Source organism: Ptychodera flava, chromosome 21, assembly GCF_041260155.1.
Source record: "Ptychodera flava strain L36383 chromosome 21, AS_Pfla_20210202, whole genome shotgun sequence".
NCBI classification, from domain to species: domain Eukaryota; kingdom Metazoa; phylum Hemichordata; class Enteropneusta; family Ptychoderidae; genus Ptychodera; species Ptychodera flava.
In genome coordinates, this window is record NC_091948.1 from 2,466,743 (window position 1) to 2,610,921 (window position 144,179).

The 144,179-nt window shown below is 39.0% G+C and overlaps 2 protein-coding genes and 1 long non-coding RNA gene across 6 annotated transcripts; 1 reads left to right on the forward strand and 2 right to left on the reverse strand.

The window, feature by feature from the left end:
* Window positions 1–309: 309 nt before the first annotated feature.
* On the forward strand, window positions 310–17,797 carry LOC139121088 (uncharacterized). The gene is made up of 3 exons (XM_070685711.1): window positions 310–905; window positions 2,657–2,957; window positions 16,004–17,797. Exons 1-2 carry the CDS (start codon window positions 593–595, stop codon window positions 2,866–2,868), a joined length of 525 nt encoding a protein of 174 aa, XP_070541812.1. The 5' UTR covers window positions 310–592; the 3' UTR covers window positions 2,869–2,957; window positions 16,004–17,797.
* A 12,009-nt stretch (window positions 17,798–29,806) lies between these two features.
* Window positions 29,807–60,420, reverse strand: LOC139121089 (uncharacterized). 4 transcript variants are annotated; one of them, XR_011549220.1, is made up of 6 exons: window positions 59,418–60,420; window positions 49,028–49,193; window positions 41,962–42,057; window positions 38,785–40,990; window positions 37,220–37,414; window positions 29,807–33,360 (listed from the first exon to the last, which is right to left on the reverse strand). It is a non-coding gene; the product is annotated as an uncharacterized lncRNA (long non-coding RNA). The 4 variants fall into 4 exon arrangements; XR_011549221.1 differs by lacking the exon at window positions 59,418–60,420 and adding an exon at window positions 57,501–57,841; XR_011549222.1 differs by lacking the exon at window positions 59,418–60,420 and adding an exon at window positions 52,637–53,311.
* Window positions 60,421–64,502: 4,082 nt separating this feature from the next.
* Window positions 64,503–77,936, reverse strand: LOC139121090 (retinal homeobox protein Rx1-like). Its single transcript, XM_070685712.1, has 3 exons — window positions 76,955–77,936; window positions 73,935–74,197; window positions 64,503–65,334 (listed from the first exon to the last, which is right to left on the reverse strand). The coding sequence occupies exons 1-3, from the start codon at window positions 77,259–77,261 to the stop codon at window positions 64,810–64,812; spliced, it is 1,095 nt and encodes a 364-aa protein (XP_070541813.1). The 5' UTR covers window positions 77,262–77,936; the 3' UTR covers window positions 64,503–64,809.
* Window positions 77,937–144,179: the final 66,243 nt, after the last annotated feature.

Here is a 144,179-nt window from a genome sequence, read left to right on the forward strand (position 1 = left end):
GTTTGACTAACAGATCAACCGGATAGACACAGCGTCAATGGGGACCCCTTTTTTAATAGCTGAGTGCCACCGTCAGAGACAGGATGTATCGTCCAACCAGAGCGCGGCCACCCCGCTAAAATACCATGGGAGACTCTTCTTTACTTTTGGTGATCCAATAGCCATGCGTTGTCGACCTACCAACGCAGCAAATAAACACTTTCTCGCCACAGAGGGGGTCCTTCAAGAGACCGCCCAGCTTAGTCCAGAATGTGTAAACTTGGTCGCTGTTCGCCGGTGAGTTGCAGCTAACGGTGCCAATTGCTGGACACTTAGAGGGCCCTATTCGTAATTGTATTAACAGCGTGTTTTAATGCTAGTAGCACACAGTGTATCGACGTTGAGTCAATTGTTACACCGAGTTTGATTGACAAGTGGTCGTTTTAAACTAATCGTACACATGGGCATGGGAGTTACTTGGTTCTAAGACCACGAAAGTAACGACACGAGATCCAGGGATTCACGCGGAAAACCTCTGAAGCTACTGTTCCTGGTATCGAGAGAAGACACATTTTTGTTTGCGTAAACATTTCAACAGACTTTGCAACAAAATATGGCATCGGAGGTTATGCCTGTTAAAGTCACCGTGGAACCGAATGTCGAGTCTCCTGCGAAAGGACCGTGTACCACTCCACGGCGTAGCCCGAGTATGGCCAAGCCGAGCGCCTATTCGATCGACGTGATCCTCGGCAACAAACCTTGCACCCAGTCGCCGCGAGACTCACCGAGCAACACGGAGAGTAAATCGGATAGCAGAAGACAGATCGACATGCACACCCCCACCTCACCGGAGTCGGACTCTATGTCACCACTGACCGACGAGGGAACGCCACCAAACGAATTCATCGGCGCAAGCCTCAGGAAGGGTAAGTCTGAATATTACCAACCTACTCTGACCATGTTTCTGGACACCGGGACTGGTTATAAGCGCAAAAGCCGGCAGAGTTCCGTTCAGATTAGAACGAATGGTATTGTCATCTGTCGGGGCCATATCGTTCATCTCTCTAGCGAACCATCGCAGCTGTCCGAGTAATTGTATATTTCAGCTAATATATCAGTTTATACTGATAGATCATATTTGCGGGTTGGCTTGAGTAATGTGTGCTAAATTAAAATGGAACGTGTGCAACGTACATTAACACTAATAAAAACAAACAATATCAAGCACAACTACAATCGCGAAAATGTTGATTTTTTTTCATTTATTGAACAAACTGTTAAAGGTTGAAGATTGAAGTTAAATAAATCCTCAAGTTGCCTAGAATAGAAGTTTTAAAACAAGGGTCAAACTAGGCCTTTTCAGATGTCTACTTTTGGTGTGTTACATCGACACGTAATTAAAATGGATCCTTATGCAAGCTGACACAATAACCGTTCAGCGGTGCAACGAGTTGCTGGTACGGGACTTACTGAGAAAGTCCCTGTAGTCGAGACACATAGTTAATTTGTTAATTCTCTGGCAACGTCCGATTGTTGATCGTTCATACAACCATGTCTGGATATATCAGTTTGGATCTCAGAGATGGACCGTATTGATCGTATACGAAAATATAATACGCCTGACCAGGCAGTCATTCATGTTGAATATAATTTTGCCCCCTACCCCCATCCCCGAAATATTTTGCCGGCCGTGGAAGTTTGTTCTGTAATCCAATTCTAAAAATGCACATCGCACACTTCTTGCTACCTTCAAATGACATAAAAATTAATATTTACACTGAAGGTACACTTTGTTTGCCTACATATAAAATGAGGAAAACTGAGCTGACATTGATCATGGCTACAAATTACACTGTAAACTCCCCCTTTTCTAAATGTGCGTCATAAACACACACAAAAATCCATGTTAGTTTCTTTGTCGATTTCTCCCCGGAGAACAATTTCTATTGCATATTCTTCGCATTCAGATATTCTCTCGTTCTTTGTCATATAGTCCCTCGCTAGCCGAGCTAATTGACGACAAGTGCGTATTTATTAAACCTGCCGAGTAAACGGGTTTAATTAAACAAATCCCTCGAGAGGCGGCGATAAAGAATAATGGAGCTAATATTCTTTATTTTGGTTCAACTAATTTTATCTTTTTTGTTCATTAGGTCGTGACGCTATTGTCATTAGTCAATATACCGACTTCGTACTGATCAACGTTCGTACATGCTTGCTTTTGATATCAGGCTTGGCAGGACCCAGTCCTGTAGATATCTACAATTCTTCGCCAAACGATGCATGTATTACACATTTTAAGCGCAAAGTCTGCCAATTTAGTTGGTTTTCACTTTTCTTTTCCCGGGTAACCGTTGTCTTACCTGAGCTTATATTTCCCTTCCAAGGCATAAAATGTGTAGCAAGGTACCCTAAGACGGACACTTCTATGTTATTTCATTTGCCTGAGATACGAAGAAAGAAAAATATTCCCAAGTCGCTATTTAACTACGTTATACTGACATTGGGCCTTAAAATATTAATAGAAGCTTTCATCGGAGTTACTTTGACAAGTGATTCATAACTAACCGCTCACAGTAAGTCTGAAAAAATAATTTCTGTTTCTTTATCACTTGTTTCGCTTAAGTATGGCTTCGTAATATTCACTTCCCCTCTCCTGCTGCCCTCTCTCACACAGACAGTGCGGACGAGCCTCAGAGAAGGAGCGACAGCGGCTCGCCGGTGTCCGACGGAAGCCCGTTATTGAACGACAGCAGCGTGATGATTAAGGACGGCGAAGACCAGAAGTTGATCGAGTCCAACTCGGAGCAAGACGGAGGGACCCGGAGAAGCCACGCAAAGTGCGCCGAAGCCGAACCACCTTCACCACGTACCAACTTCATCAGTTAGAGAGAGCTTTCGAGAAGACCCAGTACCCGGACGTGTTCACCCGCGAAGAATTAGCTTTGAGGCTTGACCTCAGCGAAGCTCGAGTACAGGTAATTTATATTGTTAAATTACATTTCAAGCCACCTTCTCGTGCGTAAACGCTCTTCTATATGACATATCTGCTAGAGTAACTGTTTCGTTGCCCAGTGTGCTGAGACATGGTTCTCATGATTAACGAACTGTCCATCGACGCAACGCGTTTTAATATCAGTAGTTCAAAGATTATCATTGTCAACGGCCGCGGCAACTTCTCCACTGAAGCGGACAAACGCCAGTGGCTGCTTGGTTGATCGGTTAAAGCAAACCGCTTGCAATTTACTCATCACACTTCTGCAAAATAAAAAGGGGAAGCCTTTCCGATGAGCATTTCTCAAAAATGTCATCGACATATGAAAGCAAGCCGTAGACATTGGAGCTCTCTGTGAACAAACAAACAAACCAGGACAAAAAGGACGAGGGCGATGACGGTTAGATCCGCTGCTGGTGTGAAAATAGAAAAGAAGAATATCTACTAGCATCGCCTAATAATGTCAGTTGTGAATCTACTTGGTGATTTTCTATGATATAAACTGCTTTGAGTTCGTTCCGAGTTTTCTTTTCGACCTGCCGGTTTAATGCGCACATTTGATCTGTTCTGCTCTGTACGAAATGGGCCACAGTCGTCTAGACGAGCAGTGCTAATATTCTTTTTATTCAAGGTTATGGCACAGTACGGTCAATATTATACCTTGGGGGAAAGGAAAGTGCCCAAAAGTGAGAGTTTGGCTTCTTAACGGCATCTAAGTAAACGAATCATAGAAATGGTAATTACAAATTATGGAAATCACCCTTAACAACCAAGCCGTAGTCAGGGCAATTTTGCCGTGAAATTTGATTGAAGAATAGCTTTCTGTTTCGGCAACTAGTGCCGTGACGTATTTCGCTTAATTTACAAGGGTTTAGTTTGTCAGTTACGGAGTGTGTTTACCATGAATAGTGCTCTTTCTCTTTCTTTTCCCTATCTAATTGCCAAACTTTTCAACATATTCATCTCCAACACTGCGAAAGAACTCAAGACGCGCACCAGCTCCCCGTAGATATGGCTGGAACGCCTCAAATAAGGGGAAAACACTCAATGAGTTCTTAAGTCAAAACGGTGACCGGCGCCTTCACGGAGAGAGGAAAAATATGGAACTAGAGCGCAAAGAAGGTGTGCCGGAACGCTGCGACTATCATGACCCCCGTGTAAGGTGCTGGCTCCCGTTGATGCTAAAACACAAATCTCCAATCACTTCACAAAAATGTCACCCCAAACATTCTTTTCTCAATAGACATATTTAAGATAGTTTTGTTCGGTAAATTGCTACCGTGTACGCTTCATTTCGCCCCTCTCACCAAAATCACGTCTCGGAAACTCGGCAGAAGGTTGTCGACTACACGATGTAGGCATAGTGCGTATAAGACAGAAATTCTACGATGATATTTGACCGCATCGAAGGGTAACTCTTTAGCATTTCCATTCAAATTCTCGAAAGGCTTGTCCAAAATTTCTGACGATATGGGCGGAGCTGTATTAAGTATCTTTTTTGAAAGACCCCTTCTTCGTTTGAATGAGCGTATCGGGGGAAACACGCCAAATGTGAAGGAATCAAGTGCCGAGACGTCGACTCGGTCTGAACGAACTATGTGTTAATGTCGTCCATTCAAGTAGAGTCTGTAGAGTCAGCGCGTATTACGCTGTCAATTTCAAACTCTTTCTTGGGTTCGACTTGAGGGACGGCAAGTTAGGGTGTCGATGAAATTGAGCAAATTGAAAAAGGCCGGAAATAGAGCAAAATTCTGAGTAATCATGCCGACACGTATATAGATAAAACTGTATAAGTAATATTTTGACTGACAATTTCAAAGCAGTTCGTAGTCGTCGGTCGCGAAGCTTTGTTTTTGCTTCGAAAAAGCTGTACAACAGGTGACACGAAATCCAAGGACGAATGGTTTAACGGCAACCGCCGCATTGAAATATTAATGACAACGACAGACATTCCGATTATTCCATGTGTACTTTGTGGAGCGGAATGTATATATGTTTTTCACATTACCGGCATTGAGATCCTTTGTACTGTCGACAAGATATGTGGAACCTTTTGTTCAAATTGTGAGTTTGCGCTGAGAGCGTTACAATACCCGATTGTGCTATAATTTAAATTAATTGAAGTGTGGTGTTGGTTAAATTGATTCGACAAACAGGCCCGCATAAGCTGGGCATGTTTTCTCTTCAAATCCGTCCGTTACGTAACGATGATTTTACTGATGGTAATTTTATGAAAATAAACAGGGCTATTAAATGCTTTGTACGGGTTAGTAGTGCTCTGCAGTGTAATGATAATGAGGGTGAGTGAAATATTTTCTAATTAACCAGAAAGTGGGAGGAGAACTCCGGCGCGAACACTTAATTAGCTCAATTCACGATTTCGGAAATAACAGAAAATGGAGAGATTATAAAAGATGGCGTGCGCAACAGTCGTCGGGAAATGTAGACGAAATATTGGGGAAAATGTTTGTGCTGGTAGTGGTACAACTATCACGGAGTTAAGCTTATTGCAAACAGTCAAGCACAAATCGGTACAACTACAGACTGACCAAAGTGAAATTGATCAGAAGGAGCGAGTTTTCCCTTTCAGCATTACTCACATTTAGAATGCTGAGATGCAGGCAGGCGAAAGAGCAAGGAACACAGGCAATTCTAACAAGAGAGACAAGAAGAGAAAAAAAACTTTCTGCTCCCCCCAAAAAATCCCACGAAAGTGTGAACTCCAAGAGTTTGAAAATCCAGACACCAAGTGGTACATCTTACCGGCCAATAATCAATCATACCAGATCAGCTGCAATTTCTTTTCTGCGGCCGCAAACTGCTCCATACGGCTACAGTGTACCGAGCTATTAAAATCGACAAATGTGTAAATATTGGAATTTTCTATCCAATTAGATACAATATGACCACAGCGCTCACGGTTTAATATAGCGTATCTAGATCAAATTGGATCACAAAGCTCTTTAATACGCCATTTGCCTTCCTTTCGCGGCGAGCAAATAGCTCTATATCAACAATGTCTGGCATTGAAACGACAGTATAAACGTTTGAACTTTTTGATTGGGATAATGTTAATAAAGACAGAAAGGTTTTGATTGATTTTTTCACCAAAGCTCTCTTGTTATGCTGTATTCTGTTTGATAACTGTGAAAGAAATAATCTGGCCGCAAACACCATCGCTACTCATCACGCTATTACACGCTTGTATAGCCGATCTTTTTCTGCCGATTCGAGTAAGCGTGAGGAGAAAGTACACTCTACTGGTCTAGAAAATAGCTTGACTCGATTTCGCTCGATTAGTATAGAAGTGGAACTAAAATGACATACGTGCATACAAATTCAAAATAAACAGACAAGATCTTGAACAGAAATGAATAATACGTACTCTATGAATCGTTCAGTTACATCAAGAGAAACGTTACTAGCTTTTTATTTTATTCTGATGATTTTGTATTTCAAGTTTAACCATCATAATGGATCCTTACACTTCCCTTGCGACGTCAGCGTGAATGAACTACTATCTGACAATAATATCATAATTCACGAATTCAAAGAAATGGTGGCGCGGATCCGGAGAGCTTTAAGTGAATATTCGTGCCCATCTCCTTATAACCATGCGTTCATTGTGGAGAGAGAGAGAGAGAGAGAGAGAGAGAGAGAGAGAGAGAGAGAGAGAGAGAGAGAGAGAGAGAGAGAGAGAGAGAGAGAGAGCACCGTGCACAGAAGGGCTGTGAGTTATTGAATACATGATGGGTGACAGAGAGAAAGAGAGAAAAAAATTCCTGCTGCGAAACGAGGAAGAATGCGTTTTCGGTCAATTTAGTTTGAATACTAGAAGTAAGCAGTTCTGATGGCGGAACCGTGTGGTGTTTCGAGCAAATTGATTTGTGTAGAACCCCCAATGCAATTGGCGCGTTGCTTCTCTGTGTACACACAAAGAAAGATCAAATACAATAGTTTTCCCATTGCCTTTCATACGACCATACATACGGTGAAACATCAGAGATTTTTCTTTTTTTTACCCCCCAAAAAGAAAAAAAAAACCAGTTTTGTGCTCCCGTCCGTCTGTCAGACAAAACTAAAAGACTTGGAATTAGCTGTATTTCACCAACAAAAGAACAACAATATGGTGACACCATGGTGGGTATTCATATCGTCAGATCATTAGAACATAGTGGAGGGGCAGGACTCTGTATGTGCAGTGTCACACAATTTCAATGACTTAATTGTGACACAAATCAACAGCGGCTGAACAGAACGTATGTCTTTAGTCGCAATAAACCAACACAGAACCACTGATTTTGCCAACATTTGCAGCTCTGCCGCTATCAACCAATGAAAATAAACAAGTTCAGGCAAAATCCACGTGCTAGTTATTTGCAGCTCATCTGAACATTTTTGCATTCTTTTTTATTTAATTTTATAAATCCGCTGTTTGTCCCTCGACGACCGACATAGGCATTCCAGACTTACGACCATATGTTCAACTCGAGTAGCGCTGGGCTTAACTTCCCGCGCAGATTCTACGGTAAAATTTCATATGAAAACAACACAAAAACCTACATACAGAAAAAAAATCGACTGTTCAATCCTACAAGGTGCTTTTTTTTCATTTGAAATATGCGTGATAGTTTGTTTTTTCATATTATGTATGTTTGCAACGTGCGGTGAATAACACTACCCACGCCTTTGCAGCGGTTGGGTTTTTCCTCGCCTTCGTACATGGTACGTACACACTACGTTTGTTCGAGTTCGCGCAATGATATACGACTCATACCCGCACTTTTTCTCCCTTCGTATTTTTCTCTAATTCTGAAAATGTTCGATAGTGAATATTTCGACGGCACGAACATAAATCTCCGAGCAATTTACAAGCATAATACTAAACAGAAACTAGCGACCTTGAGATCGGTATTTCTCCATTTTGCTAAACACAAGGGAACTAATTATGAAGACCAAGCCGTTGTCTTTTTCGCCGACCGTCTGGTATAATTTAATCAGAGCATAATGGTTGCTAAAATAAGTATATGATGGAGGACAATAGCGAGTGGATATGGTCAATTCTTTCTGGTTTTGTTTGCATCGGTTTTCAGCTGATTTTAATTTTAGTCTTGTCGACTGTACAACGCCCTGTACACGATGAACGGTGAAATGGTCTCTGCGCAGGAAGCTGTACCCGCTCTGCTTAATCCCACATATCCGCAGCTGACCACGTCCAGTGTGAATAAAGTATTCCCTCCAAAAGTTGCGGGGCTCAACCACCAGTTAAACCAACACGAACCATCACAGCCGCGACTTGTGATATGTAATCAATCCCACGCAGACCTATTTATCCCTACAAGCTGAGCGTACAATTATCCTTCCACTCTCAAAATGTGACAGAAAAAGCAACAAGTTCGCAAAGTTCCAATGTCTGATTTTTCCGTGCTATCCTATTTTCACAAAATGCCATTCCAAGTTTGCTCTCACTTCGTTTCAGTTTCTCTCTTTAAAGCTCCATCAGGTGTGACATTTGTTCTGTTTGTAAAATACGGTTTCTTAGTCTACTCCAAAGATCTTGTATAAATGCACTGTCTTTAACTTGTCAGCACAGCCTGTGTTATGTCCAATGTTATGTTGTTGATAACTGAATTTCAGTCCGGACAGGAATTCGTTTGTCAGCAATGACATTCATCTTATACACAAAGCGTAGCGTTTGCAAAAAAATACTGTTGAAGTAAATAACCCAGGATTTTGCCCATCTACTTTTCCATTTAATTTCACCTAGCTAGTACGCGACGTCCACTTTTGACGAGACTCTGCATTTGCGGGCATATTTGTAAGTGCATCCCAGAAATATTTGTACGCGATTATAAGTCTACAAAGTCACTGAACACTCGGCATGAAGGTGTAAACTGCTAGCAGATACGCATCCCTTGTAGCGCACGGTAACATGTGCGCGCCTTTGTTAGAAACAAAAATGCTGAAAATGATGTTAAATGTACCCACTGAAGCTTTAAAATTAATATCGAGCTCGACCAAATTTATTCTCTGTCTAACATCGTTTGCACGAGCGCGCCCCTTTAATACGTAAGCCATGTCGGGAAAGCTAGCAGCATTTACATTTTTGACCGGTACAATAAAAACGGTTTCAACCCCTCATTGTCGCAAAACTATTCAGTTGACAACTATTTAAGGGTCCGAATTGTAATATTAATCACAACGAATTAGGAAGGTGATACCATAGGGATGATTTCATGGCGCACTCGTTGACTTTCCATCAGATGCAGTCTTTCAAGCCACATTGTTCGAAAGAAACAACAATTTATCATCCATCTTCAACAATGACACAAAGTGAAATGAGTTTCCATTATTTGTGCATGTACACTTGAGGCAGTAGGAGTGAAAACAGCAATTATTGCCAGTAAGTTAAGCCGACGTCTTATAGCTCTTCTAAATTAGATTAGCTGTTTTAATTACTGTAATTGTTTGGTACCTTGATGTATGTCGACAAAGGATCATATGACTGCACCGAAAGGCAACCGATGAGGGGCGACCACGGCGACGTCAAACTACCTGCAACAAAACTATGCCGGAGGCGTTCAGTCGATCAATTGGAATAGGATGCGACTTAGCTTTTCTTTAATTGTGAACATAAATAGTTAAAAACATAATTGAAATTGCGTTCTATTGCCAGCAACGATAGATTTCCGATAAATATTTGATTTTAACATTTAGTATTTTCCAGGTTTTATCGACTGATATGAAAGTTAACAAATTAATATATGGTCCTAGTCATAATCAACTATATCACTATAACATTAGAAAACCTATGAATTTATTTCTTTCGCTACGTAGGAGACAGTGCACACGACGCCGTGGCTCATGCGTGTAGACTTGGTGCTCACGAATGATTGTGGTACACAACATATACGTTAATAATACTCCTGCTTATACTTTTCAAGATTTATATGTATTTATGCATTTTGTGTGTACGTATTAATGGATAGATGGCAATGGACGTAAAATATGTATGTACAGTATGTATGTACAGTATGTACGTGCGTATCCCTATATGTCCGTAGGTGTGTATGTATGTACATATGTGTGTGCATATGTATGTGTGTATGTATGGATGTTATTATTATTATTATTATTATTATTATTATTATTATTATTATTATCATCATCATCATTAAATACTTTACGACTCACTGTCCATATAACAGTAAAAAATCTGGTGATAGGCATACATAGTTTGTTAATTATACAGAAAGAAGCTTATTCCATAACTTTATCGTTTCAGAGTTTAAATATAATAAATCATACACACATCGTGTATGTATGTATGTATGTATGTATGTATGTATGTATGTATGTATGTATGTATGTATGTATGTATGTATGTATGTATGTATGTATGTATGTATGTATGTATGTATGTATGTATGTATGTATGTATCTATCTATCTATCTATCTATCCATCCATCCATCCATCCATCCATCCATCCATCCATCCATCCATCTTTCTATCTATGTGTATAAAGTGAAATCTGTCTTCATGTACACCCTTTAGAACGACACGGTGTCTTTATAGATAGGTAAAGAAATATAGAAAGGGGCCAATACGGAAATAATTTTCATAAACACATATACAGACATACATACAGACATGTAGGCCTACTTGTATTTATAATTCGTAACATAGAGAATATATATATATATATATATATATATATATATATATATATATATATATATATATATATAGCTGATAAAACTTACCGAGGGTAAACTGGCTTGCACCATGTCAGGGAGCTAGTTGAGAACGTGATCAAAATTAGCCGTGTGTCAGTGGCATGCAATTAATCGCTTTGACTCGTGTCAAAATGCATCACTTGATTAATTGTCTTAGTTTATTTTCATCAGGTTGTTGGCAAAACGCGGCTGAGTAGCCGATGTTGTGTAATTGTTAGTGGCGGTCAAAGGTTGCACGTCTGTGTAAATATGACTCCTGTCGCCGATGTTGATGCTGTACATCAGAAGTGTTCAGTACAACACAGCAAACAATAATACACTCACTTTTATTTGGCTTTATTTGTTTACATTATGATTTGCTCAAATGCAGCATGGTATAAATAGTAGTATGCAATTGAAAAACAGGGTGCTAAAATTAACGAAATCGGCTCTGAGAAATACGAAACTACCCTTGATTTTCCATTCGATTGCATATGCTCAATTTTAGCGCCAGAGGGGACGTGCTCGCACCGACTCAGTAACTGCCAAGACCTTTGACCTCCGTGACAGGAAAGAGAGACAACATGCGTATCACTTTTAATATACCCGCACAATTCCGCGGTGAACTCCAATCTCCATTTATAGCTTCGCTGTAGCGTCTACGATTTTTTTATTTAATATAATCAATTAAATAAAGTTAGACATTTTCGAGAGAAAAAATGAAATAGCGTAAGAAAAGTGGCTAGGTTGTCGGATCGTTGAAATTATCGGTTATGAACAATTTTCCCCGAGAAATAGCTGGAGTAAAAAGCTTCAATTTCCTGAAAGAAACTGCTGTTATTGTGTCGTTGATTTCGTGTCATTCGCTCGGGATATTGCTCCTATCGATTGGTGCACTTTTTCGCGACACCCTTCGTGCTCGGGCTCACCCAAATTAACCCGATATGGACTGCAATTGGACACGAACATCGTGCCAAACGGTTCTTGATAGATCCTGACAAGGTTGATTATGCCCATTATTTCACTTCGATGCCCCCAAAATGAATAACGAAAATGAATAACGAAAAAAAAAAATAAATAGAGCCATCGGCGTGTCTTTGACAGATTGACCGACCGGGCAATCAAATTCGTCCAAATATGCCCAAGAATCACAATCAGCGTTTTCGGATGCGTCCAACTGCCAGCGCTTCAGTCATCAAATTTACGGCTAAGTGCCTCGAATAAGAATCGTATCGTGTTTCCGTGTCGGTTGTCCAAGTTCCCATTTAGGCATTTAGATTCAATTTGTTTGGACTCATTCCATCCTATCGAAACGGCACGGAACTCACATTCCGTTTCCTAACACGTCTCTTTCGGTGAAGGCGCCTAGACTGATTCGAGTTGACTATTTGTTTATTCCACGAGACAGGGTTTTGCGTGGCTTCCCGTATATTCACGATACCTTCCACGATCACACACGCAACATTCTTATTTCATAATTTATAATACATGCGAATTGCGACACCAAATACTTAACTGGTACACACTTATTATCTGCCAAATTATGCATTGTCTTACAATTTTTTTTCCTAATATCTGACAATACATTTTTTGCTCATTCAATTGTGTCTAAGTTGATTGGTTTACAACGGTCTCAACATTTTCACCCACCTATCTCAGAATACCATCGTTCGCCAGATGAGGATATTCGCCGACTCAAATAGTACACATATGGCACTCGGTTCACAAAGCGCAAAATAATATACTAGGATTCCAGAGTTACAGCATTGATTAAAATGATCAAATCGCTGCCATAAAGCCCTTCTTGTCAAATATCAACTCCTCAAAATGCGCATTTACGCCAAAGATTTTGATATCTAATATTTTAACAATCTGTAAAATTCTGGACACGTGGCGAATCGGCTGTGTCGTTTTTTTCGCGTTTTGTTGTCTTCCCGCGAATCATTATCGTCTGCCCGTGCCTTACAATTTGTTTACCCCTTCATTAATACTACCCAGTCATTTATTATTTGAGTAAACAGTGGTGCCGGCTAGCATTTGTCTGTATTTTTGTATCAGTGAATGCAGGCGACAATAGGTGTATGGCCCTAGCCCGTATCGCTGGCTGCGACACGTGACACCCCTGGGCGCTTTGCAGACAGGATATAAATATCGCCGCCAAAATGACACTCGATGGAATCATGTTCAAACAAGCTGACAAGATAGCTTTTCCGCGTTGCATTCATCTAAATTATCTGTTTGGACACGTCGTCAACAATCTGTAGTTAGATCTATTAGTTTTCACTTTCGCTATCAAAAATATCACACCCGATGCATGCCGAACAAAGGTCTACGAATTATATCACTTTTCATCCGCGCCATGGATTGATCACACGGCCAGTCGGAAAGGAATAATTCATTAGCGTATAGCAATCGGGAAGGCGTCATTTTAATATAAGATGAACTCATGTCGCCTTGATATTTTTGTTTTTGTTTGTTTTTTATATCTAAAATATTGGGCAATCGAGAAAAGGTGACCAAAGCGTGCCTCGTCGAAGATGTGTGGAGTACTGGCCAACATCTGACGCAACACACCATGCAAAATATGAAGTTATCGTGTGTATTTTGATATGCAAATTAATGGATGTTTAGGTAAAATATTTAATCTCATTCAATACGATATGAACATGGAAAATAATAATCCTGGTAATAGGAACACAATTAACTATCAAACGGGTCAATTACCTTGATGAGTATCAACATGATAGTTTTTGTAGGTAGGTTCAGACTCATGTAGAAATCGTTTTAGAATTTACCTCTAATGTGACAAAATTACCTTTGAACATACTAAGGCACTGTCTATGTCCATGGTAAAGGATTGGAGCATTAATCACTGCGCCAAAGATTGTTGTTTGGAGCAATGTAGGATTCTCCACGGGATAAAATGAATTTCATCTTTACGTTCCACTGAGCGCCATGGTTTGCCTATAATCCATTTGAAATAACCGCGATTAAGGTAAAATTCCCCTCAAAATTGAAATTTCCACAGTGTTAATTAGCAGTGCAACTGCATGTTGTAAACTGTTGTAAAAGTAGTGCTACCGAGAACCGTGGCGAGGACAACGCCAGTGTCCAATACCCCCCAAAGAAAATAAAAAATAAGTGAAATTGTATTAACACTCGGAGCAAAGTATAAACTTATTCAGACAATTATTGGAATTGCACTCACAGAATTATTTGAATTAGTAGAAAAATACACCAATATTAGGCTTTCAAAAGACATCTCCTTTTAGCCTGCTGTTTTTATGCTTATCTCTCATCTTGCTTTGAGATCACCCTTATCAACTTGTTTTTTGAATGGCGGTAAATTTTTTTTCACAATTTTACCAATTTTGCGCGCGAAAATATATAATTGTGCAGACGATTTGACAATTATTCCCTGTCATTAGAGTTTATTTCTTTTCACGTACACCCCGTTAATAAACGGCGATTTCGCAGGTTTTTGGTATCCGGGGTACTGTCTGCCGTTGTGCCGAGCACAATTTTATCTCTTTTATTTCGAGATTTTCTTCCGGCAGAAACAAAGCGACGATGGGATGAATACAAGAAGCGCGGGGCTTTCCTCAATAAAAGACGCCGCGCAACAGTTCTAACTGTCCCCCAAAACAAACTAAAGACAATCCCAACACAATACCCGAGCCACCATTGAATTTATACTACATGGACATTTTAATCTAATTTCTCATCCTCGCTATTGAGTAGTTTAAGTGAATTAGCGCGGGCTGATTCAAGCGAAGAGAATACACGGTTTTTCCATTAAATTTGTGCAGTTTAGTATAATTGTCACAATTACCAGCAGTTAAAAACAAATCATTGAGGTAATTACACGTGGCGAATAGCATTTCTCAGTTATTTGGGGACATCAATGAAGAGCATATCTATTTATTTCTATTCAAGTTTCTGGCCCTTGCTTGTCAACTGGAAGCAAACGTTCGCTCAATTTTTGTCTCTCTGTATTGTTAGCGATGAAGTGGATATCGGGCAGGGAGTTTCTTTGTGTACGTTGTTCATTGTTTGGGGACGGGGAAAGCTCGCTTAAAATCATCAAAGGGATCTTCTTTGTAGTCGAGTGATATCACAGATCAAATTTACCAAAATATTGGTCGATCTCGAGTTTACTATCACGAAAGAAATTCTTGGAGATAGTTGTAGGGAACATTAATACGGCGATTTAATGTGTCATTCCGCCATGCTGGAGCCACCTCTAAACCATGTCGTGAAACAACCTTTTCTCTGTCCGCTGAAAATTGCCAAATAAAACTAGTTGACAATAATTATTATTCAAGAACTGTGCGTTCACATGTTTTGCTGCAGAGGTCTCCGCGCGCGGCAGTCAGAAGATTGCTAGTTTCACTAATTATCTCAATTTTGAAATTTTCATTCGTGCATTCCACATCACACACCGTGCTCGATAAATAGTAAAAACCAATAAATATACTGTATACCATATTAATATATCAACATCAAGCAATCCGCGGGGAAAGGCCTCTTCAAATATGCCAAAACTGTGTACTGCCATTGTGAAATAATTGTGATGTGACGTATTTTCTCCTTTAACCTTAAACTTCACAAGCCAAAGTTCAAGTTCACGTTTAAGAACAAAGTGGAAATTAAATGTTGTATTGCTCTTTAATTTTCCAAAAAGCTATGTTTAAACTAATGCAGTTCGGGTTTCTAACGCCTATATAAATAGAAATATTACTGTTTGATTTCCCCTTGGGCTGTCGTGAATCCATGATCTCCTCGATACGGGAGGTTTATATTTTCACTAAGTATTTTCTGTATGACGAGAGATAACGCGCGCAAGCATCCGCTTTGCATCTTCAAATTCTTTTCCCCCGTAGAACCCAAATCATGGGCGACTTGTTAATTTCGGGTAAACTTTGTCAGTATATTGAACAAAAAATCCTATAGTTTCAATTTGATGGGACCATGACACACAGACAGTCGAATGACCAGCTCACCACAATGCCAGTGATATACCCACAAACGTTTTACAACCTGAGCTCATTTCCATGTAAATAAGCCTTGTGTGTATTTTTGGTTGCATCTGACTGCAGTATGCATGTAGTGATATTGTTCCTTTGTAATCAATTTACCTATATTGTTATCCAGGGAGCCCTTAATTAATTTTGCTTTATTATATTATTCGGACATTGCCGAGACTACCCACTATGCAATTTGTTTGAAATATGCGGGCGTTGTGATATTGTGGAAATTGTACTCAGCATCTTTCACCCTATAATTTTATTACTTTTCGCGGTTTTTTACAGGTATGGTTCCAAAACAGACGTGCCAAATGGCGAAAGAGAGAGAAGGCTTTAGGGCGAGAGAGTCCAAACTTTTTATCGCCTTACAGTGGTGACATAAGCCCGGTACCAGAGCTGAGTCCCCAGTATTCCAGTCCTGAGAGCATGTGGGCGAACAATTTGGCGAGACAGTTGCCATACTTGACCGGCGTCGGCCCGATGAGGGCTTTTGGGCACCAGGGAACATTTATACCGACGTCTTCGGCGTACCTCCACGGGAAATCCATCGACGGACTTTTGGCCAGCTACATGTGCAGCGGCCTGCCGAATTCGCTTCTAACTCCTCCGCCATCATCAACAGCGTCGTCACTTCCTCTGACGTCATCAGTCCTCTCCTCGCTCCCCGCCGGAATTTCACCTTTAGATTTAGCGGACGCATACGGAATCAGGAAGTCAAGTATAGACGCTCTTAGGCTGAGAGCCAAGGAACACTCAGCGGGCTATGAGCATGGAACACCACCAGAAAAATAGACTATTTTATCCATTTATATTTATTTTATTTCAAATTCTTTTTATCCATCAGACGGAGGTGACTTTCAGATACCTCCTGTACAAGTGTCATGTCACAAAGTTGTCACATGACCAACTTTAAGTGCAGCTTTAATCTACAGCTGAACATGTGACCTAGTCACCAGCAAGAAGAAATTTAAATGTCAAAGACATTGAGACTTGCACCATAATACCAATAGATGTTTTTGAAGGGAAGTGTTTTTAGAGCAATTTCTATTATCAGAGATTATATATTTTAAGTTGATTTACTTCTTTCAATGCACTACAAGCAAAGTTTCTGAATTCTTGTGATGGGTACAACGCTTTCTTCGTGTTACTTCGTTCCAGAGACAGCACGACACCATACTTTGAGGGCCCTGGTATAAATTTCGGCCAAATGCACCTTTCAAATTTCAGAGTCATAGCTCAACATTCCGACGCCATGAAATGGGGTTTAAGTCTGTCTTTCCTAGGGGAATAGACGAGTTATAGTACAGACTTTCTTTTAATACCAATCATATTTTTTGCTGCCTCTTGAACTATGTGAGACTACACTGTACCATGCGAGTTTGCCTTTAAGACTGCGTACTGTACAAGAATGTGAGGCGCCGTCATCTCCTGGCTTAGTTTGCCCGTCGACAGAGTGTTTCACTTTTTTGGCGGTTTTCGCGCCAGAACTACTCATCTAGAGTAGAATGTGTAGGGAGCAAAGCAGCGGACTCTACAGCCAATTTCCGGTGACTCTCAAAGCTTCAGCACCAATCAACAACAAAACGGTGCGAACTATAAGAACTGTTAAAGAGAGATTGGATCAGAGGGCTGGGTCGGAATTACAGAACCGTCAGTGAAACATTTAGTCATGCCAGGGAAATAAATCGGCGTCGACCAACAGACCGGAGAACGGCGCCATCTTCCCTCTTCCTCTTCTATGTTGACCCACCGAAGGGCATGACGGCTGCTAGCCGATCAAAGCATTGGCGAAAACCTGTTTTCATTTCCTCTTTGCGGAAAGTAACGACTTTTTATTATTTGCAATCTGTTGGGCCAGCAATGCAAACTAATGAAAACGACAATCATCGTCGCCACGCTCCCGTGAGTTCCACCGAAAGTTTAATATGAAGGCTGATGAAAACAGTTTAATGAGTACAAAAATGTCGTACCATTCGGCCTTCCCTGATCCTCCATAATGGAAATAAAGCTGTTAAATATTGGTTATTATTATTAAGTTAAATTTGTGCAATAAAATCACTGTTGACAATTTGACTTTAATTCAGTGTCGGTAGTCATCTTGTCTGTGCTCACCACTGTCTGTGCCACGTCACTGGGCTAAGCTTCACATACAGATATTAACGTACACGGGGCAGTAATGTTTTACGTTTTGCCAACTCTTCACCTTGTTGGAATAGGATATTTAACTATTTTGATCAGCTTATCGACTGCCTTTGAAGTGCCCTACTCATAGAGACGTCCCTGACATGAACGAGCTTGGCTCCTTTTTGTTCCAGAAAGTATGTCAGTTGGATGGTCTTTGGAGGGGTCGGTTACTCCCTAACCTGGAGTGGCCTGTAAAAATCTTCATCATGTCTCAATGGGTTGGACTTAAGGAAATCTTAATATCAGAGGCACATTACGACCTTGTGGGCGACACTTATTCACTATCAGTAATGGAGAATACTGCCTTCCATGATTTAATTCTCGTGGCCAAATTTTCATAAAGAACGCAGTGTCGACAATCGTAGAAATTTAAGAAAAAAGCAAAACCTCTTTCTATCCCATTGTACTATTGCACTACTCATCGAAGACAGTCGATACTTTTCGGTTATACGGTATCACAACTGACTCTTTCTAGTTCATGTACATTGTAAATTATTTCATCGTGAAAGCATTTATTTCATATATAGGTTCGTGTATAGTCGCAACCAATAGATATTGTTTTCCTTCTTTACACGTCGAAGGTAGACAACACGTGTTGCATCACAGAACTACTGCAAATAAACCATCATCTGGTGATTAACATTTCTAGTCGTACGCACGAAATGTGAATGTTGCTCTATTCGGCTCTTATGTCTGTTAAGTTGAAAATATCAATTTAACGTCGCGAAATTAATGTAGGCCTAATCTGACGGACGGTAAAATGTATGATCAAAGATCCGCGCCATTTTGTTTGGATATATATTTCACTATTTACTATGAACCCTGATTAACCAAACACACAAAGCCTATTGCTCCGCCAGCTGCTGGTGATCCCCACAAAATTGACTTTTTTTACTGCGTCGTCAGGAATTTTAACCAAGCCTGGTCGTAAAACTTTGCCAGAATTTTGAATCGACACTGATATAATAAAACATGACTTTTTTATCTCCTTTCTTAATACGATCCACTTGTTGCGCCATAAAACACACGTGTTACAATTAAAACTACCGACGGCCATTAGCTTTACCCAACACTTCGCACGTACGTAAACCGTAGCGCGCCTTAACCAATCAGAGAGGCACTTCACATTTATTAACCAGTGACAGATAACCATTATTTGGTTTCTTCTTTTCCCAGCGTGCCTTTGTGTTGTTATTTCTCTTTAGGTCAGGAAATTCAACATAAAAGTGGAGGTGCTTCAAAACCACTCGAGTACCAACACATGTTAGATTGTATAACAAATATCAAAGAGGCCTCCCGATTAATTTTTATCGAGGGGATATAAGCTTTTCATTTCACTAAAACGTGAAATTATTTATTGGTAGCCGTATACTTTTTGCAGAACAGACAACAAAACGTTGCTTTTACTATTATCAAAACAGCTTGTGGTGACGACAATGAGAAAACTTTTGGATTAAAACACTGAGCTTATCATATTGAAGAAGCTTTCCGCCGCAGCGAAAAATTACCAGAGACAGTCATACGAGCATGCAGCTACCCGTTTTATTTTAACTAAAAATAAGCCCTGTCATGCTTTCGAGCTAACTACGTCTTTGTATGTTTTATGACTTACATTGTTCGTTTCGTTATATTTGTTACAATGGCCAATCGCTCAGCCTATTCTCAGGGTTGATTCCCATACGACAATGCTATGACCTTGGTGGAGAGTAGCCTTGGTGGAAACTGGCCTTGTACTGTGCACTAGGTTATTACATCTACATTTTCATTAAATAATGGCTTTTGGCAATTTGACATTCTGCGAAAACTTCTGAAACAGAAAATGACATTGAGAAGTCCTCTACATCAGCAAGATACATAGAAGTGCCAAGAATCATTTTCATCGTTTGATCCAGGCCCATATACAAGCATAAAATTAATCCAAATGGCAAAATTTAAACACGCTGTTTTCAATGCTTGTTACCATTAACCACCTATCTCTGGCAAGTCTGTGTGTCTGTTATGCTATTTGTTCATCTTTTGTATGTGTTCTTTGGAAATTTTACGCTGTTAATTTTATTTGCATGTGTTCATTTATGTCAACAGTAAAATGAGTATAACCATAAATTCTGTTCAACAACGGTTGAAAAAATACATATGATGTACACACAACAGCTAAATCCTAAGAAAATGGATTGGGAATTAAAGTAGGTTAAACTGGAGGCTTATTCCCCGCTACTCGACAGCTTGAACAATGTTTTCTGTCCCACCATTTGCAACGTTGCCATTTCTTCGTTTTATGATCGACAAATGTTACCATTGGCGTCAAATAAATACCTGTGTTACGTGAAATATGTATGTGTATGCATACATGCTAGCTTGCTATACATCCCCAACAACCGTTAAAAATCTAACCCACTTCTGTCGATTTGTTTTTGCAATCTTACTGTCGCCTAACAGAGTAAAATGAAGAATCAGGAAGTAGAATTCAAGGTCAAGGGAGCACAGCAGTGACTTTTAGTAACATATTCATTACCTGAGAGAGAGAGAGAGAGAGAGAGAGAGAGAGAGAGAGAGAGAGAGAGAGAGAGAGAGAGAGAGAGAGAGAGAGAGAGAAGGAGAGAGGAGACACACACGTATGTCTGTTAGCATATAATATATAAATGTGTGTCTGTGTCTGTGTGTCTGTGTGTGTCTGTGTGCGTCTGTGTGTCTCGGTCTGTCTCTGTCTGTCTCCGACTGTGTCTGTCTCTGTCTGTGTCTGTCTGTGTCTGTCAGTCTGTCTGTATGTGATATATACTAGCTTTTCTCTGACGAAAGAAAATGAAATGTATATAGCGGTTGTAAAAGACAAAAATGGGAGACAGTGTTAAAAAACAATAATATCTAGTTCTTTTCGAAAGAAAATCATATCTTACTACAATGAAATTAAAATATCTCATTTTGCCTATTTTAAATCTGAAGATTGCGAGGTGATATTCTTGATCACGATGCCTCTAAATGTAAAACTCGTCGACAGAGCAACTGAAAGATTTTACCCTGCGAACAATGAAGTTGAAACCAGAAAGTGGGTTATGTCAGACGGCAAAAACGACGATACATAGCAAATAAAATCCCCCGAGTACTAAATAATAATATAAGTAATATTATCAATGTAAACGGATCAAAGGGTTCGGAAAGAAGAGATTTGTTCGTATAAAACGCAAACTCTACATTTCAAGGGCTAAAGGTCACCACAGTTCTTTGGGCAGACTGTGCACAATATTTGAGTTGGCAAGGTGATTGGAACTCTTAAAAAGATGAAGCGAAAAAATTTGTCATGGATGAAAATAAATTGGGGTAATGACTGGTAACTGATATGATAGTGTTTCCATCATCAATTATCGGGAAAAATAAATTGTTTATTATTGAAGAGAGAAAACTCTGTATAACATCTGTCGTCATCTGAACGATACAAACGATGTCAAACATTCTTCTTTTCTTCCTTCCAAAAGTGAAGTTATTTTTACTCGTTTATAATCTTTTTCTGGTAGTTATTGTAATGTTAACCGCCGGAAAATACTGAATTGATGAACCAATGTTTTTTAAGAAATTATTTAAATATAAAAACTGGGCATGCATAACTTGTAATTCACATATTGCATCACCAACTTGTCATGAAACTGTGTGTTGTTAGGTTTTTTGCTCACGTGTTTACACACGTGGGCATATGTCGCAGTGATGTCTGTCTGTCTGTCCGTCTGTGTGTCTGTCTGTCTGTCTGTCTGTCTGTCTGTCTGTCTGTTGGTCCGATATCTCAAAAATGGCTTTTCAGATCAGAATCAAATCTGGTACATATATTCAGTTAGCAAATGGCAAGAAGTGATTAGTTTTTGATGGGTGTGGCTTGCATACTTTTTGCTCATTTGCATAATTAATGATTTTTAGAAAAAAAGGATATACATTAAAAACGACTACACACAATTTGATGAGATTTGCTACAAATGTTGATCACACCAAGATATATCAGCATTAGGAACCATTAAGGGGTGACATGAAAGATAGTCGCTAATTTGCATATTTAATGAACTTTCTTAATTAGGGATATATGTCTGATTTGACTCGATCAAAATTGACCAAACTTGGTTAGAGATACTATTATTTTACATTATTGAAAGTCATTAAGCGTTTTAACTTCAGCCAATTCCTAATTTGCATATTTAATGAACTTTGTTAATTAGGGATATATCTTTGAATTGACTGGACCGACGTTGATGAAACTTTCAAAAATGTTGTATCATAGTAGCTCCAAATACATGTAGCAAGCATTTTTACTTCAGCCAATTCCGAATTTGCATATTTAATGAACTTTCCAAATTAGGGATATATATCTGAATTAACTTGATTGTAGTTGTTGAAACTTGCTATATACATCAAAGATACTATGATATAACATTATTGAAAGTCAAAAGACATTTTTACTTCAGCCAATTCCTAATTTGCATATTAAATGAATTTTCATAATTAGGGATATTTATCTGAATTGACTTGATCAAACTTGATGAAACTTGCTATTTACATTAAAGACACTTTAATACAACATTATTGAAAGTCATTAAGCATTTTCTTTCCAGCCAATTCCTAATTTGCATTTTTAATGAACTTTCCTAATTAGAAATATATATCTGAATTGACTTGACCAAATTTGACAAAACTTGCCACATATATTGCAGTTACCATGATACAACATTATTGACAATCATTAAGCATTTTTTTTTTAAAGTCAATTCCTAATTTACCTATTTAGTGAACTTTGCTTATTAGGGATATATACTGGGATTTACTTGATCAAAGTTGGCAAAACATGCTATGTACATTGATGATTATACCTGGTTAAAACAATATCGAAAGTCATTTCACATTTTCATGTCAGCTAATACATAATTTGCATATCTAATGAGCTTTCACAGCTCGGCATATATGGCTTGAAGGACTTGGCCAACGGTAATTACACTTGCTATATAAACTGGTGATACAATGACAGCAGTCAAAGAACTTTAATATTTTTTTTTCAGCTAATTACATATTTGTATACTTCATGACCTTTTAGAATTAATCGGCGGTGATTATTGTACATTATGTTGATCATAATACTTTCAATGAAGTTGCAAACATGTGGCAAAGGTTCAAATTTACACATAACTGCAATATATAATGAAACACGTGAGCATTTTCAGTTCATATCTGGTGTATCTAGGATTTACAGTCCGGTGATATTTAATCGAGAGCTCTGGCTATCCAAAACATACAGAATAGAATTATCTTCTTGAAAACTTTATACGAGCTTTATCGTTGACTTTATCCACTCTCAAATTCAGAGAAAGGCGTTCATCGGATTCCGATATGACGAGCAAAATACGAGGGTGTGGTGAGTCGTCTTAGCTAGAACCTACTATCGCATCGTCGCTGTATTTCCTCCTCGTGTATGGTCCTTTGTTCACTGCAGTACCGACAAAAAGGGGCCCCTACTTTCTAAATAAACATGCCCCGTTGCATTTTGGTGGGCAGCAGATAGTAAACTATAGCTGGGCAATAAATATTTCACCGCGTAAAACGTAAATCGTCTCTCCGAAAGATTATGCGTCAATTCTCCTGGTATATGGGAACTTATTTTGTAGGCTTTATTTATCGACATAAACGTTATTCGGCCCGTGCAATATGGTGTAGTAACGTGTGCATAGTCAATTACAGCTTCCCAAAATAAGCCCTGCATTAAAGTCCTACTAGCTGGAACTTTTGAAATTTGTTGACCTCAAAATATCTTCCTTTTCTTTTTTTGACTCCATCATCCAACGGGCGTTAGCCCAATTACAGGATGAGGTACGCATAACCCACTAACCCCAATGGAGCACTCAGGAGTAAAGTGCCTTGCTCAGGGGCACAACACCGTGCTAGAGTCTTGAACTCACCGTCCTCTGACAGTGAGTCCATTACTCTGCACCTATTGGGTCTTGAATTCTCTCCTGTTTTCTCTCAATTCTACCCTCTGAAGGGATATGGGCTTTTATTGCATTAGGAAACCATTCCTTTGTGAAACATTTAACGAGTAAATTCAAATTTTAAGGGTCATTTTGATTTCCCGCCGTTTTCAAAAATTGGTAATATTACAAAGGAAACGGAATACACAATGTCACAGTTGAAAACATTAAACCTTATGCATTAAATTAGACTACTCTGTGCAGTTTATGTGAAGATTTTAGTGCAGATATGCATAGTATACCACGCTGTTTGCTTTTACGAATGGGGCAAACAGTCGCAGTGTAATCTTTATCTTGTTCAAAATTGCATATACAATCCCAGCGGATAATTAATGATAAGTGTATACTCACACCTAAATTAATAAATTCTCACAAAATTATTTTAGCTTGAAAGTAAAATCATAAAAATGATGCTAAAAGATACATTTAGTGGGGCTGTAAGATAACGCAGTTGGCCGACAGGTCCTGTAGGGGCTCGGCGAGAGAATGGCACCGAAGTTACACGTTGGTATCGACGCTTATGTACAACACGGTAATGGATACTATCCTGCGCAAATAAAATTATTACATCAGGCGTATTTCCTCTTTCCCGTCCCAATCGAGCCGTGCACCACTCCCCATATGAAAAGGAGAATACTGATTCGTTCAGTGTTCCACCAAACATTCGAATAGGGCCTACATACCATCGCAAATCCTAGTAGGTTTAAATATCCTTTCCATTGAAAGAATTGACCTCTAGCTCTCAGATAGTGTAGTGACAATATTGGCTCACAATTTCTTTTTCTTTTTGAAACAAAATTTAGAAATTGAGAGTTCATAACCTGGTCATACATAAAACTGCAATCGGGACTGTAATTGACATCGCCTAAACAGTAAATCTAGGGTTAGGGTTTTGTGATGAACCCCTTTCGTATTTGTTCACACATGCAATTTTTTGTATGTCGGGAATGTTAATCTTAAGTCGAAGGAAACGAAGCACCTTTTTGGTCGAAACAATAAATTATATGCATTTTGAAGCGGTAGTTCCCATCAATGAAATATACAAAGATAACTTCCTTTCTGCCACGAGAGTTGAACACAAACAAAAGCTGCGATAATTGTGTCGAAACAAGATTTTTACCACCCTTCCCAAAAAACTCTCAACGAAAAAGTAGGGTGCAAAGAGTCCATACTAAAAACGGATTTATCTCACATCGAATTACACAAATGCCATTACCGTTTTCAAATAAGCGACGAACGATTTTGCAGCAAGATCGATTGCTGAGAAAATTCCGGACTTTAATTATATGGAAACCATAGAAACATCAGTGTACATTGAAAAAAGGTTGGAGATGACTCTCTGACAGTACAATTTTCATCCAAAGTACTTCCAATATCTCACATTTTTCTGGTCTTTTTCAGAAAATCAAAGACATGATGTGAGAAGAATTAAGTATGTTCAAGCTTAGTACATTTATTTGATTCCAGTGAGCCATATCAAGGGTCAAACTAAAATGAAGGACATCGAAAGACTGTGGAATGATGGCGAAGGACATCGTTTCTAAATACCGAAAGATGACAACAGTATTTTGAGTGCAGAATAGACTGAAGGACAATATTTTCATAACAGAATAGGGTGAAGGACAATATTTTCATAACAGAATAGGGTGAAGGACAATATTTTCATAACAGAATAGGATGAAGGGCAATATTTTTATAACAGAATAGGGTGAAGGACAATATTTTCATAACAGAATAGGGTGAAGGACAATATTTTCATAACAGAATAGGATGAAGGGCAATATTTTCGTAACAGAATAGAGGGAATGACAGTATTTTCATAATAGAATAGGGTGAACACGATTGGAACTAATTTTGGATAATTGGATTAATGTCTGTATAATCTGCATATGTAAGCTAATCTGCTTTTCTTTTTACGTCACACACTTGTTTTTATGAGTACTTTGTAATATTGCAACATTCAGCTATAGGGCACCAAACACTTTTGAGAAATTTGAAACATATGAAGATCCAATTATCCCAAATTAGTTCCAATCGTGTTGGTTAAGGACAATATTTTCGTAACAGAATAGAGTGAAGGACAATGTTTTCATGACAGAATAGGATGAAAGCCAATATTTTCGTAACAGAAGAGGGTGATAATACTGTACGACATCTTATCCTGCACTAAAACTTTTGTCCCTCCCTTAATTACGTATAGAAAAAAAATGTTTCGCCACTTCATTAGTTTTTCTGTTTGTCCTTCGCTGCCCTTTGCTTTCTTTGTTCTTCCTTTCAGTTTTTGCTCACATGAGTATCATTATGACTGAAACATTTTTGTTTTTTGTTTTGTAAACTTCAGAGAAAAGGAGAATGAGAACGAAAGATTCGGAAGGAACGTTCCTCGGCCTGGAAAGTGTCCTCATTGCATCAAATGAACAGAGAAAAGAATGAAAGATTGGTGATTTCGGATGCGGTCTGTAAGGGGCTTCTCGTGCTATCTCGTGAGATGAAAAAGTGAACGAGAGAAAGCCTCATCAAAGTCAATAGGTGTACAATTTTTTTAAGGTTTGTACGTCTTACCATGATTTTAAAATACTGAAATAAGTACAAAATAAGAAAGGAAGGGGTCGGAGTGGATAATGGTGAAGAAGCACATTGTAAGGAAATCAAAGGAAAGATGATCGCGATCTACAACATTTGAAAAATCATGACGTCATTTATGTCTCATAAATCGGCAGGCCAGGTTTCGTCATACAGCCTTGCTCGTTAGTGCATTTGAAATCGGTTGATTTTCTTGAAGATCGTATTTGTTTAATCATGGTTTCTCCAAGGTACGCAAATTTAGACTGACTGTAATATTCACATTACCGTCAATTTCCAAAGATTTGCAAAGAACAACATCTTCATCGGACGATTTAAACTACGGCGAATCGTTTCCCTGGCGGGGTGAGAGAACTGAAGGATTTTTAACAAAAAGGCCGATTGTATGTTGAAATATAATAATTATTTGTCCTTAGAGTACAGGGGTGTACAGGGGTGCAAGCTTTGTTCATGCTACATCAGCAGGTATGTCAGCAGCATTTGCTGTCATAGATTTTCACCTGCTTTAAGATGTTGAATGTGGCTCCAGATCCAATGGCATCGAAAGTTGTCGCCTTCCGCGGCATCTCTGAGCAAGAATATTTAGTCCTTTGAGGCCTAGCTTTTATATTGAACACATGGAAACGTGTCATTAGCTGTGTATTGCCCGATCAACGCAGCTCCCCAGAGAGAACTTTATACCAAATAGCTGGGTCAAACAGTTCGTGATCAACCTACTTGGTGATACGAGGTATTGAGCTAATGAGTTCGAGACTATTGATAATGTCAGGTTTTGACAGAGAAGAGTAGAATGTCGTAACTCATGAAAATCTCACATAGAGACAGCGAAAATTGCTGCTAGATTACTATGATTCGTCAGGTCAGACACCTTAAACAAATACGCGAGAACCCTGATAGCATGTATAAACTCGACTCAAAAATATCGAGTCAGACACTTTATATCAGGAACTTTTTGACTCAATATTACATTGATATCCTTACGATTCAAATGCTGAAAATTACATTGCAATTTGAATTGAGTCCAGTCAGCACTAAGTGCATATCAATTTTGGGAAGGCGTTATTAAAATAAAATTTGGGAGAGTGTAATATTTTCACGATTTTTTTTTCAGGATGCCTTTAAAAAAGTCACCCTTAAGGTATCTGCGAACGAATTATAATCTTCAGGACCAGTAGTTTCAGGGGAAAAGAAATCGAGACCAAACGATTAATTCCTAAAAATGTTGACGATGATGATGACAAGAATATCTACGGTGAACTGTAAGTCATTGACAACTGCCGAGCTAAACATGGCAGATAACCCCCTTTGGTGTTCATGAATAGCTACTGTTTAATTTGTGTTAAGTGTCTTCACAGTGTCTTAATATTGTTAGACTGACTGAAGAAATTGTAAATATTTCATTGGAACGCCAAACAGGTGTTCATAAACGGGATCAATTAATTTACACCGCTCAATAATAAAGCGACGAGAAAGTAAATTTAGCTCCTTATCGCAGCCTGTGCATACAGTATTAGAAGGGCTGGGGACTAGTTGATGTATGTCGCCTGTGTGTATGTATGTCCTTAAGTCTTCATGTCATTATTTATGTATGTCCGTCAGATGTGAACACTGTTAGAACTACTGAATATGATACTTGGCATGTAGATTTATTCAGGTGGTATGTGCCTCAAAAGTGAAAGACTAAACTTTTGCTCAAACTTTCCTAAAAGAATATTTCAACCACTCTCTTAGCAAATCAACAATAGAAATCGGGGTCATCGTGCAAAGTTTGGGACTAGCGAAACAAATTGTCAAACATTTTGCAATATTTGAAATTCAAAATGGCCGCCAAACTTGTGTTAAACTCTATGGGGAAAAATTGAATTTTTGTATTTTCGAAAAACTAAGAGGATGAAAGTTATTTTTTCTTCAAGAGCTTTAAAATGGGCCCCCACAAGTGGTAGATCAGAAAAAGAATTATGGAAATTTGAGAGTCCGACTATCTGTCTCCGAGGCGCGTTCTAGCTTAGGGCGACATTTTTTATTTTTGTGTTTCTCATCTCCCGACCGATCGTAAATTTCAGCTCCGACATGAAAATAAAAAAAACTTTTTTATTTGCGCCGCCTCTGAGGCGATCACCCTAGCAACAGCACCACCATCATCAAATTGTGAGATTGCAGCGACTGAGACTGAAAGGACAGAGAGCACAGAACACTGAACTGAAAGGCAAGAAATTGCAGTGACTGAATGGACAGAACTGTGTTACATTGAACTGAAACAAATATATTTTTTTGGTACTTGTTGTTTATTTCGACCGCCCGCCTTGCACAGTACTGTACATTTCCAATAATTCATTACGATTTGTATCCTCGGAGATTCCTCAGTGAAGTCTACCAGGTCTCCCATGTGTAGACAAATTCACAGACTATTTATCAAAATTTTGAAAACGTACTTTTATGCACACCATTTTTCTTAATTCTTATCTTAAATGATTTTAAAAATTATGCATAATTGAGAGAGGAGATAGCATTTTTGTAAAATTTACCACAGATTGTGTCCTCAGCTATACAGAATAATGTGACGGAAAGTAGGGAGACTTGTTGCACCTGTTTTATAAAACAAAAGGATATTGATTTTTTTGCAATGGAAGTGACAAAAGAAATTTGCATGCTAAGTTTTCTCAGAGAATGACCCCTTCAGTTCGTCATAACTTGCTGCCCAAATAGCAAGGCATTTGTAGTACCTAAAGAATGTGACTTTTATGGTTGTTTAGTGGTTATTTTGAAAATTTCACTGAAATATCTAAACGTACCTTTACTAGATACCATTTAAAAATAATTATGATGCTGCGAATTATTGCTTACATGCAGAACTAAAAACGTTTTTAGAAAAGTAACCTTCTAGGATACAAATCAAAGAGAATTGTGGGTAATTTATTGTACTGTGCCCTGCCCGAGTATTCATCTGGAATTGAGAAACAAAAAAAATAATAGGGTCACCCTTAAAATGAGACTCTCGTTAGAGAAACATGCCAGTCCAAAAATATGCAAATGAGCAAAACATTTGTTGATGATCGAAAACCAACACTTGCGTACACCTTACCAAACACAGTAGAAAGCATTGGTTGTTTTATAGACATGCCCGAAAGCGTGGAGTGGACCCAAACGCTCACATTTTTTATACATTTGTGAAAAAAGAAAAGAATGCTTAAAAATCTTGGGTCAGTATCTCTAACGTTCGTTTTTTTCGCCTATATTTGTATTTATTGGGCATGCAACAGCCGAACATTTGCTTGTAACTACAGGAGTGTGGGTGCATACTCTACGCTGATCAAATGAACAGACAAGATAGCGTTAAAGGCAGGCTATATTTATTTGGCAACAAGACGTGTGTATATCATAACACTGATGTACAAGACACTTTTCCAGATTAAAAGTGAACTTTTCTACACTCTCTGGGGATTGCAACAGCAACACAGAGACCTTTGTCTAACACGCTGTATGAATATCAGAAGTTACTCATATTGTCATTTTAATGAAAACTCAATCACTCAAATAACCCCGGTCCAATTATAAATTAATTCGGATCACCTTGTCAGTAATTAGGTTGGACATAACGATCTAGTATAAATGCCTATTTTGATGAAGTCAGGTGGCAGGACAACTCATTGTACACCCCCCCTCCAATGGCGACCTTTCTGTTGTGATGTCCTTTCTATGAAAAGATCAAATGTCTCATGCGGTGACAGTACTGATAATCATCTCCAAACTAAGGCAAGTATTTGCACAAGTTGATGTAACTCTTTATTAACTCTTTATTAGTGGGTATATACATTGACTGGACTCAGCAAAGGAGACGACGCTACAATAATTAGTCACCAGAAGCAGAATCGCTCACAAATTAAAGAATGGATTCGGTGACACATCGACAGAGCTAATTGCGCGTTAAAAATGGAAATTTCCCACATACGATTAAAAACAGTAATTTGACCAATCATCCATGGCGCCAACTGTTATCGAATATTAAAACGATGTTTTTATAATTTATCAATATGTCAAAAAATTATCAAAGGCTTAGTTCTTAAAACAACAAGCGTTTCTCCGAGGAAGAAGACAATTGGGGCCAACCAAGATCGATACCCAAGGGGAAAATATGCATTTTCAAAAGTGACCCGACTTCTGGCGTTGCTAGTTCCCTCTGACCATTTTTGTTTCTGAAATGGTAGCTACTCTACTCGAGGACGTGGACTTTCCATCCAAAGTTGATCACGTACACGTGATAGCTCTTGTCATCTGTTGAATATTGCTAGTGTTCATAGTAGTTTTGGTGATCATGTAAAATTGTAGTTTGTAGAAGCTGTAAGGATCGGTCCAACTATAGTCAGTAGACAGAGAAGAAAAAATAGCCTGACTTGAAGAATGTGAAACTTAGGTTTGGTAAAACAACGCAAATTGTCAAACATGGTAAATGGCTAGGATTTTAACAATAAAAAACCAACCTTTTACCATGCATAAGGACTTGAGCTGTTTTACCAAACCCGAAATCATGTAAGCCAATAAAATATGCATTGCTTATTTAATCTGACCCTGCAGAGACAGAAAAAGTCAAATGTCTGACCAACGAGTAGCGGTACCTTTGTAACTGCAATTGGAGGGCGCATATACTCACTGCATCCAGTCTCGGACAAATACCATAAGTGTAAGCGTGTCGTCGTCTGTTTCACGCTCTTTAAACTATTTTTTTCAGTAGAATTAAAATCGCCAGATATAATTTTGCTGGTTGTTTCTTTGTGAATACATACCCTTTTTAAGTCATTATTTACAATACAATGAGCCCAGAGAACTGACCATAAATGTAACTGGTGATATGTTATGGAGATGTCGAAGAATTAATGTTCCAACACCAACTTGTCGGTAGATGGTTATATTGTGTACAGCAAGCTTGTCCAATTATTTATGAGTATCTTGAATTCACGATATACTTTTTTATCATTCATATTCCGTATGATTGACATAAATACGTCTGCGAAGACAAATCTTGGACATGTGCTTCACTTCTATTATTGTAAGTTCAGGGTATTCTTTGGCAGTAGGAAACGTCACCAAAATACAAACATTTATCTGCCATAGTATAGAGCCCCATTAATTGATGCAAGGATACCGTCGTTGCGATGTCACCTTTCTAGACACATAGATACAGAGGTACACCGGTATACATAGTTAAAGGGGAGCATGGGTACATGGATAGATATAAACGCATGCATACACAGATAAATGGATACATGTATACATGTATACACAGTTACATAGCTGCAAAGACACATACGTAGCTACAGACACAGCAACATACATACATACATACATACATACATACATACATACATACATACATACATACATACATACATACATACATACATACATACATACATACACGTTATCCAGTTTTAATTGTTCCTATCTCGTTGACAATGAACGTTTGATCGAGACATGAAAATACTTAGAAATAATAAAAGGATGCGTTTCCTTGGGATACAAAACAACTGTTGAATACAATTATCACGTCCGAAACACTCCATCAATATGCATCATAACTTATAACATTAATATGTATATGTTTTGATAAATCTTGCAATTAACGACGGTACCTAATGAACCGTGACTCTCTTTACACGCCTGTAACACCCTGAACCGCGACACCTCGTCTATGAAAAACCAAGCCGTTACTTGCATGCATTTCTCTGTTGTGTATCAAGCTCTCCCATCTTCTACAAACTCATAATTACAATAAAAAATTGCTGATGAACAAGTCACTCAGCCGTCGACGATTCATCTATTCTGTTAGGGGGGGGGGTCCTGAATAATTGATCGGAAACACTGTTAATATACAGCAATGCCGACAAATTAACGCTCCGACCTCGGACCTCTATCTCAAGTACTAGCGGAGGGAATAGAACGCAATAAACTAGGAACCACAAGAGTGAACTTGAGGACGTTACGACTTTTGGCCTTGGTCAAATAGTAGCTGAATAGAAATAGGGGTCCACATCTTTTACGAAAATAAATGCAACATACAAAAGAAAGCTAATATTTATGTCGCAGACAACAAAAGGTTCTTAAGAAATTTGGTCTCGCTCCGGTAAATTCAGTGTATATCGTCTAATCAGTATCTATTGGATACAGGGACGATTATTTGTAAAATATTCATCACAGAAGATTAATTTTTTTTATTTTCAAATACCCTCCGCGAGCATAAAGATAAAATTAAAATTTCAACATACCGATTTTCTGAAATTATTAATTCTTGTGCAGTAGGCTTTTGAAATTGAAGTTAAAGTGCTTAAACCTTAATTTGTCTATCACCCGTTGGTTTTATTTTGTCAGCGATCATACATTATTTGTAATTTTTACAATAATTATTCGTATTCTAAAAGCATCTCTTTGTTGATTTGATGAAGAGAGACAATTTTCCGAGAGCCTTCGACGCCGAGAACAAGTCTTCACAAGACGGAAGGGCGCCCCCAGTGTTGGTAAGACGCTGGCTAATTTTGAGAGGAGCGCTATCCCGGACCGCCATCAGTGAATTTTAGACTCCACGCATATGTCTGGTCTTGCTGGCCAGTAATTGCTTCAAAACTAAAAATGTCACTCCAGTGCTATCTTCAAAGCCTTTCTCTCAAAACATGACTTTGATGACCTTGATTATCTTGGTTTGCTATTCTTCGGTGATAATTTCATGTTTTTCGATAGAATGTTAATAATGCATAGACCTTTTGTTCCACAGTCTGTGTTCATAAAGAAGTAACGCTGTGATCGAAGTCTATATAACAACGCTAGGTGACTTGATACTTGTTCGATTCGTCGTAACTTGGTAACGATAACTGGGATTATATCGTCGACCACCTGTTGAACAATAAATTATTATAGTCAGAGAGAGAGAGAGAGAGAGAGAGAGAGAGAGAGAGAGAGAGAGAGAGAGAGAGAGAGAGAGAGAGAGAGAGAGAGAGATAGTTATATATATATATATATATATATATATATATATATATATATATATATATATATCACATGAAATAATAACTTTGAATTTCAACATTTCAACATCATCGATTTATGATATTTTATTTCAATATCTGTAATGCTGTCTGTTCAGTTCAGGTTAACAAAAGATGCATCGCCATATGTAATCTGGTCAACTCCCTTACGTCTCCTGTCAGAAAACAGTGTACCAAATATTTGAAAGCAGATCTGATTAAACAAACTTGAAGTTGTAGGTGGCAGGGCTCTGATGTTACATAGGTAAAAAGGGGCAAACAAGGCTACATATAAGAATATTCGGATAGTATTTCAGTAGCGTCGACTTCAGAAAAAAATGACAACCCTTCCGATTGGCCGAAAAATTCTTTTACATATACTTTCTTTCGTTCGAGGGAAAGTGAGAGCTCCCAACAACGATAACGGAAGGGGGGGGGGGTGGATTTTGAAAAATGTCTGAAGGAACAGGATAGCAATATTTGAGTGTAAGGTAACAACATTGCTAATAATGGCAATAAGCAGTACTGTGCCGGAGAATTGATCAGTCTTATGCACTGCATTCAAAATCACTCTTCGGGGTATGGTGTAAGCCTAGATGAAAACATAAATTGAGGAGAAAAATGGGCAACAAAGCCGGCCGCCCCGTTCGTTAAGACTTTTCAGCAGCAGATCCAAAGCAAAATAATGGCATAGGCCATAGCCAATTAGGACGATGAAAACAGTCAACCGAGTCTGCATTGTACACTACGCTCTCCAGTTAACAAAACGCACTCCAGATATAATTTCTCTCCGGCTGCAGACGGGTCCGTTTTGTTGGCATTATTATACGCTTCGCCATTCGCACAACGACATGTTTAAGGCAAACAATGACGGGGCCACGAGTGATTGACAAGCTGCCATGGCAACGAAATATAGGTATAAAGAGGGCTGTAAAGGGGTACTAATGAGAGGAGCAAAGGGGCCAAAACATGGTGGACTGCGCGCAACAATTGTTCGCTAAGACTTCTCAGCAACACAATTCTTTTTCCCCTTTTGGTGCTAATTGAGAGCCAGCCACGCCATTCTTTTGGCGACTAATCACTGATGGGGCTTTAGTTGATCACCAGCCCTGCTTACGCGGGGTGCTTTCAAGAAAAGCACGCTTAAGTCAAGTACTTTGCTAGAGCCACCAGCTTCAAGCCCGACACCATTGTGGTGCAACGCTCAGCGACCTGACGTGTCAAGCCCGCGCTCTGCTGTCAAGTCCTAAGCGGCACAAGAGAGTGTCGATCGGCAGAGTTTCCCCGGTGTGTGCAAGGCAGAATAATCAGACAGAAAAGTAGAAAATCAAACAACTGTATTTGACGCGATCGTCGTAAAAGTCGCGGTTAACATAACTGCGCAATTAGTGGCTAATATAAACTAATTAGGTACTCTAATTACCTATTCAGGTCGCACAAAGGATGAGGGCATTTAACAGTCAAGTAGGTTGGACAGTTATCACTAATGGTACTGCCTGTACAAAGACACGGCCATACTAACTCTAATTCACCAAATACGTTCTTTTCATGCGGAGGGGCCTTTTCTATTGAACGAAAATCTGTCTTGGTCTGAGGAAGTACACTTACTTCAGTTTTAATGCCAAGCTGGTACCGAAGCCGAGTACCGACACCACCGCCTCCCGCTCTTAGCCCATTGACGTTTTCGCCCCGGGGTTCAAACGGGGAATTTTTGTTGGTGACTGTACGCGACCCCATCCACTAAGCAACCGATCAGGAATGTCGGCCGGACGTGAAAACAACAATAATGTCCGCAGATAACATTTCAGTCTGTTTGGCAATCCAATTACGCCTGTGTACACAGCAAACACGGCCTGTGTGTACATTTACCGCTGTAGCTAGAGCTCACTGAGCTCTTCCCATCTCCCCATTCAACGCCAATTATAGAAGCAACTATCGCCGTTTTTAAACCCGACTGCTTTCATCGATGCGGGTTAACGAACCGCGAAATGTCTACGGTTAGTGTATTTGCACCGATAAGGGAGAAAAAGGTCTGCCCGGTCCGACGTGGACTTCTCACCTCAGAGTAAATTTCCCACGAATAGTGACGGGCTTTCGCTTCGTTGTCTTTTCCCTCTCCCTTCTTTCTCTTTTCTTTCTTTCCGCTCTGGGCATTCTCATACAGCCCTGGTGAATGCAACAGCAGGGGTCGCTCCGTTTCTTTGTATGTCACTTTCATCCCTAATTCTATACCGTCTGAAAAATCACCCAATCCTATTCAAATGGTCTGATGAAATTTTAACGCGAAGCCTAGCTAAGACTCGACCACCATTCTATAGCCAGTGTCTAAAAACGCTCATCAACACCTTACAGAGAGGAATAAAAGAACGTCTCTTTTCAAAATCAACTAATTAGAGATCACAGACGAGGCTTATTTTTTCGATCGCAACCGGGGAAAAGCTTAATTTTTTCGATCGCAGACAAAACTTTCTTACCGTGCTTCTGTAGGATACAACAAAGGCTGACCACGCTCGATGATCTTCAAAGGGAACACATTGAAAAACAAACAAACAGCAAAAACCGCCTCTGCGTCCTTTAGTTTTGGACAGATTTCATGTCTGCCACGTTCGCTTTTCGACGTTAATTTATTCACTTATTCATTTATTTGTTCAGTTTTGTGTCGTTCTCGGCAAACGGTTGCTTCTTGACAATCACAAATACTTAGAGGACCTCTTCTATGAGGGGTAAAGTCTACTTCCAAGCATTGAAAAAACGGCGCGAACAAAGAGCGTATGGGGAAACGTCAGACATTGATGGCCGCCTTCTGGTGTGGTACAAAAATATTTATCTGAATCAGCACTGTTGTTTGTTTGTGTTGTTTGTAAGTGACCTGACCAAAAACCCGCAATTTAAAGAGATTACTCTTTCAGGAAAGCAATTAATATATCATAAATTGCTATTTGGAGTGTCGGTCTTACTGAAAAAAGTAGTTAATGAACAAAACATTTGGGTCATGTTTGGTTGCCATAATCTGAACTTCTCTCAATACCAAGTTTATCGACTTTCCATCTTCCACGGTCCTGCAAACATCAAAAGGAGCCGACGGATTAAAGCGGATCGATGTACATGACCGTTTTAGGGCGGGCAAAATTTCTCACTTTCTGAGTTTTACTTCAGCCATGTGTAAACTTGCCAATCCATCGATAATACAGTCTAGTGCGTACTTGTAAACAACCACTAATCTAGGAGAAGTTTTTCAACAGCCTCCCTTCTGCTATGGTTTCTGTTTAAACTACAAGGGTTGACTTGCGCCAAGCAAGGATATATGATTTCATTCTTTGATATCACTTTGTCTTGAGAAACTGGAATTGTGAGGCATTGCAAAATGTAATGTTTTGCCCTTGGATTTTTGTTTGTTTAAGCGAGATCGATGTCTTAGTTCGTGTTCAAGCAAGCTTCTCACATATGGTAATTTCTGTGATCAGACGAGGCTCTCAATTTGATAAAAAAAAGCGAGCTAAGAAAATTGACAACATCTTCAATGGGTTGATGTATTCGAAAGATAGCTGTTAGCTTGGATATTGGTTTCGCCTTTTTATCAAATCTTTAGTCGACCAACAGAAACACGATGATGTTCGCGTTTCGTTATCTGTTTGTTAGCATTGAAATAGCATTGAAATATTTATCGACAGTATTGTAATGACGGAATTAAATGGACTCGGCGACGATCATTATTCAAATACAAATACCTGTTTGTACATGGGACATTGTTGATAAGGCTGGATTCATGCCGCTCTATCTGAAACTGTTTTGTGAAGCTCCCTTTGATTGGTCAATTTCTTCTGTGAAGTCGGTCCGGTAACACATGTGTGCATAAGTGGTACAGGCTGTGAGGTAAGGATTTCTGAGGCGCTTACCATTGGCGTCAGACATAATCAAGGAATCTAATAAAATGGAAAAGGCGAAGTTTATTGGGAAACCAAATGATAGCATAAATTACTGCTACTTTTCGATTAAGTCGAAATACAGAGCAAAGTGACAACCACGTCATTAACACCGCGTCTTCAGGAAATTGATAATTTGTGTTGTAAAAGAGATACAGCTTGGAAAACACCACAGTGACAGAACTCTTAGGAATATGCCATTGTGACTTCTTATTACATCATTTAGCCACTTCAAAGAAAACCTCTTTGGCTCATAGAATGATTGTGAACGCATCTTGAGCAATTTTTATATGAACTTTGTCTCTATGGGTAAAATTGTTCTCAAGTCTATTGTAATAAAAACAACGTTAGGGTGAGATTCGGGTCGTTGCTCCCTGGCGAGAAGTCTTGTTGGTTTTCAATGCCATAACATCCGAAGTACAGAGCGGAATCTTGTTAACTCGTTTTCAGACAATGTTAATCATTCGATCAAACGCAAGCATTTTTGTTGCAATTTCGACGGTTAAGTTCATGTGGTGTTGTCAGTTTCGAGATTTCGCATGATCGCCTTTTGACCCTCTTCGATTTAAACATTGAGGGTGCATATTTTTTGGCGAGAGCCCATTTAAAGTCTAGCATCGTTTGGTAAGTTGAAGCCGATAAGAGCTTCCTCAAACACGGAGGAGTGTATAAATTTCCTAGATTTGTCGTATTTTACTACTTTTTACACCAAAATAAATTTGCATAACTTAGTTGAAAATTCATTTAGGTAATTCGCACATCGAAACTGAAAGGCTTTAACTTCTGCTCAAACTTTCCGTAAAAAACTTTCACCCGTTCCCTTCCAAAACAAAAATCAGGGGTCACCGTGTAAAATCTTTTATAAGGGAAACTCATTACAAATACTCAATATTCATACCAATACTTGAGACTGAAAATTGCCGCCATCCCCGTGTTAACTCTACGGGATTTCATTCTAACAAAGATAAACTGGTGAAAACCTTTTAACATATTTACTAATTGAAATATACTAATCTTGTTATTTGTGCATTCGGAAATGGGTACAAACAAATAAAACATAAATACTCTGTAAAAAAGCTTTCTTTACTCCAAAAGCTTCAAAATGAAACTCTAAAAAGTGGTAGACCTAAAACATATTGTAAACTTTGATAGTTTGAATAGTCTGCCCCTGAGCTGCACTCTACCTCAAGTTTAATTTCACCGTCTCTCACTATTATCTCTATTATCTTTCTGCCATTTCTATGCCTTCCCTAGTTTCTAGTTTTCCTCTTGTCCTGTTTATTCAACGATAGTATCACGTGACCCTCTCCGAATAAAATCTAGATGCGTAAAACGTCACTTTCCCTTTTCAAAATTTTTGTAATACTTACATCTTGCACATGATGCTTCTTTGGAAAACGTTGTCGTTACCGTGCAAAAAAAGGAGATAGAAAGTGAATCCGGGAATAAAATGTATCCAAAAGAAATACAGGCAAAGATAACACTCACAAGGTTTTAAAAACTAACCGCCCTTTGTAGGTGACATCATTTGTCATTGACTGTTTAAGATGTGAAATAACTTTTGTTCCGTGTCGGAAACAAAATCTTTTAGAGCTATATCCGATATAACCGTGTAATCGAAAGCCGCATCTGAATCGATCTCAATTGGACACTTATTTAACAGTCTAATCTCATTTGCAATATGATTTCCATTTCCCGGGGAGCAATATCCAGTTCTCTGCTCGTCACTTTTCAACCTTGACTGACCGTGAAGAATGTATAAGAAACAGAGCCAAGCAAGCATGAGAGAGAGAGAGAGAGAGAGAGAGAGAGAGAGAGAGAGAGAGAGAGAGAGAGAGAGAGAGAGAGAGAGAGAGAGAGAGAGAGAGAGAGAGAGAGAGAGTGTGTGTGTGTGTGTGTGTGTGTGTGTGATAGCTCACAGCGATGACCTCTGACCGGCCGCTGTACATTACTGATGGCGACAGGTTCCCCATGTCAAGAAATAATCAGTGTTTCCACAGTAACATTCTCGGTTAGATAGACGATTAAATTTGTTTTATAGAAAGATGATTGATGAGATTGCTTTGTAAGATCAATTCCTGGGTTTAAAAGAACTATAGTCCAGATTGCTATCACACCTTACAGAATCTTACTCGGATGATTATCAACGCAAACTCCTGACCACAGGTACGGTGACTTGTCGGTGCGCTAACTAACATGCTCTGTGTTATTTGTAAACGGTGCTTGTGTCATCCAGCTCTGTCAAGCTCATTTATTAAGTATGTAACTAGCAATTTAGATGCCATCTTAACCATCACTTCTTTCTGATGGCGTTAAGATTTATTACTATGTTTATCGAAATTCATCTAATGTCAATCGCAGAAATAACTACGTGCAGAATTACCATCGACAAAGGTTCTTTGTTATTTGTGATATCATGAAAACGAAAAGCTACGGCTAGGTGCATAGAGACAAATTGTCAATAGACACATGAACATTACAATATCGAGCTAATCAGTGCCAACTCATCGCGTAGAATAGTTCGGTCTGAAACAGAATAATTTGCAGAAAAATAGATTTGATTTCAACAATATAAGCCCTTTCCTGACAGTCTCTCTGTATACCCGTCTGTGTCTCTGTCCGCTCATCCGATCTTCTTTCTCTCTCTGATTATATTTGGTTGCATCACTCTCTTCTCTGTCTACTTAATTTAAACACACACACTCTCTCTCTCTCTCTCTCTCTCTCTCTCTCTCTCTCTCTCTCTCTCTCTCTCTCTCTCTCTCTCTCTCTCTCTCTCTCATAAGTGCATTTAAGCAAATTAAAAGCTCGTTCTGTATTTAAAGCCGTACACAGGGAAGTTACATCGTTCTTGAAGTACAAAGTAGGCACAACCACGGAGAACATACCTTTGCTAAAATCCAAACAGCGATGAGAAGGGGTGAATTTATCTGTGTAACCTTACCAATATCACACATGAAACGGTTATTTATCATACATTGCCCCAACCGCTTTTTTTCAAGTCCTCAGTTGGAAGGCAAAGAGCACATTTAATACGAATTCCCTGTCCGTGTCATTTTGACAGTGAACTTCACAGATTGTGAAGACGAGACGTCAATAATTTATTTGATAATGCCACAGACATATGGATTTTGCGGTTGTAAATACGGAGAAGTAGCAATTTATCGGACAAAATGTGCTGAAACCCCGCAGGGGAGAGGAGGTGTTGTCAATATTGTAAACCTTTATCGCTATTGTAAGTCATTCGACTGACCCTAGCATAATCGCTGTAAGCAAAGCTCAAAGGTCGAAAAACAAAAAAAAACACGGGAGAATCATTCTAAAAATAACAAAAGCATTTCTACGGTTATCAATAGATCCCAAACGTTTACAAAATCCGAAAACATATTGGTTATAAAAAAAGCAGTGCGTAAAATTGGTATGAGGAAACTCTCTGCCCGCGTTTTTTTTTATTCTCAAAGTTGCCAAATTTAATAGGTAGCCGTTTCCATGATAGCACAGTCACTCTGTAATCACAAGCTATATCCGTGCCACTTCAATTTATTCTTCATCGCTCCTTCATGTGACCGAATATTTCTGAAATCGAGAAATAAAAAGTTTGTTATCCATGGGCGCGTGCGATAATTATTGATCTGATTGCTTGTAATTGGTTTGGTTTAGAGTTTTGTGATCGTGTTGTGCGATATTCTTCTCGCTTGCAAAATAAGGACTGTCGATGAGATGCCGACACCGAAAGGAAAATCGACCGTGCTCTCACGTCAAATTGGAACAATTTGCAACGAGATAAGGCAAGTGACGAGTGCCTTCGCTCAATCAAAGATCACCTCCGCTTTTTAGAAGAGCTTTTAAGCAGGCCCAATTTCCCGTCGGTAAAATGCAATTTTTCAGTTCAAGATGGTTTTATAGTGTTGGAGGATGTGTCGCTTCTAACAGCGGGCTTCAAGAGATGCATATCAGAACACTATCTGGCGTGTTCAACACATGCGCCGTGTAGTTAGTATAGATAAACGTCGAGATTCGAAAAAAGTCTCAATCGTTTTCACTGTTTTAATAATAGGTCCATTTTATCGAGATAAAACATGCCATTGGCTTGGCTAATTGAATTTTCTCTTGCGCTGACAGAACTATCAAAGGCAGGCGAAAAAAAATTCGATGGCATCAAACAAACTCGATTTCTGTTGACAATTTTTTATCAAATTTTCACCGACAAATGTTCGCTGATTGTTACAAGTGACGAAGTTGTCGTGTCTCTTTCTGACGGTGAACGCAAGTGGAGTTGACGTGCTCGATTCTGGTTCGCTATTCCGTTGCACACAGGTAGGGCTCTAAGTCGTCCCAGGAGACAGCAGACCCGTAATTATCTTCGGCTCTTTGTCTGTTTCAGTCACATCTGTGTTTGCCGGCTTAAAAAAAATGCGAAGCGCTGTCGAGGGGTTTTGCAAGAGGAACGAATCTTTCGTTGATTGCTGTATAATTGACGAGAATTTCTTTTTTCCTACAATAGTTGGCAATCTGGTGGCGAAACACAGCAAGCTCCCAAAACTTACCAGACTATGTTACTTGTAGCGTTGAAGAAGCCACAACATACTTCTAAACCTTACGTCACGAAGAATCGGCGAAATAGAGCGTCACTGCTGGGTGGCCTGTAAACAACCATAATTGTGGTTTCAATATTAGCTAAACGCCTCCAAGACAATAAAAGAGTGGGAGGGAAAACATGGCTTTTATAATGAGGATTTATGAAATAGTTTGTTTTTGTTCAAAATGATACCAGTTTTACTTTCTAGCATTCATACTTGTTCTCAATGTGACATGCATAAATTCAAAGCACGGTATGTCCGCCGGGGATAACAAGCAAACATTTTTATCAGAATCGTTCAAATTATTGGTGACATTTGCAGATGTGGGTATTAATGTACTGTAGATTTACGGCGAATGGCGGGCTATCAGGGGAAACCCTTTTTCGCATACAATTTTGTGGTCATTGCGGGTCAGTATTGAATAGAAGGGAGATCAAGGACCGCTCGTTGACACGCCGTTCTAGACAATACAACGGTAACACATGGCGGGTCTTTAAAACTGACGGGTACGATAGCAAGTATTTGTCAGCTGTGAGGGACTAACGGATCACGGTTGTGGGAGGACGTGTCGCGTTTCACGGAAGGATGCGATCCACAGCGGCACATGTTTGCGTTTAAGCATAAAAGATACTTTTCTCTCTTGGCTTCACAATGCAACAGAAAAATTGGGTGTCCCCCAAACAATAACAAAATGTCATCAATGTACATAACTGCTGGGGGTGCTTAGATCGAGCGTGTTCTGCTATTGTCGGCGGTTGTTCTGTTTGTGTGGGTAATTTTCCAGGCTGCATGCAACAGACTCTGTTGTGCCAAACTCGTGTGCGTGTCATCTGTCATATCATCGATACCGCTGTGTCATTTTCAGTCAATTTGTGAGTCGTAAACACGAAATGAACATTACTCACCATCAAAATGAGCAGAAAAATATTGAGAGAGGGGGAGGGAGGAGGGGAGGGAGGGAGGAAGGGAGGGAGAGGGAGAGAGCTTTTCACTCATAATGTAGACCAAAAACTCAGACGTACTGTGACAATTCACGCTAGAGAATCCATTCCGAATGAAGTATGAAATAAAGGAGTTGGTGGGGGGGGGGGGGGGGTGATAAAGCAAAATAAGAATTTTCAAGAAGATGTGAGGTAAGATATACAGTTATGTAATCAACTACTTTAAAAGAGTTTAAAAGTACAAAGAAAGTGAAAGTGTTTTCCTGATGGAGATTAATCTGAGTGGGCGGATGGAGACATAGCAAAATAAGTGCATAAATGGGATCAGCCGAACGGAACCGATCAGAAATCTTTTCCCGCCATTACTTAGCGTTGCTGTCCTTGTCTCTTATTACCGATATGTAATGCCATTAAGGACCCGTCCTGACATTTTTCATTTTTCACGCCGACAAAAATTGAGTTAGCTGTTTTACGATAAGTCTACTAGGAGCGTCGGAAACCCCACGTGCCAAAGAAACAACTCTCTCTCTCTCTCTCTCTCTCTCTCTCTCTCTCTCTCTCTCTCTCTCTCTCTCTCTCTCTCTCTCTCTCTCTCTCCTCTCTCTCTCTCTCTCTCTCTCTCTCTCTCTCTCTCTCTCTCTCTCTCCCGAGAAATTATTCTAGACCCTCGAATGTTCCTTAACTCTGTTTAGTTTTTTATCTGTTGGCAGAAGAGATTTTCCAATGTATTATATTATTTTGACGTATTTTAAATTTGTTAATTTGTTTTTCCCTCACCATCCACATGGCAGTTATGAAGTTATTTTCTCCCCATTTATCCACAGTACGATATTAGTCATTTCTCTCTGAACCTGCCTGAATATTCCATCCAACACGTGTTGTTATCTTCTCTTCTGTGCCCTGCTATCTCCTCAACCTCCCTGTGTATATGTATGTGTCTATGTATGTATTTATCTATGCATTCATATATCTATGTATCTATGTATCTATCTATGTATCTATCTATGTATCTATGTATCTATCTTTGTATCTATCTACGTGTCTATCTATCTATCTATCTATCTATCTATCTATCTATCTATCTATCTATCTATCTATCTATCTATCTATCTATCTATCTATCTATCTATCTATCTATCTATCTATCTATCTATCAATGTTAGATGTGCATGTCCGTCCATGCACGCACGTGTGCATGAGTGATTCCGCCCCTTTGTCTCTCTGTCTTAGTCTGTTACTATCTCTGTCTATACGTCCAACTCTTTTTCTCTTTCTAATTCCCTGTCTCTCGTGTATCTGTCCTCTCATCCCTTGTTCATAACCTGTCAGGTGAATCTTACACACGTAAAATATTAACGAGATACTATTTAAACAAACAGACATGAGAGGACATCAATTATACACAAGACTTGAAAGCCTGAGTTATATTTACCATGCTTTTAATGCCTCGTACTGCCCTCAACAATACACAACGTAAGGCGTCTGCCCAACGCCTCAACTCATTTAGTTGTTGTGTTATTTTTGTTGCGTTGAAAATTTGGCTTGTCGAGTTACAGTTGTTAACATATGTCCGTATTATTCTGGCTCTGCAGCTATGGTTGGACGACGCCAACACGGAGATCAAAAATAGTTACTCTGACTTCGCATGGTTACGTCCACAGGATAACAATATTGTTACAATACGGTATTAGATTTACTCGGGACGATTTGTTTTTTAACTTCGGTAACGAACTGTGATTAAAGAAACAGATTTGTTTCGTCATCGCCCGCGTTACTTTAAGAATGTAGGATGACGGTTTGCCCTTCACGCTTGAGTACAATGAAAGCCTCACCATGGTGTCCCCTCAAAAATGGCTGACAAAAACCCTGAACGACTCACGACTTTTATGATGTGCAAGAATTCCTTCCCTTCATACCCGTAAAATGATGGTGACGATGAGAACGTATTCCACAGTCAGTGAAAGTAATAACTTGCGGTCATCAAGGGAGATGTTTAGGGGGAAAATAACATTGTATTTTGTACACATCGCATTGTGCTTGCATGGCTGGTACGGTGTATTTCGACACACTTTGGGCAAAAGAGTGAGAAATCGAACAAATTAGTGAAAACAGCATAAACATCTATAGTGACAAGGTCGGAGTCTGTAAGTTATACCAAAAGGTAAGACAAGTTTTGGAACAAAACAAGCAGTCTTTTCTTGTGCTCTCAATCGAAACTATCAGGAAATCTAAACAGTTACAAGCCAGCCAGAAAAAAAACAAATATCTATGGTAAGGGGATAAAAGAGACTCTGCTGTCCTTTATTTACATTCACAGGCACACACAAAGTAGGACTTAAGCAAACAAAAACGGATTCAGAACCCGACAAAAGAGAAATTGTTGGTTTGAGAGGCTGCTACTGTGCTCCCGTAACAGTTGCCACTTTTCGTGGTTATAAACGGTGTATCAGCTGGTCCCTGGCCTGCCCAGTGTATCACTGATCTCGGAACAAACCCTAAACAAACTCTTATCGTTCAAAATTTAAGCAGTTTTTGATTTGCCAACTTGTTTTGTTGAAACTTTAAAAACCTAAACCAGTTGTCGTGAGCTGCTATTTTTAAGCGTTTGTAGCGGACAACTCGTTAAACTATTTCCGTCTTTTTTGTTTGGCCTTTTGGTTTTTTGTTTGTTTGTTGTCGTACTTTCAACGACTGATTTTAATGTAACTTTTGATTACGGAAAGCAAACGTACTTCTTCTACAAGTTTTCAACGTCGAGTATGTCTGCGTATCAAGCCGTCTGAGCAAAACGTAAATGGATTCTCCAACACGCCAAGTTACAAGTTCGTGCACGGCGTCCATGTTTCTCCTGTCTAACCTCATCCCGTTATCATGTCTGATTCCAGAAGAGTGAAGTAATCCTCAAGAGACGATGATTGTTGATTTCACAATGAGAAGAATACCATGATTATAGGTTGGCAACGAGCAGTCCAGTAGCCAGTCTTGTGTCATTCAAGAAAGAGAAAAGACAGGTTACCCGTAGAATGTTAACATATAAAAAAGCAAATGTTTCTTTTCATGACATTTAGCTTGTGTCAACACCTGAAACGGTATTTGGCACGTGTGGTATCTGGCTGCCGGTGTAATGACATTGCCTTAATGTGTGGACAACTGGGTGTGAAATTTACAAAAGGGATATTCCCACAACGATGCAACATTAAGTAAAGAATAAACCCACATTTATATGCCTCAGCTATTATAGCGCGACTCGGCTATAAAACTGATAGGGGCTGCCAGTGAAGTAGTGGGTAAAACACCTTTTTAAAAGAAATTTAAGGCGATTGTAAAAATATGGCGGATGATTCCGACAGAAAAGCGCCATCGCGGCTTACGAGGATCTAATGAGCCATTTGGTAATAACTGTCAAGAGTGCGGTCCCGGGATAAGTCAAGCGGACCGAGGGAAATCGGTTTTGAAAAGAAACTGTCTTACAAATAATAAAAAAGAAAAAGATAAATAAAAGGGCGACGGACATTTATTGGACGGAACGATTTTTTAATCCCCAGATAATAGAACGACATGTTTTTGTTTCCTTTCAGTGTAGGGATCTCCCCTTGTGCAGATGTGCAGACCTCGTAAACAAGACAGTTACACCGATTGTTTTTCTTGCAAAAACAACTTATGCGCTGGCTGTACGGCTACACCACTTACTGTGGTGATACGTTTAATGGTCGGCTAATATGTTACGAAGTTTTACCCATGCGTGCGTGTATGTAACATCATAACCCCACAATCTTTGCATTACAGCCAAACAAGGAATTAGATACACTTGGTTTCATAGTCGTACACTACTGTAATGGTCTAGAAGAGTTTTGAGGAAAAAAAATCAATTTTTTACCTTTTGTTTTCCGGCAGTATAGAACTACCTTCTTTCTAATATTAAGCAAATAGTTTCCCCGGACAGTTGTCTAGAAACGCAGTACGTCATTGACCACATAACTTGATATTAGATGCAGTGCTTCTAAGTCATTTGGGGAGACGATTAAGGATTGAGAACAACAGTATGACGGTATTGAAACGCTGGGGGAGACACGTTCAAAGAATAGAACCTGGGGTAAAATTCGTTTTACAAAACACTGACCAAAGTCTGTTTGTTGTTCCCCTGTCTTTTTGTGCATCTCTCTGACTGTCTCTCTCTCTGTCTATTCTGTCCGGACATCTATGTTTGTCCATACGTACACATTTCTCGAATTACACTTGTTATAACTATGCATGTGCACAAGTGTATAAGCACGGACAACGACTACAAGTATAAGTCTGTGCGTGCCTTACGCATATCACATTTTTCAAATGAAATGTGAGTTTTAATACTTTACCTTGTTTCGTGTTTACATGACATAGACTAAACTCGGTAACTTTCTGTAAAAGTAACTATCAATTACGACATTGATACCGTATTCCTTAAAATGTCATACTCTCCATTGCGTCGCCATTTGTATAACCTGTCTAACGCCTGTAAGTGATATAATTATTGTTTGTGTGACTTCCGATGGAGAGCACATTGCACATACGACCTAAACTGTGAGTCAGCATGCAACATGTGCGTCACTGTCAGGAATTCAATCGAATGGAACGCGAGACTCTTTCTGTAACAAAGCGAAGCCAATTTGAGACAATGCTGTTTACATTTCCATATTATAACATACATTTACACAAGTTTATCATTTTAATCTACGTTACCTCAGTATCACAGCGATAGATGTGGCCGATATATTCATAGTGATGCTTTCACGGAGAGTCAACTCAAGTTCAAGTGTACAGGAAAAGACCTCGCTTGATCTGCTAGCTGAATGTAATAGAAAAGTACCGCCATTTTCTGGTTGTCCAGAACACACACCACCAATTTGCAATGTCTCGTTCCCTCACAAAGTTCAATGCATGCAAGATTCCATTGGCTTCTAACAGAAGAAATCCATCTGGTATGAGCAACTACTATGCAAATATCCAAGGCTCTCAACGACGACAAACGTAATGTTCCCGTATAACTGCTAACAGAAACATTTTTATTGCCAAATCCCCTTCATTGTCGGTTCAAAAAGCGCCTATTTCCTATTCCAAATGTAGTATTTATTTCGCAAAGTCCATCGTGGACGAGAGCTTTGAAATCAATGGTGACGGTACAAAAAGTTCATTAGCCGACGAATGATGATAAACATATACAAATTTGAAACCTCTTTGCCAAACAACCCCTGAATTTGATCATGACATTCAAACATCACGACCATAAGTCATTCACGAGCTGACAAGATGCCGATAGCTTGTCATGGTGTGGAACGATGGCATTCCGGTAAAAGTAGATAAAAACAGTCACGTGACAAATGAGAAGGCGAGTCCATAGGACTCAATATGTAGATCTGACATCCAGAAAATGTAATCTTTCAAAAATGAATAAAATGTGACATTCCCCTTCCATATCGTCATAGCGGCAGCCGGATGAAAAAGGTTGTTGTTAACGCAAGTTAAAATTCGACAGAAAACAGAATATTCTCTTGTCTTGTGTATAGTCGTTATACCTTCCTATCCTTGCTACATGTTTACATATACAAAGGGCATCACAACATGGAATCTATATGTACTTCTACGGTCTTGCGAAAGGGGATTATCACATTCCGCAAACGGTGAAAATTTTAATCAATTTGTGATCTCCTTTCTAGGACGATATTTGGAGACTACTTGTTCCCATTCTTATTAAAGATTTGTAAGAATCTGTGGCTGTATAGTTGATGATGATGATGATGATGATGATGACGATGATGATGATGATGATGATGATGATGATGATGATGATGATGATGATGATGATCACTTTTTAAATCATGAGGTAGCGTCTAAGTATCTATGTGTGTGAGAGAGAGGACGGGAGGGGGTCGGGCAGATGGGAAGAGAGAGTCGAGAATCCCAGTATTTTAATTTGTCAAGGTTTTCGAACCCCGTATCTTGTTTTCGAGTTTCAGATCCCGTTGTTCTCATTTTACTCATTAAAAACCAACAACATCCCGCAGTTAGAGAAGTTCTGAGTGACTCATTTAGTGTGACTTTAGCCGGGGACTCACCATTTAACATTGCGTTTTTCTGAGAGCAATTTTGCTATGTTATCCCGACGAAGTTACTGGTTTATTGGCCACCATAAGCTTCATTCGGACCACAGTCCCTCCATCACAGTGAAGAAAGTGTGTTCGGTTCAGTCGTTGACGGCATTCATCAGAGAACTTCAGCTAGCTGAGCAGTTGCAGTTAAGGATAAAATAATTATGAAGTAAAACGTAAGGCGATGAAAGAATTACTTAAATTTCTAAAAAGCGGCCATGAAGTCAAGGATTTTCAATGAACCAACAATCTTAATTACAATTGGAAATTAGTTTCGCAAGTTGCGCTGACTGTAATACAATTACAATAAAATAAATGACAGCAGGCCTCGCAATCAACATTAAAAACTGTAGACAGCAGCTTGCCCGTATTCTGTATACTCAGTATTATTAATCTGCTTAGAGCGATATTGTAACCCCTCATTTGCATATGCTAACGACACCGGCATGACAATTGTCTTATTTGCTTAATCGGATAGTGATTTATAGTATTTGTGCTGAGAAAATTAATTGATCACGGTGTTTATTTTCCCGGGAGGTTTCCACCATTGAATCGACTAATAGACAGACGGGAGGCTAGACAACGTCAGCACACCACGCTTGATTGCTTGATCACGTACCACAGATAACGGTTAATAGAGCTTGCGCAGTAGATCGCTTTGTGGCTAACTCAACTATTACATGTCCTACTTACACGTCGACGACCTTATTGAATCAAATGTATGTTTAATTTGTTAACATATGACAATTTTAACCTAGCCTTGTTCCCTTATACCTCGTCTCGCATTTTTTTCTGCACGTTTCAAACTTTTGGCCGATAATTAGGTCGCCATGTTTTTACCTATACTTACCTTCTACCCGCCGACAAGCGAGTCATTGAGAAAATTTGATTAACGTGGTCTCATCAATTAGACAATTTGATAAATATTAGCGGTCCTGCTTCCTCTACTCGCAACACGATAATTAACGGTTTTTGCAAGGCGCTGTAATGGATGGCCCTTCGATGACACTCCCGTTTTTTTAAGTGATGTAACGGCCTGTTGTGAACAAACCTCGCCACAGAAGAGGCGTCCGTTTTCCCAATGTGTGCGCAACATCTGTGTGCCGGCCTTAACAAACTTTGCAAAATGCTACCGCGAGGAAGCTTTTACTGCGATAGAATGCCGCATAATTGGTTATTTATAGGTTAAGTCCGACGGTGTTAAGCGCTCCGTTCCTATTCAGATATCGCCCTGTCGGGGGATTGCGTGCCGTAGATTTGACCAGTATCATGTCGCAGTTCACTGCTCGATTATGACAGATAAAAAGTCCGCAACAATAAAGGATTGAAACCGAATAAATTGACGCCTCATGTCTGCACAGAGTTCGCCAACAATGGGATTAATATTAGACTTTATAATTTGAAAACAAAGTTGTTATGCTAGCGTGTGTACACCAATAGAATATTCAAGCACTTTGTCTTCGCGGACTATTTTTAACTATGAATATACAATAATTCTACCAATCTGGCCGACAAGCTTTCTTTCGTCGTTGGTGTTCTGTAGCATTAGGGAAATATGCTCATCGACTTTTCTAGGGATATGGATAAAGCTTGGAGTGACGGGACGGCACAGGTTGAGAGTGTATACACAACAGACATGTGGATTAAACCACTTTTCACTATCGGTTGCCAACATGTAACTGACGCCATGTTGTTCTCTTTTCACGTCACGCGCGCTGTTATCTTTTAGTAGCTGAAGTATTGGTTGTGGTGTTTTTCAAAGTTTGCAGCTGTACGCCCGTACTGCTCGTGTTACCTCCGTAGGTCAGACATGATCGAGCTGAAATTTCTTTCCTATAGCACTGAAAGAACAAAATTCGCGCCTTAGGGCACTTATTACGTCTGACCTTGTCCCGGTCAGTTGAATAAAACCGATAAAAATACGTTTTCATTGTCAGAAAAAACGAACCAAGGTGTTTGTCGTTAAAAACTATAACGACGCTGAACGAACGAACGAACGATACAGAAAATAAATCGTCTTGGACAGTAATTCATTCTATCCCTTTTTACATCTGCTGAAGGAAATTGTTATTATTATTATCGGGCGAAATATCATCTCAGAAAATCCGTGAGTTGGCTTTGCGATGGTGGTTAATATTGTCATTGTATCTGTGAGTGTTGTGAGGTAAATCCATCGACCTTGCAAAATATTGTTCTCGGACGAGGATAAGTGTCCTTTAAACAATTCCAAAACAGTGATGACGAAACTAATTCTAATGATCCTGAAACAGGTGAAAGTTAAAAGTCCATTGGTTTTAAGTTTTGTTGCATTGTCCATTATTTCTGCATTATATATTTTCTTTTTCTGTCCCGATATCATGTCGAAAACCCTCTCCAACATTGAAATTTCACGGCATTTACGTGTGTAATTGACTATTTCATGTTTGCCAAGGAAAAAAATCGTTTGTTAAAAATATCATTGCATGTTTTAAACATTATCTGTTTTAGCAACTTGAAGACTAATACTTCCAGTATGCAACATACTTAAGAGAATGAACCAGATTCAAACAACAAAATTATGAAAAATAAATGCTTTTCAATATGATAGGGTTTCGACATCGTCGGGTTTTATTTGGTGTAAAATGACGGGTCCATGTACATCGTGACCAAAATAAGGGTACATCGGTCGGGATATGTGTTGACTTCAGAAACTTAGCATTTTTGAACAGTTTTGCAATACCCGCAGGGGAATTTACTGCCTGCCAGTAAACTAATTGATCACTTCACAAAACCAAGATACATTAGCCAATCCAGCCTCAACATAATGATGTCTTTTGTTTTAGTTTTGTTTTTGTTTGCATTATTGTTTGTTTTGTCAATCATATACAATGCCATCCAGCCTGTCACCTTTCAGTGTAAGATATCAGGTGCCTTGTCTTCGATCAACGTCACACCCTGGCTTTAGAAACTGAAGTCGGCGGCGCTGCAATTGATTTGCCTTGTTTACCCAGCCATAATTAAAATATCATCATCGATTCGTGGCATGCAGACCGTGACGGTTTATACCATGCATTTCTGCGGCATGCGATAACAAGTCCCGCCGTTCATTCTTCACCATCACCCTCGCTAAAGACACCAAGTGCCTCGGTAGTCGAAATGCTCAAAGTTCCGTAAAGTTTGCGATGCAGAATTATATTACATGAAAATTACTTCCTAGTTCAACTAAGTCTATTTTCAGAGAATAGCTGTATCCAATTTGTTGAAAATCGTCACTATAGGCTAACCTATTTTTCTGCGAAAGAGCATTTTAAAAGTTCAAATGTTTGTCAGACGAAGTCTAACGCACAAGGGTTTGTTACTGACCACTCGGAACAGAAGTTTTCCGCACAACACGCCTTCGAGGCTCCCGCTCGGTACAGAAGCTTACGTCACACCTGCTTTCGGCGTGGAATGTCAATATGGCGAATGGTCACTTTGGAAATCCTTACTTTCGAAGCGATGAGAAACTTTGAGAATGCCAATTCAAAAGTTCAAGGGTGAAAAAAGAGCAAACAATTGAAAATCAAATGAACAAATAGGAAAGAAATATGTACTAACTTCGTTAAATCGCGGACAATCGTTTCAGCGGGAATGCACGGTCGAGGCACATTTACATATATAATTGGTCGTCTATTGAAGTGACTACGGATAATTAGTGTGACTGGGAGGGGCTCCAAAACAGATTTAACAGTGAACGAAGCAAGAAAATGGCTCTTCCAAACCAATCGATAACCCTGGCTAGTTATCTAATTGGGTTTGTCTGCAGGTATTTCCAAATCTACCGCCGAGAATGGTGCCAAATTACCGGATTACGAAAACCTGAGCCTGCCATGATCTCATTAGGCCTACAGTTTTTGTGGGCACGGAAAGTAGTAAAATCGAGAAGCACGAAAACCCGAAAAGAGTTATATTTCTGCCGCTCGGTGGCAGTGGCGCCAGGAAACGCTTTGATTCAGTTTTAACATTTAGTACATGCCAAATTAAACCCAATCAATGCCATGGTCACGACTACCACACCTTTACACAAGCATTGACTTTCTGATTTTGCGATACAACGGAAAAACTGAATAGTGTTTTCGAATCCCCTGCCTTACCGCCATGATAACAAAAGCCTCGAAAAGGTAAACAGCAAGATGTTGTCAAATTGAATTCAAAGCACGAAAGAGAAATAAATCGTATTCAGATATAAAACTGTGCCATTTATTTTACAAGGAACATCAATTAGGAGCGAGAAAAGGTAAATGTGATTTTTATTGCCCATCAATGTATTTCAATATTATTTTTCAGACATGTACAATTGTATCTGGAGTTAAGGTAGAATGCGCCTCGGGGATGGACATGTAGATTCGGACTGTAAAACTTATACAGTCTTTTGGCCTACCACTTGTGTGGGCTCATTTTGAAGCTTATGGAGTAAATAAATTTTTCACTGGCTTACGTCTTGTGAAAACCGGGAATTTCATTTAACCCCCCCTAGAGATAACACAGGGATGGCGGCCATTTTTAATTTCAAATATCGGTAAATATCGGGCGATTTGTTTCTCTGGTTACCAGGTTTGCACAGTGACCTCTAATTGTAATTTTTGAATTTAAAAGAGAATGGTTTAAAGGTTGCTTAAGGAAAGTCTCAATAAAAGTTAGTGGCTTTCATTTTTAGAGGCGCGAACTACCGTAGAAAATCGTAAATTCGTTCTAACACCTTTTTAGAACTACTGTGTAGTTGAGGTCCCCTCTTACACCAAACTGCATCCGCGTCAGTCGTTGTTGATTCTCTCTGGTCAAGAAACGTGCACAGTAAGTCGTATTACTGTAGGTCACTTCTGACACCGTTAGAATGATCACTTACGATTTGCATCTTGGAATTCGTTGGCAGACCCGAGCGGGTAGAGTCGCCAAGGTTAGGAAATATAATTAAATTGCCTTTGTACTCCACTGACTTGTTTAAAATAGTACTGTATGCGCCTCGAAAATGAAAGACTTAAGCCTAAACTTTTGCACAGACTTTTCCTTAATGAAACTTTCAACCATACACTTACCAAATCAAGAATAAAAATTAGGTGTCACAAAGTTTGGGACTAAAGAAACAAATTACCTAAAACATATATCGATTCTTGAAATTCAAAATGGCCGCCATCCCTGTTTTAACTCTACGGGGAAAATACAATTTTAGATTTTCGAAAAACGAAGCCGATGGAATGTTTTTCTTTCTCCAAGAACTTTAAAATGAGCCCTCACAAGTGGTATATCAGAAATGAATTGTCAAAGTCTGAGAGTCCGAATATCTATCTGCGAGGAGCATGTCGTTGCTTCGTTGACAGGGCACATATCGTATACCTGTACACTATCCAAATGTCCTGATTTACATTTTGAAAAGAAAGCTATGTGAAATCACTGGTCGCTTTCTATTACATGTAAGTGTTTAAATCAATGTCTATTCGAATGGCACATATGCATCTAGAAATGCAAAAAGTATATATAGCAATGTCTATTCGAATGGCACATATGCATCTAGAAATGCAAAAAGTATATTGGTAAAGGTTGACACAATTATTGTTAGAACGGGTATACAGTAGGTTAAGCTCTTCGTTACAAGCGTTTTTGATACCATTTTAACAGTCAACTGTCAAGTTTTTGAGAAGAATGTACACCAATACGTATGCACTGAAAACATTTCTTGTTCTTTCAGGTGCGGTATGCTTACATGTAACTCTAAAAAGGATATCTGAACGGGATGTTACAAAGTTACCGGTACCGTGTGTGTTTGGGTGTTTGTATGTGTATGTGTCTGTGTTTGTATGTATATGTACACTGTGTAAACATGTCATTTTAATCAACAGTACCAATTATCAATGTCAAGCGAATAATGCGGTCTGTGTTTTAGCTCTGTTGAGACATGAAAAAGACCAAAGCAGCAGGACCACTTTCTGACAATACAAAGAGTTCAACATTATCACAATAGAAATGGCACGTTCTCTGATTGCCATGTTAATCGAAGATAAGCATGTGTGGACAAATTTTATCTTTCGTTGTGACAAATAAACCTCTTTCTATTTTCACATATCACAGTGTACACCTGTTCAGATATTGATAAGTAAATCACTTCTCATAAATTTTGCGCGGTCTCTACTATCGATAACCTTCGTCCATTTTAATGCACACTGATGAGAGTACATTCCAGTAGTCATCATTTTATGGCACCATTCTCGGCGACTAATTGAATTCGACACAAATAAGGTTCAAAATTTACCCCACACATTTTTGTCTGAAAGAAAAGCTTTCAATGCCGCTCGTGAAAAAAACATTAGCCACTTGAAGAACGAAAACGCCTAATTATCAGTTTAAGCATAAATTTGAGACTATAACTTTTTGTCTCTTAATCCCTATTCTCGACAATTCGTTGAATGTCAGCCATCTTGGTTGGCTGAGACAGCGACAGACCGCCGCCATTACGAACTATTCATATTACATCTTGTAGACCAATAAATTTTATCGGTATGTTTCGTCAACTGCTCATCTTGGGTCGGTGTTTTTTGTCGGTTTGTGCTTTTTTCGTCAAGCTTAAAATTCGTTGTTTAAATGTGTCGCCATACGTTTCATAAATTATAAGAGTAACGTAGTAGTCGAAGTAGTCGTGTCGAAAATTTCGTTCAAAATTGACTCTATAATGTACATGTTCCATACCCTTTTCCCTTAATGGTGCCTCTTTACTCGTTTATACAGGCAGAAAAAGATCACAGTTACGTATCAGACTTCACGAGGAGCGGTACACTGGTCTGTGAAAACACGTGAGACTGGGTTTGGCATCGTGAATACGCCGGGTCTCTATAGGCAGAACATGATTCTAAGTCGGCGATAGATTTCGGACTCAGAATCTTACGGTTCTTCGCCGGGCCTGCAGCTTGTGGGAACGCGTTTTGAAAATATCGAGAAAATTGGTTTTAACAGTCTTACACTTGTAGAAGAATTACTTTTTCACTGAAGAGTTGGGAAACTATGGCTAGCCTTAATTTCAAGTGTCAATGAATTTGTGAATTTTAGGTGCTTTGCGTTCTTAATCCTAAAATGTATAGGATAACCCTTGACCAGACAAAATCGCCAAAGTTTATTGAGTAAAGGTCTTGGCATGGCTCTGCAACTTGTATTTCAAGGTGTCTTCATAAATGTACATTACACTTTGAGAATCAGGCCAAATAAAAAAACATGTCTGTTTCAGTTAAGATGCCTCTTGAAACATAGCTCGATAGATAGCTCGGGGATTGGAGGAACACTCATATTTTTTGACCTTATGGATTATAAAACGGTAAACGGAATGATTATTTTAGGGTATCTTATTCAACCGAAGAGTACAAATTAAGGGGTTAGGTGTTCAGTGCAAAAGCTTGATTCCCACTCTGATAAGTTTACCCACGTGTCAGATATTCTACCTGCCATACCAGTAGTTTACAACATATTGCCGGTCGTGCTCGTAAACGATCATTGCAGAATGCCTATAAGCTGTGATGAAACTGAATGTCGTTTAAAGCTAGTTTCCTTTCTCGACGAGGAAGGAGATTTTTAAAAGAGTGTAATTACAACCATCAATGGATGTTGTTGTTTCTGAAAAGATAGTTTGTCAAGCTGTTGTTAATGCAGTGACATGACCAAGATTAGGAAAATGGAGTCTTGGTTTTTGAGCAGGTACTTGAAATACGAACGTTATGTAAGTTAGGTTTCCTTCATTGACAAGTGTGGTTGAAACAAAAGGCTTCAAATCCGAGTGGATTTTTGGCATGTTTTACAAAATAATGCCAGGACCAGAAGATGGAAGCTATAGCGAGGTAATCAAGAGCTAAATAACCGAACAGCACCAGTGTAATACTTATATTAACAGTACTATATCGTGCAATAGTTTCAAACTGTCCAATCGACTTGCTTTGACACTGAAGATACAAAACTGAAAAGAAATGTGAGAATATTACACTAACAATGTTACCGAGGTTTTGTCCCACACTGGCAAAATTTTTTTTTCGCTAGACAGATACACCAGGTGCTTGGACAATATAAAGCTGATATGATCAGACTCAGCAAGACGATACCAAGTCATCGCCTGAAGCATGTAACGTGTCCAGTCACAAAGTTAATTGTCTTCCTTTTCCCGTCTACAGGGAATCTATTTTGAGGTATTTATCCCAAACATTATGTTTATTCTCCTGTTATGTGTATGATATGTCTGCTATCTTCTCTCATTGCGAAAGAAAGTGTGTTTTCTTGAAGCACCCGAGATTACTTATAAGCCATTGTATAGTTTAACATGCGAGAGCCGATGTAACAAATACACTATGTAAAGTTTTTCGCCACAGAAAGATGCGCACGCGTCCAAAGAGACAAACGCGACTCAGCAAGGTTGTTTTCGTTGGAGTGAACAAACTAGACAACTTCTCACCTGTCCTTTTTCTTGACATCGCTCTCAAGTAGTTTCTATCTTTTCGTTCGAGTCTCGCTTCAATTAATACCAGACATGGGTTGTCGCAGGCTTGACACAAACCGGAACAACAAAATGATTTCAAAAAGGTGTCTCTTAACTTTACGCCATTATCGTTACACTTTAAATTTCACACTCTCTTCGCGACAAGTGTAGTAGGCGTGGAGGTCGCTGACAGACACGCGCTAACGTGAAATCATGTCGCGTGTTTTCAACTTTTCAAAGACCTGATACTCTTTTATCACACGATTTTTTTGATTGACATATTCGTCTTCCAGTGTCCTTCGACTCGGAGACAGAGTTAGCTTTTTAAGTATTTTTCGGTCAATCTTAGAGTCTTTGTGTGTGGTCTTACTCTCACTGTGACGTTCTAGCAGAAACAAAACAAAATAGACAACACCAAATGTCGAATGTCTTCAACCATAAACAGTACAAAAGACACTTAAAACGCCAAAAAGTACCACTACTTTGACAAATGTTAGAGAAAGAAAAGCTTTGACAACACAATCTCTGCCAGAATTCTCTCAGTACTCGAATATTAAAACCAGGATTTTTTTGTAATTTAAGTAGCACGGTTGATATGTTGGGCAAATCTCCAAGCTGGTTGCGAAATCTTTAAAAGTGACTCTTCAAGATACTTATAAAATAGTGGTTATTTGCGAATGAACGACTCGCTTTGAGATGAAACACAGACAGTCTTCGCTTACAGTGAATGTTTCTTCCTAGATGATTCCTTACAGATTCACATATAGAAATGTTGTGATGGTTAAGAAAAAAAATTTTTGTATGTTTTTTTTTTATTTTGTCGTGATTTTGGTTCTTAGGAGTTTAAAGCAGAATGCGCCACCAGGGACAGATTTTTAGACTCAGAGATTTTTACAACTTGAAGATCTGGCAGGGCTGCTGCAATGAATAGACGTTCTTTGGGGTCGATGGACTGATCTTAAATTTAATTTATCCCCTTAGATTTAAAACAGCTAAATTGATCATTTTGAATTTAAAAACTATGGTAAATTTGAATGAGCCCTGATTACCTACATTTCTGTAAACCTTTTTTTGAGGAAAACGGCTCGAGTATTTTATCGAGTTTTTGTAGTATTCTTTACATATTTTATACTTGTTATTAGACAAAGTGATCCAAGGGTTTTATGAATATCATAACATTGATGTTTCAAACATGGCAGCACAAAAAAAATTTCCAACCAAAGTTAGGAACTTGTTACAAAAAATATCGCATTTTTTGTGTTTCTAAACTTTAGAGAAAAGGACATCGCATTTAGCCATAAAACTCCACAGTACACACTGTTATGTTAAAACTATGGAAAATACAAATGATACAATAACGGCCCTTAACACTTGACCATTTATTTCTATGTGTATTAGTCTTTGTTTCGAGATAAACTTTGTTCTTTTTATCACGGTTGTATAACGGCGTTATACAACACATTACCTGTCCAGCATATTACCCAGCAGAATAAGCGTTGACCACAAGGCTTGCACACCTTCCTGAGCGGCCTTAGTTTTCTTTAAAATATTCTAAATTTGTCACCATGTAAAACTTTTTTCACATGATAAAGTTGAGCCACGGCGACGCTGGAGGAAATTCAAAATGTAACCTAGTTTTGTTTTCTTTTCCGTCAAACCACTGCCGTCACTGATTATGGAGTACGCCCCCGACTTTCCAAATGTTGCAGACGATTTCACCGAAAAGTGGATTCACGTTGACCAAGATCTTTGAGTTACTTTCAAATAATTTTGATGTAACGACCCCAGAGAGAGAAATCTCGCGTAAATACATTCTGATAAATTATATCATTTTTTTGAGATTTGTTTCGTAAAGAGAGACAGAAATTAAAACAAACAACAAACTCAGCTTACCTTCTCTTCACATTATTGAATTGCAAATTTATCAGATTAGCCTCTTGAAAGAGCTGTGGTCTGAAGTGTCATCAGCTTTAAACGTTAAATGCTCGAGTAGCTTTCCGCCTAATAGGCAAGGTGACATTTCAGTATATCTGAGACAGCCGACCAACTCTCTCTTCGATATGCATGCCTATCATGTGACTCCAAGGCGACGCTGAAAGGTGTGCAGTGGTCTCAACTCGTTTTTTGAACGTCTGTCAAGGAGCCGTTCAACCGTTTACGTTCATTTCCCCCTTTCCCCTTCACTGTGCGTGACATCTCGAAGTTCATCAACAGCAATTAGCACTTTTGGTATCGAGCTGTGAGTCTGCCAGATGTCATTCTCAACCGTCAATCAGAGAAAAAGTCATGACCAAAGAGCAAGACTTGTCAGCCTCACAAGATTCGTTGTCAGGAGGGGGAAAAACTTCATAGTACTACAATTGAGGTCGTAATCAACGCAAAATTATCTATTACACCACCACCAGAGTTGTTTAATAGTGTTTTGTTGTCCCCTTTGCTACAATAATGACGCTATCTGATCGAATTCTCATCGTTTCTCAGCCATCAATACGAAGCGGTTAGCTCCCCCTCGATTTTTTTTCAACGACAACGGTACCCCGTAGAGAAGTGGAAAAGGGGCGATTCAGTAAGAGAAGTCACCCGATTCTTAATGAAGATGGACGTGAATTACAATATCGTCAGTTAGCATTGTCCCAAGCTGTCTGTCTAGGCCTTGGACTGGAATGCGTTAGCATTAAAACAACAGAGGTGTTGTTCAATCTGCATCCTGGGCTGGGTTGACCCATTAGTTCACACCAGCGATACACAGGCCAAAATACATAGTCTTTTGTGCCACTAGAAGTCTCTCATTTGTCGCATTTGGCGCTCATGGTACTGGCTCGATGGGGCGTAAGGGTCCAATTGAAGCTGTTCATTCGTACGGACAGAGGGTGCTAAACAAGGATGAGAGCTTCGTTAATTTGCAAGTCCGGCGCCAGGGTTCTTACCAAGCCACTATAGCCAATACTTGGGGGTGATCTCAAGCCCCGCCTCCCCGAATCCCAGCATTGATCTGCTATGTAAGGGGGGCTGCCTCCCACTCCACACAGAGCGTATTAATATTTGAGCGGCTAACAATGCCCCACTAATAGGTAGCTTTTGGGCCGCTTTTTTACGTAGGAAACCGGTGCAACAGCGGGTCGCGACGAAGAACGACTCCCTCATTAAGGCTAAGTTGGTTCATTCATCTCCGCACCCTTCTCTCACCCCGGGCAGCAACAAAAAAACACAATCAATTAGTCCCGTCTTTTCGCCACCCCTCCCCTCTCTACCTCGCTCTTGACAAACTGGTCTTTGTCCTCGCCAACAGGTAACCTCTGGATGGTTCAATCGCATTCCTTTCCAGTATTAAATGTCGTATCCCGCAGTAAACACGCTCAAAATAAGAGGGATTGTAAGATTTAGCTCGCTTTGGCCAAATAAGCCTTGTCTGCTACTTCAGAGAACGGGTGCAGAGCGGCTTCACGGGTCAGCGAGGCTCTGAGCCGGCAGTAATCGAAAGGTTACGGAACAAACCTGGCTTTCTCTCTGACCTCCCCAATGTTGAATGATCGAAAAAGACGCATTCCGAGCCAAGACAATTGTCGATGCCAAATAAGCTAGATAATGAAATTGGTGGTGGAAATTTATTATCTAAAGCCAGTGATTCGAAAAACCTGGTAAGTTAAAAATGATTTTGCGTCTACTTCGTATCAGGTTATCGACCGACAGAAGTTATTTCCGTCGAAAATTGTCTTTTCCGTAACAAATTGTAGAAGTCTATGAACATTGAGGAAAATGGTAAAAAATGACCGTAAGTTTTGTTACGTTGTAATGACTTGAAAACTCAGAGTCGGTGAAGTCCCATTTGTCTGAGACGTTACCACCCAGCGCCTTGTACTTGAAACATCTCCCTTGTACTGTCTATGGTAATGTCGTGTGATTTCACTGATGGACACTCGAGCTGTCCATTATAAACAAGAATGAAGAAACAAACAACAAAAACACGACAAACAAAACTGAGATGCTTACTCATTAGCATGAAACAATAACAGAAGAGTTTGTTAATTAGTCTGTCAGGGATAGATGGCCAAACCAAACAGGGCACTTTTCTTTGTTTGGAACGTATAATCTGACTTGAATGGAAAAAACGTAGGTATATGGCATCAATATCACTCATATGGTGCACAGATGGATGCTTGGAACAAGGAACACGGCTGGCATAGTTCGTCATGTTTTCGCGATAGCTAGATTTATTCCATTGAGATATCGGATAACAATGTCTGCTGTATCTCCATTACAGGAAAATTGACCAATAAAAGAGGGGAATAAAAAAAGAATTACCCGGTAATTCTTAACTGACAAACAAACGGCCTATGAAAAATCTAAATAGTTGGCTGATATGCCTTGCCGTTTGCAAAAGGTAAATGCCTTGTTTAGCTAGGACTGGAGACTATAGATATTACAAAGTAATTTTCCCGACCCGACGTGCTCTGGCCGGATTATATTGTGTAAAAAAGCGATAAAAAGATAATTCAGAGTGCAATTTTCAGTGCAAGAGCTGTGGTAATACCGTATTGGCAGGGAGAGGATCCATTTGTGAGGATTGTTTGCATTTTGCTCATGTTTATTTCTCTCCTCTTCTACATCAAATCAACATGGCTTAGCAATAGCAAACGTCATCCGACATTTTCCGTTCTTTCTGGGGATATAAACCGAAGTATTCTTGACACACGTTGCTGAACTGTAAAATATCATCCCTTTCCAACACTTTTTGACTTAATTTGCTTGTCCGTGGGCAATAGGCTACGGCAGAGCTCTGTAGACTTCCTCTGTTATTATTAACCAGCGTTGATTGACGGCAAAACATGTTGAGAAATCCTAAGCTACAGTAATAAAATTTGAAATTCGTCGTTGGAGCGGCTAGATCCCCTTCTGCTGTAATTATAGCGAGCTTGTCGAAACAAATCGAGATCTCCTGCCCACTAATCTGGGAATTTCAATTTCTCGATCTTTTTCTGACCCATTGTCAATTTCCTGTCTATAATTTCTCGAGTATCTAACCAGTCGAGTCTATTTCACTCGGTGACACGTGGTATTACGTTTGCCTGACTTGTGGTCGCGAATGAAATGCATTCTGCTGGCGAAGTGTCCGTCGCCCTCATAACCAATTCCCGTCCACCCGTCGCTGCTATCCTCTACAGACAAAATCGCCTCCACTAATTGATCAAAGGCTTCCGGACGACTGTACTTGTCATAAAATGCACACCGAAGTCATTTCACTGTTTCCTGTGAACTGAAATCGGACATGATTGCGCGTTACTCTGGATGGAATAACTTATATTGTCACTTAGTATAAGGTACTAACCAACACACGAAACTGGACAATGTTAGAACTAAATACACGTGAACGAAAGTCGTGATTTGCAGATTACAATCTAAAGGAACATTTATGAAGTTCTGAAGAGTATGTCCTCTAACCATGCAGGCAAATTATTGAGGAAAACCCTCTACATGAGTGTATAGTTGGAGCTGATCTTATAAACAGAATTCAACATCAGTAACATTTAGGTTTTAAATAAACAAGGCAGTTGGATGGTGTAACTCCAGTAGTGAGTGTCTGCGTTTTGAAATATCACCATATTGAGTGCATTTGCATATATTTTCTCTAAATAGCACACTCGTTATATTGTACTAGTATTTTTTGCGGTTGTCTGGACACAGTTTTTGTGAGTATATCTGAAAAAAGCGAAAATGCGCACGCTCGAAAAGGGGTGGATGCTCTCAAAATTACCCAGTGTTCGGCAGTGTTTTTCCCATGGACTCTCTCACTTGGAGCCGGTTACAAATCCAACAGACTTTGTCGTATTGTTCAGTTAGTGCTACGACCCTAAATAAGTGAATTGCCCACAATTTACATCTCTGTGTTTTCGAAGGCAAGCAACTAATACAGAAAGGAAAGAAAGAGGAAAAAGTGCCCTTCAACTGTGACTTTCGGGTCAAATTATATACTTCTCTGGCCTTGAGGGCGTGTTTTCAATTCCTACTAAATCGTTCGTTTATTAATCAAAAGATGATGGGAAACATATGAACGTGTTGAGTTCCTGTCGGTTGTTAGTCTGGGTTACGACAGAAGAAGTGACACCTTTCTGTCATATTACGTATTTCGTCGATCTTCAAATTCACAAAAAGTCAAAACTGTAACTTTTGATGACATTTTCAATATTATTTTTTGCTCAATAAAACAATTATTTTTGCTCATTACTATCCCTCAAGTATGTTGAAATGCAAAGTATTAAACCCCAGTGTAAGGTTTTACTATGCGATGTGCAATATTTTAGTTGACAAAAGACTTTCTCCGTACCAAATTCAGTTGTTAAGAATAACATAAGACATTACACACAGACAGGCTGTTGAAAGAAGCAGAAGACCGAGCATTTCACGATTTTTGATTTTGAGAGAAACAAAACTGCATTTTACTGAAAAAACAATAATTGGAAATGCATCAAAAGTTAAAGCGAATGTAGTTATAAGGTAGAATGCGCCTCGGGAACAAATGTACGGACTCTCAAATTTTTACATTCTTTTTCTGACCTACCATTTGTGGTTGCTCATTTTAAAGCGCTTGGAGTAAAAAAAAAAGATTTCACCGTCTTAGTTTTTCGAAAAGCAAAAATTTTATTTTCCCCCCATAGAGTTAACAAAGCGGTGGTGGCCATTTTGAATTTCGAATATCGGTAGGACAAGCTAACTTGTTTCTCTACTTCCAAACTTTACACGGTGACAACAGCTGATTTTCATATTTGATTCGGTGAAAGAATGGTTGATATTTTCATCGAGGATATTTTGGGCAAAATTTAAGTCAAAAGTCAAGGCGCTTACTACCTTAATGAACAACCATCCCAATGATGGAATTTGTCCTTTAATGATAATTCAATCTCGTTCATTCCTGAAACTTAATCAAAGGGATTAGTTTCTTTGATCAAAAAAGCGACAAACACTCATCAACGGAGACTGCTCTTATCGCTGCTAAACGGAAGTTTAATTCAATTAAAGTTGAACCGATGCAAAAAAATGTCCATCGATTATTTGTGGGTGGTTGAGTGTCTCTTATAGTGAAAAAAAATAAATAAATAAAGTACAACAAAGTCGAAATCTGTATACTTTGGGGAAGAGCTACTTTAACACCGTCTAATCTATGTCTTGATAAATCCCCTATCTACAAAATACAGGGCTTGAACTTTGATTTCGTCTGCTTTCATCGGACATGCCCAAAGGGATCAACATTTCAACTGTCAAACTTTTAGTGTTTCATCAGGCTTGCTAGTCACAGGGCTACGTCGCTTCCATGCCAACTCGATCCTAGACTAGCAATATGTTCTTTTGCCTTCATTCGTAAAGACACAATACTAGAACTACGTGGGTCATTTTCATCAATTTTTGGCTCCGACGACGACGCAGACGACGGCGGTGACGAAGAAGACGACGTCGTCGGTGGCAGCGCTGTGATGGCGGTGGGAGTGGTCGGGCTGATGGAGCTCAAGTTCGGGTTTATGGAGCCGAGAGTTGCCAGGCTTGCTGTGAGGGTGGTAGACGTCGGTGGCATGAGCGGGTACGATGACACTGGCGGCGGGCCTAGCGCGTGGCTTAGTGGCGGCAGGTAGCCCGGCAGCGCGTGCATGGCGGTGGTATTGGCTATTGGCGGCGTCAGCCACGGGTCCATAGGCAGGGGGTTGTTGAGAGACAGGTTGTTACGCTGTAACGCTGTCATCGGGTATTCTTGTAGCTTCATCTGCTGTGCTTCCATTTTTTCCTGTCTCCTCCACTTCGCCCGCCGATTTTGGAACCAGACCTGTGTGGAGATAGAGATAAAGACAAATATAGAAATAAAACACCTGTAAAATACCATCATGGGAGTCAGGCGATGGCAACGGAAAATCAAATATTTAGTCATTACTGCATATAAGTAATTCAAGAGTGTTTTCCTGTGTTTTAATGCAAACATTCACTATTGGATAACTAATGATAAAGGCACTTTTATCTTATAGAAGAGACAGACTCCAAAAAGTCGACCTTGTTTAGGAATTCCGGAATGTCTGTCACAACCATGAGAGAGCGGGTAGTGCAAAGCGCTCAAAAAACAATGACAGGGGGTCAAGGAATTGAGAAAAGTCCTCACAACATGTCAAAATTAGCGAGTATAAAACTCGGCTGCGCAGACACGGAGATACTAGAGGAAATAAAAGTGCCTATATACTGAAAACAGTCTGAACGAGGTAGGAAAATTATTGCTCATGAATTTATAATGAAACATTAAGCGTTACATAAATGATGAAAGTTCCGCTATAAATATTGTGTCCTGATTTCGGGGGGGGGGGGGGTGAATGGGGGATGGTATTGGCTTTGGCTACTAGTAATTGCAGCATGCTAAAGTTTTTAATGACGCTTATTTTATGCTTTAGGATAGATGGCAGGCAAGGGGATTCCTAGATTGTATTTGCACAGTCGTGCTCATTATTGGTAAAATTTGTCAGAAACACAGAAACATTTATGTTTGTGTTAGTCCAGCCAGCTTAACCGATCAGTGGAAATGCTCGGCTTCCTCGGAGAAGGTGGCTAATCTTGTTAAGATGTCTTGGATTATCAATGATCAGCATTAAAGATAGAAAGTTCAGGATTGTCTTTGAACAACGAGATGAAGTTTCCCCTAGTAAGTAAAATATTTAGCCACATTATCGAATATGCATTCTGAAACACGAGGGGACAGCACAGATTGTTTTTGGTTTAAGGTAGAGTACGCATCGGGGACAGATAATCGTATTCTCATACTTTTACAATGCTTATTTGGGCTACCACTTGTGGGGGTTCATAGTTTTTGTAAAATCGATAATTTTATTTTCTCCCATAGAGTTAACAGGGGTGGCTGCCATTTGTCGGTAAATACTTGGTGATTTGTTTCTCGAGTGCAACATTTTGCACATTGACTATTCACTTTTATTTCTTGATTTCGAAGGGGAATTGTTTAAAGCTTTCTTGAGGAAACTTTGAGCGAATGTGTAAGTCTTTAAATTTCGAGGCGCGAATATACGAAAGATGGGTTGGGGATGATGACAAAACTTGGCGAGTTACGGCTTGGCTATTGAACGTTGTTCCATAGAGGAAGGCAACCGAATGGAAAAAAACGCACCTTCAACACGATAAGCTGAAAACAGCATAGAATCAGCGGACCTACAACGCTGATGACGGCGGTTACTTGCTGTGGTATAACGAACGTCGGTATGACTGTTTCCTGCTCTTAAACACTAATCAATCACGGTCCCTTTTTTCGCCGTGACTACTGCTGGAATTGTGTGTAGCACTTAATATGAAAATTGAATCGAGGGAACCTACCATATCATACGTTTTCCCGCCAATTTATTTTCAAACCACGTATTCTCGGTTTATTGTCGATGTTTACAATATTATCGTTTTATTTTGGAAACAGTAAAGTGTTAATTGTTAACGCGTAAAAACCATGAAAATATGATAGGTTTTAGGCACTGTGAACGCTTTAATAACCGACGATAATTATTTTCCACTCTCACGCGGGAATTTCTCAGCGTAGTGGGTGTTAAACATGCCATCTCTTCATATCCAGGGCATTGTTGCATCATAATACGAACCTCCACAACTCAACCGCTACAAAACTATTTCTGAAGTATGTATTAGCCAGGAGCAGGATTACTCACAAATCAATATTTTTATTGCAAAGTTATGAAGCATATTCTTGTTTATTGTGATCAGCGGCTGTCACCTAGTTTATTCTCCGTTTAATACTGTCATGATTACAGACTTTGATCCGCAAAATCCCATCAGATATATGACGGTTGTCAGACCTACCGAGGACGGCTGGCTAAGGGATGGCATGTTTTCCGTGTGTCTGATTTCCTAGGTATGGTAATTAATATTTATGAGGCCCCGCTGAGGAGATGTCTACGGCGACCCCGTCGTTCGACAGCTAAGGGAGGGGGTCGGGAACTCGCCCCGTCGACGATTGAATTTGACATGTATCTCGCTGGACTATGGCACTATGAATGACATGCCGCTATCAGGCGCAATGGACAGCATATTTGAGATACATATTCTGCTAATGCGGCCAAATGAAAACACACTGGCGACGCTAAATCAAAAGTGACATACACAAAGCGAAGCGAGCGCTCCATTCGCCCCGCGCGACTAATATGATTACAGATATTTATGCCGGGTAAAGCATTGCCAAAAGGGCAGAGTTAGGGCGGGAAAAAGACTTCAAATAACACATTATTATTATCCGTCTCTACCTACATTGCAAAACAACCTTCACTGTAAAAAAGAAAAAACATCAACACTTCATTTTCCTATTCTTGGAAATCCCAATTTACAACCGCAGGTGTCACAATAATAACATAAAAACATTGCAAATGGACTGAAAAAGAATGCGCCGAGAACTAACAATCCCTTTTGAAAGAGATTCTAAAGGAAACAAAATGCCCGCCTGACTTATCTTCTGCTTTTGAAACGAACGACCGATGATATGCGTTGTCGGTTTCAATATCTTAACTGCGCGCATTTGATAGATATGGCTCCCCAACCTCGGTTGCACGACAAGTCTTTGACGTTGATAGTATGCAGCGTTTAAACAGTGATTAAGCGCCGCGCGTTTGTTCGATTCCACAGCAGTCATCGTCTGCTGTCAGTTTCTAACATCGTCAATGCATTCTTTGCCATTAAGACAGCTATTTTACTATAAAGAGACACTGAGCGAGGCGGCTTTTATACTCCGATGAAAAGAAAATTATGCCAATGATGGTGGTAGACAGGGAGAAGATTTTTCCCTCTTCAATGGTTGTTTTGGACAATAACACACATTAAAGCGCTATCTCTTTCATAACAGAGCCTATCCAATAGAAACCTAATTAGTGCAACGTGCAATTCACGCATACTTCTGAACAAAAATTAGAGTTATGCCCTTTGCAAAGTCGTTGGCAAGAGTTGAAAGCAAAGTCCTTTATTTTTTAGAGAGGTTCTCTTTAAATCGTTAATCTTTTTTGTCTTTCTTGAGCTCACAATTATGCCGTTTCAGTACTTTACTGTATTGAATAAATCGAAAATTGACATTCGTTCTGGAGCTAACATGTTAATTTGTTCATTGCCGAGAACACCCACGTGACAGGTTTTGTGATACCGCGAGTCGGAAAGTAGCAAAAAGTCGTCGCTGTTTCCTGTAGTTGTTGTCGTTGTTTTAAAACTATAACTACTCAGCTCATTAAAAAAGACAAACGTTATCAACACCGCATGGCCTCGTTAGCCCCGCTATGATTACAATTCAGTTATTTCTGCCTCTATTGACAGAACATAAGAAAGCAGTAAGTGCGGGTTCTCTTCTTCCTTTTGGCGCGCAGACGACAAGCAGAAGTTTACGGAGAAATCACTGGATTTGCCTACGTTGTTATGGGCGCGCACAATCGGTGCGGAGAATCGCATTACCGTCAACTGATCGACCACGTCATGGCGTCGCCGCCACCGTGGAAAATGAAGGGGCGGGGAAACAAAATAATGCAAAGTAACTGACGCAGAAAATAAAACTGTAGACGAGAGAGGTGAAAAAAAGAACTGAAAATTGGACGCTGGGATGCGGAAGACGGTTCATCCTCTTAGGTAATGGGATAGATTGTAAAAATCTGACAGTTCTTCCAGATTTGGTGATGCCATGGAGGTCCTGTGGAGTAACCATTTCACCCGACATAGTCAATCGACAAACATCGACGGAGAACGTTAAGTGGCCGTTCATATCCACCTCGCTGAGCGGAGATGAAAACCCATGATAATCTGTATAAATATTATGTGTAGTTATTAAGGGCCGACTGCCGACCGACAACTACTTGAGTATGTTAACAGATATTATTGCCCCTAGGTGGGTCGAAAAATACCCCTGTTGAAATTTTTTAATGGTATATCAGTGGATGCCCCTGAAACCTTCGCTTTCCCAATCATTGTTTAAACATTACTAATCGAAAGTTGATAAAGTAAATATAATCTAATCCGGAGATAGCCCGGAAGGGATGAGCTGGATATAATTCTGAGTTGGAGAGAAAGTGAGGGGAACGATGGAGGAAAGGAGACTTTTCGATCATAGGGCGGAAGAGAGCGTCTTCAACTCGGGGTCTGATTCAACAATCCACCGGCGTGCTCTTTTGACTTTCAACGCTTTCCTAATACGGTGCCTAATCCGACGAAGTCGCTGTATTGGAAATTTTACAATTTTGTCAGTGATTTTCTTAGCTTAATCCTTTGGTCTCGCTACGCCGGATAAATTTGTTTCGCCCGGAGCCAGGAGTACTCGTGCCCTGGGTAAACTTGGCCAATTAGAGAGAAGAGCTCGAGGAGGACACCGCACGTTTGTTCGACACATCCTCATGCGACGTACCTAGGAGTCACAGTTAGCTACGTTAAGTTATTGATAACTCGACTTGAAGTAACCCGCCAATCGATTCGTTTGTTTATTCATATTGACTCGCTATTCCGAAAACAATTGTATGAATGAAAGACAGCCATTTTGGTTCGTCTATCATTGTTTGCAAGTTAGGCCATTCATGAGAATATTTTGAAGTTTCGCGCCGACAGAATTTTAGGTTTGTAGTTGTTATGCAGTTGATGATGAGGGTTGACTTCTCTGTCCAATCAGTACTCTAGTCAACGCCGACAGAAATAAAGCCTTTGAATCAAAATTATGCGTTTGAGAATAATAATTTTACCTTGAAGTTCACAAAGCTGTAATTTGTTTGTTTGTTGGGTCAAAGATCTGAACTCAATGCTCCAACTGTCTTCTACAAAAGCAAGCCTTTGGTTTGTATAAGCACCGTTCAAACCCTTGGTGGTCGCTAGTGCTCGGTCTATATCAACTGGCTATCGAAAAAAACAAAATAGTCAACATTTGGTCCTGAAAATCGAATCTTGCAAACGTGTAATCTCTTTCTCATGAAACTCAAATCGAAATGATATAATAAAGTTTTTTTCGGTGGAAATATAACCGAGAACTTCTTTCTTGATGAAGTCTATTAGGATTGATTAGGGTTTGGTCGGCGTTAAGCCGCCGCGCACTCTCAAAAACCCGTCGGAAGGAATTACCTCTAAACTCAATTGACAGTAACGCAAATGAAATCTTGAAAAAAGAAGTTTGATTTCTTTTGGTCTCGTAATGCGGAAACCTGATTATAACGAGGTACACGTTTAGAGTGCGGCAGATGACTTCCAGTACGGGGCTAGAAGATGACGGAATCTGATTATAATGTACAATATTCCCGCGTCGCTGATTCGAATGAAAAAGTGAAATTGATCTCGATTGAAAATTTTATGAGTCCATTTGTGTTCATTTCAGTGTTATTTTGACGATATGAATGTGTTGTCGGATTTTAAATTGTGTCGCATTACCTATCCATTATGGCGAGCACCGTTAATAACGCCAGACACTAGAAACCTTACACGGTGACTCTCTCCCAGCGACGTTCGGGGGTAAAACAAGTTTTAGGAGTAAACTAAACGTATGATTTGATTAGTTCTTTGTTTATTCGGTTCGGATTTTTTTTCTCTCTTTTCTGAGTGAAGTGTTGTCACAGACTACTCTGGGTCGAAATGGTTGTCTTTGATGGTTTGTGAGGTTTGAGAAGGCCGTTCCGTGAGTATGAGCACTTACTACGGGAATTTTGGTCTCTCCGAAATTTTGACCCCAAGAGTTACAAATCAAGGGGGAATGTGATTAACAGCCACCAACGGGGTAGTTTTCAGAATGTAATGCGTTTTAAGGCGAAACCAATACAGTCTTCACTCGGAGCGTTTCAAATCACTCTATATCGCGACTTTCGCTAACAAGAAATAATGCCTCCTAATTGTGCAAATTGAAAAATGGCGTCCGCGTCTATTTGCTTCGGCTTCCAATTCAATTTAGCACTTTGTTACCAGTCCTGCTCAGTAAATTCGGTTATGGTGTGAAGCAAAATCGCATTATGGGTAATACATAAAAGCCTACCTCGTTTTTTTTAAAAAACAATATTTTGGGGCTTTTTTCTCACTCTCTTTCTCATGCCACACAATTAAACGAAAAGACAGAAAATTGCTGATCTTTTGTGAGGGGCGAAGTTGTTTAAAAGCGAAAGTTTCTTGTCATATCCGACACTTAAGCTGACACACGCCGGGCTAAGGGAGTTAAGTAATAAGAAAATAATGACCAAAATTCTTGCAACGGAAAAATATGTCTAATTAAGCCACCTTGGAGATTTCATGTCGAGCTCATGGTTAGCAGTTCAATTGAAACGGTTTTATATGTCACCTTTTCCTATTTTCTCGCACTTTGTAAAGTTTAGATCTGTTTAAACGTCGGGGTTCACGCGTTGTTTGGTAGGTCAATTTAGGATTGAAGTCTTCTTGAAGTTCAGACCCAGTTCACATGTATCGTGAGCCGGCGGTTGAATCACTTTCAAAGAGTGTCAAATTGATATTTTTTGTTCAGCTATTTCAAACGAAATTGGTCGAAATGGAGAGTGTATAGGCGCTCGCTTTCTAAGACACGCTGACTCGAACGCAGAAGAGCCGCCACTTAGAAAACAATAAAACGCATAAAGTGGAGTTGAATATTGGTTCGATTTTGAGATGCTTTATACAGTAATAGAGCCTATAAAGTGGTTAGAGAAAAAAAGACGTCATGCCATCGTGCGGACATTATTACGATTTCATAACACGCGCAACACTTCAAAACTGAAAGAATTGGTCGAAACAAAGTAATTCGCCGAAAATTAGACTTGATCAGGGGTTGCCTGACTTCGCAGAAGCATGAAAAATTATCCGTGCTCACAAGAGAGAAAAAACTCATATAAACACAGTCGGCACAAGCAGTAACCGATTACTCTCATTGAGGAACGATTTCACAAATATCCTGACTGGCCCGGTGGATATGACTTTATATTGAAGGGCCGACTGACTGAAGCAAATTACTAAAATTGCAGCGATTACACCGTGAAACGAGCGATGAAAATGAAATAGATTCGCGTCTGAAAATATAATAGTGGGGACCTGCCTGAAATTATGAAATGCGACAGCCCCTGCAACCGACACGACAACGCTGAAAGGTGAAATGTACACCCTTGATTCTATGCCACGGCAGAACAATAGCGTCTGACATCCCATACTTGTTTACATTGTTTTTATCCTCCTATAATTGATTGATGGCTCACAGATAGATGAAATACATTTTATTTATTTATATCCGTGTTTATTTTAGAAAGGCAAACATTACATCTGACACAGCCCCTGCTTGTTCGTGTTTTAGAATTGTTTAAAACAAACTGTGTCAGGCACAACGAAATTATTCTCATACAACTCCTCTTCTTTGAAACGTTTTACGATATTTTATGAAAAAACAAATATACAGTAAAGAACTGTCAACACTTTTACCGCTCTTTTCATTTAAAAAGATGTCCGTTGTGGTATAAAAAGAAGAATAACCAAAAATAAAAAAACCGTTGACTATTTAGACTAGACGTGACATGAACTGAGCAAGAAGAGAATGCCATATTTTTTGGAATGGAGGTAAATTTTTAGAAGTACGTGTGAAGACTTCTGCCGAAAGCGTCATAACAAAATTAATGAGGGGAGAGTGATATATCTATTCTGGTAAAGCATGGCTGGCAATGCACTTGTCTTTCAATAGGTAAATTATACACATTGCAGCTCCCCTATTGAGAGAGATCGCACACAGTCACACACGTATATATTTACGTCTATCAGCTCCATTGACGAAGTGGAATTGTCTGTCCCTACTTCTCAGCTGTGATCGCTGGACACCAGTGTCAGCGCAACTTGTAATAAGAACAATAATAATGATACTCAAAGCGATATGTCTGGGACTGATGCAATTGCCGCTGATATAAATTATAAATACGCATAAATAATAAAACGATGACTGCCTCTTCTGTTGCTGTCAATTGCTCTCGACCAAACGAAATAATCGCGGCTGATGAAACGCGGCGTGCATGGAACGTAAACAGACGCCCGGGTGCGTATTACACGGAGCTAACTGAAAATAGGCGATAATTTTCACTAAATTAATTGGTGGCCGGGAGAATCGGGTTGCGATACCGATAACGCGAGTGCGCCGGTATCGACCGCTGTTTTGCCGGCTACCGGCTTGAATTTGCTCGTAATCCGCAGAAAAGGAGAGAGGTGCTTTTATACAGGGGCAAAAGGTAGAGACAAGATGATACAGTATATCAGTTGCACTGGTCTTTGATGTGCCTTGAAATCCACGGTAATACTGCAATAGATATGTTGTGAGGACCTCGGTGTGTTTGTAACCTGACGCATGGCTACATGTGTCATGGTCTTATCTTCATACCAATCACCACTCAACTTCAAATTTTAAAAATTATCGACGAAGTTTACCTGAACTCGGACTTCGGGCAAATTCACTTTCAGTGCCAGCTCCTCCCGGCTGTACACGTCAGGGTAGTGACTCTTCTCAAAGGCCCTCTCCAGCTCGTGCAACTGAAACGTCGTGAATGTGGTGCGGTTCCTCCGGTGCTTCTTCTTCGGCTCGTCGCCGGAATTGTTGTTGTCGTTGACGCCGTCGTCGTCGTCGTGTTTGGCGTCATCGTCAGAACTTAATACCCTGTCGTCACGTCCACTCTTCTCTCCTTCTTCGTTTGCTAAAGACCACAAAAATGAAATTGGGAAAGGAGAAAATTGTCGCAATCAAATTTTAAAACTTAATAGTTCACGGAGTTCAAGTTTAAGAGTGTCTAAACAATTTCTGAACGATTTAAAACTATATGAATGTGCTGTCATGTGTTGATAATTCTTCATATTAAAGCATACAAACACATTTCTTTAGAGTTCATTTTTTTCATTGTTACAGATTGAACTTTCGACCCAAAATCCGTTTTACTATTGAGCGCACACTCAAAATAAATGTTTCCTCCCAATTTTCGGATTGAGACGTCGTGTTTGTCTGCCGACGATTATTAAACTTACTACGAAGTTGGAAAATTATAGGTAAGGGTCCTCCCAGTACGTTGAATAATTATATTATTTCCAACTTTGCAAAGGATTGTTGAAAAAGTGAACTGAATGGCGACCCCCTTCAAAACTGAAATAAAAATGGCGGATGTTTTTTTTTTTTTTTTTGAAAGGAAAAGGATCTCTAGTACAGATCATGGAAGTTAAGTCAGTGCGCAGTTCTTAAAAGTTTCATCTTGACAATGATATTGAGCAGCATTTAACATCTTGGAATAGGAGTTTTGACATCTTGAGAGTATGTTGCCTTTTCAAGCGTACGAGTGTCGTTCAGTGTTGGCTTGGTCAAAATTTGACCTCAACTACCCTATAGGCCTACCGAGATAATGTGCCAAAAAATCAAATACTTGACATGTGTAGACAGTATGGGCAATATTTCATCGGATTCGTTACCTATTTTCACACCACATACCAAACTCAAAATCTCGCACACTCCTTGTTTTCGTGAATAAGGAGTGTGTGAGATATTTGACAGATTTGGTTGGACAGCTCCTGAGGGAAAGTGTACGGGTGTGTTTGGCGTCGTTGGCGGGGAGTTCGCAGATGGTGCAACCAGAGGGAGAGAGTGACTATTCGCTGCCTGCCCCGAATTGTTTCCCCTTTTATGAAAAAATACGACATACATAGGCACGTCTGACTGTGTTTAAATCCGAGTAAGTCTGTGCGATCAAGTATGAAGGTGATCCATGTAAATAACGAAGAAAAACATTTCACTTACAACGATAAGATCGAGAGCAACTATAAGTCTCGCTAGGGAAAAGCACCCGGTCACTTGCCGCCATTAGTTATACACGATAAAAGCGCGCTCGGCATATTAAGATCGTCTGCTCTGCATTTTGACGAGTTGGCGTTCCTCTCCGCGCCACTGGTTGACTTGACAAACGGCATATTTTGAATTTGAGTTCTCTGATCGGAAGACAGTTGGAGGTATATAATCGTGGACAAATTTAAAATGTGTTCTCATACGACATGCTGACGATCTGATCAGCTTATTTTCTTCCGCCATGTACAGACAATCGCGTCGAGTTGACTGGGATCTGTCAGAAACTGCTGTGAACGACACAGCTATCATGCTATTCTGCCTTGGAGAGCGCGATTCAGAAGAAAAAAACGCGCTTTCAACCCAAAACCCTGAAAAAGTGTACAATTCAGTACTTGTTAATGATTTTCGAGAACTTAGTGGTTCAGAACGATCGTTGGCCGGTAATCATAATATCGCGATAAGCTAACGCAACAACCGTAAACGATATTTGCTCGGTTTTAAGGGGAGAGAGAAAGGGGGCCCTCAGCAGCGGCCTTATTGTTTTAACGGTTTTTAACAAACGCAAACACCTTTTATATTTTGATCTGTATACAAGCAAACATATTGAACACAAACTACTCTGCCGCTGACTCAAGGGGCTCACATACAATTACACAAATTTTCTTACAACTTCTTAGCGGTGGATATGTGAGCAGTTTTCTCATCGATGTTTGAGCGAATCAAAACAACTTTTTTGTACCGTGAAATTTTGAGGGGCGATTTAACATGAAGACAGCTGCGTTGTCGTCGCAAATAGGCGGCCATCCAACTACATTAGTTTTAATACTTCACAATCGTTTATCGAACTTTTTAAGTTTTTCCCCCGCGCCTCTTAAAAAAAGTTTTCCTTTGGCAGAAACTTTGACTTCGCTTCTCACGAGAAGGTAGTTGAGATTAAACCGAAGAGGACAACCAAAGAGCGTTTAATATGGTACCTAGCATATATACAGATGTTTGGACATTAAGGGTGATTTTTATTAACCCGGGGTGCAGGAAAAATTGTAAGTTTTACGCGCAGGACAACAATGAGACGACGAGTTCAATATCAAGTTTCAAAGCGTTCAATACGAAAGGTATAATCACAGATCATGTCAATGGCATTTGCTTGACGCTGTTTTCACCTCCTTAGGTGTAAGAATGGGATGAATTTCGTTTAATTCTGGTCTTATGGATAAACACCATGGCGTATAATCATTTACTTCTCCTGATTTACTGCAACTTTTGCCAGTTAATAAAGTTGCGGTTGGAAGGGGGAATTTCTAAATCAAATTGCCAGAGTTCAATTTCTGTTTTAATTATTATTTTTTGGGTATAACACGACACTGGCAAAACTGTCAGTACCACTTCATGAGATTTTAGAGCGAATATTAACGAGTCTGATCGGGAGTTTTACGTGGTTAAGATTTGAAGTTTCTGTTTTCATGGCTTGAACAACAGGACCACATCAAGTCTCGAATCTCGTGGTCAAATACTACCATGTGACAGACCCGGTTACGAAAAAACACAGGCGTGTATCACAACAGTTTGGTTTCGGTCATACATTTTTGGACACTAACACGAGATGAAGTGCAGAGGGAAAACAACTTACATGCAATAGCTCCGTCATCCATACTGGTTATTGAGCTCTCGTCACTGGCACTCAGCGCTAGCGGTGTCTGCCTAGTGAAATCGTCGGGACTGCAAACTTGATTTTTCCTGGTGTCCTCGGTGTGGTGATTGTCCCTCCTTCGAAAATTTAGCCCCAGTATGGCATCGATGGAGTGGCTAGGACTGCTGTGAGTTGAGACCGAACACGCCGGCATTCCCTTCTTCTCTCCCGCGGCGAGGCCTGCGTCCTCGCCGTTCGTGTTCGGCAACGGTGGTGTGGTGGAGGTCGAGGCAGTGCTAGTGCTCATGGGTGGGTATGGTGCCAGTCTAGTGAGCCGCGGAAATGGCAGACAGGGAGCGAAAATCTGATGACCAGAATTTCTCAGATATCTCGCCTATCTCCCCTACGTTTTCAAAGAATTCCTAGGATCGGGATTTTTACGAAGCGTTAGCTTTGGTTTTTTTTAAAAAAGGGATAGCTTGTATACATGCGAATTGACCTTGTTGCAAATGAACGTTCAGAAGGTAGGTGCTGGGAGTGTACACTGCCAACTATTGTCACGCTCTTCAAACCAATACATGTATTATTAACGAGGTGGGAGGGGTCATTGTTTTTTCACTGACAAGTCTTGGCTAGGACTCAGCCAATAGTACATCCGAACGGGACTTCGATTCTTTCATCCCCCAGCTTTTACCTGTAGCCTCGCAATCCTGTCCACAAAAGCCAGAGGAAAAAAAATTGTGCAAATGTTTACAATTCGCGAATAATGTCCCTAACAGAAGTGTAGAGAAGAGCCAACTCGGAAATCGACATCGAAATAAACAGCTATCGGCCCAGTCAGTGCACGCGCCGCCGTCTCCATCTGTTCCATGCTCCGGTGTAATCTAGGCCAAAATACTCAAAGGTCCGGATGATGTGATACCTGAAATTGATCCGCACCAAGTGACACCGTCGATGGGATATCCGAGGGCTCTGGTGCAGCATTGAGGGGCAGTGAAATGGACCACAATGATCGTATGAGTGACAGCTTGGTGATGAATGATCAGTAGCATTGACTAGTTGTGTTAGCATTAGTATTGTTTTGAATGCTAAACGAAAGGGAGGAGCGGTTTCTACTCATTAGTTGTTTACTTTGATGGCAGTGAACAATAAACAATCAGAGAAGAATGGGCGATTTAGACATACTGAAATCTGATGGCAGGGCGCGGATGAAAGAGACAAGCTCTTAGCGACGCTCCCCCTGCCTCTCCGGAAGAGAAGAAATGCGAAAGGAAAAAAGATACAACGCATTTACCGCTTCTGAAATCGTGGAAAGAGTAAAAGCGGGAAGAGGTGTTATCCCTGATTTGCGTCAGCACACTGCTAAAGTTAACAGTCTGCTTGGCTGACATGACAGCGTGGAGAGTGTGCCAACTGTAGAGATCTGCCCTGCCCTTCCCACCGCTTGTCATTATGCAGCTATATTAACACCTTTGCCCCGGTGTGGTCTAAGGCAATCATTACTTTCGCACCTTCGCATTGGGTTTGGCCAGCGGCAAAGATGGGGACTCGGCCACAGCAGCAAATCCTCGGTAAATACCTTCAGACAGGGTAGCCAAGGACGGAAGAGTGAAAAAACTTCACGGAAAATTTGGATCTGATTTTGATTGTTTTCCGTTGATCGCTCGTTTGATATCAGCTGTGGGTGGCGAGAGTGTATCGAGACTTGGCTGGTGTGGCAATGAAGGTACCACCCAATACATAAATAAAAATAATGTGAATAAATAAGTAAATAAATGAATAACGTTTATACACAATGAAAAGCCAGAGTACTCAATACGTTATCCAGTATCCATTTTCAAAACGATGACATTAAGGCGCACTTTTTTCATTTTAGTTAAATCTTAGACCCGAGAACGACGCAATGGCCAAGAGCCACTACTTAGTTGCCGGCCTAAGCCTGTTTCACGCTGAATGTTGCAAAGAACGAATAAAGAATTCCAAATGAAGAGATTTAAAGTTGCTGGTACAAAGTAACGCTTTTACGCATGCCTTGATCTGCTGATCCCCGAGCTATGGCAAAATGTGAAAGAGAGAAGGAAAAAAGTACACATCTACTGCCGCAGGATGGGCATAATATCGCAAGAGACAAGAAATCCAAGGTTCTGTGCGTGTATTTCATGGCGAGAAAACACACAAACACGCACTCTTTATGGTTAAACAAAAAACAAACAAACACGGGAGAAAATGGGGTTTAGACGTCTCACATGTTCCGAAGGATACACTCGTCCATATAAATATCAATTTGCAAAGGGGAGGCCATCATACAAAGGGGGAAGAGGGATTTACAAATTTAGCTATTGAAATCGACATAACCATAAAGTACTGAGTCAAAACAGACATCTGCCGGACCCGAAGGGCCAATCGCAGCCACTGTGACAGCCAAAATGTTCAATGTCTCGCTATTCCATTGTGCCCCGCGCTGTTCTTGCGAGCGCCGAACAAAACACACCAAATCACTTGTCTAATTTGAGTGTTTGGCGCCATCCTAAGCAGGCAACTCAAACACGTATGAACGTTAATACATCACGCTTTTGTCTTTTTCATTGCCGTATTTTATAAGGGATAAAAACCGGCTGAATAGACCGGCTAGCACTCCTTCCAAGCGTACGTAAGTCCCCCTAGAGTGGACTATTATGGTCATTAGGTCCCGAAAACTATTCATTAAGAGTCTATTGTACTGCTTTAATTAATTAGAGCATTATGATCAATTAAGGCAGAACTGGTACAACTGGCTTCTATTTACCTATAGCCAAATGATTCTTGTGCCTTGTAAATATATCAATAGTAAAAATAGTTGACTTTACTAATGTCTATAGAAAAAAACTTAGCCCCTGTAGAAATATCCGCTCTGTTCATACCATGTCCGCGATCTCCACCCCTGTGCCCTATTCAAAACATTAGCGAGAGTAACCGCAATTGAGAAAATGTCGAAAGGGCTTGGTGCAGGTGGGCAAGCCTGCTGATTTAGGTCTTGGAACATATGGGCAGCAACCGTTTGTGTTCGTCAAATACTATAGATATCCAAAACAGAGACGATGGACATAATTTAATAGAAGTCCAGCGACAAAGGCGAAATGTACCTGGAAGAACAATGTGCGCCAGAAATATCTTTGGATTACCGAGGAAAAGCGATTAACTCATATTTTGTCGCAGTTTCCCTCAGATGGTGCTGGGACAACACGAATTTTCCTGGTTTTCACTCGTCAAACGTTGCAGTTGTGTTGATTTTGGTGATTCTGCTAAATAACAAACTTGTGCTGACTCGAACCCAGCGGACAACGTGCGTGCGATTCTCCCCTTTCTCGTCTGCCCACTCTTTGAAGCGATACGTCTGATAGTTCACCGGGTGTGGGAAACAGACTAGACGATGCACAATGCGACGCAGTTATGCACCACATGGTGAGGCTGGGCATATCGATCCGACAAGTACGTGGTGAGGATCCCTGAAAGCGCTTTTTACCGTTTTGCCAATCAGAAATGCGTTCTCTTTTCTTGATTGTCAAAATGAAACGTTTTCGGTAGCGAGAAAATCGTTTGTCTACTATGCATTTCAGTCTTTTTTTTCGGAAAAACTTATTCGGGTTCCGGTAAAATGCCAGGCTGAAGCCAAGTCATTAGGGTAGACGGCGACAAATCATGTCCGAGCGTTGGTCAGAAGATGTCAGTAGTCATCATCAGCGTGTAAAATTGTGACGTGTCGAACTCCGCGATAATATCCCATTCTGTAAAAATATCCTAATTAATTAATTTTGAGAGTTCCACGACAGCCTTCATTAATTAACCATGTCCGACAAATGACATAACGTTTTTATATTAATTATTTGCAGTCGAGTATTATATTGTAGTGTGTAGAGTTTCTAATGAATAACGGTTTCTGTTGACAAGATTAGACGATTGAAGTCACCTTGTTTCGCTTTAATACCCGTGGAAAATCCAAACAATATGGAGCAAACCTAATGCATTTCATTTGAAAGTGTACTTCCTTGTTAACGACCCAAATGATCTCTAAATGGCTTGATTATATGGTGGATAAAAACCCATTTGATAGTTTTAGCGTCGCCGAAATGAATGCAAGGGATGCGGGTGTATAATTGATTCTGTGTCCAGTTTGTGGCGGATCCTTGAGGGGGAAGGGAAAACAAATATAGTTACTTTGCAAAACAAACACAGTGTAAGAAATGAAATGGATCGTCAAACTTCCCAACCAGTCTACTGTTTTTATTTGAAGAAGTCTGACTAATTTTCTTGGGTGAATAACTTATCACGCGGGTATATGCACTTTGACAATAACTATTTGATGTGGGTTTGACGAATCCAGAGTATGTACTGGGGAAAAAAACAAAGCCGAAGTGAAAAACTGTCTTCTCAACTCAGTAACGCACGCTGGACGCGTCTGATCAAGTGCTAACAAGAACATTTTTGGTCTTGTATCATAAAACAAACACTTGTGATTATTGTGTTCAAGTATCTGCATAATCATTTCTATACAGATATAAACTGATCCACAGCCGTCAATTATACATATCTCCTTTGAATAATGCCTCAAAAAACTTTTGTTTGTTCGTCAATTAGCCCACTAATTGCCCTATCGTTTGCTTTGTTCAAAACGCCGGACGCCCATTCTCCCCCAGTGGTTATCTGATGAACCGAACTCTCATTAAAAGTATTACTATCAATATTGAGTTGTAATGATAACGTGCCCGCCTCAAAGAAAAGTGTCAGGCGATTTCACAAGTCCCCTGTGCTGTCCCAACTCCGTTCTTGAAGTTTGAGTGTTTGTACCTTCTGTGGCAGTTTCCCCACCAGCGTTGCAATCAACCGGTCTCAGTGGTCCCTCCGCTGTGATTTGCCTTCAGCAGCTAATGAGGCTGTTTTGTTGAAAAATTTGCAAACCCTTTAGAAGACACTATTGAATTCTTTTGTGAGGTAATAGTGTCACACCTAACAAATGAAAGCTCTTGACTGGCACCACGCTAGCATCATGCAGTATTAATGTGGTATGGCAAGAATAAGAAAGATAGTGCAGGCGGGAAAATTTACCCTTTTTTCTGACACAAATATTGTCGTTTGCATAACGGCGCTCGGCAAGACGGACCGAATGTTCTAACGACATTTTATATTTTTCAACCCTGATGCCTTTTTTTTAATATTGAATTGTATTTCATGGAAGCAAAGCAATTGGTCAGTAAATTCCATCACATGTTGAGAAACTTCGCATTGTCTGGTCCAGAATCCAATAGTTAATGCATGCCACTTCCTGCCGTTACTCGTTTTTAGCCAGCCTATTCTTTGATTTAGCCACCTTTCATGTGTTGGGACGACAATAGGAAGCAATTTCGTAATTACGATAAAATGGGGACCATTTTGAACGTTAGACAGTAGTGTGGACATGGCCTCGAGGCGATGCGCTTAACGAGCCAAAAAATCGAAAATATTGAGCGATTTTTTTTTCTGTCTCTGAAAAAGAATTGTTCTACCAATCGTATTCCGGTTGGCTGGAACGTTTTTGGACATCAGGATTTGTGAAAGTATGACGGGGAGGGGGTCTTATTGCCATCCTGTTATGCGACATTTTGATTGGCAGGTGACAAGTCGAGATAGTGAGAGATATGATCTAACTTGGCAGACAAAAAGAGTGACAGCAATGGGTGTTTTGCAGGTCTGACTGACCACTGGAAAGGCTCTCCCTGAAAACGGGCCCCGGGGGCAAATTGGAGTTAAACAGTCAATCAAGTTTGATAAGAAAGGGCTGCTGATTAGCCCCGTTTTCCGCGTGTGTAAGGGACCAGCCTTGGACGCTATTACCGAACAAAAGGGGTATCCAAGTCACATTATAGACATGCCAGCAGATTTATTTCTTTCAACTGGGCAGGAAAAAAGAGACGAGATAAAACTTCCGACTTCAACGACACTTGAAAGTCTATTAATTCTCCCAAGTCGACAAGTCTTGCCCGGAGGCCGATGCTTTAGCTGTGCTTGACGTGAGCATGTGGGGATTGTCAAAGGATGGGAAGTCTCCAAGTCTCATTGTTGACCGTTTGCATACGCTCTTAATTAGAGATCGCTAGTGAAGGTTTTTTCTGAGGGAGTGAAACAAAGGTAGCCAAGTTTGGGGCTTTAAGAGGAGGGCCACTAAGGGGTGGAAGAGGATGGTCCGGCATTGTGGTCTCGGCGCCTCTGTTCAACGTGGTGTTTTACAAGGTGACGAGGGTTAAGGCATGTGGTGTGGGCGACTCGTCACTGTCAATACTGTGATAGCAGAACCCTTTACTTATTGAATTATGTCTTGTAAACAAAGTGTGAATACCCAACGAGACCGAAAGTCAACAATCTCATCAAGTGAAGTTAGATTTTTAATTGCTATAAACCGTTAGGTCAATATAGGCCATGCGCAAACAGTGACGGTCGTCAGCCTGAGAGCAACGCAAACCGGAACTTAAAGAGTTTGCCGGGCAGAGTTTGCATGGCAAGCCGCGGGGTTATAGCTTATTCACGCGTCGTATCAGAGACAGAGAGGGAAAGTTAGAAAAAACACGTTTCTTCTACAAAATTCACGTCAGAGCGAAAGGGTCACCTGTACGGGAACTCTCTATCTCTGATTAAATCTGATACCTACATAGCTTTGAGCGCAGTTCAAATTTCATTTTCAAAAAGTCTAATTAGGGTCGTGTAGATTTCGTACTTGGCGCGATGAAATGCCCATTTTGTGGGAAGAAACGTACACAGACATGGAAATTAACAGCGTAAACAGGGACATGTGTACGGCCAAATTGAATTTGCGAAAACACGCAGATGCCGCATTAACATTTATTCACTCACTCACACTGGAGGATAACCATATTAGGCGCAATTACTCCTAAACAAATTCGAAATACCTTCCTTGAAGCATACTTTAAACTGATATTGCTAATCACATTCTACTAATGTCTAGTTTATTTTTGTCGCGAGCGTGTGGATTACAGCACAGCGTGAAAGGTGGGGGACCACGGGGGCTACACCGGTGGATCTAATTCACAGTCTGAATCAGCGATTGTTCAATGTAATTTCTGCAGTTGTTCTTATTGAATTAAACATTGAAGTGTGTTCCTGTCTCTTCTCTCCCCGGCAGCCTAGATTGTGAAGTCCGCTGTCAAATCCCAGCTGCCGTAGAATCTGGAGCGCAGGGCACCCTTGGTCGCGTGTGAGACCAACTTGATGTGAGACCAACTACCTCCAAGAAAAATATTATTATATTTGATGATAATGACGTCATCAGGTATCTTTGAGCGACCGGACCGTCGAAGACGGACTCGCTGACAGACAATTAAACGTGTTACGAAGTATAAAAAGGACATGCGGTAATGATAAGTAGATTATTCAGTAAATCAGATTATGGGGTAAACAAATTGATTGAAAATAGTTGACGGAGATACTGTAGTTATGGACAGGGATATCTTGACGGCTGATGCATTTACAGCATTGATGATTCTGAATTTGAACAGTAAATGATTTATTTCCAAGATAACATCATTACAACCACCATCTGGTAGTAGCCACTGTGCTCAGAAGAGATAAAAAACAACTCCTCTGCATCTTTACTGCCATGAACAGTGCGACCGACGGTGGAGGGGACAGAAAGCAAGAAAACATGCCAAAAGAGACACCGTTCAGTTGATGGCAAATTGATGAGTAAGCCAAATTAAGTCGCCCTTTTTAAGATCCTACAATCTTAAAGAGCAGGCTTGACCCATCACGGTCCAAAATCAAGGGCGTAAAGCAAAAACGGTCAGTCCAACGAATGGTCATGCTAATTTTACTGATTTGCAGACCTAAAATACCAACCGTCACATCTGTCATGGCGAACTATAAACAGCGCCATACACCCTCAACTCTACCCGACCAGCAACATTCTCATTCTCTGTTGGCAGCGGCGATGAATATTGAAGTCAGCGCATCCGGATTTCACATTGCCATCGATATCACCGAATGGCTGTACTACACTTGATGGTTGGATCTTTACTTTTAAGAGCATCGGCCTTGACAATCGGGCAGTCAGCGAACCCCAAATTTTTATAAACAGAAAGGTTACATTGCCAAGCAAAAGATGACAACTGACTGGCGAGCATCAACAGACACCGATCAAGGGGCCAAGGTAATTTAACAAGCATCGCCAACAATGTATCGCCAACATTAGCGAACCGTCCTGCCGCCGACCTCGATATAAAAACTAACGATCTATTTAAAAACATTAAAATTGGCAAAAGTTTAAAAGGGGAGACAGGGGGGTCACGATGAGGTCACGAATATAAACAAGAGGATACCTATCATCTAATAAGTACAATTAACCAATCAAGCAAAGCAGAAGTACACGCTTCAGAACAAAAACTGTCCATCTAGCCCCTGACGGAGCAGAACAGTCGCCATGACAACCATCAAATAATCAACACAGCTTTTCATTTGAAAAAGAAGAACGCACAAAAGAAAGGGGCAAGTGCATTAAACACTCGACCTTTGCAACATATAACGTATTTTCTGCAAATGAAGTGTGTGTTTTATGGACCTGTGTCAATCAATCTTCCTATTGATCAAACCAGCAATCAACTTACTAATTATAAATCAATAAATCATTAATGGCCTTGTGCTTATCTTTATCTGTCCTTAAAACGGACCGATTTCAACTTAGCCATAAAATTCTGACGAGACACGCACCTTGGCGACGACTCCATATACGGTAAGTTCATCCAATTACAAGGGACGATAGCCCTAAACTTTTTATGATATTTGTCCGATATTTTTGCCCTATAAAACGGACTCAAGTGCTTATTTGTTTCCCATAAGAATGTTGAAATACACAGTGCTAACATTGCCACAAGATGCAATGATATTGTTAATAAAGTAATTCTGGTGCTAACTCCAGTCAATTGTCTACATTAATAGAGTGTATGCCCACATATCAGCTGTATTGACAAGTTTTGAATCGTGTATTTGAAGTGAACGAAGAAACTGGATGTACTTCTTTAAACAACAGAAAAAGAGGTGTATCCATCTAAGGCCACGGCTAATAAAGCCTCGTTGTCATTTCTTCAGATAGAAATGTAAAATTGTCTGATCAAGTATAGCAGAGAACTTGGACAACCGACAGGACGCCTCAGCACCATCTCCTCCAAACAGCATGACTTTGCCTGCTGTTGGCGAGTCGCCCCTTCCGCACGTGCACGCTACCTTGACTGCGAGCAAAACACGACATGTTGACAGATATGACACAAACACTAATTATATAGCATCGAATTTCACTATACGTAACATCACCTCAGGACAATTAAATGAAATGGGGGAAAACAAACAAAGGTACAAAGCGAAACAATTCTCCGGAATTTTATTTGATGTATTGTGTTTCGTTTTTTCCCACGGAAGAATATCTCGCAATAGACCTAAGGCTATGTCATTTTTGACAGGATTTCAGGTTAGGAGCTTTGTCAGTACCGCGAATCATCGCGACAGGACACAATGGACCAGAACCAGCGGCAGGGAGATCTCTTTAAGTGCCAAAACAACACAACAGTTTTAACTATAAAACTGCTTCGTTATGTCAATGACGGCTTGACCGACATCAGTACAAACGCTTTTCTCTATTATGTAAATTTCATTAAAACGCTGTCTATTATCCGGCAGATGAAGACCTGCCAATCAAAATTACATTGTATTCCGAAGACCATCTCTATTCTCATCTGGCACCTAATTAATTAATATAATCAACTCTCGTGTGGCCGGTTAACAGCTGAATACAAATGAACTCAACGCGGCCTTCCCGAGAGATCGAGGAAATAAATTAGTGAAAAAAATACACTGTTCAGAAATTGATACCCTAGTCCATGCGGGCTGTTTGTGCGCTTGCCCTATCAATTAATAGACTAATACGAGTGTTTAGCCACACCGAAATGCGAAACCGACAGTATTTTAAGTGCCCCGCCCGCTGGATGTGAAATTGATATAATTTTTTGTAGTCGACCGCGCCTCGGACGTCCTATTAGAAAACAATGGCAGGCAATTACGCCAATTAGTTACGGTCGGCCCTGTTGGGGAAAGGTAAAAACAGATAATTCCCGTATGATCAATACCGCGCAATTAAGATGGCGACCCCCGGCGTGTGGTGGTGAACAGTGCTCAGACAATCGCTGGGTTAATATGCGGGTAGGTCTGCAAGCTGAACAAGAAAGCCAGTACTACATAACATATGCTTACACGAGATGGTATAACAATCAAAGAAACTCAAAATGATTACAGAGTCCATATCAAACGAGATTTGCCTAAGCTTCATGTCGCCCTCCCCTCCACCCCCTTTTATAAAAGATCGACGGTAGGGGTGCCCATTTTCCTGTTATCAAAAGAATAATTACTGATAGCAGGGAACAATGAAGGGCTTTGGTGCTACCAAGGTGTGTATAAGCTATTTATAAATCGCGAACTTCGTATTTTTATCACATCAATTGCAGCGGGTTACAGTCCCGTAATCCCCTCCCGTGTGTCTGGCAGTATTTATTCTGTCATTGAGACAAACTGTGATATTAATAATTGTCACCAACAGAGATAGAAGACACAATTTTCAAATCACTTAGGGAGTCTAGTCAAATAGGTCACTTTACCGGTTCCACGAACTTGTGACCCTAAATATCGCAAAATTACTGTATAAGTTTGTTGTTTAGATGGAGTTCGTCAACGGTACATTTCAGGGTGGCAAGAGAATGAAGGACAAGGACCCAAATTAGTTGCAACATATTTCTTACTATGGTAGAAAATACAGCAAGTTATTTTATTGCGTTTGTGGGGTCAGTATTGATTCGTTTGTGTATATTTATAATAAATTTCCATTATATTTCCTTTGGTTTGCCAATATTAGTAACACTGGCGTTGTTTTACATGTATTAACACATAGGCACTATGCTACAGGCTGTGTGTGGCTGCATCAACTCTCGCCAAGTACGAGGCCATGGTGAAGAATATATGACCCATGTTAAACCGTAGTACAATATAATGTTAAGTTAGGGAGTGTTTATATTTATTCATCACTATAAAGGCCTCCTCAGACAAGTAATGACTTTTCCACAAGGGGATGTGACCCAGTATTCTCCAGATGTATCAGTGAACTAGTAAATGTCACGTGACACCGTTTCCAAGTACACTGATCGTTTGTTTGTTTTGTTCATCTAGATACATAACTCCTCTTTAGATGTTACTCAAAACTTGTTTTCGATATGCAAAGCGTTAGCAGTATAAAGTGTCGCTTCAATACAAGTACTTGACACAGTCATGGAGGGTCTTTTTGCTACCTCCATGACATAATAAATAGATTACATTGGAGTATATGTGTTACCTCCATTATTAGACTAAAATACCGGGGCCGGAGCTACGTAGAGAGGTAGATGTTCTATGTTTTGTCAAATTATCTGAGAAAAAAATGAAAGTATGGAATTTGTTTACTCATACAGACTAGCGTTCACACTCTGTCATAAGACGTGTACAAAAATATGTCTGATAGCTCGCCATTGCCACACTGTAGCTATACAGGTAACCGTTCATGCATTCATGCGCGCGACGAAAGCCATCTTTATTAACATTGCAGGCTAGCATTCACACAACAAGGCGTTTTTGGGATCTTCTTTTTTAATGTTAATGTCTTTTTTATCTTGCGTTCATAAATTCTTGTTTTTTACCCCAACTGAAGAATTATAACCAGAAAAGTACAATTAATGCCAGAAACAAACATATCTGCAGAGCATAGCATTGCAATAGCACAACTGGAGCCAAATTCATGATGACCGGCTTCAGATGAACATATTGAAGAGCCATGGCTCTCTGTGTCAAAACTTGAAATCAAGGACATTCATGAAATTTACGACCCTGCCACTTTTTGTCGAGTAAAAGTAAAGAGACTCCAACATATGGACACAACGAGTGTTGTATACTTTTCGCAAGTTTACCCAGTCTGAAACGGTCTGAATGCGGCGATGCGTCGTATGGATTCCAAAGGCCATTGTTTGTTGACTCCGGTTACAGTTGAGGAGCACTTGAGAAATAACTTTTACACATAAAATAAATTATGCTGGTCCAAAGTCGCGCAGTGAAAGTATACCAGCACAAATTACACATAACTCGGCCGGGGGCACACTGATTGTGACTTGAGCTTGCACGTACGCTTTACTCGTCAATGTCTCACGCATAGACAGCGCACAAAAATTGCCAAATACGGCAATATTTATTTAATGGTCCTAGACAACAAAACATCGGATTAAAGTTCACGTTTAAAGTGCCCTGAGTTTCACAAAGGTTTCACTAGTGAAACGGTATTCGTGTCTTGAAAAAGTACAAAACTTTACCGGCCAGGTTCTTATTAGGGTTTCGAGACTTTTGTCTCGAAACCCTATTGAAATCGTTCTGTTTTTTAGTATTATTGTTCTCCCCACGGTTTCGCCTCTCATTCGGATACCGTTGTTTCAATTCAGTTCGTATTTGGCATATGGGTAGAACTCAAAATTCGTATTTTTCTATCTCGTTACCATGGCGACAGGTCACATGACCCGGCTGCCATCTTGCTTTGAAAATTTTAAATTCACCTCATTTGCATAAAAAGAAACGAATCAAAATTCCGCGAGGTCATTTTGTAGACCATACAACTAGGCTCCTTTGTGCCAAAAATCAAGGTCACAGGCCCTGCCGATTATGAGCAGAAGATTTTTAAAGCATTATTTTTCATATTTTTCTATGACCTTTGACCTTCCCTATTAATCTGTAGTTAAGCTATTGCTATATCTCATTCTGGCCTTTTTAACAGTCCTTGAGAACAGGTGTCTATGAAACAAAGTCAAGTATGCGACCAAATTTGAAACCTAATTGTGGGGTTGCCCTTGACCTTTGACCTTTATATGATACTAAGCCTTATTATTTATGCACATATCTAATTCTGGGCTTGAAAATAGAGGTAGATGTCTGATTTTCGGTATACAGGGATAACTATTGGAACAAAATTTTTTGACAAAATGTCACATGACTTGACACCTCCTGTACCTCATTAAGTATGCGCATATCTAATTCTGGGCTTGGAAATAGAGGTAGAGGTCTGGTTTTTGGTACATAGGGAAAACTACTAATGGAACAAAACATTTTTGACAAAATGTCACATGACCAGCCACTTCCTGTACCTTATCAATTATGCACATACCTAATTCTGGGCTTAATAATACCGCTGCAGGTCTGATTTTTGGTATATAGGGATAACTATGGGATACAATTTTTTTGACAAAATATCACATGATGGGACACCTTATGACGACACAACCTGAACCTCATTAATTATTCACATATGTAATTCTGGGCAAGCCAAAAGAGCTGGAGGTCTGATTTTTGGTATATAGGGATAACTATTGGATACAATTTTTTTGACAAAATGTTACATGACCTGGATGACCTTTGACCTCAAATATACATATTTGTTTATAACTCAGTAACCACAAGGACTACACCCTTCATATTTGGTATGATGGGACACCTTACGACACATCCTGTACCTCATTAATTATGCACATATCTAATTCTGTTCAAGCCAAAAGAGCTGGAGGTCTGATTTTTGATATATAGGGATAACTATTGGATACAATTTTTTGACAGAATGTCACGTGACCTCATTGACCTTTGACCTCAAAAATACGTTTTGGCCAATAAATCAGTAACCACAAGAGATGTATTGTTTATACTTCGTTGGATAGATACAATATGATGCCATATTCTGAACCTTTTCAATTATGCACCTAATTATTTGCTTTACAATACAGGTTAATATATCATTCTTTATGATGTTATAACTATGTAACCATTTCCTCATTTTCTCGAAACCCTTCATCGCTGCTTTGCAGCTATATTTTTTTCTTGCTTTTGTTTTAACATTCTAACATTTGACGACCCCTTGACTTAGTGACGTGTCTCTTGATGCACACTTTTTTATTTATCATAGCAAACGAGTTAAGATAGAATGCACTTCGCGGAAAAATATTCAGACTCTCAAATGTTTACAATATTTTTCTCGTCGGACTCATTTTAAATCGTTTGCAATAAAGAAAGTTTTGAATGTTTCAGTTTTGGGAAAATTAGGGAAAAAATTCCCATAGAGTTCACACAAGGATGGCGACCATTAAATTCCCTTAGAGTTAATACAAGAATGGCGGCCATTTTGAATTTCAAATCGTTTGAGCGTCTAGATCAAATTTTGCTTGTAAGTTAGACACAAATTCAAAAATACATGCCGATAAGGACAAACTACAATACAATGCCACCCAAATAACGTGAGACTGTTTTGAAACTTAGGCGTAAATTTCTGTTCGATCTACATTCACTCAAAACTAAATTAATTGGGCGAGGACATGCCACTTGATTGAGTGCCTAGATATTCAAAGACTTCCCATTTTTTCTCAAGCTTTCTCCAAGGAAACTTTCAACCATTTTCTTTCAAAATCAAAATTGAAAATAGAGGGTCACCCTGCAAATTTTGGTATAACGGAAAAAAATCATCCGAAATATCCTGACACTGGACATTCAAAATGACCGCCATCCCTGCTTTAACTCGGGGGGGGGGGGGATTAAATTTTCGATTTTCACAAAATTAAGTCAGTGAAAACGTTTTTCATTCTACGAGTTTCAAAATAAGCCCTTACACTTGGGACACTAAAATAGCATTGTAAAAGTTTGGGAGTCCGAATATCTGTCTCCGAAGCGTAGTCTGCCTTTTAAGTATGCAATAATGTATCGGTCTAGTTCATCCCGTATGCATCGTACGTTATGAAGACACGACATCAAACACTTCCTGGATCCAAGTTCCCGGACATTCTCGCGGCCAACGTTATACGGACAGCTAACGACTAAACGTTGGAATATTTTGTTGCCTTTCTGGGTTGCATGTTGTAACGTACGTGATTCACGTCCATTGACGAAATTCTATATGTCAGGAAAGAATTGTACGTGGAACGTTTGACTTCTTGTATACAAATGTCATAAATAATGCAATCAAACCGAAACTGTAAACTTCTGCATACGAGATATGAAAACCAAATAAAACGCTTTTGTATTGGAAAAACAGAGATTATAGGGACGACCCCGCTCTGGCATTCAATGGCAAATATAAAATTATGAAAGTGTTACTTTGCATCGCTTAATAAATAAATATGTGGGCGGACTAGAGACTGTCAAGGATGAAAGCAAGTGTCTTAATTGATATTTTGAAGTGCACGCAGGGAGATTGTTTTTTGAGGACATATAAAGGGAGTATACGGTGAGATATGGTTGTCAGTGATATGCTGTACTGGACACCATATCATCAGTTATGGTACAAATACATGTTAATGGGCTGGTGGTCCGGCATACTATACAAGCTCTTCGTCGAAATGAAATGTTGGCATCTGCGATTTATGCTTGGAGATCTGTATCATGGAAGGTATTGAAAGCGTTTATAAAGGTATGAAAGGTTGTGAAAGGAATGCTCATTGCCATATGTGTAAAATTTATATTCATATAAAAATAAACTGAGACATGAAAATATAGGTGATCTTAAATCTGAAATCGGAACCACTTTCTCAAATTAAGAAGAGAGTATTCATGATGGGCGTTTACATTTAATCATTGAATAAAGTGGAAATTTCTCAATTATTTTCTGTCAACAAATAATGTACAAATGCAGTCAAATGAATGAAGGAATTAATGGTTGAAATAATAGATTAGCACTTTCTTTCAGCCTTGTCACAACCCATCTGTCTGATATCCTGTTATCTCAACTATCTCTCTTCAACCATTTTGTCTCTGATTACCTTAAATGCCTGATTCTTCTCGTAAACATTGTCGTGTGTCGACTGAATTTCGCATCAAAGGCTCTCTCAGTCTCCTTCTTCGTATTTGGGCCTTCCCATCCAAGGCAGCGTTTTACAACCTTGTCAATCGCTTTCTTGCAATGCCTTTCCCTTGCGTAGATTAATTTCTATGCCATCAGTAAGTTATAACAGACTTTTCTTTGTACCAGTTCCCCAGCTCGGTACACCATCTCCTTCCATTCACTACTCACCATCTCCCCTCCCTCCTCCCCCACTGTCTGTGTGTGTTCATCTCTCTTTGTCTCTCCCTTGTTGTCTCTATCGACCCGATCCCCTCTCTCCCTTTCCTTTCACCCCTTCTCTCTCTCTCTCTCTCTCTCTCTCTCTCTCTCTCTCTCTTCTCTCTCTCTCTCTCTCTCTCTCTCTCTCTCTCTCGCTCTCTCTCTCGCTCTCTGGTTTTTATTGTGGCGAAGAGTCTTAGAGTGACGCATGCCCTTTCAATTAGTCGGCTTTATCCAGAAAGTAAAATGAAGTCAAACTACAAACTATGTTTCCTGGTATGAAGAAACCAAAACACGTCACAAGCTGCCAACTGTTTTTTTCCCGAATAGTGAATTAAATGTGTTTTGTGTGTGACACACGGCACACAAATATATCCGCACGCTCTCGCACAAACCATACACTGAGCACATATCGGAATTCAGGCGGTAAGGCGTCGCCGATGTTCCATCGACTCTGAGTACTAGAGAGCGGATATTACTTGCATCGCCAACAGGAAAGTGGTGATTGCGAACAGGAACGCGTCCAACTAGTCCAGGGATAATTCGGAGAATTCAATATCAGAGGCTTTGATCAGTGATGTGATCAGAGTAACTCCCCTCAACGATTACTCCGACCTTATTTCTCTTCATTTTTCACATTTTATGTTTTGTTTGTCATGCACATATGTCGCAACTTGCTTCTTTGTGATTTTGCAATGTCTGTGTAATGACTGGTTTCCCGTCATTAGAGCCCAAGATGATGTAGTTTGAAGTTGGGAAACGATCTCTGCATGGGCAAATCAAATGTACATGCCGCCGTGTTTGTGTTCCATTCTCCCGTTTGCTCTCCGATTTCAGCTGAACATCCGGGAGCGAAAAATCCGTACAGAATACAAAGGATTAGAAATCGATCAGTTCACAATCAATTTGTCAATATATTGATGGGTTTAATACGTGCACACCACTAAAATTTGGTGCAAGTACATTTTGCCGTGCAGATGATAATCCAAGTTCGGACCGAGTTCAGTGAGGTCAAGTTTAAGTACGTTTTGAAAATTAAAACTTGGAGACAGGCTACTGTGGCAATACAGCAGATACCCATGACGAGTCTGGTTACAATTTGAAAGCATGGCCCTCGAGAAAAACGTTTCTCGAGTGTCTATGTTCAAATTTATCAGTGGGTATTCATTTATCATGGCTGACACGGTAAGTAAGGCACGTCGGTACCTCAGAGGAGAGGAAAAAGATTCAGTTCGTCTCAAATGCGAAATATTTGTCAGAATTGAACTCGCAGAAAATGATTTTCAACCGTCCTATAAAAGTCACAAGAACGAAATTAAAATATGGAAAATGCACCCTCTTAGAAGTCACAGATTCTGCAAATTTGAATTTTCTTTTAAGGCACACTGATTTCGGGATTGAAAACCCGGCTTCCAATGTCGCCTATTCTTCAAGAAAAAGGAATTCTTCATGAGAAGTGATAGATGTGGTTCTGGCTTGATTTCATCGTACAAAACACATACCACTGTGTCGTCTTTGAAGTTTGTAGAACTGGCCCGTAGCTGAAAGCCACAAAGGATTAAATTGATAATGTGAAATTCAACGTTCTGCGCTTGAGCTTGAAGCTGTAGAACCTGCAGGTGAGAAGTACGTCTATAAAACACATGTTTTAGTTTGACACTGACAGGAAGGAAAACCTTATCCAAAACCGACGGGATTTTCAATAATTGCGCTCCATGCAGGGGGAGTGTGATCGATAACTGGATTAGCCCCAGAAGCCATCCACCTGTACCATTTGCAAAGTTAATTGCTAAATTAATGAGTTAATACGACATTAAGGGGAGCCAGGTAAAAATAGGGAAAATTGTGCCGTATACAAATCGATGACAAATTCATGTTTGATTGCCCCTTCCGGGCAATAAGCTCTAACCACTCTTGCGTTGATTTTAAAAAAAATCGTTGAAATTAAAGTTGTTCGTCGTAGCTGAGACCGACACAATGCAAACACGAACATTTTTAGACGGTGGCTGAGTTGCATGCGCTTAGTGAGTGCGTGTGTTTGAGGATATGTATACAGCTTGTGGTTGGGCACTGCAACTCTTTATTAGATCGCCCATCAGCGAGTTTGTTCGCACGATGCTGTGGTTCGCCCCTATTCGTAGTCCTCTTAATGTCGCCGGAGCACTCACGGTCACACAGTTTGTGGGATGTAGAGACTCTCATTTATGTAAGTCCGTCGAAATCGTATAAGAGGCGCAGATCTTTCAAGCATGTTAGATTTTAAGGAACTGCTTTTCTGATTTCTTTGGGATTTCAATCGTTGATTCGAAGAAATCTAGCAATAAACTGTGGATGGGTATTTTCTGAATCAAAACCCGATCCTAGAAATCTTGATCAACAGTCAGTGAAGATCATTGAATACACGCCTCAGGCAGGCAGACAACTATCACCAAATCTATAACATCCTCGACACACATCGTAATTGATTTATTTTTCAATGTCCTACCGACTAAAATATTTTCTTGTTCTATTTTCCAAACTTGACTCTGTCCTCAGGTCTTGAGCTAAGTTCGGGTCCGCAGAGAAGCAGACAGGTTGAAGTCAGAGGAAATCCTTTAGCCGCACTGCCAGGCGATTGTATTACTCAGCGTTCTCTTGGAAAACATCCACTTCCCTGCTCCTCCCGAGGAACGGCAGTTCGTTTTTTTTATTTCGGCGAGAATGCGATCAATACCAATTGAGGAGCAATTCATTGTAGTAAATTTCATCTTTTTAATGCTCGTTTCACATGGCCAGCTGAAATCAATAATCGATGATATCTCCGTGGTTGCCAGTCCTTCAAACTCCTTCACAAGGCAATCCCATGGTACTCACATCCAGGTTTAGCGTTTTAGTTTCACAGCATTACGGAAAAATATTGGACTTGTTTACGCATCTGATCCAAGGTGCATTAGAAATTACATCTTGTACTATAAGTTTAGTCAATATGAATGTTTAGGATGCCGCATGTTCTAGAGTAACTGCAATTTTTCTAGAGCTCCGCTCCCATTTTCCCCGTTAAGCCGCTTTTTATATAACAATTACTGATACGCAAATGGAATTTACAGCTGTAAACAAATTTTCCCCGCATTGAACCCTTGGGCAATCCATGTGTCCGTTGAAACGTTGTGTATTCGTTATCGTAGCTATCAAAGTGTATGTTTGTCGTAACATGGTTATGAAAGCAATTAAATAAAATAATTTCTATGTGGCCGGAGGAAACGTTACGTAAAGTTCGAGAAATGGGTGTCGTAGCTTTCAGTTAGATACAGACGGACAGGTCGAGAGACTGAAAGACAAAGGCAGAAAGAAACAGACTGACAAACAGTGAAATAGAGAGACTTAATTTGCATGTGTACTTATTTGAGTATTTAACAAGTCCTCATGTACACTACTTACAACTGATATAAGTTCTACAGTATGTCCGTTTCTCAATTGCTGTCCATCTTGTTAAAAAATAGTTATCTGTATCACATTGTGGTTGCTATAGCGATCAGGCAACAAAAGAGAAAGAGCGCATGCAACAGCTCAAAAACTACATGTAGGTCCACGTACAGTAACACAATGCACTAAAGAAAGTTAGTAACATAGATTGCAAATTTAGCATCATCAGGGATGAATAGAAATGGGTGCAAATATACACCAGCGCCAAGCTTACCGGATTGTAGGTTTAATACACCAGCGCCGCACGTACCGGATAATGTGTTGGTTTATGCCGGCTCTGGCCTCTGATAATTGACGATAATCTTTCTCGCGTGCAGTTTGGAGAAAATTTGCAAAGTCGGGTAAGTTGTTGAAGGTCAAGCAGACACGCGACGAAAATAGACCAAAATGAAATCAGTAAATAATTGGCTTTTGATTATTTCGGTATTTTAGAGAGAAGTAGTTTTTTGCACTCTTGCCGTTGGCAAATTTGCCAGAAAGAGTGCACTAATTGAAACCTGCTTCGTCAAACAGTGACAAGCAAAAAAAATCAATTTGCCCACAAAAAACATATGTAGGTTATGTATCGAGAGACAGATGTGCGTAATTAGGGAAGTTTTGACCTTTCTATGAAAGTTTAATTTCCTTCCGAAATCACATTACCAAGGATAGAATGGGCTTCTTATTGGCCGCACATTGATATTACGAATTTTTCACCGAGCGGAAAATTTCTCTTCTTTCGCTTGGTTATCCATTCAGCGACAAACTGGACCTGCTAAAAGACATGATAATCTACCTTTAGGAAATCTTCAGCAAGACATTGTAAGTCACGGGTCGTATATATATATATATATATATATATATATATATATATATATATATATATATATATATATATATATATATATATATATATATATATATATATATATATATATATATTCATTCATTGGCATATATGCGGGAGAATCCAAAAATGTTTTCTGGCTTTTCAATATCCCCTAATAAACTCAAAATGCTTCAAGTGCCCCCTTCTGGCTTGCTATAATTTTGAAATCCCGCACTAAGGGACAGAGCAAAAATTACAGGGGGAAGCCGGTATGTTTGGAAGTGAGTCGCAATTTTTTTTATTTTTTATTTTTTTGCGCAAGCAATTTTTTGAAGGGTCATGAAATTTCACCATTTTTTGTCACCATTTTTTGTACAACTATTAGAAGGCAAGATATGGGCTATATTGTGCTTCATCCAAAAATGTCAATTCATAGTACATGGGAGTCTATTGGGCAAACTATTAACAATTTCTGCCTATAAAACAAGCTATATCTGTAAATGTGCTTTGCTTGAAGTGGATGGTACAAGAAAAATACTTTTGGGATATCATCATACATGTTGATTCACTACACATGGCAGTCTATGAGATAACTATGAATTATTCATATTTTTACGATATAAAACTAGCAATATCAGTGCATTTATAGATGTTTGATAATTGACATAAATGTACTTGGTTAGAATAGGGTGTTACAACTCGTATATGCACAAGAAATTTGATTTTGGAATTTCACCGAAAATCATACACGGTTGATCCTGTAACCTCCATAAATGTAATAATCTCCATAAATGTAATATCAACCATAAATGTAATAAAATGCACCCACAAATGTAATATCACCCATAAATGTAACAAAAATCAACCATAAATGTAATAAAAACACCAACCACAATTGTAATAAATGGTAACCATAAATGTAATAAAAAAATCACCCATAAATGTAATACTTGTCAACCATAAATGTAATAAATCTATTTTGTAGTTGATTTTGAGGAATTAGCCCTTCAATATTTATCTCTGTAATAAGGAAAGCAACTCCACACATTATTCATATCTTAATTGTTTGCGTTTAGTATGTTTTGTATATTCGAAAGTATTTTATGTTTCCCTATTTTGTGTACAAAACTGATTGGCCATGGCGAGATACAGCTGTAATCTGAGTGTCAGTGCAGTCTCTGCTCCAGATTGGAGGAGACTGTATAACACTATGATCCTTTAACGCCGTTTTTTTTCGAAATTTGGTGCACTTTCATAATCAGTCGCCTCAAATTCATCTTCAGTGGATAAATTGTGTGGAATAATCGATAGATTTTCGGTATTCCTATGTTGTCCCACTTGAAGTTTGTTCCTTTGCTGGGATATTAGGATGTCTAATTTTGTTCTACTGTGTCCAAGGTAGTGTTCGTAAAGTTTTTTGACTAGATTTAAATATGGATATATGTTCTCGTCAACATGTTTTGTGTCGTAAATTTCTGTTATAAGGTTGTATATTTCTCTGTTATTTGTTCTGAGTCATCTGTCATAAACTTTGTGTGGTAGCACTGGTTGACGGCTTATTTTGACGCTTCCTTATTATGTAATTATTAGTGTCTAGAACTGCTGTTCCACTTCCATTATATATACCGGGTTTGATCAGTACCTCGCCGTTTTCTGATAGTGTTCTCAAACTACTCTATTCTGTGTTTCAGAAAGGAAACCTAGTTTCAGGAAAGTATGTTATAACATTACACTAGTCTTAATAAATTTATTATTTACTCAGGGCATTGATAAACAAATGGTACATATGCAAGTTCAAGTTTATTACATTTATGGTTGAGTTTTATTACATTTATGGTTAATTTGTTTATTACATTTGTGGTTGCGGGTTGTTACATTAATGGTTGACTGTTTTATTGTACTTGGGCCTCAGCCCAAGTACATTTGTTTTCATTCCGTGGGAAAAAACTGTAAGGTATAACCATTTCTGGCTGAGACCAGGGAGGGCAAAATGTATTGGCTTCATCTTTCTTGGCATAATAAATGGCGTAATGATGTTAACTGAATGGAAGTGCTGCTCTCAGCCAGTCTTGAATAAGTGAGATGTAAATATAAATGCTTCTCTATCTGAGTTCTGGCCACAAAATCTTCTGAATATAATCAAAATGTGCATCGAAATGCAACAATTAATGCACCCTCCGTTTCCTAGGTGATGGCACGACCCTTGCTACACCCACTGGACGAGCCAAAGTGGGAGGGGTAATTTCGGTTTGGTCGAACAGGAGGGCTCGAGACCAGAATTTAACATTTAAACTTGAAACATGTTTAATCACTGACAGATGTGGATTAGTGTTAATCAAAGAGAAAGTTTGAAAAGGAAAGGTTATATCCCGGACACAATGAAAAACATTACGACTGGAAACTGTACCCCCGGTTGAGAATAGTAATGCCCACAGCGATGGAGAACACTTATCCTTGAGCTGAGAAAACCAGACCATCATTTCGAATAGAGCTGCAGATTCGAGAAGCTCGTTCAAAATAGCTAGGTACACCCCGTAAGGGGTGGTTTCGCGTCTTGAGGGCAAATTTCGCCTCCTTCATTTAGAAATCGTACGTTTGTTTTTCCAGGGGAACACATCATTTGACACAAAATTTGCATGAAAAGGGGTCGCCAGTAAGCACTTGGTCAAATCTGGCATAAGAAACAATATGAAATGTTGGGTAAAGCCAGTCCAAAATAAACTGATTTGAACTTTTGTGTTTTGTAATTTATACCACTGCAGTAACATGACTTTTTTTTGACAACATCACACAATGTAATACGTTTTGAAACTGAATACTCCGACGTATTCTGTGTCCCTTTGCTAAAAAATACGGTATGCCGATTACCATGTAAGGAGATGATGACGTCAAGACAGATTTGTAGTGCGTTTGGTCTTGGATGGTGCACGAAGTTTTGTCGAGGTAGCTTGTGTATTTATTTCCTAAATGGGAGATATTAGGGTCGATCTAAAAGAAGGCCGGAAAAATGTTATGATACTCTAAGCGAGCTGAACTCCAATGCGAATGGTTGGATAATTTGGAGGATGTCTAGACTGATCTCGTCTCATTAAGATTATTTGGCGGTCAGTATTGAATTTCAACTGCGTCACAAGTTTGCGTCGAACGGTCAACGAACGATATTTTAGAAATCTGGAGACATGGCACATCGCAGTTTTATTTTAGTATTTTATATTTTACAAAAGATGTAAGAAGCAATGATTTTGTTGAAAATTCTGAAAAAAATATAGGAAGATTTGATCGCGAACACATTTTCACTTGGGGGTCAACTAGCCCTGCGTACGATGCTGTGTGTTCCGCTACAGCTAACCGCCCCGCCCACCACAGCCCTGCAAAGACCCGTACGTTGAGTCGGTGACTTCAAATCCATTTTGGGACTTGACGTAAAAAGCCAAATTACTGCCGAAATTCAGCGTTCTTGGGCCCAAGTCGTATCCCAGCCTACCTCAGCTACTCGATCGCTTCCAAAAATGACAGTCTTTTATTCACTTCTCGTAAATAACCGTCGATGTCGGCAACTCTCTCGCTGGCCCTGCGTACGATGCTGTGTGTTAGCTGTAGCACATAGCATCGTACGCAGGGCTAGGGGTCAACATGGGGTCGCAGCCATGTTGCCTCAAAACTTATTTCTGTCTGCACTCAAAATCAAAAATGTCGCATATGAACCTGAAAAATCGATGTAATTTTATCAAACTTCGGCGAAATTTCAGCCTATAGACAAAATTTCATCTAGGTAAGGTAAATTTACTGAAATTTGATCGACAAATAATCCTGAGCTTGAACGTGACAGCTCGCCTTCTCCGGGAAGTCATGCATCCGGCCAGCTGCCCATATGGCCGGGTGCATGAGATTGTTTTCAAGCGACGGCGGCAGACCGTACGGGGCTCTGGATATGAACCTACCGCCGGTGTAGCTGTAATAACTGTTGCGTTGTTTTTAATCACCACGGACGAAGTCCGAGGGGACTTAAAGGTTTGGTCATGTCCGTGCGTCTGTTCACGCCTAGTACCCAACCCCATACAGATGCACGTCGATTTGTTTCACAATGCTTTCAAATTTGCCGTGTTAGAGGACTTTTTAGTTTACACCTCCATAGACTCCCATGTATAAGGCAGTTCTCCATAGATTCGCATGTATGATGCCAAGAAAAATAAAAATTTAGTTTCTCATCGTATTCATATTGCCTAAAGGATGCAGTGACACAGTTTTTTGTCCCCACGGATAAAGTCCAGGGGGCTTATAGATTGGCTCACATCCGTCCGTGAGTCCATCAGTGAGTCCATCGGTTCACGCAGATATCTCAGACATTTTGACAAAATATCATGTGACCTTGGTGACCTTTGACCTCAAATATACATTATTGTCCATAACTCAGTAACCACAAGTGCTAAACCTTTCATATTTGGTATGATGGGACACCTTATGACGCCACATATTGTACCCCATTAATTATGTGCATATCTAATTATGAGCGAGCCAATAGAGCAAGAGGTCTGATTTCTGGTATATAGGGATAAGTTAACAATATAATTTGTTTGACAAAACTTCACGTGACCTCAATGACCTTTGACCTCAAATATACATATTTGTCCACAACTCAGTAACCACAAGTGCTACACCCTTCATATTTGGTATGAAAGGACACCTTATGACACCATATATTATACCTCATTAATTATGTGCATATCTTATTTTGAGCGAGCCAATAGAGCTAGAGGTCTGATTTTTGGTATATAGGAATAACTTAGCAATACAATTATTATGACAAAATGTGACGTGACCTCAATGACCTTTGACCTCAAATATATATATTTGTCCACAACTCAGTAACCACAAGTGCTACATCCTTCATATTTGGTATGATAAGACACCTTATGACACCACATATTGTACCTCATTTATTATGCGCATATATAATTTTGAGCGCGCCAATAGAGCTAGAGGTCTGATTTTTGGTATGTAGGAATAACTTAGCAATACAATTATTTTGACAAAATGTCACGTGACCTCGATGACCTTTGACCTCAAATATATATATTTGTCCATAACTCAGTAACCACAAGTGCTACACCCTTCATAAATGGTATGATGGGACACCTTATGACACCACATATTGTACCTCATTAATTATGCGCATATCTAATTCTGAGCAAGCCAATAGAGCTGGATGTCCGATTTTTGGTATATAGGGATAACTATAGGGTAGAAATCTAAATATGCCCATCTAAATATTAGACATCTCCATCGAGAACAAAAGAAATTTGCTGTAATTTGAATATTTAAGGAGTTTAAGCAATTCCCGCTATAAATAAAGAACCCCTGCCTCAAACTCCACAAAAGTTGCTAGACATATTTTGCCGTTGTCATGCCATTGCTTCGTTTAATAACCAGTTAATCAAATGCCTCATTGACAGGAGGAAATTCAAGACCATATTTGAATAGTAGTATATATTGCCCTCAAAATTACTCTACCACGGCCCAAGTACTCATTGCCTTCAGCAATACTGCCTTGTTACATTTGTGGTTGATTTTATTACAATTGTGGTTGATATTACATTTATGGAGATCATAACATTTGTGGAGGTTACAGATCCATTATATACAGTGTAGTCCATGACAAAACCATGAACATTTTTTCTCCAATATAAAACTTGCAATATCAGTGCACGTACAGACATTTGATAATTGTTATAGATGTACTTGATCAGAATAGGGTGGTTACAAAGGGATATGTGTACAAGAAATTTGATTTTGGAATTTAACCAAAAATGTTGATTCGCTATAGGCCTACATGTCAGTCATTGTATGAGAAAGCTTTGAATAATTTTTACAACACTAAACTAGCTAAATCTGTGCTTTTACTAGTGTTTTACAATTAATACTAATGTACTCGATTAGAATGGGGTGTTTGAAAGTGAAGATGTGGACAACAAATATGATATTGGAATTTCAGCCAAAAATATTAATTCACTTCATTGTAGTTTGTGCATGGGTAAACTATATATAAATATTTGCCTTGAAAAAACTTGCTATACCTGTGCATTTATATATAAATGTTGTTAGACTTTTAGGATGTAATAAAGTTTTTATAAATAATAGTGGTCTGTGTACAATTCCAAGCCAAACTTTAAATGAAGGTAAACATTACAGCTATTGTTCCTTTTGCGATCACATGAAAGGGTTGAAAATAGGATGACTTTCCTTACCCGCCAGGAAAATTGAACATGATTAACATACTTGTATAAAAAGGACATTAGCTGTACTTTTTGGCCAATCATGTATGTTTTGTACTGTGTATCATCTGCAGTTTCTTGTTCTACTCCCCACAGCATGCTAGAATAACAAATATTCTGTTTGACAAACGTTCTGTATATGTGTAAAAACCGTAATCATTGTTATTGATGACAAATGTATTCTAGCCAGGACTTGAATTCAATTTTAAACAATAACAATACGGACTGTGCGGCTGTGCTGGACGTTTTCATCACACTTCAAGGAGCAAAACAACAAACCGCATTGGAAATACAAAACAAAAGCACCCAACGTTGCAGCCATAAATTGACAACCTAAGACATATTTCATATCAATCAAAGACAGCATTTTTTCGAGTCCCCCTTTAAGTCCCCAAATCTTTTCAAATGCCCGCAACATACCATCCTCCCGCCCCCTCTCCAGAGGATGTTGAAGCGGTTATGCCCGGGAGTAAGTCTGGTCAAGAACCAACATTGAATACATTGAATATTAACATCATGTGTGAATTGTATAATATATCAAATTATATATATATATATATATATATATATATATATATATATATATATATATATATATATATATACAAACACACACACACACACACACATATATATATATATATATATGTATATATATATATATATATATATATATATATATATATATATATATATATATATATATATATATATATATATATGACGATGAGAAGATAAACAACTGTATAACAATCTACCGTGCTATTTTTTTTACCAATGAATTCTGTTGCGAGCATTTTCAATCTTAATTTCTGTTCATCTCCTGGAGTCCGATACATCAGCAGAGCGGCATTTCAAGAAATAGTAAACACTGAGATAGTCAATGCGATATGGTTGCCTTTGTCGAGTCAAAAATTAATGTGAACTTTGTAAGATTTTTGTCATAAATAAATGATGATTCTTTTTTCAAGCTTTTACAATAATTTAGGTCGCACGACTGCCATAGCCATCAAGTTGTCCCGAAGATTGGCAACGCAGGCCGAAACTTCCAGTCCAATGCATTTTATTCATCATGGCTTCGATGCAAGTCGATTGAAACACGATTGGAAAAAAAGTGAATCTCACACGAATGAAATCTCGTCTGGGGAGCGAAACTTGAGGGAATTGCGATAAAGTAAATGAAAAAGGCTCTGAACAGAGCAGCACAGCGATCAGATCAAATCGGTGAGTTTACTCAACGCAAACACGATTAACGCCAAATCACGGTAAACGGAGCGAACTTTCCCCGGGCACTATCAAACAGATTAATTTATTTGAGATTAAAAAGGACAAGGTATTTATAATTACTTAATCACCAGGAATTAAATACATCCGTAATCTTATACGACAATGCAATCACTCCAAAATTGCTCCACAAAGAACTCGGGTGTATTTATGTGATCTGCCTGCTCGTCATGACAAAATCCTTTCTTTACAGATTATCTGCAGTTCGATTTTCCCCTTCTCTCTCTTTTATCGATCAATCTCCACAAGGGTACTCAAAATGAAGAGAAACCGTGTTTGTAGGAAGCTTTGAGACCATTTCAGTGTTCAGAATCAGAGAGGAAGTTGAAGAAATCTCCCCAGACCGAGTTCTTCCCAAATTATAGACACCGCATTGCGTGTTCGTGCTCCTAGGGCAGCTCGGAACGAAATAAGTTGCAATTAAAGAGAAAACCCATAGCAATGAATGCCGTTGTGAGAACTTTGAAGTGGGGTTTTAAGGCTATCGAGAGAACAGAAACACACATACACACTTTGAATCGTTTTTTGTCAAATTAAACTGAATTTACCGAGCGCTTTTTATCCTAATCCGCTTAATAAGACTTGATCTATTGAACCGCATGATGGGTATTAAGTGAACGCGTCAAATTTCTCCAGAAAGACGCCGAGATCGGCAGCTTGAGCACTGAAGCATGATGGGATTGCTTTGACTATTTTTTCTGCTTTTGTTAAACGCTGGTGTTCAAGAAAATGATCCACACGCCTCAACTTTCGCAAATTTTTAACACCTTCTCCAAGTCTAAAACCATCCCTCAGACTGGCGCTCGGCTAAATGTCACGTAACGGCCAAACCTAATCTGGTCCAAAGTGACATTGAATTCTACGTCAAATAGCAGGTCTCAAATGGCAGGCTTCACTTGATGCAATTTACTATAAACGTCATAAAAAATCAGACAAGATTATAAGCAGCCAAGCCGAGTGTCTATAGATGAAATTCTTTAGTGTCCAATTTATAGTCAACGTAATTGGAGTTTTCTGGCGTGGATCAGCGGGGTCATGACCCTCGAGGTAACTAGGGACACGATTCTGGCGCCTCTTCGACTTTACCCTCCACCGGATTACAATTTTAACGTAATTGTTTGTAGGTCTTTAACTTAATAAAAACGACTCTTTTGAGCGTCTATGTCTATCACTTAAAACCTTGTACGCCTCGATGTTTATTGACGTCCAGGTTGATGTTAACTACCATCTATGACTCCGTTAAGTACGTAACTGCATTTGCACGCTATTGAGGCTCGCTGTTCTGCATTTCGAGATCAGTCAATACCATGTCATTGACGCCGAGAGAGAGAGAGAGAGAGAGAGAGAGAGAGAGAGAGAGAGAGAGAGAGAGAGAGAGAGAGAGAGAGAGAGAGAGAGAGTGAGATGGGTGAGGGAGGGAGAGAGGATGAAACTATTATATCTCAGACCTACCAGGTGGTCTGAGATTATAGACACGACTGCATGCTGGCATCTGCCACCTTCTGCTCTCTCCAAACGGTGTCAAATTAAGAATGATAAAGAAGAATATACGTTAAGGAACAATGACTATGATTATATGTTATATTATCATTATTTTTGTTTTATAGAAACAGTACCTTTCTTATTATTCTTGACATGGTATGTTGAAATACATAGAATTAGCATTGCCGACACGATACAATGTGGGACTAGAAATCAATTATCGAAGATTATCGATGATTATCGAAGAACTGAATTTCATAAACTGAACAGATATAATGCAAAAAAGTATCCAAAGTTACAGCAAATGGGCCTTTCAGGTGACTATAATTTGGCATCGTCTTTCAAAAAGGAACTGAAGGTGATTTGAAAGACGGAGTTCAGCATTTATTGCGCTGCACTGGTGCCTCCTATATTTTGTAATGTTCAACGCAATATTTGCCGTCGTCATCTCGTTCAGTCACGTCGATATGAATCAATCGAACGTGGTCAAAAGTAGCCTGAGAGCGAGAACCCACATGTTGTGATATTTGAATATTAAATTAAATGAGCCTGGGGACAGTTATTCGGACTCTCAAACTTTAACAATATTCATTTGGCCTAGATTTATGAAAATCGGAAATTTGACGTTCCCGTTAAACAGGGATGGCGGCCATTTTGAATTTCAAATATCGGTAAATGTTTGGTAATTTGTTTCCCAAGTACCAAAAGTTACCGGGTGACCTCAGCTTTTGCTCTTGATTTTGAAAGAGAATGGTTGAAAGTATGCTTGAGGAAAGTTTGAGCAAAAGTTCAAGTCTCTCATTTTGAAGGCGCGAGCTACCTTAACACTTCCAATTGCCAAATAAACTAATAATATCATGATGCCCCTCGTCTGAGGCAACCAGGGTCAAGGGCCTTGTGCTCTAGTCTTTGCACGACTGTCAACGATGACGATGCATGAATCGTAAACCTTCGGAAAAACTGATCGTCTGATTTCTCATCTCACTGTGACAACATGGTGCAAATCCACTGTGTTTCGCGCCTTTGACTCCTCGTAAGGCCACAACGCTTTATTGTTTCAAAATTGAACAAAGAAACACAAAAGACATTTCTAACGATGTTAAAGAGTGAAAGTTATCATAATGCTCGCGACGGAAATCATTTAAAAGGGTGTGCAGAGAGATAAGGTCTTTTTCACAAAGTCGTCGCCCCGGTAAGTGTTTTAATCCGGTAATCCCATTCATTAATTTAATCCATTTTAAATCCATTTATGCCTGAATTGGTTTCTAATAATGTGTGAGAAATGTGAAAAAGTCGAAGAATTTAAAGTGAAACGGAGACTCTTAAACGAAACAATCTGCAATACTCTAAAAAGTTTTAATACTCCAGGATACTCGGTGCGGGAGATTCAATTAAAGGTGAGGCAACGGACTATGTCGCAACCTTACAATGAATTGGATTCGGATTCTTATTCAGATTCATACGGAGACTCAACAATTCATCAGCTCAGGACAATGGCGAAGCCGGCAGAACGAAACCTCATTGTTTTGATGATGGGTATTAAAATGGAAATTACCAAACTGCGAAGATTGGCCTGACTGCGACAATTTAGCGGTCGATTCGCGCCACGAGTGTCAAGGTGAAAGAAAACTAATGTGAAAGAGTTAAAGGAGTTCATGTTCACTTTGTCTTAACAAACGATGGAAGACAGGTGAAGAAGATTGAGATAAGACTGTCTTGACTTGGCAACCAGATTTGCATATTCTCTATACAGTTTACAAAGCAAAGCCTGCGGCCCAAGGATCACTTCACATCTGGATATAAAATATAGAAATGCTTTTATAAGTGCTGTAAAATGAATTTTGATTGCATGTATTGAAAAAGGATAAAAGTTTCATTACCATGAGGCCAAAATTTTGCAACGATAAAAAATGATGGTTTTGGATGACTTGAATATAAATTTTATATGTATAAAGTCGAAAAAACTCAAGTTGTTAGGCCTATATCTTTTTAGTCCTTACATAGTTAATTAGACTTGTACTAAATACTGTAGTTAGATGGAAAGGGTCGACAAATTTACTTGTTGCTTAAATTCCATTAGCTGTAACTTTTGACATATTTGCTATTATCTTGTATGAAAAGCGCAGTTTCTTGTTCCGATTAGGAAATTATGTCGAAAAGTCTGGTGTTTAATTCCTCGACCAAGTCGTCTGTGTGACGGCCAATAGTACGATGGCAAACTGAATGCAAGTCAGGACTAGAATTCATTTATCACATTTTACAACATTTAGCAGTGTTAGTACATGTTGTATGCCATGTGATGGTGTGGTGCATAACCATGCATTTAACATGTATTTAATCATGCATGCATGACCATGTAAGCTTATTTGACCATGTGTTTGCTTGTATTTAACTTTGCATACTTTCGGTAGAAGAAAAAATACGTGTATTTATTTTTCGGACCAAAATAATGAGAACATTATAAAAACGTACAGCTATGGTCCCTTAAACCACAGATTGAGGGAGTAAACCAATGGGGGGGGGGGGGGTATTTTCAGCATCCTAAACCCTTTCATCACCGTTTCATAATATTGAGACCCAACTTTGCCCGAGTTAACAATAGCACTGTACCAACGTTGAGGCGGAAAGGGCAATAATACTTTTATCAGAAAACTGAGGAAACTAGAAAGTAGAAAGGTAAGATTTGCGGTGACTAGAATTTTGTTTCTTATTAATTCTGAACCCTACTCTTCGTTCTTTTTTAATGTTATATCGAGTAGCTTGGGGTATACACTTGTCAAAACTGGTCTTTTACAGATGGGGTTATTCTATATTTACATGTTAGGGATTTAATAAAGTTAGATTTCGTCATTTAGGCTGTAATAACCAGAAAATCACAAAATGTTGCGTTCCGAACGGTATCCAACCACATTTGTAAAACTCACCTTAAATTTGGAAGCCACTGTAGAATTTTATATCACGAATCATTTGAAAGATACCGGCAGTGAAAACGGAAAGGTAAATCCTATCTCAGGGTAACGCAGTAGCTAATACATTTGTAGACGAGCTGTTTACCGATTCAAGGATTCAGCGCGCAAAAAAAATCACAATCGACCATAATGTGTGTTTCTTGGGCCATGTAATTCGCCAAATTGGTAATGAATGAAAAAATTAATACTTTTCTGGTCTATTTCTCTCAATCAGGCTGTGTTGTTACAGTGTACAATTAATTGTTTTTCCTTGCCCGTAGCCGTCTCCATTCGATAATTCGCCATCAAAAATCACTTCCACTTCCTGGCTAGTTTAATTTAAGGCCTATAGCGATAAAATCGGAACGCGGGATACGTCGATCTTTATCATGGTTCGTTATTGTGTGCAGATTTTGTCACGCTATATCCGTCATTATGACCCGAACGCAAAGGTGACATATTTTTAATAAGGTTTTGTAAATTTTAGCCATTTTTGGGCTAAATTTAGGCTAGATTTTACACTAGTTTATACATGTAGCCGCCTTCAGTCAAACTGGTCGTCAAATTAACCTCCCAAATTGAAAACTTTGTTCCGTCGGTGTTTTGGCGGGAAATGCTTGTGGTCGTACCCCTGAGGCGCAGCCAAGTGAACAGTTAACTGGTAGTTGATTAGAAAATGAATTGCCGAAATTATCAAGTGAAGTGCGTAAGTGGAATTTCATGACGGTTCAATCTTTCCTCCGGTCGTCTTATTATTCGTATTTGTTGTCTTATCAGAATAAACGACCGTAAATCGAGAGCGGGTCTTACTCTTCCCAATCACACGGGGACGTCTGCGTTCGGTTTCTGCCCGATTTAACGTTTTACTCGGATTTTTACGGGCTTTTGCCTCACTTCAAATTAGGCCCCGCAATCAAGCTGAGATTTAGATGGTTGGAAAAATAAATCTGGAAATTTGCAGACCGAATTGAATATTTATGGTTGAAGAGAGAGCGGTTATAACGCGGTTTACGGAACGTCAAAAAGCGACGCGGAGCGGCAAGCACAAAGACGCAAAATGCAACTTGACAAAGATAGGAAGACGCCAACTTGATCACTGGATGTTTCCTACAATTCATTGAATTATTGCCGTACAGGTATTTTATCGAGGTTTTGTAAAAATTATAAATTACTTTCTCCTTTGCCTTTTTTTAATGAACTACTTCTTTTATTAATGAACCATTGATGAATCTGGTGCCTGCCTGACAAACATATTGCAATACGATGTGACTTAACTGCCGTTTCCTCAGATCCTAATTCAATCACTGTGTATGCCGGCGGTACCAAATTTACTTATTGATGAGTCATTTCCAAAATTTAAAAAAACAAAAGAGATAAACTTTCTCATATTGAGTTTTTACCCATCAGACCTGTCCTTACATAACATCAGATGACAAACACTTTGGTTAGAAACGAGAAAAAGGAGGAAAAAAGAGACATTCGGAGGCGAGCGGAAGTATCGACATATCGTTCGGCTGTTTAACGTTACAGCTTGTACATCAATACATAAATCGATAAAAACAAACCACAAGGCTCTTCATCTCTTGATAACTACCAAGATACATGAATTAATACATATATAACACACATATGCATAAACATGCATAGATACAAAGATAGATACATAGATAGATAGATACATAGATACATACATGCACAGACAGATAGATAGACAGATACATACATACATACATACATACATACATACATACATACATACATACATACATACATACATACATACATACATTGTACATACATTGTACATACATACATACATACATACATACATACATACATACATACATACATACATACATACATACATACATACATACATACATACATACATACATACATACATACATACATACATACAGAGACAGACAAACAGACAGACAGGCAGGCAGACAGGCAGACTAAAAACCAAAGACAGACAGACAGACCGACAGACAGACATACATACATATCCCGTCGCTTTTATCGCAACAATCTCATAATAAAATGGTGGTCTTTTCAAACCCTTGCAAGGCCATGGCGCTGAAAGACACATTTCCTCTCACGTGAAGGGAAGACCAGATTCACCAATATGAAGGATTAGTAGTGCTTCAGGTGATAGTCCGACGCCAAGCTTATCACTCCTCGTTTTAGACGTTTCTGTACTGTATTACCGATACTGTGTATAAAATGTAATACAGGGCTTTAAACTTGTCGGTTTTTGAGATTATCGAAAGATGGACACATTTCATATATATATATATATATATATATATATATATATATATATAATATATATATATATATATATATATATATATATTATGCACAGATAAATTTGATAGGCACAGTGCTACTAACAGACAAATAGACAAAATCGGCAAAATTCGTGATTTTTTCTTTGAATAATGTGAACCTACCCGAAGAAATTTTATTTTCGAATGGTAGTATATCTATATGATGATGGGATTTTTATTTAAAGTTCTATATCAACATGCTGTAAAATAGAATAAGGTGACGATTGTTCAACCAGCTTCGCGTCTATGTTATGCTAGCAAACTGCTGAATTTCGCGTCAGTATCCAATATAGATCGTCATCGTCCTAAATTAAAACACATAGGGCACCGCTTCAAAAATAAGGGCGCCATAAATTTGGCACGTCAAATAAATGATGTTTGCCGTCGAACACTGACAATATGGGCGCCAAACAATAGTTCCTCTTTGACAAGATGACGGCAAAACTTACAATGAATAGATAAATGTTTATAGCCACAACAGATGATTTTGAATGAATTATTCATGCTTCTCTTGTTGTTGTTCCTATCTAATTATACGTTTTAACATTTATCTAAGTATGGTACGTTATAAAACGTTCCTTTAAAATGTCTTGTTATGGTATCAAACTTTTCCGCGCTCTGCCTTCATTTTCTGGCCATTGAGAGGTTTTCCCGCCGATTTAGACTGAAAGAATTTTTGTCTTTTGTGGCAGACTGTTCTGTTGAGATTCGTCAAGCGTCAATCATTGCCGGCGGTGTTGTTACGTTGAGATTATCGATCGTATCAGAAAGGCTACAGTTATCATATCGACTTTTAGAGAACACATTTTATCGTCTGCTCGCGGCGAACATCTAGTACATGTAGCCTTAGGCTGATGGAAAACAACCCGTTTTCCAAGAACCATTTTAAAATAGTGACATTAGTCCATCCTTTCTTTATAATATCCATCTGAAACATATGACCTGAAACCTATATTTTTATGTTTAAACTCACAATTTTGGATAAAATAGACCGTAGAGTTGACCTCGTTTCGAATAAAACGGTTGGTCTGACCTTTGGCACTACAGCGCCACCATTAGTGTAGTTTTATGTTCAAACAAGCAGTCGCAAGCTGCAGATTAAAACAATTTACGCGGATTAGAATATAAAGGGGATTCAAAAATTCACTATTTCAACCGAAAAGAACCATAAAATTTCAAAGGCACATTCGACAGCTCGGGTTATACGGTGATTATAGACGTTTTTATGTTAGTATTTGAAAAATACAAAATGAAAGTAATTTATAAACTGTTTTGTTGGCGTGGGATTTTAAGTTTGTGCAGGATGTTGACCAATGTTAGCCTGGCAAGAACCATTTGCTCTTTGGAGGGATGGTCGAAAATGAGAAAAATAAATAGCTGAAAAATCTTTCTTGCAGCAAAGCTGATTTTTCTACAAATATTTTCAGACGAAGGTGGGCAAGTAAAGAAAACTTGTAAATATGAAGTAGGAACAGTATGCACCCTGCGCAATAGGATAATATTTCAAAGTTTGAATCATGAAAATTTAAATTGTATTTCAGCATCTTGACCACCTCTCCAAAGTTCTAATAGTCCAGTCCCACGAGCCATTTTTTAGTTTCCCTATAAGTTTGATGATAAGTTCAATTTTCCCATAAGCCAGATCATGTGAATTATATTCTGCAATACAGCGTCTTTAATTGATAATAGTAAGCTTAAGGTGTATGATATTACCTTTCTGCATGTGCGATAAAAATACTTGTCTCTTTTGATTTTTTTCCTGTTTAATTTGTTTTTGTTCTTAAAGGACACTTTCTCTTCTACTCTCCGAATCATGTCAAAATGCCTAGTTTTCAACTTGTGAACACAGCCTTGTACTGTGTAGTCACAGTGTCAAGCAGTATTGTTGATAATTGGACTTGGTTAGACTAGTCAATTGATTTGTCAATGAAAACATTGTATATTGTGCGCATTGCGGATAATGTTTTCTGTAATACCTTTCAGTGTCTCCAGGGAGAGGACGTGTGTTTGTTGTAAAAAAAGAAAAAATATTGTGGTGAAAATGCTACTAAAGTTGCAGCTATAGTGTATCACTGAGACTCCGTCTATGGACAATTTTTTTGTTGTTCTATATGATTGCTTGTGTCGAACATACTTGGTTGTTACAATCCTATCCGCACCCGGGGTTTTCAGCCTGGTGTTAAGCTTGTGAGCCCAACTGAAACCGTACATCTTTGAATTGCATTGTTACAGTTGACAGGTGGGTTTTTACCGAGCCCGGATGTGAATTCATTTCAACACCAATTGCCGTATCGAGGCTGGAGGTCGCGAGAAAATTTTATCAAATTGAGACAGCTTTTGTTATTCTTTGCACTTTTACCGACGACTTTTTCTCCGATTGTTTTCAACAGGAAACGAACGTCCTCTGTCTTCTCAACTTAATATCGCTACACATTGATGGAGTTTGTGACTTTAGCAAACACTATTTTGAAATTTGTTGCGTAGTTGAATATAATACCAGTATATTTATCATATAATAATATCAAGTTTCTATGACATTATGAAAATGACCAATTTTCTTTTTGTTTGCTACCACTTTGGGGAAACTGCTGAGAGCATAAATTGTTAATTGCTTGCTGACGAGGTTAAACGGAAGACAAACGCCGGACAATTTATTGCGCTTCCGCGACAAGAAATATACAATATTACGTCACTTCCTGTGTCACAAATACCGGAAAATGAAAATTATTGAAATAGTACTAGTTTTACGAATTACAAGACTTAAGTAAATATTTATAAATGTTTGTAAAACATTGCATGTCTGTAAGCTGATATCATGTAAACATTGCAAAAAACCCATGACAATGCGCTAGAAGGTAAAATAAACAACTAGCAGGAGACCTATAAATGAAAAATTATTCAGAATCTTTCAAGTATAGACAAGATGATGAAAATGAACATTAAAAAGTAATGAACGAATACACGAAATTGAATTAGCTAAAACTAGTCCGTGGGCTTTTTCCTCTCCAAATAACATATCCTCGTACTGATCGAAGAGTACAGTATTAATCGTCCATAGTGTGATATTTATTTCGCCTTTTAAATATTTCAACCTAGCATGCGCTTCCAGCGTAACCTTTTATGGTAGAATGCGCAACTGGGACAGATATTCCGACTCTGAAAATTTTACCAATTCTTGCGGGGACTCATTTTATCACTGTTAAAGTATGACAAATTTTCACCCGCCTTGTTTTTCGAAAGTCGAAAATCTCTTTTTGTCCCATAGAGTTAACATACGGGTAGCGGCCATCTTGAATTTCATATAGGCAAATGTTGGGCAATTCGCGAATTCGTTTATATACATTACCAAAGTTTGCACGGTGAACCCTGATTTTAATTCTTGATTTGGTACGGTATGAGAATGTTTTAAAGTTTCATAGAGGAAAGTTTGAGCAAAGTTTAAGTCTTTCACTTTCGCATATACTACCTAATATATTTGCACTATTCCGCTTGACAAGGTAAAGGATATCATGAGAGTTTGATGCTGCAGAGATTACAATCCGAAATATGTACTATCTTTTCTGGTCTCATCTATAGATACATTCTAGTTGGCGTGCCCAGGACACGGGACAACCAGCACACTTATTATAGAGACAGAGTCACAATTTTCATCGTCGTTATTTCTGCCATGTTTTGTACTATCTGGGAGGTCAATTATATTGACCACCATTTTGAAATATATTGAAAGCATTGGCAAAAGAACACTCACTACCTTTAGCTCCACCTACTGACACAACGCATGCGCCAAAATACAGTGTTGAAAAATTTTGGTCCACGTGTCTACTAAGATATGTTTAGTGGGATAATGGTTACTCTAGCATAATTTTGAATCTTGTCATAATTAAGGTTGAGTAATACTTGACTCTTATCTTATCATACATTATATGAGTTCAGTTTCATCAGATATTTCATTTCTCCTTGAGTACGGAGGTACAATAGAGGATTCTATTCCTTCAAGGCATCTCAAATTTCTGCAACTACCTAAACTACAACAACAGTGAACTCGCTTGTTCTGTTTTACTATTTTCTATTCTCCAAATGTTATGAATATTTTACAGAAAATTTAGAATTTTAAAACTGTAAGATTAATCACAACCAACTCCGCGAGAGGTGACGTTTTCGAGTACAGCATAAAAATTGAAGACAAGTTTCATTTTGGTCTGCGGCCTCTCCCGCGTCACCAGTTGTCGAACTTTGACCATTCCTGGTTAGGACAGGCCTTCTCATTGTAAACGCGCCTTCGTCACACTGGTTTCTTCTTTCAACTGCAGTATCGACTGTCCTTGAACTTCTGACAAACTGGTAGAAAAATCAACAAGTTCACACACGAAAGTAACGGTAGAGGGCGTGATCCGCGGACGAGATCGACGTGATCCCTGAACACATAGAATACACGTAGACTATAGACTCTGTTCCAAAAGAGAGATGAAGAAGTTAATACTTTACTCTGATATATATATATATATATATATATATATATATATATATATATATATATATATATATATATATATATATACACATATGTATATATATAAACTCAGAGTATATACATATATATAAATATTATATATATACATATATATATATACATATATATATATATATATATATATATATATATATATACATGCTTACAAGCTTACATGCTTACATTACCTATGCACAATATGAATGTGTGTATTATGAATATATCTAAAAAATCCATCTTTTGTTGATACGTGCTTCTACTCTTTTTGAAGTTTGCGCAATATTGTCACTGTATCCACAGTTTTCCATCGACCTACGCATGCGCTAATGACTCCTGGGGGCGCTCTCTACAATGCGCTTGTACAATGACTCATTTCCTCCCGTGATAGAAATGTTCTTCTGTTTATGGTTCGCGTAAATTTAAAAGCAAGTAATCTTAAGTCACAAAGTTTTATGATGAAGATTTGTTAATCTTTGTTCTCATTTTCCTTATGTTTGTTTTGTTCCTGTTGGTCTGCTGTGCCTTTCCCTGGTACATAAGTCGTGTTTCGTCTTCAGGGAAAGTATGCAATATTAACGACATATACACTTCATACGCATTGTTCAAAGCATGAACGAAACTAGAAATAGAGGCCAGAATTTTTCTCAGTCTCATCGAAGGCAATCAAAAAAGTGAATGGAAATCAGTAAGAGGACGAAATAAAACAAATATTATAATTGAATAGTTGTAAAAGTCGGCAAATTAAGATGCAGAACAGGAGGGTACTCGGCCAACGTTTAGGTGAACAACAAATCAACATAGTCTATAAGTGTCGTACACGCCTCAAAATTGAAAAACTTACACTTTTGCCCAAACTTTCCGTAAGGAAACTTCAGACCATTGCCTTGAGAGATCATATAAACGGGGAGGGAGCATTTATATTTTCATTATTTTGAGAGTTGTGTCACGATTTTATCATTCTACAATATTCGATAGAGGAGCGAGCAGAATGGGAAGTGTGACATTTAAACGAGACCATAGTGTATCGTCCTGCATATCACTAGCACCGAGCTACTCGCCAGGCAGTGGGCATGTTGTCCGTCAACACGTTACACTTAGCGACAAGTACAAGTTGGAAGGAAGAGGTTGATGAAAGTGTTCAATTTTATAAGTTTCATATCCATTGTATCAGATCTATCGAATCTTAAAGAGAACTGATATATTCATTACGGTAGTCGATGGGATAACATCGTTTTGCAAATACTAAGTTAGAAATAAGTGAGGGTCTTAGGCTTCTATTCATGGATAATAAATACAAAATCACCCTGAGGCAATGTTGAATTGTATACTGCAGCTTAACACTGACCCATGTTCTTCATTTGTCATGAAGATGTACAATGATATATTTATCCAAAGCATTCATACAAACTACTGAGTCAGCATTTTTTCATGGACATGTATGTATAAGAATCAAATAATTTTGCCAAATACTTCCAGACAGAATGCCTTCAGAGACAGGTTTTCGTAATCTCCAAATCTCACGTTTCCTTACCTGGTCAGCAACATGTAAGAACTCATTTTCACGCGGAAGAAAACGTAACTTTTGACATTCTTGTGTTCTTGAAAGTCAAAAATATAATTTGTATTTTTCTTTGGTCGTAACAAAGAAAAAAGTGGTTGTTCTAAGTACCAGACGTAAGATGATTTGATATGATATGACAAAGCAATAAAAAATTGCACCATTACCCCCAGTTTTATTCCTGATCATGAAGCCACTTCAAATCATAGATTTATAATAGTTTGCATGAGGTGCAAACTTGATGTAACAGTGTATGCTTAGCCAAGCATTTGTGAAAGTTGTGCGTGTAACTTGAATTTTTGGTACGGACCGTAAAATGTTTCACGGAATGTTGTAATATTGTCAGGGGCAAGCAGAGTTGAGGTAGAGCACAGTTGATTTCAGCATGTGTCAAGAAGTCAAACAACACAAACCACTTTCCACAGCAATACAAAATTATAGCAAAAACCTAAAAAAGAACGACTTTGTTCCCTGAAAATGCCATAAACACAGAATCTGATTCATATTCTCTGTCATATAGTACTTTGTCTCCTTAAGATAGAAACTAGCCGTGCATGTAACATTTTAAAATGCCAAAGATAAGTAATTTGTCATTCATGAGATTTTCATCGACCTGTCCCTTTGCAGCCGTTAAGTGGACCCTGTTGGCGTTGCTATAGTTTGCAACCTTGAAACTTAGCTGTAACTACGGTGTACCGAGTCAAGTATTCCGTTGTACTTTCTCGTTCTACTCTTAAATCCATTTGTATACAGTCTGTGTATGCAATTTCTAGAATTTCAAATATTATTGTAGGCGACTGAATGTTACTATCGACTAGAGTTCATTCGTCAACCATGAAAGTGCGTATTGTACCCATAATGCAATGTGTTGGTAACGCTAAGACTGTGTATTTCTACATGCGTTAGGGAGACGAATAGAAATGTAACCTTTTGATTTTAGAATAAAAATAATATAGAGGTTGTTCTATTTTTTGTCCCCTCAAGAGATTTACAGATTTTTTCGACATTTAGATGTCCCTGTAGCATCGCTTACCTTGGCATGGGTTTTCACCAGAGAAATTTCACAAAGTCAGAGACCCTAGCAACAGTTTCAGCTCACTAAATACATGTCATAAATGCATGACAGTGAACAATCAGGATTCGGTTCTGTTATATTGTCGACTCGTTGTCGAAGTTATAGTTTCTACATCACAACTTGATCATGACTTGGATCCAAAAGCTTTCCGTTGGACTCACTCGTCAACGTCAAGTTCGCCAGCCAATCTGAAAGACTGCCTGTAACTCATGCACCGTTCGTTCGTTTGCTCGTCAGTTAGGGAGAATGAAAGAGACGTACGTATGAACCTGTGCGATCTGATAATACTCATCGACTGCGAAGAAGAAATATCAGTCACACAAATTACCTACAGACATTTGTGCCATTATGACAGATGTTCAGAGCAACCAACTGTATTATGTCTTTGAGTAACCCTTCATATGAATATCCTTGCATGGCATTTTGCATTTTAAATTATTTTATATCTATTTCCTTCAATGTTGAATTATCGGTCACGTGGTCACAATATTCGGTCCGTCCCAGGCGGTTTCAGTCTATCCCATTGATTGCTCTAATTTAAAGAGGAAAACTTCAGTCCCAGGAATTGAGGACGCCAGAAAACGTAATTGTTCCCCATTGCTGGATAATCACAGAAAAAGGTTCAAATAAGCTTCTCCCAGTCCTGTCTTTCCGTTTTCTCACCGTGATGTAGCAAGCATTTTAAATTCATTAAAGGCACGTTTGAAATAAGCAAAACTTTTTTCCCATTTTCTACCATCCCTCAATTTCTGACAGACTTGTAATTGTCGACTTTAATATCCTTTCAAAACGTCTGTGTACTGTGTCTGAAAGGTGTGGACTGTAGGATGTGCCAATCAAGGCTGTTTTGTGCTGATCTAACAAGTTGAAATTGATCCCAGAGCTCCATTTGCACTCATATCTTTTACACCCGTGTTGGCCCCACGGAAGTGTTGGCAGACGATCCCCCGCATTGACGGCCAGGGACGAGGTTGTACCTCCAGCTGCATGTTCACTTTGGCACCTTTCATTTTTTTTTTTTTTTTTTTTTTTGCAAAATTGATAGCATTTGTCTAATGTAATGTTTCTCGTTTATACAATTGCATGCATTACTCTGTGTTCAAGCCAGCGTTAACAAATTTTAACAATTTAATTGATGGCAAAAGTGAGAAATGTTGTAACACAGCTATTTGCTTCTCACGCTATAATTGTTGGACGTGCTATGTTGCCAAGTATAACTTAAGCGTGTGCTCAATTTCAATGTTCTTAGATAACACTCTGTCAATGTGACTTGCATGGAAAATGAGAGAGAGAGAGAGAGAGAGAGAGAGAGAGAGAGAGAGAGAGAGAGAGAGAGAGAGAGAGAGAGAACAAAGGTACACACATTTTGTTGGGGAGGAGGAAGGACATTTATTAAAGTATAAAACTCTGATAGAAGATAATATGCACTATCATGATGCGTCGTGTCTACATAATTGCAAATAAAGTACAGTAAAAATCAAAACATAGGAAGGGGTGTTCTGAAAAGCGGAAGGTGTAAAAGAAGAGGATAAAAGTAAACGTCAATTATGCAATTTAAAAAGAAAGAGTTTAATTCACACTGTTTACCTTCCAACCTAATCAGACTTGAATTTACCGACAAAATCAACTTTTGTTCATCGTCTTATCAATAATACACGACACAGTCATTCATGAAGACAAACAGCATTTTAGTGTCATCTTGGTCTTCATCTCCTTCAGACTTGTATCATGATTACACAACCTTGCTGAAGATATCTTTTAATAGATATATCAATTATGCTATCAACTGTTACAGCGCATTTGGAATCACCATTACTGTATGTAATCTGTCTTCTGATCTTTTGAAGCTTTCTCCATTTCATTGTTCAGCAATTTTAAATAACCTTTTCGTTCTGTAGCAGTATTTAGAGAATATATACAACACAGCAGGATTTTAAGATGTTTGTAATGAAACATCGCTATAATGTTTCGTCCATCATTAGCTGTCAGTGTTACTCGTTTGTTATTCATGGTGTTACGTGTGTGTATAGTTTTTTGAGTCAATATCATCTCTTGCACCTTTTTCATCCACAGTATCATCTATTCGTCTGGAATCATCATCAGCCCCGTCATCAGATATCACCTGATTATTTGCTAATGGGTATCTCTCCGAAGTCTCCATTTCTCATCATGTCAGCGTCTGTAACAAACCTTTGCTTGTTGAAGTGAAGCACGCATTTTCTCACCGCACTCAATCGTATCAGCGCCACAATGGTACATCAAAGAAAGTTGCTCTCGTTTTTACGTGTACGCGTGCATAAATTTTTTGCGCCGATTTGCCAATAACAATATTTTTTCACTCTATTTGCTTTCATTCGGCCATTTGTTTATTTTCGACACAGACACATACAGGTATTTAATTCTGTGTTCTCTCCCACTGTAGTTTTCTTTCCCTGCCAAGTGTCAGTACATTAGGACTTACGACTAATCGTTATTAATCAAATAGTGGGCATGGCGAGAAATGAACTGTGAATGTAATCATATTAATATAAAAGGCAATATTTCAGTTTAAATGGTTCATTGTTGAATTTCAGTGTAGCAAATAATATGTATTGACAGCTGTGAAATACTGCAATTATGTTTTATCGATACAAATCTGTCTATCAACATCCTCGGGGTGATCTTGTCTGACTTCGAAAAAGCGCTGTTTTGACGAAACCAAGCTGAAAATTAAGGTAAAATATTATATTTTTGTTTCCTTGTTGATATGTTAACGGCTTCAGCTGTTTTTAAAATGCAGTGAATGAACAGTCTTCATATCGTTTATGGAACACTATGTCTGTCGTTATCGCGCAGAGAAGGCCAAAGACCAATAAAATAGTCCCCACCCCATTATATGACGTCGCTACTCGGGCGCCCTCAAGCATAAGTATATTTTCAACTTTTGTTTTTTTCATGAATTGCGCTCTTCTTGGCAACATACACCTTGGATACGTGTAATGGTTGTGTGTGGAGAAAGTGAGTGACATCCAGCTCGAGATAGTCACTTTCATCGAGTTTGCCTGGTCAAACCTTTGTCTAGTCAAGTTAAAACTGTAATAGGAGTGGTAGTACCCACCAAAGATGTTTGCTAAAATCGGCCAATCTGTGAGACAATGTGGTCTAGGGTTTTATTCCACGGCGATGACACTTAGATATGGCTGGGTGCCAATATTTCCTGCCCAGTGCAATGAAAATTATCAATTTTCTTATTCTTTTATTCTTTTATAATCGTTAAAGAGTCACCTCTTCGTAATCAAATCTCAGTTGACATTGGAACAGAAAACATCCTCAACATAAAGTATCGGGGATTCATGTTTAAATATTGGCGAGGAGCCAAAAGAATACTTTACTCAGGGAGGAATTTGTTACCTTGGCCACACTAGGTAGAAAACACCATTTTGTTGACACCATTTTGATAACATCGTTTACCGACTTTTCCTTAGAGGACGCCACCAACGGCATACATTTCTGTTGTGATCTGTCGCCACGCTGACTGTTCGGAATTAATGTGCATTGTCAGGTCAAACCAACTCTTAAACGCACAGTCGGGGTGTAATTCAGCGTTTTTCGGGCAAACTGTCTTGTAATGAAGATAAACCTAACTTGCTTCGACTTCCCCTGAGTCAATGGACAATCTTGTTCAATGTTTTGTCTACGCTGGTATTTTTAAGACTAATAGTACATACGAAAGAAATATGATCAAAGTTCGAAATTATGAAAACTTTCGTTGAGCATATTTAGTGAATTTACTTATCTATTTATACAGTTCGTTTAACCTTTTAACTTCCATTACTTCAAAGGTCAACGCCATAGTTCGAAAGACCTGTCTCCATATTGAAAGAGATCATCCAGTCTTGTTTACCGACTGATTTCTACCGCTGGCTGCGCTGCGCTAACCAAAATGGTCTTGTCTGCGCCAGCCACTTTTGTCAAGATTCTGGTCATTTGCATCACGGGATAATACCGCGCTTGCGTTTTATGGATTCTGTAATGAGATTGGTATGGTGCATGCATGGCTGATCTGGTTCCCTACCCCATTTCATTTCACGGTATGCTCGGTGCTCCGTTGACAGTTTTTACTCACTCTCGGATGTGTTTTGAACGCAGAACAAAGTTAACATCAATGAGCGCTGCCATCTATGCCAAAGACAGCCATGTATAGAACAGCTCATACCAGAGCCTTTTCGTGAACGCAGCGCATCCAGTGGTAGAAATAGGGCCTAGCACTACGGAGCCACCAAGCAAGACACGGGAAGCAAAAAGGCTTGGCACAAAAAGAGTAAAGAACACAAACTAACAATAAGTACTGCGATGTTACAAATCATCAATTGTAGATGAGTTCTGCTCAAGTGGAGTATACGTTTTTCTGAAAGCATTGTACATTTCATAAAATACAGCTCACTATGAGTTATGCCATTTTTAAACATTTTGAGATACAACATGTTATACATTAATGAAACCAAGTCCCATGTGTAAGTTCGATAAAGTGGTTTACGTTGCACACAAGATGACCATGCATGTCAAAATTCAAAGTGAAGTCACTGTATAGCTGTACTTCGACGTCCAGATATAATCCTGACATCCGCGTCAGGTTAATAACGTGGAGACCTGAACAATACTGGGCCAGATTCTCCTGCCAGGTCAATAAATAAACTGTGAGAAGTATATACTGTACTATGTAATACTTTTATATCGTAATCGGGCAGTGTGAGCTGCCTAAGCATTATTCAGGGGCAAAAACGTGCAAACTGTCACTGAAATCACTTGAATTGGCAGCGGAGGAACTAACTCTAGACTTTGACGTGATTTGTTTTTCATGGAGGTACTTAAGACCTAAGCGGATAAGACGTTTATAGTCTAAGCAAAATATATTGACATTATGAAATATGAATATTAATAATAAATCGGTTTTGTGTTTGATCAGGGCTAAGTGTCAATTTCTGCAGTTATTGAAACATCACTGAACAGTTTCAACAGGGTTTAGTTTCCTTTCGGGAAAAGGTCACACTTACATGGAAAAGGTCACAGTTACATGGAAAGTCAATGAACGCCTATTGATCACACTTGACACGGCCGTTTGCGTCGTGTTCAATATTGTATATGTATACAGGTTTTGAATGGCTGTGTCAAGTATGATCCCTACACGTTCAGTGACTTTCCATGTACTGCAAAGAGGCAAGGAAACTCGACCCTATTTAATTCATCCGTGATTTTTCAATAACTCCACAACGAAAAAGAAGATACACCATGATCAAGCATTGAGCTGAGTTTATCAATAATACTCATATTTTATAATTATTTATATATTTTGCTAGACTGTAAACGCTTTATCCGCCTGTGCTTGGGACTAGTACACCCATGATTTTATTTTTTATCTTATGTAGTATCTCCCATCGGAAAGTGGACAGACAGATATAATCCTTTGACAAAGTCAACCCACTATCGCACCAGGCAGTGTTTGCATTTCGTGAACATGTGAATGTTGGCAGACAACTTCTATGCCGTCCGTTGCTAAATATTGTACAGGGAACACTACTTATTCGAAAAACAGAGATTAAAGTTCACAAAACAAACCAAACCGATCTCCTCAAACATTTTCTGCTGATTCCTAGGTAGAATTCATCGAGAGATGTTTCCCCTGTCAAATTAACAGTTCATGTAGTTTGCACCTGGAAAATGAGAGAGACTTAAACTTTAGCTCAAACTTTCTTCAAGCAAACTTTTAATCATTCTCTGTTAACATAAACAACAAAAGTCAGCGGTCAACGTGCAAATTTTGGTCTAAAGAAACAAATTACCTAATATTTACCGATATTTTACATTAAAAATGACGACCGTCCCTGTGTTATCTCTAGGGAGAGAATAAAATTCTGATTTTACAAAACTAAGCCAGTGAAAACTTTATTTACTCCATAAGCTTTAAAATGAACCCCCTACAAGTGGTAGGCCAAAAGAATATTGTAAAAGTTTGAGAGTCCGAAAGTCTGTCCCCGAATCGTGTTCTACCTTATGAGATGTCGACGACGGGATATTTTTTTTTTCAAACTTTATTTAGTCTAACATGATTTTTCCACTCGGTCGCAAATGCAAATTTTATACATTGTCGTAAACCACGTGCCTCTTTACGGCAACAGCTTAGCGCTACCCGTTATGATTTTTGTGTAGGTCAGCGGAGCGGAAATTATTGCTCTGGCTCACGATAATGATTTTATATGAAATTCAAAGTTTCATTTATACAAAGTATGGAAGTATTTGAAAGTCCTACTAATCGTCTGAACATGTGGAATGTTTTAGTTATCCCCTGATTTGAATGGTCGCTGTGACAACAATTTTCAAACTTCTTGCTTTTATCGTTTTATCCAGAATTCCACTAAATTAGCAGTTTTATCATCATGTAACAATAACCTGCCTACATTTATAGCTCGACAATTAGATCTTCCAATGTTAACAAACAAGTGTTACAAAAGTCATGCTCGGAGACGAGAAATTGCATTTCGGATGCGCGCCGACTTTTACAGAGATGTTCAGCGCCACCTGTAGGTGACTTTAAGTGGAATAGTAAGAGCTGAGTGGCCACCAGGCGCGCAGAACAGAGGTAAGAAATCGTTCAGAAAGTGTTACACTCATGACTCATTTAAACATTTTGATTGGCGGTCATGTTGTTTTATTTGATCAACACTACAGCGCAAAATCCATGCACAGAGTAGACGATGGAATTTTTTGTGTTAGTAGCAGATTCCGTGAAGCCCAACACACTATTTACACACGAATATCGTGTGCAGTGAAATTGTTCCCAAATCAATTAAATGAGTTAATTCATTTTTTCCGTTGTATTTACATTGTTCATTGATAATGCTCACATCTTGTCAAGAATTGATATAATCGCGATTGGACGCCTGACCTTTTGTCTTGTATGGTTAGCGATATCGGCTGAACGTGTAGGCGCCAAATTTGTGGCATAAATAACATCAGGAGAGCACTCACAGAGTCGGAGCAGACGAAAAGAAACCTGTAATGGACAGTTTATTTCGACAGAAAGGTCTAAAAGTCAGCAGAAATTACCCCGACAAACCTAGCAACAGCTCATCATCACCTCGGCGGATGGAGTCAGCGTTGTTTCATCGGCGCGGTCTCTCCAGACACCTGACGTTTCGTTTAATTCCGAACGGCGGTATTTGATTACGGCTGCCGTCTCGCAGAAAATTTGGCGGGCAAATGAAAATGGACGTGGCCTAATCCAAGAACCGATTCTCCAAACACGGAGTAATCGATCCGGGTGTGCCGTGCTGTGTTTCGTTAATTACAGTGACATTTTGGGTGTTTACCAATGACAAAAACGTCGAAACAACGGGTATTACGCGTACTTAAGCGGTGATAGTCAGCTGGGGCCAATGATTGGAAACATGGAATTTTTACGAAATGCTCTAAGCCCCGAATAATGGGATTGTTGGTGACAAGCGATGGGTCTAATCCATCGTTTTACTTTTCCGAGCTCGACCTCTTGACCTTAAGGGAATTTTGTCCGGGTAGGAGCAAATTGGGAAAGGAGTTATTCATGGGATTGTCTACGACAGTGTTCGGAATCACAGAATTTCACCCGGATGAAAAATTCAAGAACCGTTCTTTTTGTCACTTTACCTAATTGGTACAGGTTTACACACTCAACTGCCTAAGTGTAGTACTGTGCCCCTATTATCTTTCCCCTGAACTCTCCGTCTTGCAGTCACAGGGTTCAAAGTTTTGCCGCTTTTTTATCGCCATCGGCGATGCAATCGAATTTCTGTCGAAGTTCGCGAACGGTGTAATTCTCGTTTTAAATCTCAGCGGATCAGATGGTTTAATGAAAGAGCAACATCCTCAACCCGCTCATGAAATATAATATTCAAATTTAATATTAGCGCAAAATTGAAAAGTTGTCGAGATGTAAGACTGCTTAAGATGACGAACCAGAGTTATTATAGTCCAACGCAAACATCAAGCGCGCAATCAATACTATCGCCAACAAACAAACTGAAAGCTGAAATAATTTCAAAGTCAATATGAAGAATCCTCCCTTCAACAAATGAAGATAAATAGAGACTTTATCTGGCTTTTTCTATCACACACGCGAGATATCTCGATGGAAATCGGTGAAAATTCCCTCGTTTGATTTGCTGATCCTCCTGGCGTGGTTTGAGACTACTATAACGAGAGCCGGGTCGACTTCGACGGGGAGAAAAGACCCCGGATTCTCCACCGCATCCATGACCAGTGATGCATGGGAGTCACCTTAAACACTTTTATCCCTTTACGTTATCTCTGCTGATATTGATGGGCTTTGAAAATCCAATCTCCAATCCCACTTAGTCTTTTAAAAAGGCCTATCAAAACTTACATCTCCCAGCGGTATTTACAAGCACGAGCTTGATACATATGTAATGCGTTCAATGGGGTGAAGAGGTTGTTGCCGTACAGTTTGTAGTTAATCTACTTTGGGAGAAACTTGTTTTGGCTTGTTCTCTTTTTGTACTATCCGGAAAAGAAGCGTTTGAGGGAAATTCTGAGTGTGATTATCGAGAAGACAAATATTTCATACACAGTATAGTCTGAATTGTAAATTCAGCGAACAAGACAAAGTTTGCCTGATAATATATCCCGGAAGTCTAGATTGAGGTTTAGGATTAAACTAGATATTCTACTTCCTCTGAATCCCTGTGCACACAAGAGATTAGCTTTCTGTTTTTCTGTCTGTGTCTTTCTTTCAATTTGCTGATGTATGTATGTATGTATGTATGTATGTATGTATGTATGTATGTATGTATGTATGTATGTATGTATGTATGTATGTATGTATGTATGTATGTATGTATGTGTGTTTGTGTGTGTGTGTGTTGTGTGTGTGTGTATGTATGTATGTATGTATGTATGTATGTATGTATGTATGTATGTATGTATGTATGTATGTATGTATGTATGTATGTATGTATGTATGTATGTATGTATGTATGTATGTATGTATGTATGTATGTATGTATGTATGTATGTATGTATGTATGTATGTATGTATGTATGTATGTATGTATGTATGTATGTATGTATGTATGTATGTATGTATGTATGTATGTATGTATGTATGTATGTATGTATGTACACACGTAACTATACGTTCATAAATACTAGATAAAGGTCATAGGAATTCAAGGGGGATTTGAGAGTTCCAGGGCAGTAAGAGGGGGATTTGAATGGTTTGGACTGGGTGTAGGGTAGGGTCCGAAAATATTTTGGTTCCTCATTATTTTACATTTTACAGATTCCACAGTTTTGGAGGTAATTCCATTAAGAACTAATTAATAACATGTTACTCATTAGCTTACTATTAATAATAATTAAATTAATTCTAGAATAATTTTATATTTCATGACGTCTATTTACAAAAGTCTAAAAATAGTATGAATGTCATTGAATTTTCATAAGAAAAACAACAAGTAGACCCTATAAAAGGGAACAGAAGATGCAGCTCTGAATCCTTCTTAATAGCATCCTTAATATTTCTATTTAATGTAGCATACAGCATACCGGAACACACAATATGCAACTTGTCAACCAAGCCTGTATATGTATACACTGTTGTTGATGTTTGAATTAGAGTTCAGACTGAATTCATTTGTCAACAAATATACAGTACACATTCATAGGCTGTGTTGGCAACTGAACACTGAATATTTCAACATATTAATTGCATTGCATGGCACAAATGCTGTAAGGAAAAATTCAATTTGAAATCATCTTTGAAAAAAGTCACTAGGAAGTTTCTAAATTACTCTTAAAACTATAGAATTGTTTCAGAAAGCGTATAAAAGGGCTAAAATCCTCTGAAAACCCACAAAATCTCAAGGACCCACCACGGAGAGGGGTCACGTCCCTCTGAACTCTCTCATCTGCCGACGACCTTCCGTCATCCGCCCCATAAACTTTCAGTCGCCGCAACACCAGCCTATTGTCATTTCCTTTGAACCTGTTGATTAGAAAATTAATGAAATTCCTGTGATGTGGTGTAAAACAAGATTTTGGAGTTTATACAAAGAGCAAAAATACTCAAAAAAAGATATCCAACTTTTGATTTAATTTTGTTTTGCTTTAGTTTTTGGCCATATAATAATGGAGGTTGAGCATTTTTATCACTGAGGGGTTGAATTTGAAATGTTTTTTAGGGATTGATGGGGACTTTAAAATGAATTACGATTGCAATCGTGATTCCTCAACCGTAACTCATATTCAGTATTTGTGAATACAGGCTACAGATCTACTTCTATATCTAGTCAATACTACAGATGTATTTCTATATCCAGTCAATACAGGCTAAAGATATATTTCTATATTAAGTCATGTGTGTACTTATGTAAGTGCCTCTGCTAAGATCATTTCACATTGTAAAAGGATACGTTCACCAGATGATCGCACTTTCTAGCTAAAATACAACGAATACACTCGTATTCGGCTTTGATATAGGAAAGGGCCCGTATACCAATATGGTCTGAGAAATCACTAACGGATAACGTTAGGCTATCAAAGTAATGTTATTCTATCATGTATTAAATTATTTGATGATTTTTTTAAAATCAAAAGTAAACATACAAAGCAGTACTACAATTAATTTAACTTATTGACAATACAAAGTGAGACGCATTGATAGTTGAATAAGATATATATATATATATATATATATATATATATATATATATATATATATATATATATATATATATATATATATATATATATATATATAAGTAGTGACACCATTCCGTGGCCGACTCAAATCGTCATGAGAACGAGATTTCCGAAGAGTAGATATTTTCCGTTAAACATTTGAAAGGAAACCCCTACAGATAATGATATAATATTTACTTGCCATTTTAGCGAGTCAGAATTTTCAGACGACCAAACAATTTTGAAAGCAGTATAAGGAGCAGTTTCCTGTTGGAATGTTGTATGGCCAAAAGTCAGGAATATCTTCAAACAATACGAGGACAGGTTTAATTTAAATATGTTGATCGAAAATGCAGAATTGCGTCTTTCCATGGTAACGGTAAATCGTAGAACTGCTGCATAAAAAATCCCGCAAAAATATCGAGCGACATCTTGTAAAGTTAATTTGTTGGGATTTCTGTCAACCGTCGTTTCCAGTAAACCTTCAGACAATTAATATTCTTAATGATCTATAATTTTCAACATTTATCCAAAACAAACAACATTATTTTACAGGAAAGGTACATGATATATTCGCCGCTTGCGAATTCTTTTACAGGTTTATTTCACTGCTCATACCACAATAATGAAGGTTACTCCAGTGACTATATTCAGTAATTTCTGAATTTGATCAGACTTCAAAGGCGTTATATCGTACCTAGGTCCATTATTTACATTTGTAATGCCCAGAATATTGCTGATCCGAGCACAAAAAACGATACTGCGAACGACTGTTTTTGTTTCATCCACAGTCCCTCCATGGCGCGACTGTTTCGTCCTATCCTATTGCACCGCTGAACATAAATATCAATTAAAGGCATGGGTCAAAGTTCGCTGGAAAAGTCTTTCCTATAGTAGCATACGTATAGATTCGAGCGCTACAGGTCAGATTCTCATTGCGGGGATAAAATTGAGCAGACGACTCTAGACATTACCCGCGCGCGTAAATCCGCGTACCATAAATGCGTAAACTATGTACTCGCAAATCTAAGGTCTGCGAGGCCTTGAAATGAATAAAAACGGGGGTTCAGATTTACATGCCCGGGGTTTAAATTGGCTTAGATCTAGCTCTCTTTGACCGTCACCTATGTCGTAATTTTAAGGGCTGCGGGAAATAACAAGATGACAAAGGTGTCATAAATGCGTTAATAGGATCTAAAAAGTTAATGCCTCGGTCGCCTTCAGACGCGTTTAGTTTAACTGAAATGCCCTGAAAAAGGGAGGGAAAAAACTTCATTTACGAAGATACAGCTAATGCCTGAAGCCTTCTGAATAAACAGGCCCCGCTACGGCAGACTGTAGCGTCGTAAGAATTTTATGAGAAATAATTTTGTCATGTACAAATTCGCGCCAATATTTTAACGGGTGTAAGTCAGAAGGACGTCGCAAACACGTGATCGACGTTGTCATTTTGAAGTACGACTAGAACCATAAAATCTAAAAAAGATAGTTCGGCCCTGACAATCTGCAACAATTAGATAAATTGTAGTATTTGTGATTCGTTTTTTCCGTTTCAAACAACTGCGATAAAAAAAAACGAGCCATACAAGTAACTTGCGTTCACAAACGTCACAAATAAATGACAGTTGTAGATATGCTGCAACACTCCTTTCCCTGCAATGTCGGAGGAGTGTAATAAATTGTACATAATTCGGTTCCAATATTAACTCCAGTTACCGTAGGCCCCCATATACTTGTTTCATTCTCCATGAAAAATTCTCACAACGGCGACATAAAATTTTACAGGATAGTGTCTTCGGGGAGAACGTGTCCGTGGCGCAAGAAAAGCCCATCTGTGAAATCGACCATTAAAGCGCCGGTAACGAGCGATTGAATGGTCTTTACTTGATATAATGCGAGTTGCTGTTTTTTTCCGCTGTCTCGTATGCATCCATGAACCACTTACAGCCCTGGTTGAGCTCGTTGTACAACGTACTGTCGAGCCAATCAGACGACGTTGCAGTTTGCTGTTTCGTTTTAAGACCATAATAATTGAAGAACCGCCAAGTCTGACTAGACGTTTGAATTGTTCTAGATTTTTGTCTACTATGCGATATCGTAAATAGCATGTGTGACATTTGCCATTATATATTGTCCTACAAGAGTGTGGGTTTACGCGTTCCTCTCAAACTGGGTGATGTAGGCCCTTATACACCTCCCAACAAGTTTGCGGCTAATGAACTCTATCGACAAAAGTATGCTGTTCTAGAGTTCTCAAACTACATGAAGAGTAACACTTTTGGTTGTCTAGTCCGATCAGTTCTGTTCTGTTATTTTATGTCAAGTAGGCTGCCAAGGCCTTGCCCCTAATTCTTTTTTCTGAGGAATCTTTTTATCCCATGTCGATGCCGGAGTCGCCAGTTTGACTGTCTCATTAAACATGGCCTGTATTCTGTGACTCTATAACGGGATGTTAGCGCATGCAGATCTGAGCTTTGCGTGCGATATTGCTGATCGTATTCCGACATTATAACACAGCTTTGTTGATTTGTTGCATGGCACTGTGCGAGAGGACATGTGAGAATAGCGTTGGGAGCTGAGCCATCTCTTCGGAGATACTGTACGTATAGCGTCATCGCTGTGCTTTATCGTGCTCTTGACGGGCACAAACTACTCGCATCAGTATACCTATAATCCTCTATTGTATCGTATAGTTACTAATCAGACGGATTAATTTATTTATTTAAAACTGTTGATTATTGAAATCTGTCCCGGGCCAATAGAAGACTGTAGCATCTTCATTCTTTCGTTTCATCTCCCGGTTTGTTTAAAAAAAATTGGGTTTTTTTTCTGGAATTGAACTTATGAACTGTAAACTAATCTTCTTTTGTTCTGTTATCCAATTTCATACAATTCCTAAATTTAGCTCATTGAGAGGCTCTGCAATGCACTTTGCTTTCCTCACGATTTTTTTGAATATTTATATCACCAAGAGCCTAGCTAATAATATCTGTTTCAGCTACTTACTGATCTGCTCTAGTATGGCATTTTTTCAGTAAGTATAAACTGTGCCGGGGATTTTAGCTCGCAGAAAGAACGCTAGAACAAATATCTATGGCAGAAACAAACAATTGTTTTACGTGTAATCAACTGCGCGCGTTTTGATTACGCAGAACGTCCGAACAGGTACAGATGGTAGCAGTAGTCAATTTGTTTTGCGCGTAACCCACTGCGCGCGTTTTGAGCTCGCAGAGCGTCCGAGCAATCGCTAATGGCGGTCATCAAGACATCGCGGTGCAAACCACAGCAACAATTACGACAAGACTGTAACTTTCAAAAAACATTTCACTGAACAGTGCAGGAAGTCCCAAATTAATATTCGTGCCGCTGTTTTGAATATATTAGAAGAGAAGAAAAATAATAACAATCGCTTATTAATCTCCAGATACACAAATTTGAAGACAAAACAGTTAGACAAGGTGTAAATTAAATAACTACCCTCCATCGTGCGATATGAGATCGAGGGATTTCATTAAGGGTATTGTTAATTGGATAAGATGATTCATTAATTGATCGAAAGGTAATTAAAATTTTTATGGTTATACTGTATGCATTTTAATTACTTTTTACTATCGCGGGGATCGGCTCTGGATGGCAAAACGCGTGACACAATGGACATCTATCACGAATTCTAATACTTCTTGATATAAAACCTGTAACGAGCTAATGGAAATTGATACTTCTGAAAATGACTGTAAATGCTGCAGTTCTTGGAGGGAGATTGGCGCATGGCTGTTAATCCCGGTTTGATAAGGCATTCAAACGATTTCTTGTTTCTTCCGTTTCCAGAAGACATTTATACGATGTTGTCTGATACTCATAAAACCCCCTTTTTTAAAGAAAATTGATTAATTGCCGTATAGGATTCTCAGTGCCCGAGGGTGGATGAGACCTTTTTTGTAGTCATTGTTCAGAAAGCTTCTTAGAAATATCTGCCCACGTGGTCTGTCGGCTGTTGTAAACAGCGACGAAATTTTGTAACTCAACCCCCATGAGTACGGTAAAAATATACCAGTATTCGCGTGTCAGATCCATAAGTAATTTATTTCAGCGTGTCGCGCGAAGGCTATTTCAGGGCCTCTTCGCCTACTAGCAGCATATTTGCCGAGCAACAATGACACTGTTAATTATTTTTTAAAACTATTAAACTGTTTCCCCAACGCGATTCAAATCAATAGAGTATTCAGAACGCTTAATTAAAGGCTAAGATTATTGCTTTTATTGGCAGAAAATTGATTTACCAGAGTCACTGGCTGGAGCAAAAATGTGCGCTGACACTGTATAGTGTAAGGAAATGTACAGCTCTAACAATGCGTTAGCGAAGGAAGAGACACGGGCCTTTAAAGGCCGTAAAATTAGGTCAAAGGTACTCTTAGACATCACGTAATCAATCGCTTAGATTTATATCACAGTGTTCGTACAGTAGGAATTTGCCGCAGATAAACACACCGCTTTAAGAGGTTCCCATCTCTGACTCTTTGTCCGGTTGCTTATAAGCATATAGCATCTGACAATCGAAACAGATATAACTCGCTTGAAAATAAAAAATCGACTTGGTCCTGCCATCTAATCGCTTCTTCTTCATTTAGAAGTTTGAAAAGGTAACTTACAGCAATCCGATTGCGCTGAAACTGAGAAAATGTTTGTTTATTTTTCAGTTTGTCGTCTCAAGTAACGCTACCCGTTGAGTTGATTTCTTTGTTGTGGTCGCTCTGAACACGCGCCCAAGTCTACTGTAAGACAGACTGCGGGGAAACACGATCTGTCAGATTCAATATTTCGAAAACAAAGCAGCGGTGGCCACGTGCTAGCACGGCAGGAGCTACCGCGCTTTCATCCCGCAATAGCAATCAGACGAGCAGTAAAATCTGCGCTAATTGCCCGGTTAATTGGCAAAAAATCTCATTTGTCCTTTTTTGGGAATCACAGCTCATTGTTTTGTCAATGAAATCGTGACAATATGAACGATTAACGAGGAAATTGTCCAGTACAAAGATGTTGTATTTTCTTAATTAGGACGAAAAAACAATAGAGGTTGAGATGAATTACAGGAACGAAACACGACGAAATTGCTATAATTGAATTCAATTTCGTTTATCAGTGAGAGAAAATGTACTGTAAACATCTCCGTCTGTATAAGCAAACTCTGTGTTCATTTCATGGTGACTCTTCCGGGCAAGATGAAAGTAAACGCAATTTGTTGTCCATCTTGTTTTCTCGAACAGATCTGCAGCTTTGACTAATGTCTTCCTTGCTTCATACCACTACCCAAGGGCTGTTCCAAGTTGGTCGAAAAGCGTTGACAAACGTTACCTGACTAACATAAGGGTCTCGCAATCTCGGTCGGACGGTTCACCAAATGACATAAACTCGAGCCACCTGTGAGATTTTGTGTTTGTCCTTTACAAGCCAAATGCAATCGATCATGTTCAATACTTGCTACATGGTACATAGTCAACACCCATGCAACGCTGATAGAACAGTCTATTGAGTGTTTTTGAATCTTTGTAATCGATTTGCATACAGGGTACAGTATTTCTTGGTTTTATTGTCATCGAGAAAAAAGTTGTAACGATTTCGATTGTTGTCCGTCAGAATGTTCAAGAGGGCTCTCGGTTCAGCGTACCAGAACTGGTCCGCCTTACCATTACATTTGATTGAACGCAATTTTAGAACTTGTAGAAATAATCACTTATTGAAATGATGGATTCATGCGACGACAAAAAAATGGATTTTCCGGCCGTCGTCAAAGGAAGCAACGCTCGTCGTCAGTGCGGGTCCCCTGTGCCTTTGTGCCGTCACAACCATTGTCGCTCCCGTTCTTTCTTCGCCGCGACGCCGGGACCACCCCTCGAGATTTCCACTTTACGCCAAGTTGGTTCAACCGCCGATGTCGCTTGTTCCGAGTAAGTCAGCTTTCAGGGCGAACAACACTACTGCAAAAGTTAATTACAAAACGTGATTAGTTAGATTGTAACTAAATAAAACCACATTTCATTACTCAGAATTTAATGATTTCATAAATAACGCTGGGAAGCCACGGGGGGCTTCATGTGGGAGAAAGAATCGAACGTAATATTCAGGTTTACACTCAGACTGCGCGATAGATGCAGGAACTAAACCACACGCTACTGCCAATTTCGCTCTATAATGGTTGTGTACAGCTCTCTCTCTCTCTCTCTCTCTCTCTCTCTCTCTCTCTCTCTCTCTCTCTCTCTCTCTCTCTCTCTCTCAAACAACGTTATGGTTTAAGATGAACTCTTCAATTTCAGGGTATCATTAAAAATACTGCCGGCCAAATAGGATTGATGCGAATTTTATTTGACTTTCTGGACCTAGATTTTCATTGACTCGTATTGTTGTCTTCGAATTTTGCAATAAAACTGAGTACATGGTCGACCGAGGGCACTTGTCTGGGGGTTTTAACATTTGCGGCTTGCCTGTAAAATTGCGGAAGACTATAGAGGGGAATCTGTTTTTGAAAGTGAATTGTTGTGCATCTGGGCCAAGTTATTGCTACTACAAATACATGCTCTCTAAACAATACTCTCTGTGCATTTATCAGCAATTACACCCCAATCCGCCGCAAAACACTCCAAATCGCTGCCTCTCTTTTCAGAAATAATCGCAGGACCACTTAAAGTCGCTTCTGACACAATTAACGATTCGTGTCACTATGCCGCGAGGAGTGATCCTTCAAGAACCCGCTGAATCAGGAGTTGCCCTCGGCTCTTTCTATTTTCCCCAACTACAGTCATCCGCCCACTCCAAGATTAAAAAATAAGAAATAATAATTGTCGAGGCACTATAGATGACTCCGTCAGCCAGTCATCACTTTTTCTCCTGGCGCTAATTTATGATTGCCTGACTGTTTGCTTTCCTCTGTTGATAAATTTGCGTGGCTGACAATACTCTCATTGAAGGTTAAATGAACTGATGCTAATATAGATGTTGTCATGAGAAGTTCAACGATGGAAAGCCCGTAAAAACGCAAACTTATGCATGATATCTAAATATTTATCATAAAATAAATATTGTATTGGAAAGTCATGTTATACATATGGCGAACTAATAACTTTATTACTTTATTATATACATAGTACATACATACATATATACATACATACATACATACATACATGTAATAATAAGCCCGTAAATACGATGTTACATACCAAATAACGTCATTTAAAGTACACACACATTATTTATATATATATATATATATATATATATATATATATATATATATATATATATATATATATATATATATATATATATATATATAAGTTATATAAGTATACAGAATATGTATATGTATGCATAACGGCCTTAAGGTAGTATGCGCCTCGAAAGTGAAAGACTTAAACTTTTGCTAAAACTTTCCTTAAGGAATCTTTAAACCATTTTCTTTTAGAATCAAGAATAAAAACAGGGGGTCACCGTGCAAATTTTGGTACTAGACAAACAAATAACCCAAGATTTACCGATATTTGAAATTCAAAATGGTCGCTATCCCTGTGTTTACTCTTTGGAGAAAAATAAAAAAATTCGATTTTCGAAAAACTCAGTCGGAGAAAAGTTTTCTTACACCAAGACCTTTAAAATGAACCGCCACATGTGGTATATCAGAAAAGAATTATAAAAGTTTGAGAGTCTGAAAATCTGTCCCCGAGGTGCGTTCTACCTTAAGAACAGTATGCTTTGTTCATACATTTCTAAAGTATGTCGACATTCTATTGTTATGCATACCGTCTGTGGCAACGGTGTTGGATAGATTGATTTCATGTTACTCACATTATTTAGAACACCCTTAGATAAACTAAAGTAGCAAATTCGATTTTGTTTAACGCCCATTGAAATCAGACGCCATTGAATTGTTTTCTGATGTGGTGCAATTTGTTAAGATTCGAATGGAGAAATATTTTTTGTCGGTAGATGTGAAAGACAATAGGTCGAGTTGTAGGGAAAAGGTACGTATATACCACTTAACCCGCGTCTCAATCGTAAATTCACTGATTTGCAACTTGAAAGTAATGCAATGCCGGCAAGCTAAGCCAAACCACAAAACAAGAGTTAACTTTACCACCCAGCAAATGTATCCCTCTTTGACACGATACTCTTACAGTTATGTCGATACAATGGCAAGTCTGGTGCACTTTTTTATACGATGCACTTCCTTTTATTGTATACTCAACAATGACCTTGATACACCCCAAGAACAGTTGGGAATCGGCGTGCCTTTGAATAATGACCGTGTCAAGCGAGTTAAGCCACTCTCTTTTGTGTTGATGTATTAACAATGAGAACGCTGTGTGATATCAATGAACAAACAACTCCGACAAAAAGCCCTTTTTTCAGAAGTTTAAAAAGAAGTTTTAAGCTCTAGTTAGAAATTTGCTTTCTGGTCCAATAAGTCGCATTCAAAACACCAAAGCGATTCACGATTCGTCTGTAACACTTTTATTTTATTGTCGGTCGCTTTGAATTGTTCACATAATCTGACCTCTTCTGGCTGGTGTTATATATATATATATATATATATATATATATATAAAGTTCGGAAATCTTCACGGTGTAAAAGTTATCAATACCTGTATGGCAGAGCGATATATATATATATATATATATATATATATATATATATATATATATATATATATATATATATATATATATATATATATATATATATATATATATATATATATATATATATATATATATATATATATATATATATATATATATATATATATATATATATACACATGTGTGTGTGTGTATGGTATGGCAGATGTGACAGAAAATGTGAAATGTAAGGTATTAGATCAAGAGTTCCCATTCCAAAGTCAGCCAATACAAACGGAGAGAGAACTCATACTGGAGTTTCAAAACAGCAAGACCGAGTAGAGTCACCATGAAAGGCAAAAATGTTACGTATGCATGACATCATAAATATTCAGGGTTTTATAAAGGAAAACAAGTTTTACTGTCGTCGAGGCTAAAAATTATTGTATAAAGTTAGGATGTTAAATACTTCAGTCCTTTTATTACCAGAACAATAAAATAAACATAGAACTGTAACTTTTATCAAATATTGCTTCGTGGAATTGACATACTTCAAGAAATTGATAAATTTCCTGGCGACCTAGTGATCATCAATTTTATTACACCTCTTATCGGGAAAATGGATGAAAGCGTCCATTTCCGACAATAAATTTCTGTTCAGGCTTCAATGTTTATTTCATCGATGTCTGTATCAGACATAAAAACTGGAGTGAAACGTTGCAAAATGCCTCAAACTGCTTTCCAGTTTAGTTTGACAGCCGAGAAACAAGTCTTTCCGGTTTTTTGAAGACAGACCGGATCGAATTGGTGGTCTTTTGTTTCTTCATTAATTGTGACATTCTGAAAAAAACAACTACTTTGAATTGATTAATTGATATTGATTAGTTTCGATTATTTCGACGCAGAAAGAACATCATATCGGCAGTTTGAACGATCGCAGCTATAGTTGACCACAGCAAGGCATCAAGATCGACACTCTCTGTTGGTCGAAAATGGCACCTATACGGACATGATTTTGTATTAGCCAATCAGCGACTTGATTACGGTGAAATACATTCTCTCTGGAAAGCTGACGACCCCTCAAGAAACATGCTAATAAGATCAGAATAATGCAATAGAAACTATCATTCTGTGTAATCTTGTTTAATGTGGTTATTTTAATTATTGTAATCATAAATTCAGAATATTAGCCAAAACTAGCAAAAGCTATAGTCAAACTGACGTAAACAGTCCTTGGACGCAGTTAACACGGATACAATGAGATGAAATATTGTTCCTAATTCTTCAATAGGAAGTAAATCAATTTTTGTATTAAGCCCTTGTTTTCCCTCTTCGGGTAATATATGGTTTCGCAGCTACATGCGGTTTTGATAAATGTACGAAGCGGCCACAGAGGAACTGTCACGTGACAAATTTGATCTCTTGAAGGTGTGTGCAGGATATATAAATCTATATTCAAATGTTATTAAGACTTTCACGTCCCTAAACTCAGTGTCAATCGAAATGTTACTGATTTCCTGCTACGTGGATTCGAACACATGAGTTGGATAAAATACATAAATGACCATTAAATTTGTTCTCAATGATGTCTCGTCGTTGATGTAATGTTTTGTTTTTGAACTACAGTCTGTCAAAGTAAAAAAATCGAGGCACTGTTCACCTTGACAAACAGATCAATCCATTAGTGTTTCTGAGCGGTTGAAGTCATTTATCGCTGATCACATAATCGGCATACTTTCAGGAAGAAATGAGTATCTTAATATGATATATTAGATTGGCAAATGAAAAGATCTACCCGGGCAACTCATTGTAATGACATCGTTAACACATCTTCGTTGATCTTAAACTTTATAAAACACTTTTCTAAAACTTTGTATTACGATTACTGTCCTCGTATTACGAACATCAACTGGCGAGAGCCCGCACACACCAGGTAATCCAAATTCAGTAAAGCACAGTTGCCGTAAATTTTTTGAAAGTTTTATAGTATTTTTATGGCAACCAGCGATGTTTCAGTGCAGCGTGCTAAAAAATATGAATCGTTGTCCATGTTGATGAATTATAAACAGTTCGTGGAAATTCACAATCATGTCGCTCAGAATAATCTCAGTTCCGGACTTTCATCTGTAAGTTTGCATGTTGATGCAAGTGAGATATGTAAATATCGGTTATTTTCACGTTGATGTTTTGGAAATCAACACACTGTTCTTTTGTTTATGTAAATATCAAGAAGACCAAATTCATAAAACGAGACTGTCACATATACTGTATCGTTTAAGTTGTATTCTGCCGCCGGCCAAATGTACAGACATATGAAGGCGTTCACCCCTTCCCCGTACGATCACCGATAAGACAGGTCTTTGGAAATGGCGGTGAACTCTTGGGTTGCATTCAAAATCGACAAATGTCGTGCCGGGTGATATATTTGGTTTTCATCAGTACCCATACCTGCATGACATGGAGAGGTTTGTCAATTTACAGTGGCACTGCCGTAAACTCCGGGTCTGAATCCTCAATGACCGTGGCACTCCCCCGCCCCATCGACTTTGCACTGACTCAAGAACAAATTGCCTTCATTCATTACAACCAGGTCACGCAATTAGAGTCTTCATCACTTTTGCTCCCGAAAGATAAATGACGCGACGCGATGCAAAATTACGAATATCCACACTTAATTTGCATATCATCACTTCATATCTGAACATCTGTCACGGGCCATAATATTCAAATCGAGCCGATGCGCAATTTCAGGAAAGTTAATAAGGGTCAGGAAGGACTTCATTCTCTGCATCATCGCGAAGAGGAAAAAATTCGCCAATTTGTATTCAGTGGGGTGTTGAGAATAATGTACCCGGCCGCTATTAGACTAAACTAAGTCGTCTTTGATAAACAGTGCACATACTGTGTTTTGCTTTATTTTAAGAGACTGTTGATTTTCATCAGAGCTCATTTATTGGAAAAATCAAATTGCAATATTTTCACGGTTTAATGGAATGGGCACGTCGACACAATGGTAATAAAGTACGGGCAAATGACCACTTCCCAATTATCCCAATGTAATTACTTGAGGATTCGACGTTCTGCGAAGTCGTCCATTTACATGATCGCTCGCCGGGATGATCTGGAACTGTTCGTCGCTGAACAGTTTGGGAATACTTTGCGCTGTTAGTTTCGCGCTGTGGACGGCAGATGTTGAAGGCATTTTCCCGGGGTACATGTGATGCATCTACAGGTGACGTAGAGGTGTACCTCATATGTGTTTAGCGGATGCCGCAAAAAAGGACAGCTGTTGAGACATCGAGGACAAGACCGCTTTCGTGATATTTGACTTAAGTCGTTTCAAAAGACAAGCGAAAGGTGACGTCAAATGCACTTCCTGTAACATAAAAGCGCGGCGACTTTGTGCGAGTCAGTGCCTTCAAAGAAAGGGGCAAAATCGGTGACGTCAGCGGTACTTCCTGTACTAAAACCAAGGTGATAAAATTTCGACGAAACAGTACAGAGTTGACGGAAAGACAGTCATACTACATTCTTCTGAGGAGACAACTTGGAAACAGACCACGGCATATTATAATTGAAATCGCGAAATTGAACAATTGAACGATGGAAATATTGACGCAGAACCGTGTGACTACAAGACAAGAACATGCGAAAAGCTGGGACTCGATTTAGACTCAACAGATAACATTCGACTCTGTCGGAAATATGAAATCATGGGACATTTCATAATTAGACTCCTTTGAAGGTACAGTAAAGAACACGCTCAATGCGACTAAAACTAACATGGTCGACTTCGCAATGACTGGGAGAATTTTTTGAGAGATAGACACTTCCTAGAAGCTTGGCGTTGCCTCTTCATATTGTTTATAAAGTTTACTTTTTACAATTTATTATCCATCAAAATGCCTGACAAACAATCAGATGTTTTGCTGTCAGAAAGTAAAATTATAATTTTGAATCGTTAAACGATCTCATCTTTCTGAAACTAGGCAGAGAGATCATTTGCAAGGCAGATTGAAGTGTGTAGTCGAAGAAAGGTTACCAAAGGCCCAACTCAAAATCAACCAAAAGAACATGGAAACCGCTATTGATGGGATAATACTCGCCATTTTTGTTTGTTATAGCATTATTTTTGTTCTATGAAACGAAAATATTTTCTCGTGCTTCCTTTCTATAGTATGTTCAAATACACTTGCCGATACAACGCATTGTAAACAACATATATTCATGGTATTGTTGTCAAATGAATTCCTCTCAGCCCAGGCTTTAATTCGGCTGTCAACAACAGCATTGGACATGCATAAATATGCCGAGCTGATAAGCTGGTCACTTGATCATGACATTACGATATAACTTTTAAAAAGAACAAACTTGATTTACAGACAGAACGAAAACATTTGAAAATACTTCAAAAGTTAAATCTACTATGACATCTCAAACAAACGCTCATTAATTGATTTTAAGATTTAGTATGTTATGTAACATTAAAGTTACAAGTGCAGCCAAGTCCACAAAATGTAGTGTTTCGTCGTTTTTTAATAAGGTTATAAAAATAACCAAATTTTAAACTATCATGAGAAACAATATCTTTGAGCGTTCACGACATGGTTTACCAAACACACAAGTACCAAAGCGCGGGATAACATCTCTAAAAATGTTTTAATAATATTGCATTTCAATATGACGTGTATCAACAAATTAAAATGAAATCATAGAATCTATAGTCAAAGTTGCCCTGCTCAAGGAAAAAATATGTCGTCGCTCGAATACATAATTTCAACCGTTTGTATAGGTTTTTGCTCGGCAAAGAGCCGTGTTTCTTCTTAATCGGCATTCATTCAATGAACCTTCTTGAATGCAAAACATGATGAAAGATATTGAAATGGATGAGATTCATATGTATACAAAAGATTGCCGAGTGTCATTGCTAGTGTGAATTCAAGTGCATTCAATATCTAGTTTGCGCGATGACTTTTGAAAAAAGGGGTTTCAAATGTGAGGTAGAATTCTTCTCGGACACTAAATGGAATGTTTTCGAACAATACCCATTGTAGTATTTTAATTAAAATGTGTTCATCTGTGACTTTTTAGCTTGTCATTTCATCATTAAAGCCTAGCACAGTAATGTGTTTAAAGGTGTTTTTGTTTTTCAGCGGAAACTGAACTAGTATTCTAGGTAGATATTTCCCGTGCAGTAAGTGATAGTAATACGACACGAAGTCACGGCGGGAAAGCGTAAAGTGCCAGAAGTACCAGGATCATAACAGCTCTAAACCTGACACTGAGACTAATCTCCTTGTGGCCGGTGAGGCAGGTTACTATAAGATGGGTGAAGCGTTCAGTGTCGGAAAACATCGTCTCCGCCCGCCGCCCTTCAAAGAATTGAGAAATTCATAATTGTCCGTTTAGAAATATCGTCACGAGTCGTATGGGCGAACAAACATATACATTACACACTCGAACACATCCGCTTTGATTTATATCTACTCTTATCTGCTGGCTTAGGCACGATGCTTTTATACAGACAATATCTCCCTTCATCGTTTACACAGCGTAATCCCCAACCGACAGCCAGAAGTCTGTATCACGTATCTCATATCACGTAACGCCTTGTGAAAGTAAACCATTAGTAGTTTTTAACCCGTGCTGGGTCCGTCTCAAAGCTTACGGTGTTTTGTCATGTTTCGAAGACTTTCAGCTGAAAGATATAGATACTATAGTTGTTGTTTTTTATCATTTCCTTGTAATTTCTACTTCTTAGAATTAAGTTGAAATTCACGGTGGAATTTAATCTACATTTTAGGAGAACGTTTTAAACCAAAATTTCCAAAAATTCTGAAATTCTTCAATACCAGGAAAGCTTTTGACGTTTACGGTAACCTTTGTTAATTTCGTCATTTATTCACGGTAATCGAAAACGAGTTACCTGTCACAACAACAAATAAACATCGTTTTAAACAGTCTTTGAAATTCATAATTACACTTCCTAACGAAATTGCATCGGTCGGTAAAAGCATGTG

Bases quoted from the DNA above. Each gene is read 5' to 3' on its own strand.
- LOC139121088 (XM_070685711.1), top strand. From the start codon at position 593: ATGGCATCGGAGGTTATGCCTGTTAAAGTCACCGTGGAACCGAATGTC. The intron at 906-2,656 runs GTAAGTCTGAAT...TCTCTCACACAG, and splicing joins CGGCGCAAGCCTCAGGAAGG to ACAGTGCGGACGAGCCTCAG.
- LOC139121090 (XM_070685712.1), bottom strand. From the start codon at position 77,261: ATGAGCACTAGCACTGCCTCGACCTCCACCACACCACCGTTGCCGAAC. The intron at 74,198-76,954 runs GTAAGTTGTTTT...TGTGGTCTTTAG, and splicing joins GGATGACGGAGCTATTGCAT to CAAACGAAGAAGGAGAGAAG. The intron at 65,335-73,934 runs GTAAACTTCGTC...ATCTCCACACAG, and splicing joins TGCCCGAAGTCCGAGTTCAG to GTCTGGTTCCAAAATCGGCG.